The sequence below is a fragment of the Anolis sagrei genome, chromosome 1 (assembly GCF_037176765.1).
Source record: "Anolis sagrei isolate rAnoSag1 chromosome 1, rAnoSag1.mat, whole genome shotgun sequence".
Classification (NCBI taxonomy): domain Eukaryota; kingdom Metazoa; phylum Chordata; class Lepidosauria; order Squamata; family Dactyloidae; genus Anolis; species Anolis sagrei.
The window spans coordinates 250,106,646-250,249,116 of NC_090021.1; the positions used below are offsets into that span (position 1 = coordinate 250,106,646).

The 142,471-nt window shown below is 40.4% G+C and overlaps 3 protein-coding genes across 3 annotated transcripts; 2 read left to right on the top strand and 1 right to left on the bottom strand.

Moving 5' to 3' along the window:
* The first annotated feature begins 20,406 nt into the window (after positions 1-20,406).
* CYP2R1 (cytochrome P450 family 2 subfamily R member 1) lies at positions 20,407-37,030 on the top strand. The gene is made up of 5 exons (XM_060767527.2): positions 20,407-20,841; positions 26,565-26,706; positions 31,264-31,896; positions 33,574-33,903; positions 35,833-37,030. The coding sequence occupies exons 1-5, from the start codon at positions 20,599-20,601 to the stop codon at positions 36,009-36,011; spliced, it is 1,527 nt and encodes a 508-aa protein (XP_060623510.1). The 5' UTR covers positions 20,407-20,598; the 3' UTR covers positions 36,012-37,030.
* Positions 37,031-45,901: 8,871 nt separating this feature from the next.
* On the bottom strand, positions 45,902-111,992 carry PDE3B (phosphodiesterase 3B). Its single transcript, XM_060767514.2, has 16 exons — positions 110,940-111,992; positions 77,036-77,086; positions 73,952-74,200; positions 71,588-71,727; positions 68,129-68,235; positions 65,570-65,771; positions 64,839-64,915; positions 63,125-63,225; positions 61,495-61,626; positions 59,086-59,197; positions 56,845-56,958; positions 55,570-55,769; positions 55,044-55,247; positions 54,160-54,321; positions 48,355-48,598; positions 45,902-46,975 (listed from the first exon to the last, which is right to left on the bottom strand). The coding sequence occupies exons 1-16, from the start codon at positions 111,822-111,824 to the stop codon at positions 46,749-46,751; spliced, it is 3,207 nt and encodes a 1,068-aa protein (XP_060623497.2). The 5' UTR covers positions 111,825-111,992; the 3' UTR covers positions 45,902-46,748.
* A 17,981-nt stretch (positions 111,993-129,973) lies between these two features.
* On the top strand, positions 129,974-140,070 carry PSMA1 (proteasome 20S subunit alpha 1). The gene is made up of 10 exons (XM_060767498.2): positions 129,974-130,097; positions 133,148-133,192; positions 133,568-133,669; positions 134,733-134,836; positions 135,440-135,528; positions 135,867-135,937; positions 138,012-138,141; positions 138,370-138,449; positions 138,774-138,878; positions 139,720-140,070. The coding sequence occupies exons 1-10, from the start codon at positions 130,095-130,097 to the stop codon at positions 139,774-139,776; spliced, it is 786 nt and encodes a 261-aa protein (XP_060623481.1). The 5' UTR covers positions 129,974-130,094; the 3' UTR covers positions 139,777-140,070.
* Positions 140,071-142,471: the final 2,401 nt, after the last annotated feature.

The following is a 142,471-nucleotide window of genomic DNA, read 5'->3' on the forward strand; positions in this document are numbered from 1 at the left end:
TGATTCAGTCAGTCATTGCCAATCCCCAACGGCTCCGTGATCGATTGCCTTAATGGGAAATTGCTTTGGCAAAGGGCCCCACTGGGAAGAGCGCTCCCCGCCGCCCGCCCGCCTCTTCTCTCTCCCTCTTTCTCTCTCTCTCTCCCCCCCCCTCCCTTCTTGTTTTCTGTCCCTGGGCTGAAGTGGTCACGTTCCTCGCGGTCGGTGTGAGCGAGCAAGGGAGTCCGGGGCAGCAGCTGCTGTGTGTTGTTGTTATCCCCTCGGAAGCGGCGAGAGCGGAGGTGGGAGAGGAGAAGGGCTGACACAGGGAAGGGAGGCGAGGCGAGGGGAGGGAGGCCCACCCGTCCATCCATCCATCCCGCCTCGAGGGGCTCTTAGTCATTGTCTCGCGGCCACGGAGTCGTGCCTGGCGCGCGGACACCTGCTCCTCCGCCCAGGATGTTTGGCTTAGAGGGCCGGGAGAGGCCACTCGTCTCGAAAGGGAGGCGGGGGGGGGGTGAGGGGGAGAGAGAGGAAAGGGAAGCTTTCTCTGGGGGGTGGGCGTGTTTCCTCGAGTGTGTTTGTTCCGTCTGGGGGCGAGGAACAGCTCCTCGCTCGTCCGGCGTGACTTTGTTTGCCTTTACCCCTTCAGCTGTGGGCTTGAGTGGTCTCTTCCTTCCGTGGCTCTCTATATAAGGCGGATCCTGCAGGGCGAGAAGTCTTCTTTAGGAGCGGAATGGTCGATTCGGGGATACAAAGAAGGTTTAGTGGGATAGGGAGGCGTTTGAGCCAACTTGGAAGTATCTACACCAGGCCTGGGGAAACTTCGGCCCTCCAGGTGTTTTGGACTTCAACTCCCACAATTCCTAACAGCCTACCGGCTGTTAGGAATTGTGGGAGTTGAAGTCCAAAACACCTGGAGGGCCGAAGTTTCCCCAGGCCTGATCTACACCGTAGAAAGCTGAGAGAAGCAGGGAATCAATGCCTTCCGATGGCGCTCTGGTGGTCGATTTCTCCCCTGAGGCTCCGCCGGAGCGCCAACTGGAATCCTTTCATAATAAACCCTTCCAATTGGAAGCGGCAGAAGGTGAGAACCCTGTCCTGGTGGCCTGGTAACCACGTAAATCATGGCTTTCCCGCATGTTGTGCTGAAGGAAGGGAGGCTTCCGTGCATCTTCTCCCCTCAGAGACCTTAGAGGTGCCTTTTCTTGCCTCCTTGAAGTCCCACCCCACTTCAAAGCCTGGTGAGAGTCCAAGCAGAATCTTGTTTTCTTTCCGTTCAAAACCAGGCAACCATGCCGGGGAAATACCCCTTTCTTTGCAACTGTTGTCTCAATCAGTGTCGCTTGACATGGTCCCTCTTCACAATATCCGGAAGGGAGTCTAAATTCGGCTGAAGTCGTTTGTTGTGGGGTTTCTTCTAGAGCAGTGGGTCCCACGTTTGGGTCCTCCGGGAGTTTGGGACTGCATCTCCCAGAAGCCCCAACCACTTGGTCAACTGTCAGGGATTTCTGGGAAGTCAAGTCCCAAGCATCTGGAGGACCAAAATCTCTAGAGCAGGCATGGGCAAGCTTGGGCCCTGCAGGTGTTTTGGACTTCAACTCCCACCATTCCTAACAGTCTCAGACCCTTTCCTTTTCCCACTCAGGCACCTCCAGGTGTTTTGGACTCTAACTCCCGCAATTCCTTACAGCCTCAGGTCCCTTTCTTTTCCCCATCAGCCGCTTAAGCAGCTGAGGGGGAAAAGGAAAGGGTCTGAGGCTGTGAGGAATGTTGTACGGCCCAAGTTTGCCCATACCTGAATGAGAGGGGAAAGCACCTGCCAGAATAAGCTGAATAAGAACCATTGCCTTAAAGTTTCTGAAGATTTTCCTCAGATGTTTATTTTCCAATAATAATAACAGTAATAATAAGCGGAAAGGGCCTGAGGCTGTTCGGAATGGTGGGAGCTGAAGTCCAAAACCCCTGGAGGGAGGGCGCAAGTTCGCCCATGCATGAGCTATCTCGACCTACTAATTTGCATACGGTTTTTGATTGGCCAGCCTCAACATTCTAATATCCTTAAGCGTCTGAGAGGGAAAAGGAAGGGGGCTGTGAGGAATGATGGGAGTTGAAGTCCAAAACACCTAGAAGGCCGAAGTTTGCCCATGCCTGTTCCAGACCAAACTACTGCTCTAGAGACTAGATCCTGTCACTAGACTCAGGGTGCATCTACACCGTGGAATTAATGCAATCAGACACCACTTTAGCAGCCACGCCTCAGTGCTATGGAATCGTGGGAGCTGTGGTTTGGTGAGGCAGACCTTGTAAAATTACAGCTCCCATGATTGAGCCGAATGCCCAGGGCACTGAGCCATGAATGCCCACAGCATTCAATATAGTGTCAAACTATATTCTGCAGTGTAGACACACCCGAAGTCATCACTCACCCCTTTGCTGCTTAGTGAGATTAGCATCCGGGCGTCCCCTGGGCAACGTCCTTGCAGACGGCCAATTCTCTCACACCAGAAGCGACTTGCAGTTTCTCAAGTTGCCCCTGACTCGAAAGAAAAACAAAACAAAACAGTGGGATTCGGTGACTGGGGAAATGGGGAGAGATCTCCACCAAGATATCTGTAACCAAGAATTGATACCTTAGGGGCCATGCTGAAATAAAAAAGCTAGTCTTAAAAGTACATCTAGATCCCTCCTCTTCCTTCCATGTTTATGCTGAGTTTTATTATTATTATTATTATTGTGTCAGAGGCGACTTGAGAACACACTGCCAGTCACTTCTGCTGTGAGAGAATTGGCCGTCTACAAAGACGTTGCCCAGGGGAACATGTCCAGACTAGTTCTATGCTGTAAAAGGATGTAGTTATATGGGTTTATATTGACTATATCTAATGTAGTTTAAGATGCATTATTTGGAAGTGTAGAACCAGCCAGGTTAGCACGGTTCTCTCTTTGGAAACTGTTTCCACCAGTGTTGAAAGGAATCCCCGTGGAAGCGAGCTCTTCAGCTCCTCCTCAGAAGGCAGGGCGCCCGCAGAGGAGAGCGCGAGAGGACTCCCGCCTTTTGTTTACTTCCACGAATCCCAAATGTGAGATGTCTCAGGAATGGCTCAGGAAGAGATTCTCATTCTGAGCGCCCGTCCCACTTCGTGACTTCTCCGCCACGCCTTTCTGTTCCCCCTCCTTTGCGTACATTTTCGTGACAAGAGTTGCTACTTCTGAGGAAACGTGCAGAGAATCGGACTACATTTCTAGCATAAGAATACACACACACACACACACATCCCCTTATATTTGTGCCCTCATCCCAACTCGAAGGAGCCCGGTGAGAGCGCGGATGAGCTCCCTCTGTCAGCTCCAGGTCCCCATGCTAGGATATGAGAGAAGCCTCCCACAAGGATAGTAAAACATCAAAAAACATCCCCTGGGTAACGTCCTTGCAGACGGCCAATTCTCTCACACCAGAAACGACTTGCAGTTTCTCAAGTCGCTCCTGACACGAAAAAAAAATCCCACCTCGGAAAAATGAGAGATGAACTTCTCCTCCCCGCCAAATCAAAATGCAGAAAGATCCTTCCAGTCTCCTCAGCTGTAGGATCCCGCGCGTTTTCCCGCGCTCTGCCTTCTGCTGGAAGCCGGAGGGTCTCCCGGGGTGTTTGAGAGCCTGCGTTTTGAATGCAGACGGCTGGCATTTCCCACCGTTCCGAGGTTAATCTTTCTGGTTAAACATGTCGGTTCAAGACCTCCGTTGAAAGGGAGAGCCACTGGAAGGTCCACACTGCAAATTCCTCTCCTAAACTGACCTCGCCTCGGTCTACAGGCTTCTTCAGGGCGGCGGTCCTTGTCCTTCAGACGTCAGGGGAAGAAAACAGGAAACAGCCTTTCACTTGGAATTAGAAACAAGTCACTACGGAGAAAAGCTTTCCAGTTGTGTTGACGAACGCTTTCATGGCCGGAATCACTGTGAGTTTTCCGGGCTGAATGGCCATGTTCCAGAAGCATTCTCTCCTGACATTTTGCCCACATCTATAACAGGCATCCCCAGAGGGTGTGAGGTCTGTTGGAAACTAGGAAAATGGGGATTATCTATCTGTGGAATGTCCAGGGTACGGGAAAGAACTCTTCTCTGTTGGAGGCAATTGCAGACTCCCAGACAGCAACCAGCCAGGCTTTGAAGCTACAAGGCCATTAAATGCTAATCAAGGTGGCCAGTTACAACATTCACACTTACCTCAAGCAGACAAGAGTTCATCTTCCCACCCTGGACATTCCACAGATATATAAACCCCACTTGCCAAGTTTCCAACAGACCTCACAACTTCTGTGGATGCAGGCATGTAGCCGGGGGGGGGGGGGGAGGGCTCGGGGGGCTTCACCCCCCCCCCCCCGAAATTCTCATGGTGGTCCGCGAGAAGGCCTTACTGGTACATTATTTCAACTGTTATGTTTATTCCTATCATGATCTGATCACCATGCTCAATATATCCCATATGCATGGGGTTATTGGGGTAACGATACAAAAGGTTTGCTAGGATAGACCCTCTTTCACTCAGGCTCGCCCCCCCCCCCGAAACAAACTCAGCCCCCCGCCCCCCGAAACAAAATCCTGGCTACGGGCCTGTGTGGATGCCAGCCACAGATGTCGGCGAAACGTCAGGAGAGAATGCTTCTGGAACGTGGCCATGCAGCCCGGAAAACTCACAGCAACCCAGCTTCCCAGTTAATCGTTGGAGACTATATTACACACACCACACAAATCTATCACGCGTGTGGCATATACACGGGGACCACACACACACACACACACACGTCCCATTAGCCACTCATACTGTGCCATATTTGTACTTCGCAGACACTACTAGGCACACACGTCTCACACACTTTGCTACACAAGTACCACACACCTTCCTAGCCGCACACGTGCCCCACACACAACTAGGAGAGATTTCATGCAGCCTTTGTTATTCCTGGGAGGTCTCCATTCCAATCGTGGCCTTAATAACAATGTGTTTGAAGCAGTTCAAGAGCCTTGGAAATCATATTTTATCTGATCTTTTCATGAGATCTCATTCTGTAGGCTATGGTACTAATCTTTCCTATGAGTATATAGCAGGCTTGGGCAAACTTGGGCCCTCCAGGTGTTTTGGACTTCAACTCCTACCATTTCTAACAGCCCCAGGCCCCTTCCTTTTCGTTTAAGCAGCTGAGGGGGAAAAGGCTTGAGGCTGTTGGGAATGGTGGGAGTTGGAGTCCAAAACACCTAGAGGGCCCAAGATTGCCCATGCATGAGCTATCTCAACGTACTCATTTGCATATGGTTTCTGATTGGCCAGCCTCAACATTCTAACATTCTTAAGCAGCTGAGTGGGAAAAGGAAGGGGCCTGAGGCTGTGAGGAATGATGGGAGGTGAAGTCCAAAATACTTGGAGGGTCCAAGTTTGTCCATACCTGCTATATAGTCTGCTTGCTGCACTTCACGCTACGATATATGTACCACACACACCCCACTGCTAACCACACACGCTACTAGGCTCACAAATTGTGACACATACTACTAATCACACAAGGCCTGCCTTGCCACACTTGTGCCAAATACAGTTCGCCACACACCACCAACCTCATGTCACATGCATGTACAGCACACACTGCTTCACTCATCGCTACTGAACGAGAGGTCATGAGTTCAAAGCCAGCCCAGGTCGAGTAAGCTCCTGACCATTAATAGTCTAGCTTGCTGTTGACCTATGCAGCCTGAAAGACAGTTGCATCTGTCAAGTAGGAAATTAAGGTACCGCTTTGTGTGAGGAGGCTAATATAACTAATTTACGATGCCATAAAACCTTTCAGCAGCATGCAAAGGAATGAGGACGTACTTTATCAAGGGACTCAGTGTCACAAGTGGACGGTGAAGCAACAGCTCCCCCTGTGACCTGAATCGAGCATGCCATCATGAAGCCAGAAAAGCTGGAATGTTAAATTGCCTGTGTCTGTCTATATATGCTGTATGTCTAAATAGCATTGTTTGCCATGTATATGTGCATTGAAATCCTCCCTGAGTCCCCTGCAGGGCAAGAAAGGCAGAATATAAATACTGTAAATGAATAAATAAATTCCACAGGACTTTCTCCCAAGTCCATGGATCTCTTGCAACCTAAAATGTGAACTTCACAACTGAGCTCCCATTCAGACTGAAAGCCGGGGCTGAGCTGACTATGGTGCACCCTCACTGCCACAGAATGTGTTAATCCAAGCAGACCTTTGCCTGGACACGTGTCTCCTCAGAACTGAAGCCAATGCATTGAGTGCCAAGGGGTTTGCCCCCTATAAAAAGGCATTGAGCCTTGTAACCTGACCCTCTTGCTTCAGTGCCCTGGGTTGGCATGGAAAGGAAGTGGCAGTAAAGGGGGCCTAGGGCAGTGTCACAGTTCACAGTGTGGCTGGCTGCGCTTCGATAGTAATAATTTCAGGAAAGGGGTCTTGTCCTGTTGGAAGCCTGCCTTGAAAAACTCTGCACCCTTCTTAAAGACCGAGGGGATGGTGACCTCCTTCCTCCTGCCAGGATAAAAGGAACAGCCTTTTAAAACAGCCCTTATATAAAGATGGGCCCATGCCCCCAAGAAAGCCATCATGGGTGAAATCTCTGTCATCAAGATGATATCATAGCAAAGTGAGGATGCACTTAGAATAAATGTAGAATAAATGCAATGTGATGCCACTTTCACTGTCATGGCTCTATGCTATGGAATCTAGGGAGTTGTAGTTTGGTGAGGTGCCAGCACTAATATGTGCTGAAGGCTAAAGACCTGTTAACACTATAAATCCCACTGAACCATGGCATACAAAACGGTGTCCAGCTGCATTCAAGTTAAAGGTAAAGGTTTTCCCCTGACATTGTCCAGTTGTGTCCAACTATGGGGGTTGGTGCTCATCTCAATTTCTAAGCCAAAGAGCCCACGTTGTCCATAGACACCTCCAAGGTCATGTGGCCGGCATGACTGCATGGAGCGCCATTACCTTCCTGCTGAAGCGGTACTTATTGATCTACTCACATTTGCATGTTTTCAAACTGCTAGGTTGGCAGAAGCTGGGGCTAACAGCGGAAGCTCACATCGCTCCCCGGATTCAAACCTGCAACCTGAGCCATGTGGGGTGGGGGGCTCCCACATTCATTCTGCAGTGTAGAATTTAGGTCTCTTCTTCACATTTTTCATTATAAGGTAGAACTCCAGTTCCACCTTCATGAACCTTTTTGTTTTAAGTCTGTACATTTGGTATATCTTGTTCCAGGACCGAATTTGGTAGTCAGCTGGCTCCTTGTTTATTTATTTATTTACTAGCTGTCCCTGGCCACTCGTTGCTGTGGCTCAGTCTGGTTAAATGGAAAAGAAAAAAAAGAGAAAGAGCAGGTTTCTAATATATTTAATTTCAGAATGCTTGTGGGTATACAATATTTGTTGTTCCATTGTCTGTGCAGATATAGAACACACAACATATAATTGCCCACGTGAGAAGCAGTCCATGTCTAGATCTGAGCCGCACAATTCTAAAGATTGGCCCTGAGCTTTGTTGATGGTGATTGCAATTGTCAATCGAACTAGGAATCTCTGAACTTGAAATGGTATATCTGTTGAAATCTTAGGAATTCAAGGAATTAGGACATCTTCAACCCAAAATATCAAGGCAGATAATCCAGTGTCTTCTTTGTAATGAATTATATGTCAGGGTAGACTTAGGGCACTTCCTTACAGCCGCATAACCCAGAACATCAAGGCAGATCATCCACAATGTCTGCTTTGAACTGGGCTATCTGAGTCCAGACGGCCATGTAACCCAGTTCAATGTGGATCACATACAGCCGCTAGAAGGGACCTAAAGAAAGACAAAGGGTATCCAAAGGAGCCCCAATGAAGCAAATAATAAACATTCCTGAGGGCGGGGATGGCACTGGAGGAGGGAGGAGGCCCGCCCCCTCAGATGAGACAATGATTGACAGTGAGGGCTTTCTTAAAGGGGGGGGGGGGCATTGAAGTTAGGGAAACCCAACCGAGGAGGTGTGATGCACATGTCTGTGCAGCCAAATAAACACACAAAGCCCAAGAGGTGAGTTCTGCCTTACCTGGCCAAAGAGGCCTGGCTGAGTGGCTGAGGCGAGCTGAGCTCCCTCTCCCTGTGGTGCAACTTTGGACTGAGGGAGAGAAACAGCATTGATGGGGGAAGGTGAAGGCACAGCCCTGGGGCCCCAGCCACGTGCCCCCACTCAATCCTGCCCCCTTCAGGGCAGAGCGAGCAGGGCCGAAGCGATGAAGGACTCTCACGAAATGAACGCTATGGTAAATGACACATCTCAATTCCAAGGAAATTAAATCAAAATGTAACTAATTCAAAATCTATGTAGAAATGCATTCAGACAGATTGAAATAGAATGGTAAAATATGTAGTATAGCGTGTGTTGCTTTGACGTCCAACAAATGGTGCTGTTTTTGAAAAAAAGCATAGTTTTACCTGTCACAGGTGTGACTTCTATATAATAGTAGGTATGTGAAAACATAAAAATATGCGCCTATTCACATGCTACATGGTGTCAACATTTCAAAGCAGTTGGTGAAGTATTTTGGGAGATTTAAGGTTTTGAACAAATGAACATTTACATTTTTATTTATACAGATTTACTTCATTTATATTCCATTCTTCCCACCCTCGCAAGAAACTCAGAGCAGCGTACATCATATATTTAGGCAAACTTTCAATGCCTAAATTATACAACTGTTAAAACATAACATAAAATCATTAAAACAGTAGACATAAAATACAATTTAAAACCAATAACATATTAAGCGTGATAAATTCAATACACAAATACCACATTGCACCAATCTTTAGTCATAATTCAGCTGCTTCATTTCTAACCATGTGGTGACAGGATGTTAGATTGCATTTCTCTCATTCTCCTAATGCCTGTTTGAATAACCAAGTCTTAACTTGTTTTCTAAATGTCAGGAGGGAGGGGCTGATCTGATCTCCCTAAGAAGGGAGTCCCACAGCCGAGTAGCCACCACAGAGCAGGCCCTTATATTTCTTTAGGCGCATATTTCTTTAGGCTCTTTTGGACTTATACCAGATGTATGTAGGAAATGAGATGGAACTTTGTGCATAGTACATTCCCCACAACACACCTTCAAATATCTGCATAGTAAAGGTAAGGTAAAGGTTTTCCCCTGCCATTAAGTCCAGCCATGTCCGACACTGGGGGTTGGTGCTCATCTCCATTTCTAAGCCAAAGAGCCAGTATTGTCAGTAGACTCCTCCAAGATCATGTGGCCAGCATGACTGCATGGAGTCCCACTGGAGCGGTACCTATTGATCTTGAAAAAACTGCATCTCTTTCCTCACCATCAAATGAGGTAGAACCTTTTCCTCTTGGCTCCTGGTGTATTCGTTATTTGCCTTTAGTAACAGTAAATTAAACCATGACTAGAATCCTTTTGGCCTCATCCCAAATTTTAGTCCCTCGGGCATTTTGGGCTTCCATTTACAGAAGCTTCAGGTGCCTTGGTCAGTAATCAGGGGTTCTTGGAACTGAAGTCAAAAATACCTGGAAGACCAGGCTTTAAAAAACACTGCACTACACCAATGTTTTTGTGCTGTTGGAAGCAGGAAGAAAATGGCCTTGGGAAGTGAGCCCATGGAGGGTTTAGTGACTGGAAAAATAGAGTGCTTAGAACTGGCAGGTTTTGGACCCTTCCATGTAATCAGTTATAGCATGGGTTTGCAATTTAAGGGTGGGCACATTTAGAATTTTTGAGCAGAGATTGCTAGTGTCTCCCAAAACTACAAATCCTAGTATTCCATGGGATACAGCCATGGCAGTATATTTACTTCACCCAATGCCATGTCCCTATAGTTTGCTGTTGCACTTTCCCATGCCCAGCCCTTTTGATAGCAGGTCATGCCCAACTTCGTAGCCCAGTTCCTGGATTTGAGTATTGATTGGATGGAGTTTTAACTCATTTATTTAAACCGTTTATATTCCTCCCTTCTCACCCTGAAGGGGACTCAGGGCAGAGTACAACATACAAACGACAAACATTCAATGCTGGGACATGAATTCATTATATGCATACATAAACATTAAAAACATTTGTCTTAATATCAAAATACACTGTTTAAAACCATCTCTATCATCTGCGTCTAATCTAATTGGCCTGGTAAGGATTCCTATCACTGCTTTATTGCACTATCCCAAAAGCTTGGTCCCACAGCCAAGTTTTTACCATCCTTATTGCTAATGGTTTATATTTTTATGTCTATTTAACTTTGTTTTTAACTGGACAAATGCTCCATTTGTCTATATTCCTATTTTAATTGTGTTTTTGTTTGATGGATTTTTTGTTTATTGTCTTTTGAATATTCAGTTCCGTGTAAGCTGTCCCAAACCCCTTCGGGGAGATGATGGCAGGGTATAAAAATAAAATAATTGTTATTATTATTATAAACAAAGTGCTATGTGTAGTATACAAGGACCTTTGTCCGCTTTCCTTCAGTATCATGGTGCAATTCTGTGGAAAGTGTCATCTTCCTTCCTTCATTGTTTCACATAACTCCCCCGCATCTTCTCCCCTTACTGTCTATCCAAATGAGGAATTCAGATGAGCAATCATTACTGACGCCTCTTCCTCTTTCTCCTTCAACTTTCACAGAACCACGTGTTGTACACCTATTGCCCCATAATAAAGTTGTGCTCTTTGTGGTTTTCCTGAAATATGGGAAATGAAATTACGTCAGATTATAAAAGAACTATTTTTTACAGAAGGAACTGACACACGTATATCCTTCTGGTCATCTTCTCATAGGCAAATGGTTGGCTGTTTCCACAAAACATTGTGTGTGACTCTTGCCCTGTTATTTGCAATTCAAATGGCCTAGTTTCCATTGTGGTGCTTAAACCTACTACACTGTTTTATTGTAGCTCTGGCAATTATTCTATTCTGTTTGGTTTCTGGGGTTTGTTTGTTTGTTTGTTTGTTTGTTTTTTAGCAAACACACATTTCACATTAGTATAATCAAATCAATTCTTTTGCTCTCGAGATTCTCCCGCACACACTTTAACTCTTCCTCATGCAGCTGGATCTAATCCCAGTACAACATTCCTCTTTCATAGTTGTTGCAAATCACACACCTCAAATTCTCTGTTCTGCTCTGATTGGATCATCTTTTTATCCCTCCTTGGCAGGCCCGTAGCCAGGATTTCATTTGGGGGGGGGGGGCTGAATTTTTTTCAGGGGGGTTTCGGTGGGGCTGAGTTTGGGGGGGGGCTGAGTCTGAGTGAAAGAGGGTCTAGCCTAGCAAACTTTTTGTATCATTACCCCAATACCCCCATGCATATGGGATATATTGAGTATGGTGATCAGATCATGATCTGAATAAACATAACAGTTTAAATAATGCACCAGTAAGGCCTTTTCGCGAACCACCATGAGAATTTGGGGGGGGGGGGGCTGAAGCCCCTCAAGCCCCCCCCCCCCCCCCCCCCCGGCTACATGCCTGCTCCTTGGCCTTTAACGTCTTCAGTGCTTCAGTGTTACATTTTTGAGGTGAGGAAAACATATGCTCATAGTAGGGGAAACCATGTATCTTGTGACGTGTTTTTTGGTCATGTCAGGAGCAACTTGAGAAAGTGCAAATTGCTTCTGGTGTGAGAGAATTGGCCATCGGTAAGGATGTTGCCCAGGGGACACCCAGCTGTTTCTGATGTTTTATTATCCTTGTGGGAGGCTTCTCTCATGTCCCTGCATGAGGAGCTGGAGCTGATAGAGGGAGCTCATCCGCGCTCTCTCTGGATTCGAACCTGTGACCTGTTGGTCTGCAGTCCTGCCGGCACAGACATGTGAAAGTGTTGAAACGTAAACAGAGAATAGGAAACCACTTTAGCCTTGTTTGGTTGTCCTTATTTTGAGGCCCCTTCTACACTACCATATAATCCAGATTATCAAATCAGATCATCCACATTATCTTCTTTGAGCTGGACTCTTAACCTCCGCAGGGGTGGAGGACAAATTAAAATGGTCCGCCCTAGGAGACTGATGGATCCGGATGGATTCCTGAGGAATCTTGGGGTTCCTCCTGCCCTGGAGCCTGGCGATCCTATAGACGCCTTGGTAACTCTCTATAATGGGGAGATGTCCAGGGCGTTAGATACAATTGCACCCGAACGCCCCATCTCGTTGCGTCGTGACAGGCCATCTCCTTGGTTCACCGAGGAGCTGGCTGTGATGAAGCATACGAGAAGGGGGCTAGAGCGCAAATGGAGGAAATCTCGAGGTGTCTCTGATCGAGCACGGGCTAAAGCCTCTCTTAAGGCATACTCCGTGGCTATACGGGGGGCCAGGAAATCGTTCATGACCTCCCATATAGCGTCTGCTGCAAATAGATCATCGGAGCTGTTTCGGTTCGTGGGGGAACTCCTCCACCCTCCTGTGGTGGAGGATGTCACTGATGACCCAGCAGCTAGGTGTCGCGATTTCGCACACCATTTTGCAGGTAAAGTCGCCCAGATACGCCTTGAGCTCGACTCCAATTCCATCGCAGTGCCAGAAGAGGTGACGGAGGCATCTGCTTGTCTGACTTTGTGGGATTCTTTCAGGCCTGTTCTTCCTGAAACCGTAGAGGAGATTCTTGGGGCTGTGAGGGCGACCACCTCATCTCTAGACCCATGCCCATCTTGGCTCATTAAATCAGCCAGGGAGGGGTTGCTTGATTGGTTTGTATTGATTATCAATGCATCGTTGGAGCAAGGGATTTTTCCATCTAATCTGAAGCAGGCTGTGGTTCGGCCACTCCTCAAAAAAGCTTCCCTTGACTCCACGGTGCTGAGTAACTACAGGCCAATCTCCAACCTCCCTTTTCTGGGTAAGGTGCTGGAGCGGGTGGTCGCCTCGCAGCTCCAGAGCTTCTTGGACGATACCAACTACCTAGATCGGTCACAGTCTGGCTTCAGGCCTGGTCATGGTACCGAGACAGCCTTGGTCGCCTTGGTGGATGACCTCCGCAGAGAACTGGACAGGGGGAGTGTGACTCTGCTGGTTCTCTTGGACATCTCAGCGGCTTTCGATACCATCGATCATGGTATCCTTCTGGGTCGTCTCTCTGGGATGGGCCTCGGGGGCGCGGTTCTGTCGTGGCTCCGGTCCTTCCTGGAGGGACGGACCCAGATGGTGAAGCTGGGAGACGCCTGCTCTAACCCCTGGCCTTTGACCTGTGGGGTCCCGCAAGGCTCCATCTTGTTGCCCATGCTTTTCAACATCTACATGAAACCGCTGGGAGAGGTCATCCGGGGTTTTGGAGTTGGGTGCCATCTTTATGCAGATGACACACAACTCTACTACTCCTTTCCACCTAACTCCAAGGAGGCTTCTCGGGTGCTAGACGAGTGCCTGGCCGCTGTGTCGACCTGGATGAGGAAGAACAAGCTGAAGATCAATCCCGACAAGACAGAGGCCCTCCTGGTCGATCGTAAACCGGATCGGGATATAGGGTGGTTACCTGTGTTGGACGGGGTTACACTCCCCCTGAAGCCACAGGTCCGCAGTTTGGGTGTCCTCCTGGATTCTTCGCTCACACTCGAGGCTCAGGTGTCGGCGGTATCCGGGAGGGCCTTTGCGCAACTGAGACTTGTGCGCCAACTGCGACCATACCTCGTGAAGGCTGATCTGGCCGGGGTGGTCCACGCCTTGGTCACCTCTAGAATGGACTACTGCAATGTGCTCTACTTGGGGCTGCCCTTGAAGACGGCTCGGAAACTTCAATTGGTCCAGCGGGCAGCAGCCAGGATGCTAACCGGGGCTCATTATCAAGAGAGGTCTACCCCTCTGTTTAAGGAGCTCCACTGGCTGCCATTTATTTTCCGAGCCCAATTCAAGGTGCAGGTGCTCACCTACAAAGCCCTAAACGGTTTGGGACCACCCTACCTGCGTGACCGCATCTCCATCTACGAACCCACACGCTCGCTCCGGTCATCTGGGGAGGCCCTGCTTGTGATCCCACCCACGTCGCAAGCGCGCTTGGTGGGGACACGGGACAGGGCCTTCTCTGTGGTGGCCCCCCGACTTTGGAACGCCCTTCCAAAAGATCTCCGACAGGCCCCTACTCTAGCTGTTTTCAGAAGGAATTTAAAAACTTGGCTGTTCCGTTGTGCCTTCTCAGACTAGGAATCCCCACCCCAAGTCCTAGTAGCACCTTAGCATAACTAATCGTCGCTGCACACCGCACTTTTAATCCTACGTGCCTCCTGCCATCCCAGCACTTTTAACCCTTGTACCCCATTGCGCCGGCCGAACCAGTTTTAATAATGTCTTGATGTACTGCCATTGTCGTTATTTTGCTTATTGTTTTGATTTGCTTTGTTATTGTTGTGTTATGTTTTCTATTGTATTGTGTTTTGAGGCTTCGGCCTGTGTAAGCTGCATCGAGTCCTTCGGGAGATGCTAGCGGGGTACAAATAAAGTTAATAATAATAATAATAATAATAATAATAATAATAATATGAGTCTACATTGCCATATAATCCAGTTCAGTGCAGCTAATCTGAATTCTATATGGCACTGTAGAAGAGGCCAGAGTAATCTGTCATTGTTTTTACTGCTCTCTATATGCAGGGGAAAGTATTTGTTATCTGTGCAGTTTGGTACCCTGGAAAATGACATAAGGGTGACTATTTTGTATTTCCCTCCATGAGTAAGTGTGTGGCTATTCACCTCTATAAGTACATGCTCTGCCAGCTTGCAAAACTAAAACTTAATTACTCTGATGACACTTAGATTATGCCACCAGCACAATAGTTGTGCAAACAGAACTTCTTGGATATGGCAGCAAAGACACACCAACAAGAGAAGAAAAAACAATTAGGATATGAATAGCACAAGAGAGAAGTACACTTATGCCATATTCTACATTCATTCCCTGTTGATGGCTTACTTTTGCAGCCACCTCAGATCTGGAGAAAATAATATTCATGCCATTGACTTGAATGGCAGAGCTTCTCCCCCTTTTGTTCTGGAAAGGAATACCACATGCCAAGCACCTTAACAATGTCACCGTGACAAACTTTAAGATATAATTCCCTATAAAACTTATGCTGGAGGACCATAAATGAGACAATGTGGTTAAAAAAAAACCATGGGAATATACTCCCCCACATATCATGCACACTTAGAGCTTGCATGCATTGGTCTTGGTTAAAAGGGGGAAAGGGTACTTTATGTACACAGAGAAAAATCAACAGCCTGGTTACATAGTCTAGATAACATTGGTAAGCCTTCTCTGATGGTATTCATATAGGTAGTTCATCTAAGGACTCCAGATACAAGCATTCAAACACACTCCTTTCCAACAACTGTGGGATGCTGAGACAAAATAGCCTACACAGGTAAATAAGGAAAGGAAAAACTGAGGCTGTAATGCAACTGCCATTGCAGTACTCAATTAGTTGCCTCTGGAAGTGTTTCTAGGATGTTGTATTTGCATATTTTGCATAAAATTCATACATGTGTTTTTTTCTTGTATTTTTTTTCTTGCAAGGTATACATTGTTTCTTACAGTGAAAATTCCTTTTCCCCACCAAAAACAATCACAATCAATTTTATGTAGATTGAGGCCAAAAGATTCTCATCTCTTCAAAGTTTCTCAATACTCAAAAAACACATTTTTGGTGGTAGACACACACACACACACACACAAACACAAACACACACACATATATATAAGTGTCTGCCTGAAATTCATATCCTTACATTTCCTGGCCTTACTATGGGCCCTTCCATGGAATAAGGAACATCACAGCAGACTGCAAAACAGCTCATCAAAGAGAATGGTTTGCTTCATCAAGAGTAGGGAATGATTTCATGCTTCCTCAGCATTCATGACTAAAAAGAGTCTTCAATTATTGTTTTAAATGTCAGTCAATCTGACTTTAATATTTAGCTCAACTCAACACAAAATAAAACGTGTTCTGTGTAAGTTTTGTTTAATTCCATCCCATGACCTTACATTTTGACACATTTGGGCTACAATGATAACAGCTGGTATGTACACAGCAGTCTTTCTGAAAACAGCAAATAGAGATGCTCAGTCATGTTACTCATTCATTTCCCTGGACCTGTTTGTTCCCAAAGAGAACACTGTGTCTTTTTTCCCATGGTAAACATACTTCCTCAGCAGAGGTGATGACATTTCTAATATTTCTCAGCAGAGGTGATAACCTCTGAGATAACTTTGATATATCTCATGATACACTAATGCATTCATGGACTTCTTAATCATTCCTTCTTTGGCTTTATTTTCAGGAGGAAGACAGTGATGTTTCCCAATCTGCAACTTCACAAGCTACATCACAATACCATGGACATCTGCCAGGTTTTATTGTCTTAAGATAAGTAGAGTGCTACCATTTTACTTGGAAAATGATGCTCTTAGTTTTAACCAGAGGCACTCAGAAATTAGGATAAGGTAATATAGTCACTTTGGGTCTCAGGCCTGAGGGAAAAACAGGTAATAACACCTCACTTTCAGATAGATGGATAACTGTGCATCTCTTCTTTTGTACGATTCTGGATCATTTGCAACAGCACATTCTATTATTTCTGGAATGCTGTACAGCTGCTCTTTGGTCATTTCAGGACGTGTCTACTGCCAGTGGTAGAAGAAAACCTTGTAGCTTTATTTTCTCCCTACACACAACATCTGTAGAACAAAGGGAGATTCCTGAAAGTATAATTTTGCCAGATTGCACAATGCAGTAACATCCTTTTTACCTTAGGAATCCAGGCACTAGGGAAGTTACAACAATGTAACTTCCTTACTGAAGGTATAAGACCACAGCTTGTGTTTCCTGTAGTGGGTACTGATGTACATTTGTGTGTTTTGTTATTATTTTGTTACGAAACATTGCTGTTCCCTACACTTTGCTGATTCACTACACTAAGCAAACACTAACCTCCCACTGTAAATATGAGACACAGATTTGCATTTCTGAAGTATTCAGTGGTGCATGTCTTTGTTTTGTGTCTAACATGCTAATATATGTTATTTATTATTTATTTATTTGAAACATTTATATTCTGCCCTTCTCACCCCGAAGGGGACTCAGGGCAGAGCACAATGTATATATGGCAAGCATTCCATGCTGGGACATAAAATAACTATAAATATACACAATATTAAAATCAGTTATATCTCCTTTAAAATCAGCTTTTTAAAACCATCTCAAGACACTTTACACTTTACTCACTGATCCATATCTAGGGCATGTTGTTATGGTTAAACAACATACCATACTAAGCCGATTGGATATAATTTTAGACCATTTGTATAGAGGGGGAAAGACATGGATGTATTGTTACTTGGAAAGAAATAGAGATCAACGCAGGAATGAGACTCATACAGGCTTCAGGATGTTGCTGATTGCAATTCCTGCTACCTCTCACCAGCATAGCCAGTGGAAGAAAGGCTAGCTGACCAGGAAAAATTACAACTAAGGGCCACTCCAAAATGTGGGACCCCCAACAGGCTGAAGGATATGAACTGACTCTTGGCTGAAAAGGTTTGGACACCCCGGGATTAAACAAATCCCCAAAGTTTGAGATCATAGGTACATGTAACACAGGAGATACATGGCTCTCCCTTGTCTTGTCTGGAACTAACAAAGACTAGATGCAGTTAATTATGTCATTACCGTATTCTGAAAAAGTGAATCAGAATGCACTCTTAGCTAATACTTTGCTAACATGCCCATTCATATGAATGGAACCACATGTACTCTTTTGGAAATCGCTTGCAGCAGTTTGTAATAAAAAAAAATCTGCATGCAAAGTGTTAATGCTCTTCTGAAAAGGCTGAGCCCCCAAATCTATGAAAGAAGGGAGAAAATCCTTACGCAGCAACCAAAGTCCATTTCAACAAGTGCTGAAAACAGAAAGTTAATAAAAAGAAAGCACAAAAGAAAACATGATCTCAAGATTACTGCTCTTAAGTTCTTGAAGTAAAAAACCATGCAGAATGTTTAATTAAGAGTAAACATTGCTAATAGTATCAGCATGATACTAATTTTCCAGATAAAATCTACTTGGAACTCATTAGTAGTCTTATGAAACAGTTTCTCATGCCTTGAATGAAAAATTAGCATGCTTATTTAACATGCTTTTCCCTTAAAGGAGAAAAGGCGAAGGCATTTCTATCTTTATCTACTTGGATTGGCCAAGTTTATTTGGATGCACCTACACACTATATAATTACTGCACTTTGATACAATTTTCACTGCCATGGCTTAATGCTATAGAGCCCTGGGAAGTGCTACATTCTGAGTAGTTTGATTATTCATCAGCATTCTTTGGCAAAGAAGGCTAAAGGCAACATTGTAAAGCTATGACTCCAATGATCCTATAGCTTTGAGCCGTGATATCAAGGTGCATTAATCATATGGAAATGTACCCAAAGGGCCCATCCAGACAGTACCTTTATACCATGAGCTTCCGCAGCAAACAGGAGGGTGGCCAGATGTCATTCCCTGTAAATGCGGAAGCAAAAGCTACAAACTGCAAAAAACACGAGATTTTCAGTTGGAAAGCTATATAAAGGGGATGTTTTCCTTTGTTCCCCCCATTTGCTTCTTTCTCCTTCTGCTACCTTTTTTGGTTCTTTGTTTTGCTGAGATGTAACTTTTGGGTGAAAGAAGGCCTGCTCACCACCTTAAGGCCAGATTTCATGACTGACTGTGACCAAGGAATTTGTTACCTGCATGAGATGACATCATGCAAGCCTTTGTAAGTAAAGTCCTTTTTACCTTTTATCTCTGTGTCTGAGATGGTTATTTTTGCATGCGTATTTCTTTAAAGGGGGAAAGGGCTGTGGCTGTGTTTCTTTATGGTCTCAAACTTTTCTTAAATCCTCAGGCTACCTCAGGCATATCTACTAAGAAGACACTAGAAATCCCATACATTGCGCAATTGCGTCCGCCATTAACAAAATGATTTGGACATTTCAGAAATTTCGGAGAATTCAATTCCGAATCAAACCACCAGCATTATGAATTTTGAACCATTTTTTTTTTATCAACCAAGGCTAATATCTACCTGGCTCTCAGTCCCTAAGCTTTCGCTGTGTATCTTGCAGTGTCTCTCAATATTGAAACATTTAGCGTAAACTGGCATTGATTAGATGTTGTAATGATCATCTGATCATGCAAACCTATTGACCAGATTATGGGTTTCTTTCTCATCAGAATGGCTGTCAGACATTTACAGAATATGTGAAGGAGGGTGCAATTGCTGTAATGCAGGCATCCTCAAACTGAAGCCCTCCAACTGTTTGGGCCTTCAACTCCTAGCCAGCTTGTTCAATGGTCAGGAATTCTGGGACTTGGAGGCTACAGTTTGAGGGTGCCTGCTCTAATGTGATGTTCCTGCTTTGACCTGAGCAACAAGGCTCTCTGTCCAGTTTTACTTCTATTAACCTGACTCTAAATACATCTATTTGGAGGAGAAGGCTGCTTTTCCTTATCAAAAAGATTATACAGGCAACCGCTGTTTGTCTTGCCTGCTGTAGACAGGCACACACAGCTAGAGCAGGATCAACTAGAGCTGAATCCCACCCTTCCCCAGCTTTATTTTCAGATCCAGGGTAGATCCAGCCTCAAATCCAAACCAAGTCAGGTGATAGTATGATAGCTGGGTCCCAGTGGGCAGTTGTGAATGAGGACACAAAGGCGGTTGTGAATGAGGGAAGGGAACACATGTCAGACCACTGTGGTCGAGCAAGGGGGGCAGAGTGAAAGCAGGCAGACTGGGGGGGGGGGGGGGAGTCGGGAAGATAGTTCGTAGTTGTATTAGAAGGAAGGATAGAAAGGGGGGAGCAATAGGAGGAGTGGTATACAATGAAAGTAATCCAGTTTATTGAGCAGTTATTGAGTTATTGGAAAGCATTTGTGCCCAACGCCTTCGAGTTTCTGGACAGCCTGGCTGTGGGCTGAGAACAACATTGAGCAGTTTAATAATATTTTGGGTCAGATTGCTGATTTCTATCCCGTTTAAGGTCTCCCCAAACTGTCGTTTCTCATTTCTCATTAAAGAACTGTTCCATTCCTTCCCTGTTATCTGGGATCCAGCTATCATCCTCTCACCCCAAGCCAACCCTTCCCCGTTTCTGCCCTAGATTCCTCTCCCAGCTGCTATTCAAACCGAGTTTTGTGGCAAGGTTATGTAAGGGCCTTCGTGGCTCGGTGAGCAAGCCTGTGGAAAGCCAACGTGTCCCGGGTGGAGTAAGGAAAGAACTGGCTGAGGAATGAGGAACGGCGGGGGGGGGGGGGGCAGGGGGGGGAGAGAGGCCCAGGAGAGGGAGGCTCCCTTCTCAGGCACTTTCCCAGGGAAGAACTTCGCAATCTGGCGCGAGGGAAAGAAGAGCCGGGAGCAGAGCAGCAGCCCGTCGCGCGAGGAGCGTGGAACGGGCACGATCCGTCCAATCACGTTCTCTGCCGCTTGACAGGCGTCTCCGGCGTCCTATCCGGACGAGGTAGAGAGACGAGGCGAGGGCTCGGCGCCGCGGGTTAGCCAGAGCGCGCCGGGCGGCGAGGGCGGCGGGATGGGCTCCGAGGGCTGGGCGGCGGCGGCAGCGGGGGGCTCGGGGACCGCCACCGCCGCCCTGCTCCTGCTGCTCTTGGCGCTGTCACTGGTGCTGCTGGTGGTGAGGCAGCTGCTGAAGCAGAGGCGGCCGGTGGGCTTCCCTCCGGGCCCCGCGGGGCTGCCGCTCGTGGGCAACATCCACTCCCTGGCCGCCGAGCAGCCCCACGTCTACATGAGGCGGCAGAGCCAGCTCCACGGGCAGGTAGGACCCGGCAGTTTAAGCGGCTGAGGGGGAAAAGGAAGGGGCCTGAGGCTGGGAGGAATGGGGGGAGTTGGAGTCCAAAACACCTGGAGGGAGGGAGGGAGGGCCCAAGTTCGCCCAGGCCTGGGATAGGTGGACAAGGTGTATAGCAAGCAAACAGTGTTTGGTCCCAAGCAGTTTGGATGAGGGATATTCCATCCGTCTTGATTGTTTGTACTGTCTAGCTTTTGCGTTGGAGTCTTGGAAATCATAGAATCCTTGAGTTGGAAGCAACCACATGGGCCATCCAGTCCAACCCCTTGCCATGCAGGAAAAGCACATTCAAAGCACCCCCGACAGATGGCCATCCAGCCTCTGTTTAAAAGCCTCCAAAGAAGGAACCTCCAAATAGGATTTGAAGTAATTTCTCTGTTGATTCTTAGAATCAACAGTCCATAATTTAAGGCATCTCTCTGTTCTGATGTGACACCACTGACATGGCTCAGTTTTACAAGGTCTTTAGCCTTCTCTGGCAAATAATGATGGTGCCTCGCCAAATGACAACTTCCAGGATCCCATTGCATTGAGCTATGACAGTTAAAGTGGTGTCAAACTGCATTAAATCGAAAGTGTAGATGCACCCATGAATAGACAGAGGGTTAGATTATATGGTAGTATAGAAGGGGCCTGAGAGTTGTTCAGCAGTGGCACTCTCTGCTACAGAGTTTGGTGAAAGCGCTTCTTTGGAGACTTTTAAACATAGACTGGGGGCCCTTCCACACAGCCCTATATCCCAGAAAACAAAGGCAGGAAATCCTACAATATCTGCTTTGAACTGGGTTATCTGAGTCCACACTGCCAAATATTCCAGTTTAAAACAGATATTGTGGGATTTTCTGCCTTGATATTCTGGGATATAGAGCTGTGTGGAAAGGCTCCCAGGGCCCATCCATACAGCCCTGTATCCCAGAATATCAAGGCAGAAAATCCCACAATATCTGTTTTGACCTGGGTTATCTGAGTTCACACTCAGATAATGTGGGATTTTCTGCCTTGATATTCTGGAATATAGGGCTGTGTGGAAGGGCTCCCAGTCTTTATTTAAAAGTCTCCAAAGAAGGAGCTTTCACCACACTCCGAGGCAGAGAGTTCCACTGCTGAACAGTTCTCAGGCCCTTTCTATACTGCCATATAATCCAGATTATCAAAGTAGATAATCCACATTATCTGCTTTTAATTGGATTATGAGTCTGCACTGCCATGTAATCTAGTCCAAGACAATAAATTGGCAGTGTAGAAGGGACCTCAAGGTCAGCTTCCTAATGTTCAGTTGGACTCTCCTTTCCTGTAATTTGAACCCATTCCTCTGAGTCTCCAGTGAGCAGGTTTGAATATTGCTAGCCAAGTCGGTCTTGCTGAGCAAGGTACCATATTGTGCAGTTCTAGATTGGTTGTTTTCAGAAGTAAATCCCATTTTACAGTGCCCCCCCCCCCCCCACACACACCTTTGGATGCCTCCTTTCAAGATTCAGCCTCAGTGAGAATTTCTCTTAACTCTGTTTGCCTCTGGCTTGTGCAACAGAAATTAAAGCGACCTATCCCACAGTTCTTGCAAGAGCAAACTTGATATGAATGGGAAAGTCTAAATGGGTGTGTTATGTAATAGAGAAGTGCTACATTCTGAGTAGAAAATATCCTTGTTATTTTTTTCCGATTATACCAGCATCTGAAAGGTTTGAGGATACAGCTTTAAACTTGATTACTTGGGAATTGGTTCCACTGAATTGAATGGAATTTAACTTAACTCTGAATATTTGACTTTAGAATTGTGTTAGTTACTTACTATTTCAAACATCAGAGTGTCTTTGTCATGAGTGCTGTATTTGAAACAGTTCAGGTGAAAGGGATCTAGGAGTTAGTAGACCACAAGCTGAATATGAGTCTACAGTGTGATGTAGCAGCTAAAAAACTCAATGCAATTTTAGGTAGGTAAAGGTTTCCCCTGACATAATGTCTAGTTATGTCCGATTCTGGGAGTTGGTGCTCATCTCCATTTCTAAGCTGAAGAGCTGGCGTTGTCCGTAGATACCTCCAAGGTCATGTGGCCGATATGACTGCTTGGAGTGCCATTACCTTCCCACCAGAGTGGTACCTATTAATCTACTCACATTTGGACAGACCTCACCTGGAATAACACGGTGTCCAGTTCTGGGTACCTCAATTCAAGGAAGTTATTGACAAGTTGGAACATGTCCAGAGGCAGGAGACTAAAATTATCAAGGTCTAGAAGCCAAACCCTATGAGGAACAGCTAAGGGAGCTGTGTGTGTTTAGCCTGGAGAAAAGAAGGATGAGAGGGGACATGATAGCCATGTTTTAATATTTGAAAGGATGTTGCATTGAAGAGGAGGCAGGCTTGTTTTCTGCTGCTCTGGGGACTAGGACAGGGATGAATGGATTCAAATTGCAGGGAAAGAGATTCCACTTAAACACTAGGAAGAACTTCTTGACTGTAAGAGCTGTTTGGCAGTAGACAGTGGTTCTCAACCTGTGGGTCCCCAGGTGTTTTGGCCTATAACTCTCAGAAATCCCGGCCAGTTTACCAGCAGTTAGGATTTCTGGGAGTTGAAGACTAAAATATCTGGGGACCCATTGGTTGAGAACCACTGCAATAGAATATCCTGTTGCCTCAGAGCATGTTCTAATCCTTCTCTGGGGGGTTTTAAACAGAGGCTGGATGGCCATGGGTCAGGAGTGCTTTGTTTGTGTGTTCCTGCATGGTAATGAGTTGGACAGGATTACCCTTGTGATCTCTTCCAACTCAGTGACTCTATGAAATGGAATGTTAAATATTACAAAAGAATTGTGTTCAGTGTTGTTATCATGAAATATGTAATTACTATTTGCAATATGTTCCTAATTTGGCCTCCAAGTACAGCTGTGATGATGCTTGGGAAAGTTCCTCCAGTCATCCAGCACCACCACCGTCTCTTGTGGATTGACTTCTTACCCGACCTCTGTGTTACTTACCAGAGCTCTTCTTATTTATGAGTTCTTTTGTTGAGGAGATGGGAGCTCCACCAGCTTCACATTTACTACAGAATCTGTAGTGGGTTCTGTAGGTGGTTCTGGTAAAACAAGCCAACTACTATTATTTTCTAACTAAACTTGCCTCAGAATAGCAAAGGTCTCAAGTTGGAGATGTGAGCTAGAATGCTATTATTCAAAGAGGGGGTTCCAGGATTGGTTCTGGTTCCTGAGCCATTGGCAGGCCATTCCTGTTAAGTTTCCAAGAAATAAGGAAGCAGTTGCAGCTGGTGAGTACCAATGTGTTGCCAGTCCCTGACAGATTGGAAGAAATAATTGCTGCATCAGATAACCCAGGAAGCATTGAGCAAGAGGGCACTCCTGTTTAAATACTGGATATTATGGTTTCTTGAATTTTTGATATTGGAATGGAGATCTCTCATAAATAAAGTTTCTGTTCTCTTTTCAATTTAGGCCCCTTCCACACAGCTATATAACATCCATGTTGAACTGGATTATATGGTAGTGTGGACTCAGATAACCAATTCAAAGCAGATATTGTGGACTATCTGCCTTGATATTCTGGGTTATATGCCTGTGCAGAAGGGCCCTTGGTGATGGTTTTACTGGTACTTATAAGAGTGAGCTTGTGCTTTTTACCATATATGGAACAAGAAATGTCACATGTTCAAATTGGGTTCAAGAAAGGAAGAGACACTGTGGATCTTATTGCAAACATACATTGGATAATGGTATGTGCCAAAGGCTCTCAAAAGAAAATGTACACATCATAGCAAAGCTTTTGATTGTATGGATCATGAAAAACTGTGGATTGCTCTTAAAGAAATGGGCATGTCACAACATTTGATTGTTCTGTACTTACTGTTAGGACAGAATAGGGGAAAACAGAATGCTTTCCAATTGGCAAAGGGGTTTGTATGATGAACATGTCATATGCAAAGCAGTATTAGATTTGGAAAAAGGAGGTGTGAAAATTGGAAGAATGAAGATCAACATTTTAAGATATGCAGTTGACATTATATTGCTAGCATAAAATAGTAAAGAGTTGGAAAGATTACAGAAAAAAGTCAGCGAAGAAAATGCCAAGGCAGGATTACATTTGAGTATAAGGAAAATCAAAATAGTGGCCATAGATGATATATCTACCTTTACAGTAGATTATGATCAATCAGTAATCAAAATGAAGATTGCAGTCAAGAGATCAGAAGAAGACTAGGGCCCTCTCTATAGTAATGAAAAAAAATCTGTTTTGCATTTCCTTTTTCTGTTCTACATTGATCTGGCTGACCTTCGTGGACACACATCACAATTTTTAATCCTTCACATTATTTTCAGCAACATAGTTCCACTCCCCCTGCCCAATCCCATCCATATATCCTTTTAAGTAGAGGGCATTTCATTCTGAGTTTGTATTTGCTGTTTAACTAGCTTGATTTCTTTGCCCCAAATCTTCTGTCCCTCTATCTGTCCTTCCATGTCCTACCAAAAGCACTAACACCTCACTCCATTTATCACCTCTCTATCTCAAAGACTCTCCTTCTCCTGTTCAATTTTAAACGGCTTTTCCAGTGATTTGAAAGGACTGTCCACATGTCAAAAATGCAGTATAAAAGAGGGGGGGGGGGGGGTTGAACCAGATTAAATCCCAAATAACTGCATTTAAAGCACATTGTGTGTCCAGATCTCAGTGGCTACAAGGGAAGTACATTTTTTGTCCTTGAAGAAAGGCCCTAGGACTAGGAAGGACAGCTGTAAAAGAATTAGACAAGATATATTAGGGAACAAGAGAAGATACTGAACATTGAATAACAAAGTTAGGATTGTCAGTTTCTATTATATTTCTAATGTCTATGTATTGTTGTGAAAGCTGGATAGTGAAGAAAGCTGGGTCAGAAGAAAATCAACTCTTTTGAAATGTGGTGCTGGAGAAGAGTTCTATGCATACTGTGCAGTGCTAAAAAAACCAAAAATGAGTCCTAGAGTAAACAAGTCTGAACTCTCCCTAAAAACCAAGATGCTAACCAACACTGTCATACTTTGGCCATATCATGAGGAGACATGACTAGTAAGGTACTCCAGATGGATAGACTCAATCAAGGAAGCCATGGCCCTAGATCTGCAAGAGTTGAGCAGGCTGCTATTGGTAGGATGACTTGGAGATCTCTCTGTTGTAGGGCTGCTGTAAATCAATCTTTGGTTCTCAGTCTTTGATCTTCCATATGTTTTGGGTAAGAACTCCTTACCTTTGGTTATGTAGAATTTCTGTATGTTGTTGAAGGTGGTCTCCTCTTGGGGTGAGATAGGGCGGGATAGATATATGGTAAATAAATAAACCTGCCACTTTAAACCAAATATGTTGTTAACTGTATTTTTTTCACTTCCTGGGGCAGTTAATGTTTAGGTTATGACAATAAAATGGGGCAGGATAGATTCTAAACAAGTCATCAAAGTTTTGGATTTTTTATATATGTTATTATTATATTCCATACTGCTTTTTAAACTATTAGAAGTGAAAACTGCATTATATACCCACAACCTGAAATCATATATTTGGGCATTGTACAATGTTAAGGAGTATAAAAGGTATTCTTCAACAAGTTGGTCAAGGAATGATGTTTTGAAGAGAATGTAGTGGCGTTATTATCCTTATTTAGACTTATTCTTGAAAGTGACAGGTAACACTTCTCTCTTTTTCAGATCTTTAGCCTTGATCTTGGAGGTATCTCTGCTATTGTACTGAATGGATACGACACAATTAAAGAATGCCTTGTTCAACAGAGTGAGGTTTTTGCAGACAGGCCATCTCTTCCTTTGTTCAAGAAGCTGACAAAAATGGGAGGTATGTCAACACTGTGATTTTTTAAGGAACGGACAAAAAAGTACTATTTATTCATGCAAAAATGTATCAACCATAAAGAAGAAGTGTTAGCAGATGCTGGGAAACCCTGAGACACGCACAGTTGGAAATCATGTAAACTTTTTCCTCAATGAGAGGCAAAAGGGAAGACAAGAAAATCAAAGTGACACGAATACATATACGTCTAAGGGTACAAGCAGTTTAACAGTTTTTTATAACAGGGAAAACCTGATGCATGAAAATTAACATTTGGTGCTGCCTGCTTTTTCTCAATGCCTCACTCTACTACTAAGTGACAGGTTTGGGGATGGGACAAAGAGGAAATGGTTGCGCAATGAATTCCCTTTCCTTCAAAATGTAGTGTCCTGAATGCTGTTCAATGTTGTTTATTCATTTTTACTAAAATGAAACCTACAGCTTTGTTCCATAGTATGACCCCTTTATCCACAGGACTGCCCCCCCCCCTCCCCGGCACATGACATAATCTTTTCTTTCTAGGAATTTTCTAGGTCTTACAGGCAATTTTATGGAGTGCTTTCATCAGAAGTTTCCAGAATTGCATTGAAAAACCCAATAAATTCCTACAGGACACATCTTTATATTAATATTCTGGACCTTCAATATGACTCTATGACAACTTCTGGCAGAAGTTCTGTATTTCAGTAGGGTTCACCATTGTCTATGTTAACTTCAGGAACACATCCCATGTGGATCCTGGGGCTGTGCTGTATGTATTTGCATCTGATGGCCCATGACCCAATGCCAATCTTCCAACCATTAGTTGTGGGTCTGTGGTGAATTTCCAGAAAAAGGGGATGACACCTGTTTTAGCCAATGCAAAAAAATGTGGTACTACTTTCTGCCACATTAGGAAGAAAATATTGCCAGTGCCTCACATCAGGTAGCTGGAGAAGAACATTGCTATAGCCATCATAAGTTGAAAATGATTTGAAAGCACACATAACCAACAAGCCAGAGGAGTGCCTTCTAGTGGGAACATGCAGCTATGACAGTTGCATGTGAGTGTCAAACATATATTTTCAACAGCTTAAGTATAACATTAAGAGCTCTTGTTATTATTTTCAAGAGATTTATGTACTGCTTGAAATTGAAATTAATAAGGTTGCTGTTAGTTAATAGGCAACTTGAAGACAAAATGCATATACATGAAATGAAGTGGATTCCTTGAATCCTGAAATCTTTAATTAAGGCACTCTCATCTAATCTCTGGCTTGACCCCCCCCCCCCCCAAAAAAAGCTGGCCATTCCATTATTTTCTTAGAGCTCTGCTGTTGGAGACCTGCCATGGACAAAGTGGACAAGACATTGGATCGGAAGAACCCAAAGCCCATTCCAACTCCCAAACCAACTCCCAACACAGGAAACACAGATTTGTACTGTCTAGATGACAGCAACAACATATTATGAAATGCTGCATCTGACAAAAATTCTCCCTAGGTCAATTCTCAGTTTGCACTGTGGCCAGTCAGTTGCCAATAATAATAATAATAATAATAATAATAATAATAGTACACCAATACACCAAAACACCAGACATCATGACTGTGGAAAAGAAAGATGTTTGGATTATTGATGTCGTCATATTAAGTGACGGTCACATTGAAGAAAAACAACAGAAAAAACTCAGCTGTTGTCAGGACCTCAAAATCGAACTGCAAAGGCTCTGGTATAAACCAGTATAGGTGGTCCCAGTGGTCATCGGCACATTGGGTGCTGTGCCAAAAGATCTCAGCCGGCATTTGGAAACAATAAACATTGACAAAATCACAATCTGGTGGAAGGAAGCAGAAAGTGGGAGGGTTGTGTCAACTGCAAAAGGCCACCTTACTTGGATCTGCATGCATCATTCAAAAATACATCACACAGTCCTAGATGCTTGGGAAGTGTTCAACTTATGATTTTGTGATATGAAATCCAGCATATATATCTCATTTGCTGTGACATACTGTGTTTTTGTGTCAGTAAAATAACAATAACAATAACAATAACAATAATAATAATAATAATAATAATTTATTTATAGACCGCCCTGTCTCCCCACAGGGACTTAGGGCAGTTTCCAACACATATGGCAAACATTCAATGCCAACAAAGAGACGTATAACAGATTACATTAAAACGTGGCACATCACAGAAAATAGAACAGCCATTACTATAAACTTAATAGCAAATAGAAATCAATAAAAAATAAAACTAGGCAATCCTAACAGATGTAATCACATAATATGAATTTAAACAGAATAAGAATTTGAAACAACTAAAACCTTATTAAGGGATAAAATGGGACTGCACCGGGACTGTAGTGCAGCTGGCTGGGAGTCAGCTGCATTAATATCATTACTGACCCAAAGGTCATTAGTTTGAAGCCAGGCCTGGTCGGAATGAGCTTCCGACCATTGTGTAGCTTGCTGTCAATCTTTGCACCCTGAAAGACAGTTGCATCTGTCAAGTAGGAAATTTAGGTACCGCTTCTGCGGGGAGACTAATTTAACTAATTTATGATGCCATAAAATATCCAGCAAGCAAGCAAAAGAATGAGGAAGTACTCCATCAGTGTCACAAATGGACGGTGAAGCAACAATTCCCCTGGTGGCCAGAATACCCTCTTGAAGCTGGAATGTTAAATAGCCTCTGTGTGTCCGTCTGTATATGTTGTGTGTCTATGCCATTGAATATTTGCCATGTATATGTACATTGTAATACGCCCTGAGTCCCCTGCAGGGTGAGACGGGTGGAATATAAATACTGCAAATAAATAAATAAATAAATGGTTGCCAACACATACAGGCTGAGGTCAGTTCCAATATCTAAATATGATTTAGTTTATCTAGATGATGTTATATGTCAAGACGTATTAATTTTCCTCTTCTCCATATGCGAAAGTGCATAGATGTTTTTCTAGCAGCTTTTTAAAGTTGAGGAAAGAGGGGGTAGTTTTTAATTCTTTTGGAAGCAAGTTCCAGAGGCGGGGAGCAATCACAGAGAAGACCCCTTCTCTCGTTCCTATAAACTAGCCATGCTTGAGACGGAGAAGGGACCAAGAGAAGGGCCTCTTGCAGATCACAGTGCTCGAGCGGGTATATAAATGGAAATGTGGTTTTGCAAACAGTCTGGACCTGAACAATTTAGGGCTATTTAACATTCCAGCTTCTTGAGGGTATTCTGGCCACCAGGGGAATTGTTGCTTCACCGTCCATTTGTGACACTGATGGAGTCATTCTTTTGCTTGCTTGCTGGATATTTTATGGCATCGTAAATTAGTAAATTAGTTAAATTTGTGCTGTAATCATTATCACTGCTGCCTCATATTTTATGGTCCTACTGTTTTATTAGCATGCATTGCTTTTTACCATTTTGTATATGTGTGCACATACACATACAGGCACACACTGATATGAAACATAATCTTGAATGTAAACTCAATTCATGAAAGTATTTTCTTTTTTAGCTTTCAATGAAGGACTACCAAGTAGTTATTTCTACTATTAAATTAAGAAAAAAAGGATAGCCTCCTATTTTTTGCCTCTTGTTAATAATTTTGCCAGCCTTGCTTAATTCCATTACTTAACTTCATTCACCCACATTTCTTCATTCTTAATCGCTCAGAATAGTATAGGCTTTTGCTTTTTACACAATTTTATTAGGGTCCATTTTTTATGGACAAGAAGATCCTGAATTGTAGCTTCTGAAAAGGTCAGCGATCTAAATCTAGTAGAAATTGTTGGATCTGCCTTTCTAAAATTGTGCTTAATGAAATAACTTTTCAGTTTGAATCTAGCCCAATAAAGAAAAACAGCTTTTGGAGCTGAGACAGCAATATATTGGCTTGATAGGAGAACTGCAAGGATGTACTCTTTCTTTCAGGATTCATCCTGCAATAGAGAGACAATGGCAAAGATCCAAAGAAGTACTTGAGGCATTCCGAATGGGAATTTTACTCTTTTTTCTTTAAGCAGCAGAGTAATGTGCCATAGTACAAACCGCTTTGCAAATCCCCATTTTTAAAAGCAGTTTTTAATGTAGAGGTGGGAGGAAAGATGGGATATTTAAGAAACATATGCCACACCATCCACCTCCTCTGATTTGTAGAACTGTTTGCTTCTTTTTTTTTTTTTTTTGCATGCTTGACACCTATTTTGCTTTGTGCTGCAAATTGTAAGCGACCTCTCTTTGGACCCTGTGCCAAAGTTGTCAGAGTTGGTGCTAATCAGACATCTACATGAGAAGGGCATTCCTAATTTGGTGTTCTTCAGCAAAGAAGGCCTTTCTAACACCTGCCCAGAGCATATTTCTCAAGATACAACTGAAGACGCAAGCAATTATTAGCAGCCAGTCCATCTCCTTTAAAAGTGGTCTCATGTTGTTTCTGTATGGAGTTCTTATCAGCAGAATAGTCTATTCATAGTGGAATGTTCTAACCACATCTTAACAAAGACAGATAAATCACATTGCTAAAGGGAGTTGACTTTAAGAAAGTAAAATCCTTGGTGAAACATATATCTTACTTGTGTTTTTCAGGTTTATTGAACTCAAGATATGGACGAGGTTGGACAGAGCACCGCAAGTTAGCTGTAACCAGCTTTCGGACTTTTGGGTATGGTCAGAAGGCCTTTGAAAGCAAGATATCAGAAGAATCGGTGATCTTCCTTGAGGCCATTGATACCTATAAAGGGAAACCCTTTGATATGAAATACCTGATAACAAATGCAGTTTCAAATATTTCTAACTTAATTATTTTTGGAGAGCGGTTTACATATGAGGACACTGAATTTCAGCACATGATTGATATATTTAGTGAAAACATTGAATTGGCAGCTAGTGCTTCTGCATTTCTGTATAATGCTTTCCCATGGATTGGCATCCTGCCTTTTGGAAAACATCAGCAACTATTTAAAAATGCAGCTGAAGTCTATACCTTTCTGCTCCATCTTATTCAGCGTTTCTCACAGAACAGGAAGCCTCAGTCACCTCGTCATTTCATAGATGCCTATTTAGATGAAGTGGCTAAACATAAAAATGACCCAGAGTCTACATTTTCCATGGAGAACTTAATTTTCTCTGTTGGAGAACTTATGATTGCTGGAACAGAAACTACAACAAATGTTCTAAGGTGGGCAGTGTTGTTCATGGCTCTTTATCCTAATATTCAAGGTAAGTGTTGCATCATCACGATAACATCTTTAACTGTATGATTAAGAATGTGTTTTACAAGAAATGCTGTTCCTGTCAATCTTTAACAATGCTGAATATTTCTCTGCTGCGTCACTTGGTATAATTTGGCAATATCCCAACTTCATTTGTGATTTTCCCTCTCTTCTTTTTGAAGTATGAGATGTGGTGTTGGTTTGCTGAAGACTAAGGCATGATGTTTCAGAACATCTCTGTCTTCAGTCAACAGCCATGATGAAATGGGATGGAATTGTAATTAATATTATATTTATTTGGTATTAGTCTTTTTACATCCTTGTGTTGGGCTATACTAATTTGAAATATTCAAAAATAACTTAGCACAGGTTGAGCATCCCTTATCTGAAATCTGAAAAACTCCAGAATCTGAAATGTTCCACATGGGTAGTTGAGATAATGACTTATTTGCTTTCTGATAGTCCAGAGTACACAAACTTTGGATTATTGATGTCACCATACCAGGTGACATTCGCATTGAGGAAAAACAACAGGAAAAACTCATTCATTATCAGGACCTCAAAATCGAACTGCAAAGGCTCTGGCATAAACCAGTACAGGTGGTCCCAGTAGTAATTGGCACACTGGGTGTCATGTCAAAAGATCTCAGCCAGCATTTGGAAACAATAAACATTGACAAAATCAACTACAAAAGGCCACCTTACTTGGATCTGTGCGCATCATTCAAAAATACATCACCCAGTCCTAAACACTTGGGATGTGTTCGACTTGTGATTTTATGATACAAAATCCAGCATATAGATCTCGTTTGCTGTGACATACTGTGTTTTTGTGTCAGCAAAATAAAAATAAAAATAAACCTTTATTTATATACCACTCTATCTCCCCAAGGGGACTCAGGGCGGTTTCCAATATGGTAAGCATTGCACTTACCGACATAAAAACATACAAAAACATTATAGCCATATAATCATAGTACTTTATGACAATCATGCATACTTAAATTAAAACCAATCCGATACTCATTACATTAGGCAGCTCAGCTTCCAATGGCTAAGATTCCAAAGTGGGCCTTGACAACTAAGAGGGCTGGGTTGGGATGAAGAAGTAGACTAGGGGCAGGAAGTGGGTAAAGTGCAAGCATGGCCAACCTGATGATCAGGGTGGGGCCTGGAGCTATTATTTTCAAGGTGCTTTGCATAACCACAGGAAGGCTAGGCCAATGGGGAAAACATAGAGCCCGGGGAAGTGGATAAAGTGCATGACAAGGCCTTAGCTAATTTGCTAGGGTGGTCCCTGGGGCTCTTCATTTCCAGGGCCTATTGAATAGGTATAAAAGGGCTAGACCAGGTCTAAAAAGGCCATTTCCAGGACCAGGGAAGTATGTAGGGAACAGAGTGGGGACCTAACTATTAGTCTGGGGTTAATCATTTCCCAAAGCCTGTTGGAACCTATTTAATAGCCTGTTGTTAAGGTGTACATAAATCATAAATGAATTTTGGGTTCAGACTTGGATTCCATTTCCAAGACAAGGGGGTGTGGGGGAAGAAAAAAATATTCAGATGAATGTGAGAAGACACCTTGCAAATATTTAATATATTAGATTGCCAAGAACTAATATTTTATCTACATTTTTAAAACCAGACCATTATTTTATAAACTGAAAGCCTTTTCTCTTAACAGGACAAGTCCATAAAGAAATTGATATGGTCATTGGGCCAAACAAAACACCCAGCCTGGAAGAGAAATGTAAAATGCCATATACAGAGGCTGTGCTGCATGAAATTTTAAGATTCTGTAATGTGGCTCCCCTCGGTATTTTCCATGCCACATCTAAGGACACAGTTGTGCGTGGCTATTCTATCCCTCAAGGCACTACAGTCATTACAAACCTTTATTCTGTACATTTTGATGAAAAGTACTGGAATAATCCAGAAATGTTTTGCCCCGAGAGGTTTTTGGACAGCTCTGGACAGTTCATCAAGAAGGAAGCCTTTGTTCCATTTTCATTAGGTAAGACTATGTTCATATCTATAAATTTAGAAGGGACAAATTTGCAGATAAAGGCACAATCCACAGAATGCTAACAACTAAATCTCTAAATATTCACTTTTCAGGGTTGTTGTAGGTTTTTCAGGCTATATGGGCATGTCCTAGAAGCATTCTCTCCTGACATTTCGCCTACATCTATGGCAGGCATCCTCAGAGGTTGTGAGGTCTGTTGGGACTAGGAAAATTGGGTTTATATATCTGTGGAATGTCCAGGGTGGGAGAAAGAGCTCTTATCTGCTGGAGCTAGGTGTGAAGGTTTCAGTTGGCCACCTTGATTAGCATTTGATGGCCTGACAGTTTTAATCTATTATCAAGAATTATATTCAAAATTTTGGATATCTGATTTTTATTATAAACTACAGTATTTCAGTGCAAAGAATGAGGAAAAATGATTTCATTGAATTATAGAGTTGGAAGAGACCACAAGAGCCATGATTTAATTGTCAGGAAATTGAGATAATGCCATCATAAATCAGCCAGCTTTATGTTCTTTTCTCGACTTTCAAAGTAACTCTGTCCTTAAAGGCATGAAGTTTCGTAAATAACTTCAAATAGATTCCCAAAAGTCTGCTCCCAAAAAGAGCAGTTCTTTTTTGCTTTATTTACAAAGTATATACAGCACAACCTTAAAAGCACATTCAATGGTCACATCATGGCAAAATAACAACACACTTGAGTCTTCTTTTCAGTTTTGATACCTGAAACTACATAGCTTGCATTCCTTCATTGTTACTCCCCTCTATTGCGTTAACTCATGAATTACTGTAACATCTCTTCACATCCAGTTTAAGCTAAATGCTGTTTTCACTCAAACAGCAAAACACTGGTATTAATTGGAAAATATTTTTATGTAGCAAACCTTGTCATGTAGATAGCTGAATATCTTAATAATTAAGGTATCCATATTTGACACCGTTCTCCTTACCTGACTCCTTTCTTCCTTGGGAACCTCTACATCTTCAAAATAGATTTCCTTTACTGTGTGGAAACTAAGAAAAAGATTTATTTATTTACTTACTTTATTTCTACCCCGCCTTTCTCATCTGAAGGGACTCAAGGCGTCTTACAACTCCAGCAAAAATTCAATTTGCTCTTGAGTATAAGGTTCTAGTAGTCTGTGGCATGACAAAAATGCAAGATGCTCTTGAACTATTTAATTTAAGTATATATTCCTCCTTTATTCTTTTTAAAAGCTTTTAAAAATAATTAAAGATGTCTAGAGTATATGTGTGGATCATTTTCTCTAGACTGAAGTACATACAGACTGATTCAGGAGGCCGTAGATCAGGAGAAACAGCTCACCTCCCTGATCAGCCCCATTTCTCCTTTTAGCCCAGACATTCCTTTGCTGCTCCATCTTGGCAGTTGTAGCTTTTCCTGGCTTTGTTTTAAGACTTCATTGTTCTTCTTAGCTGAGGGGAAAACACTTGGATCTCCCTACCGCAGACACATTAATTTGAAAATTGACATCTAGATCCTGCATAACGGTTGTGTAAGCTTATTGTGTCCCTAGTAGAAGAAAACTCACTTCTGGAAAGCTCTGTTTAAGCATCAGACATCTTAGTGATCTCATTCATTGCCTAACTTTCATATGTAGAAAGCTTTGTTAAAAATAGCATCTGGTGTCAAATGTGTTTTGGATTTTGTGTTCTTAAGCGACATAAAGGTTTTGTTTTTTAAATTTTTTAAAATGTTTTATTGTAGACCTGCACATGAATGTAAACAGAAAATTATTTGCCAAGCCCAGCATTTGATTTATAGATCAAATGATAGCTTACTGAATTATGTTTTGACTTTAATAAATAGAGCTATTGTTTTATTATAGGTATGTATTCATTGATCAGTGAAATAAGTTGTTAAATGCAGCTTCTTTTCTCTCCTCAACTTCAGGACGAAGACACTGTTTAGGAGAACAGCTGGCCAGAATGGAAATGTTTTTATTTTTTACTTCATTACTTCAGCGATTTCACCTTCATTTTCCTAATGGTTTGACCCCAGACCTTAAGCCAAAGTTAGGCATGACATTGCAACCTCATCCATACCTTATCTGTGCAGAGAGACGGATATGAACATCAATGACATAGTAACAATTCAACATATAAGGTTCTCGTAGCCTGTAGCATGACAAAGTGGTGAGATGAGTTAATACTTCCATGACCAAACTAATTAAATTCTGTCCAGATATTTAAAAAAAGCAACATACGTATTATATTATAAAGTTGCTGAGCTTCACAAAGGGAAGACAGGAGTTGATTTCTAAGGGCAGGAAATGGAGAATGGACAACTAGGATGCTCCATGCTACTCATGCATTTTAATAGTATTATATTTGTCTGTTTTAATCATTACGAGAAGTGGGTAACAAATAAAAGTTGTTGCTGTTGTTATTTAATTCCATGAGTAGTAGATAACAGTCCTAGCAGAAAAAATGTAACATGGTCATTAGTCTCATAGCTGCTCTATTTTCCAAAATAACTTCTCTTTTGGTACTTCTTAAGAGTGACCACTCCCTCAGTCAGCTCTAATCTTGATAGCTTACTTTCTGTTTAATTTTGTTTACTAACTAAATAGAAATGCTGTGTTCTATATTAGTGGTTCCCAACCTGTGGTCTGTGGACCACCAGTGGTCCCTAAGAACTAAAATGTGGTCCATGTCCTCATTGTTGCTACAGCATTGCAATGAGAGTTGTCTCACAAAACCCTCTTATAGTGCCGAGGCAATAGGGTTGTCGGCAGAGGAGATGATGACTACCCACAAAAGGTATGACAACAAGCCTCCTGACAACTGTTTCACCTCTTTCTCCATCCCCCTGCCTTGGTGCCTTCATTTTTAGGCCTGTTCCTGGGGTTGTTTGGGGTGCTGATTCAGAAAATTGCATCAGCTCTAGATTATTAAATATTGTTTTCCTTGGGCGAGCAGATGGCAACTACTGAATGGCATATGTTTTGTACCAGAAACTAGAGCTGGTGTGGTCTATCTAATGCAATTTCTGAATCAGCACCCCAAATAACCAAACCAAATCTAAAGTTGACTAAAAATTCATTTGCAATCCTTTTGGTACAAATGTTGGAGAGTGGTCCCTGGTCAAAGTGGTCCCTGGTTAAAAAAAAAAAGGTTGGGAACCACTGTTCTTTATGAAGCCTCTGTGGCTCTCATGATTGGGATCTTACTTGGGCCACATTAGTGGGTGTCCTATGTGTTGGTACACAACTATGTTTCAAACTAGCTTGTTTTCTTTTAAATTAGCACTCTTGTTGAAAATGCAGATGTAGTTATTTCTGTGTTTGATTGGCAATGCACATCTTGATATTTCCAGAAACTGGAATACCACAATGGCATATTTAAAATGTAATAACAAATATATTCTGAACCTTCTTGCTACAGAATGTCCTTTGTACAAAATGCTTGGTACCATACATTTTTTGATTTTGCACTTTTTTGGATTTTGGAATACTTGCATCTGCATATATATAGTGGATGTGGGATTAGAGGACAGGATTTAGTATTTGTATTTTCCTGCACAAGACTTCGCCAGTGGGGCTGCTCTGTGGTCCCACCCTGCCATGTGCCACTGTAAGTGAGTGCTAAACATGTGACTAGCCCTTTCCCCAAAGGTGGAAGTGGGTAGTTAGCAGCAAAATGTTTCATATCTTGAACCATATCAGATATCTGGATGAGAGAGACTCAACCTGTAGAAATACTTGTTCAGAAGCAAAGGTAATGTTTTCTTTAGCAATAAGAATAACACAATAGATTTCCATACAATAATATTGTATAAAATATTTGGATCTGTGTTTGTTGCTTCATTTATGAAGCTGCACCACTTTGTTTTCATTCCTTTTTTCTTTCATATGCATTTTTTTTTGTATTGATTAAACGCAAATAATATAATGTGCCTCTATCCGTTGTATTATTACCAGCACTGGACAAAATGTATTGCAGTGAATTCCAAATTTTAATAATGAACTATGTGAAGTCCTTTTTGTCTTACCTGAATCTCTCACCATTTAGCTTCATTGAATGTCCTGAGCTCTAGTATTAGGGGAGGGAAAAAATCAATTGCTATCCGGTTTCTCTATACTATGGGTAATTAATTATATATACCTCTGTTGTATTTTTTCCTCTGCATCCCAGTCTAAGCTAAAAAGCCCCAAATATTATGACATAGTAAGTGTTTTCCAAGGGGTGACTGCCTTGGACTCTTTCCTGTTGTCATATGACAACTGAACTCCTTTTGTAAAGAAGAACATTTCAACTCTGTGGCTGCTGTATTTTTATTTATTACTATTGAAATAATAGTAATAGTTGCAAGCAATGCAATCTCATGGTAGTGTTCAGACACAAAGTGATTTAAATACTTAGTATTGGGAAAGGAAGTCTTCCCTAGATCTGACCATGGTAACACATTCCCTGATTACATAACTGCCTTTGGGAACTGTATAGAAACTTCAGCAGGTCAAAAAAGCTGTGACTAGACTGCTACCGGGTTGGTTTTAGGGAGATATCACTCCCTTATTGAAACAGCTTAACTGCCTACTGGTTAGCTTCTGGGCAGAATTTGGAAACCTATAAAGTCCCATATAGCTCAGGTCCAGACTATCAGAAAGCTCCTGGAATCCCATATGAACCTACATTTATGAGAGTGCTTTTTTTCTACCCCATCTTTCTACCAGACTTGCTTGGTGAGGACATGAGAGAGCCTTCTCAGCAGCTGTCTCTAGGCTATGGAATGTCTTCCCATGGGAAGCTTGATTAACTCTTGTTTGCTGTCTTTTCACCAGCAGACAAAGACCATCTGGTTTAAATAGGCCATCATCCTTAACTGATCTGGATTGAGGGACATGCAGTTATTTGTGCTTTTTTGAATATGTAATATTATTTCATATTTTTAACTCTGTTTTACATTAATCTTGTAAAAGTAGTTTTCAATCGATGTGTTCATACTTAAATATATATATACTACCTACGGTTTTAGATGCTTTAATGTATACATAAGCCACTCCCAGTCTCATTCAGAAAATAATTAGGAAGCACTTGCAGACCGTAAGAGCTGTTTGTTCAACAATGAAACTCACTGCCTTGGAGTGTGATGGAAGCTCCTTCTTTTAAGGCTTTTAAACAGAGGCTGGATGGCCATCTGTTGGGAGTCCTTTGTATTTTTCCTGCATGGCAGGGGGTTGGACTGGATGTCCCATGTGCTTACTTCCGAATCTTATTTTAAGTAGGAGCAACAGCAATCAGCTGCAGCTTTTGCAGTCTTCTAAGGAAAGCCGCATACAAAAAGCAATGTAGTTGCCCAATAAAAGACAGCTATTGGAGCTTGAGTTACTGTTGTCCGGTTATCCTGGAACAGGAATGGCCTTAGCTTGTCTTAAGCACTGCTCACCACTGGAACTTGCCTTGTGGATTTGAATGGAAGGATTAATTGAAAGTTGTCAGCCAGCAATATATCAAAGGGTACTATTGCCTACCTATGCCCTGAAGAATCAGGTTTATAGTTAAGGGATTCCACTCACCATTCTAGAGCACATGTGATGGCAAAAGACATGTTTTATCAGTTGAGGATGATCTATACCTACTTCAGCCTTGTCAAGAGTTTTCATCTCAGAGTGGGAATTTTGTAGCCTTTCAAATATTGTTGAATATTTGCCTTTTTGGAGATATTTCAATATTTGATGGTCTTGGAACTTCAGCTAATTCATGGTTAATGGGAAATAGCCCAGTTTCTTACATTACGCCATTTGTATTTTGTCATCTGGACTGGGAATTCAAAGTGCTGGATTTAACTTTTAAAATCCTAAATGTCTTGGTAGCCAGTTACCTGAAGAAGTGTCTCTCCCCATTTTAGTATTACCCCCTGGAGTCACCAACCAGATCTTGCCAAATATGGTGCACTGGAGCCCTCAAGATAAGTTTGTTTGATTGTTTCCCAGTGACAATTACATTTATAGAAAATCTGCACAGAAGGGGAAGAAAAAATGACTTTCTTCTTTCTCTGGTATGAGCAGAACACTGTTAAGCAAGTTTGGACCAGAGATTGTCAAATTAGTAAAAAGTGCCAATATTGCACTTAGGCTGGGGGGGAAACATTTTAAAAGCACTTAAAATTCATCACATTTACTTATATTGATAACACTTATGTTATTTTTATGGTCACATTTAAAGTTATGGAGTTATATTAAAACATTGCTGGAATGAAGGTTTAAAAAATCATGTGCATGGTTTTTTCATTCCCAGATCCCTGATTTGAGTTTGGGAAAGAAGGAAACATTGCATGTTTTTTTAAAAAACGTCATTAGCTAATTCTTGGAAACATAACTGCATAGGAATCAAAATCCAAGCACTATTAGCCTAAAGAGGATAAAACAGCAAAGATGGGCTTGTAAACTTCTAATGGGGTTTACTTTTTATAACATCCCAACCATTATTCTATTTCCATCAATTTTGAAGCAGAACATAAGGAGTATCAACTTCCTGGATTTTTGTAGTACAGGTTTCATTTTTAAAAGCTTTCCTCCTGTCACGATAATAGTATTAAAAATGGCAGATGTGAAGAAAGAGAAGAAACATTTTGGCTAACATCCAGACTATAACCTCACCATGCCAGCAATTTTCCCTGAGTGAGCCTGGGCCCATTAAAATAATGGAACACATTAATAGAACAAAACATTAACGGACAGATAACTTTTGCTTCATCCAATGCAAAGAAGGCTTGCTATGCGCTCTTCCCTGCACATACACACATATGGATTGCAAGCACGGCTATGTTCATAATACCATATGCTGATGTAAATAAAGTCAGTGGGTTGTTTCATGAACCCGTAAGGCTACTATGTCATTCTCTATTGGTGTTGTGCCAGGGAAGAAATAATGACTTTTCTTTAACAGCCCAATGGCAAAGATATGACCATAGATTTCATCCCCAACTATCTGTATTTTTCATCCAAGAGATTTATCTCCCTCCCTATGTCAGCTATTCCTGGAATCGTATTTAATGATTCCTCAACAGTTAAAGTGGTGTCGAAGCGCATTAACTGTGTAATGTAGATAACCCCTATAATATATTGGAACTGAAGCCAAGCATATTTAGAGGTGTCAAACAAGTAAAAAGTAATTATCAATACATACACAGTTATAGAATGGAGAACAAGCATTGTTGTAGAACTAAACATTTCATAGAAAAGCTCCAGGTAGAACTTGTAAATGCCACCCAGGAAAGGGTCATCTTCTCTTATTGGGGTTTATCTACCACTTAAATATATGGGCACTTCCTTGAATTTAAACTTGTATCTGCTTCAATAGGGTACAGTGGTTTGAGTGTTGGAGTAGACTTCCAGAAGACACTCAGCTATGGAAACGGATTGATTGACCTTGGGCATGTAACACTCTATTTAGAGGAAGGTAGTGACAAACTTCCTCTGAACGAATCTTGCCAAAAAACATGAGACAGTAGCCATACGTCAGAGTTGAATTAAACAACACACCCATTGAACAGGAACAGATTATTCTGAGTTAGGTGTATGTGTATGCATCTGTAATCCTTTGAGCAAGATCCTTTTGAGCAAAACTGCAGGGTAATAAATGTATTCCACTTCTATTTACTTTCTGAACTTGTTAATAAAAAAAAACCAAGAGTGTCCACAGCAACTCCTTTTATGCTACAAAGATCAGAAGAATGGGGAGACAATTTTTTTATCCTGAGATAATTAAGTTCTATTTCCTTCAAATGAAGGTAAGTGTTTTCCTGTTCCACACAATAAAGGATAAATTAACACAATTATTTCAGTCTGGCTTGCTTGTACAAACATACTTTTGGCTCCACCTTCTTTTGATGTTATTGATGGAGAGTCAATGTACTTCCTGATCTCATCTAGCACAGTAAGTGATTCTGAGGATAGCGCTGATCAGAGGGGATGAGTCAAGTGTCTGAGTCATTCTGTCTCTTGGCAAAATCCCTGGAACACAGGGAAATTACAAGGTGAGTAGTAGGGGGGCTTTCTAAAATACACACTGCATTGTGGCAAAATTTTTCAAAGTATTATTAGTCTAGATTCTTAACATTCATTCTTTCATGAATATAATAGTCTTCCCCTAAAGGGTTTTCATGAAAAAGATTTGGCCGAATCAGATCATGTCTTTGGAATATTTGAACTGGAAATTGATTTCGAATGTAACCTGTTGATATCGCTGATTAATTTAGTAAAGCAACATTTTAACATATATATCTGTATTTTTTGCAAAGTAGTAAAAAGACTCTGGGGACAAACATCTTTATTGATTTAGAATCAGAATAATAATTATAAATTTGGAAGAGATTACAAGGGCTATCCAGTCCAACTCTGTCATGTAGAACACACAATAAAAGCAATCCCAACTAATAGGCATCCTTCCGAATGTGGAGGAAGTGGTCAGTCCTTAATTAAACAAACAAAAACAAAAAACCTGTGATATGGTCACCATAAGTTAGAAATGACTTGAAGGCACAAAACTATAATAAAGCACCACCATATTCGGTATCCTTCAGCTTAAATATAAAGCTGATTCTCACATGCATTTGTCATTTTTTTCTACTTGAATACTGTTAGTAAAGCTATCGGAACTGTACCACCATTCCTTCATGCATTCATCCATCCTTCCGTTCTCTCCTTCTTCCTCCCTTCTTTTCCTCCTTTTGGTATTTAATATTCCAATTTACAAAATCAGTGACGAGCCTTATGACTCTTTTATATCACTAGCAAAAGCTAGACTTGCTACTGAACATCAGTTCATGTTTTCTCAGGAAAGGATATTTTATGCTGTTTTAAAATCTATTCATTTGCAGCAGTGTTTTGGGAATTAACTTCATAACAGACTGCATTCTCCAAACTCTAGTTTCTAGTCCAGCTGAGCAATGCTGTACTTTGAAATACAGATTAAGCAACATTGACTGATATTAGAAATTATTTGGCAACACGTCTTAACTGATTGGAAAAACTAATAAAAATGACAGACCTATGTTAAGACAGTGGTTCTCAACCAGTGGGCCCCCAGATGTTTTGGCCTTCAACTCCCAGAAATCCTAACAGCTGGTAAACTGGCTGGGATTTCTGGGAGTTATAGGCCAAAACACCCAAGAACCCACAGATTGAGAACCACTATTAAGAGATAGCAATTCAGTGATCACTTACTGTTGTGTGAATCCTTTAAGTAGATGACAACAGGAGCCCAAGCTAGTTAAATGTTCTGACAATTTTCCCTTCAAATCAAATATTATGTTTGCACTAAACCACAAAGCACAATCCTTAAAAATAAATACATTCACAGTTCTAATCTTTCCCTGATTTACAATCACCTAAAAGAATAACAAAACTATTCCTGAAGTATGTCAGCTGCCCATAAAAAAATTGTCACGAAAGGTGATATATTCAATGGAAGTAGGCTTGTAGGAAGGCACTCATTGTAGAAGTCAAAGAGTCAACGAATCCCGCTGGAGTTGTGATTTGAGCCTAGAGATCATATAAGACTTCTTAGAAGATGAAGATGCAGCTAGAACAGCCTTTGTTGACATCCAGATTCAGGACTATATTGGTATTTCGATACCGAATCATACTTGTTCCAAGACAATCTTTTGGCAAGATGATTGTTTGGGGGGGAGGGGGGGAGGAGGGGATTGGAACCATTTTTTAAAGCAGTGTGGTGCATCTTCTGGGGGTCCTTGAACTTGTTATATGTGCAAGCAATAGGTAAACTTCTTCGTGAAAAAGGAGGTCCTCAATTGTGGGGCAAACTTACTTGGACAATTTGTGATCTCAACCATGCATGTCTTCATATTTCAACTGCACCAGCAAGTGTCTTTCTGTTATAATTGACAGCGCGACAAGAGGTGGTAATCCGTTGCAGTGCCACTTTATGCGCTTTCATCTGAAGTGCCACAGCAACCTTATAGTCTTCCTCAGAGGGCCTATTAAGGTAAGGGGTCTTCTTATCTGCGACCGTACCTTGGGAAGTCTGACTTGGCCACGGTAGTCCACGCTCTGGTTACATCCCGTCTTGACTACTGCAACGCTCTCTCCGTGGGGTTGCCTTTGAAGACAGCCCGGAAGCTCCAATTAGTCCAACGGGCGGCAGCCATGATACTAACAGGAGCGGGGCGCAGAGAGCATACAACTCCTCTGCTGCACCAGCTCCACTGGCTGCCGATCTGCTACCGGGCTCAATTCAAAGTGCTGGCGTTGGCCTTTAAAGCCCTAAACGGTTCTGGCCCAACTTATCTATCCGAACGTATCTCAACCTATCAGCCCACCAGGACCCTAAGATCTTCTGGGGAGTCCCTGCTCTCTATCCTGCCGGCTTCACAAGTGCGGCTGGCGGGAACGAGAGACAGGGCCTTCTCTGTGGTGGCCCCTCGGCTTTGGAACACCCTCCCCATAGAGGTAAGATCAGCCCCCTCGCTGATGGTGTTTCGGAAAAGATTGAAGACATGGATGTTTAAACAAGCATTCGGTTAATCCGTTGCAACGAATTATGATGACTAAAGGACTGGTAATCATGGACGATGAATTTGGATTGCGACTCCAGTTACGAGATGCATTGGATGGTTATTGGTGGCCCAATAATTTGTATTGTATATGTGTTTTATGCTTTTAAACTGAATATTGTTGTTTTTTAAGTGTTGTAAACCGCAATGAGTCGCCGATTTAGGCTGAGATATTAGCGGTATACAAGCGCATAAATAAATAAATAAATAAATAAATAATCCCATAGGAATGGTTGATATACTCCTCTCTCCATTAATATTGCATAGTGAAATATCTAGCACAGTGGTTCTCAACCTGTGGGTCCCCAGATGTTTTGGCCTTTAACTCCCAGAAATCCTAACAGCTGGTAAACTGGCTGGGATTTCTGGGAGTTGTAGTCCCAAACACCTGGGGAACCACTGATCTAGTACATCTGGTCAATGTAAGAAAATTTTCTTTCTCTGGCATCCAACTTCTTAGCCTCCTTATCCATGGGTATAGAGAGGGTCTCCTGGAAGGCCCTGGATGGGGTTGTGTTAACTATGACTTGAGTTGGACTCTAGATGTCAGCTACAAAAAATACAATATTGTATAATGTCTTTTCTTGGACATGGGAAGAATCAATCATGGTATCATACAAGAGCTGTGTATAACCTGCAGAAGGCAAGGCAACATAGGTATGGAGTAAGAACAAGTGTGTGAACCCTCTGAAAGCCTGGATGATTTATCTGTGTTTTGGCCATCCAGCCTATCTAATCAACAAATGATTACTGTGAGTGGATGAAGCAGGGTCAATTTCACCAAAAAGCATGGACAAAGATCTCTGCGCTAGCTTGTTTAGATTGTTAATAGCAGTTTGGAAGAGCCAAGAACAGGAGACGATTGGTTAAAGATTCCACCACGCCTGGCAGATTATGAAACCAGGGAGATATTCTGCATTCTCTATTTAGTTTTTTTTAAAATCATGCAATTGTTAATTTAATAAATTGTGTTTATGTCATCTAAGGGCCAAAATAAACATGAACTAAGTGGCTAATTGCAACATTCATACCTGCTTCCAACAGATAGGAGTTCTTTCTCCCACCCTAGACATTCCACAGATATATAAACCTCACCTGCCTAGTTTCCAACAGACCTTCTGAGGATGCCTGCTATAGATGTGGGTGAAACATCAGGAGAGAATGCTTTTGGAACATGGTGATACAGCCCGGAAAACTCACAGCAACCCAATGAACTAAGTGAACTGCAATCCATTACACAATGAAGGAACAAAGAAAACTGCTCGCAACACTTCTGTGTATCATGTGAATTTGAAATGACCATAACAGTCTATGGAAAGCAAAGTTAATTTAATGATCACTCCTGTATATTCTAGGCAAAAAGAATGTGTGAAATTACTGTCAAGATATATTTCATGTGTCAGGTGTTTTGTAAACTAAGATAAAACAGAGTTTGGAAGAACAGTTTATAGAAAACAATCATTTAATTCTTTTGAAGTTTACATATAAAGAGAAAAGTAGTATACTTTAAAATGAACATTGAGCACTAACACAAGGTTGTAAATATAAAATCTGATGCCATGTTTCTAAACATGAATCCTGAGTAAAACACATTTATAAGTAGCTAAAAGAATAAAGTCCCTTAATTATTTAAACAGTGAGATGGCTTTTTATGTTCTATTACAGAACAGCAAGAAAAAAGGCAACTGGTGTACATTTAGCAAACTAGTCTGGATACCCACTGCAAACCTGAACATTTTCAGAAAAATAAAATGGCAGGTTATGCATCACAGTAAAAAGCATCAAACTGATGCATACAGGATTCAATTTTAACCACAAAACCCAGAAATAAGCTATTCTGGTTGCAGTCATGAAATGGTTAAATCAACCCAAAATAATTGTATTAAGAAAACTGTTAATAAACTTGTGAATTCTATCGGCAATTTTGCAATAGGCAAGGCAATTTTTAGATTCACATTAAAAATAAAATACATATTCCAAAACATTTTAAAGACTTAATATGCTGTTAGAAACAAAATGTTTTGATAACTTTGGTAACTGATGCTACTGAATTTGACGTCAAAATACCACTTTGATAATAATCAGCTATTTTCAGCAAGGCAGCAAAACAAGGCAATTGAAGACCAAATTGGGCACAACATCCTTGCATAAGGTGAAAGTGCAAAGGAGCAGGATGCTGCTAGAGAAATAGTTGTCTTTTCACAGTATTCCAATCTGTCATAGTCCTGTCAACTATCTCAATCTAAAGACTGTATACTGTCTGGATTGGTGATATTTACCATACTGAGTTCTTAAAAAGTGTTCTCTTCCCCCTGATGGTGTTCCTCTTCTTCATCGGCTTCCTCAATAACCTGAATTTCATCTGATTGACCTAAGGATGTATTCTCTGCCTGTTTACTCTCTTCTGATTTATTTAGTTCTTCTTCTTCTTCAACTATCTTCTTCCATATCTTGTGATTTTCATTCAAATGGTGTATTAGTTGACAAAATATCCGCCGTCTTTTTCTTCTTTGTAGCTCTGCAAAATGGAAGAAAAACTCAGTTTCGAAAATCTAGGCCTAAACAAATATGAAACTTTTTTCTATTTAGAAAAGCAATACAATAATAAAAGTATGAAACAGTAAACAGTAAACACGTACTATATGGAACTGGTTTTAACATTGCTTTTTAAAAGGCTTTGGAAGTAATAGCTAAATAACATTGCTCATTTTGAACGAGGATTATGTTGTTACTTTTTCAAATTCCAACATTAACCTTAACTGGTTCAAATACCATTATTTCTGGAGTAGCTGCAGGTATCATTTCCACCACTCAAGGCCAAGCTCCCTCTTCCTTTCTAGAGTGAGCAGCTGCCCTAAGTCTGTGGCTAATTTCCCACAAACACAACATGTGCAAGTGTTTGGGAGTCTACTTTTAGATTTCAGAAGGGGCTGGGAGGGAGGGAGGTGAACAATGCAGGGGTTCCTTGCAACCTAAATAAGAAGGGAATTGCTACTCCTGAAAGCTTCCAGCAGTAGGAATTCACCTTTTGTGCCAGAATCTGAAAAATCTTGAGAGGACAAAGGCAACAAAACAAAATATGTGAGGTGCTTATACAGGCTCAGAGCCATGTTTTGCCAACTCTGTTTTGATAATAAGATATTCCTTATGAGATACATGGCTTCTCTGCAAGGCTAATAGTACTCCAGAAAGCATAACAGTAGGTGGAATTTGGGGGAATGCTACAGAGAAATAGCATTACTGTAGGGCACTACTGCTGGAACTTGAAAGGACAGTAATCCTTACTTTATAATTCATTTTACAGGCATTCCTCAAGTTACGAACAAGGTAGGTTCTGTAGGTTTGTTCTTAAGTTGAATACAGGTACATTTTAAAAATGTAATTCTAGCTATACATATGTACGCATTGGATAGCTTGTATGCTAAATACTTCTGAATTTTTTCCCCCAACTCTCCAAGCTACTATAGGCTCTACATAGCTCAGAGATCCTTCTTGCTAAACACAAACTTTGTCAGATGAACTGGCCTTATCCAGCATAACCCCCTTCTGCCAGATGATCGCAGTGATCAGCCAGCAGAGGGATATATTGGAAGAGCTGCTCTATTGGTTGATATGAACTTGTAGAAGAGCTAAGAAGGGAGGGGAGCATGGAAGGAGCCATATTTCATCAGAATCAAACTTCCACATCCCAATAAATAAATATTTGTTTTATCAACACTGCTTTATGTCTTTTGTTTCTAACACTAGCACAATAAACCACTTTGGAACCTTTGCAATATATAAATAGTATAAAAATGTCACAAAAAGGGAAAATAAACAATTATTTCTATGAGTATGTAAATCAAAATGCAGAATTTAAACTTCTGCATGCTATTTCAAATAAGCATTTAATCTTACTTGTGCCAAAGTCATCAATTTCGTCGTCTTCACTATCCAATTCTTCTGCATCATATTCATCAGAACTTTCATTATAATCTTTTTCATCAATCCACTGGCCAGGAAGCAACCCAGCTGCATCGTAGGAATTACAGAGGGGACCAACAATATGAGTAATAAAAGATTCTTGTAATTTTGCAAGCTGAGGAGAATGTCGATCCATAAAAGGGCTTATGGGTAATCCCAAACTTGCCTCTTCATCTCCCTGAAAGGTCATCAGAATATGACATTTAGATTTGACTAGATACTCGTGTTATGTTTTGTAAGGCTAGCATATAAAACAAAAACCAATAACCAACATTTTAAGAAAGAAGTACAGAACAAAAAAACATATTACTATTTCTAGTTTTATATAATTTCATCAAGAACACACAGCAGGCATCTCCTTTAAGACTCCACTGCAGCCCCTATACTTTCCTAATACTTATGATGGAGTATCAGAAGCTAACTGATTACTGATGGGCTTAATATGTTGTATGAGGGTTCAGATGCTATGGTCTAAACTGGTAGAAAATGATAGGTATGGTGCACTGAAAAATATGTTGTGAAAGTCTTGAACTTTAAAATTTAAATGAATAACCAATATTAGATCAAAAATAAAACTGACTGAAAACCAGCATCCACAACCTCTATATTCAAGAGCTGCAACATCTTCCATTGAGAAGTCTCTCTGGGATATGAGTGGCACATTTACTGAATTATTTTAGCTGATGGGACAATACTGTCTATATGCTGTAAATAAAAATCTTTCGTAACAGTAGAAAAGCTGAGCAAACTATTTATGGACATTCCTGGCAGTCCTTTAAAAGTCCACACAGCATTTCTACTCCTCACAGAGACTTTTTTTTACAGCATACAGAAATCATTACTCCATCAGCTAAAATAATTTAGCACATGTGTCACTCATATTCCAGAGAGACCTTTCAGTGGAAGATACTGTAGGTATTGTAGAATATCAAGGTCGCGAAAATCTATATTCCATATCATTCTGTTAGTGGTTCTAAAATATTTCATGTAGAGTACTGAATTTTTCAATTAAAGATTTTGACAACATGCAACTTTCAATGTACAATAGTTATCACCACACAACGTGAGTTCAGAATAACATTAGGAGATATAAAGGGTGGAGTATAAAGGGGTATAAATATGAAACAAAGCTATCCAGAACAAAGTATCTATTCCTGAAAAGTACATAAAAACAGGTTTTAATGGGTTTTAAAAGTCAAACAATTTTGTAAGGATGCAGTTTTAAATTGGTATGCAGAATCTTCCTCAAACTCTGACTTGATATCCCCAATACCATGGCATGCTTGGTATTTGGTGAATAGGTATTCAATCCCACATTATCCCTCATGTGCAATGTTCTGTCACTGAAGTACACGTTTCCCCCCTTGTGGGAAAGTTTGATTCCACATCCCCACTATAATGAGCCCTCCTCCACAAATAATTTGTTTCCCTTTTATCTCACCCGAGTTTTTAACCAATTTTAATTAGTTCTTTTAACCATTACACATAGCCCGCCCATTGTCACTGTGTTTGTATTTATTGTAATTTTATATTGTTGTATAATCATATGTCTTATGTAATTATGTTGTTTATTGGTTGCGTTTTCGGTTTGCATTCGGTCGTTCTTTATCGTAATTGTTGTTTGGGCTTGGCCCCATGTAAGCCGCTCCGAGTCCCCATTGGGGAGATGGTGGCAGGGTACAAATAAAGTTGGTTATTATTATTATTATTATTATTATTATTATTATTATTATTATGCTTAGGAGAACACCTTGGTGATTGCCAAGTGGATGCTCTTACTGCTTCCACATTTTCTGGTATTCTAATGGTCCTAGGTGTGCCAGGGATTTTCTTTTCAGTGTGGATACAGTTGCCCGAAGATTACAAATCCATAGCAAAATAATTTTCCTATCTGGTATAGATGCATTTTGACTGTGCATGGAGCTCTCTGCATCATTATCACAGAATGGCTGTTCTCTTAATAGGCTTGAACAATAAAGCCCCAATGTTCACCAGTCCACGTCATGATAGGTACTAAAAATGGCAGAGCCTAACCTGCTCCAGCAAAGGATCACCGCCTTGTTGTGGCGCTGGAGCTTGAGCACCTCAATGATGTCATGAGCGAAACCGTGAAGGGCCACCCAAGACGGGACGGTCGTGGCAGAGAGGTCAGACCAAGCGTGATCCCTGGGGAAGGCAACGGCAAACCACCCCAGTATCCTTGCCAAGAAAACTAAATGGACCAGTACAGCCAGAGATATATCGCTATGCCATTGGAAGATGGGACTCCCAGGTCAGAAGATGGCCAAAATGCTACTGGGGAGGAGCAGAGGATAAGTTCAACTAGCCCCAGATGTGATGATGCAGCTAGCTCAAAGCCGAAAGGAAGGCTAGCGGCCGACGGTACTGGAGGTGAACGACGAATCCGATGCTCTAAAGATCAACACACCATAGGAACCTGGAATGTAAGATCTATGAGCCAGGGCAAATTGGATGTTGTTATTGGTGAGATGTCAAGACTAAAGATAGACATTCTGGGGGTCAGCGAACTGAAATGGACTGGAATGGGCCACTTCACATCAGATGACCACCAGATCTACTACTGCGGACAAGAGGAACATCGAAGAAATGGAGTAGCCTTCATAATTAATAAGAAATTCGCTAAAGCAGTGCTTGGATACAACCCAAAAAATGACAGAATGATCTCAATTCGAGTGCAAGGAAAGCCTTTCAACATCACAGTGATCCAAATATACGCCCCAACCACAGCTGCTGAAAAAGCAGAAGCAGATCAGTTCTATGAGGATCTGCAGGACCTACTGGATAATACACCAAAAAGAGACATTATTTTCATTACAGGAGACTGGAATGCCAAGGTGGGACGTCAAATGACAACTGGGATCACAGGCAAGCATGGTCTGGGAGAACAAAATGAAGCGGGACGCAGGCTGATAGAATTTTGCCAGGAAAACTCTCTTCCAACACTCTCTTCCAACAACCTAAAAGACGGCTTTACACATGGACTTCACCAGATGGTCAGCACCGAAATCAGATTGACTACATCCTTTGCAACCAAAGGTGGCAGACATCCATCCAGTCGGTGAAAACAAGACCTGGGGCTGACTGTAGCTCAGATCATGAAGTTCTTATTGCACAATTTAAAATAAAACTAAAGAGATCAGGGAAAATACACAGACCAGTTAGATATGATCTCACTAACATTCCTAGTGAATATACAGTGGAAGTGAAGAACAGATTTGAAGGACTAGATTTAGTAAACAGAGTCCCAGAAGAACTATGGACGGAAGTCTACGACATTGTTCAGGAGGTGGCAACAAAGTACGTCCCAAAGAAAAAGAAAACGAAGAAGGCAAAATGGTTGTCTGCTGAGACACTGAAGTAGCTCAAGAAAGGAGGAAAGCAAAAGGAAACAGTGATAAGGGGAGATATGCCCAGTTAAATGTGCAATTCCAGAGGTTAGCCAGAAGAGATAAGGAACTATTTTTAAATAAGCAATGCATGGAAGTGGAAGAAGACAACAGAATAGGAAGGACAAGAGACCTCTTCCAGAAAATTAGAAACATTGGAAGTAAATTTCAGGCAAAAATTGGTATGATAAGAAACAAAGATGGCAGGGACCTAACAGAAGCTGAAGAGATCAAGAGAAGGTGGCGAGACTATACAGAAGATCTGTATAGGAAGGATAATAATATCGAGGATAGTTTTGACGGTGTGGTGAATGAATTAGAACCAGACATCCTGAGGAGTGAGGTTGAATGGGCCTTAAGAAGCATTGCTAACAACAAGGCAGCAGGAGACGACGGGATCCCAGCTGAACTGTTTAAAATCTTAAAAGATGATGCTGTTAAGGTGATGCATGCCATATGCCAGCAAATATGGAAAACACAAGAATGGCCATCAGACTGGAAAAAAATCAACTTATATCCCCATACCAAAAAAGGGAAATGCAAAAGACTGCTCAAACTTCCGTACAGTGGCCCTTATTTCTCATGCCAGTAAGGTAATGCTCAAGATCCTGCAAGGAAGACTCCAGCAATATATGGAGAGAGAGATGCCAGATGTTCAAGCTGGGTTTAGAAAAGGCAAAGGAACAAGAGACCAGATTGCCAATATCCGCTGGATAATGGAGAAAGGAAGGGAGTTTCAGAAAAACATCTACTTCTGCTTCATTGACTACTCTAAAGCCTTTGACTGTGCGGATCATAATAAATTGTGGCAAGTTCTTGGTGGGATGGGCATCCCAAGCCACCTTGTCTCTCTCCTGAGGAATCTGTACAAGGACCAAGTAGCAACAGTAAGAACTGACCACGGAACAACAGACTGGTTCAAGATTGGGAAAGGCGTACGGCAAGGCTGCATACTCTCACCCAACCTTTTTAACTTGTATGCATAACACATCATGCGATGTGCGGGGCTTGATGAATGCAAGGCTGGGGTGAGAATTGCTGGAAGAAACATTAACAACCTCAGATATGCAGATGACACCACTCTGATGGCCGAAAGCGAGGAGGAGCTGAGGAGCCTTCTAATCAAGGTGAAAGAAGAAAGCGCAAAAGCCGGGTTGCAGCTAAACATCAAAAAAACCAAGATTATGGCAACAAGAATGATTGACAAGTGGGAAATAGAGGGAGAAAATGTGGAGGCCGTGACAGACTTTGTATTTCTAGGCACAAAGATTACTGCAGATGCAGACTGTAGCCAGGAAATCAGAAGACGCTTACTTCTTGGGAGGAGAGCAATGACCAGTCTCGATAAAATAGTAAAGAGTAGAGACATCAGACTGGCAACAAAGATCCGCCTAGTCAAAGCCATGGTATTCCCTGTAGTCACCTACGGATGTGAGAGCTGGACCTTAGGGAAGGCTGAGCGAAGGAAGATCGATGCTTTTGAGCTGTGGTGCTGGAGGAAAGTTCTGAGAGTGCCTTGGACTGCGAGAAGATCCAACCAGTCCATCCTCCAGGAAATAAAGCCCGACTGCTCATTGGAGGGAAGGATACTAGAGACAAAGCTGAAGTACTTCGGGTACATCATGAGGAGACAGGAAAGCCTAGAGAAGACAATTATGCTGGGGAAAGTGGAAGGCAAAAGGAAGAGGGGCCGACCAAAGGCAAGATGGATGGATGGCATCCTTGAAGTGACTGGACTGACTTTGAAGGAGCTGGGGGTGGTGACGGCCGACAGGGAGCTCTGGCATGGGCTGGTCCATGAGGTCATGAAGAGTCGGAGATGACTGAACGAATGAACAACAACAAACCTGCCAAATTAGACCCACCCCACCTCTCTACCCCCACTACAGCCCACAGTGCCTTGAGATATGGGAGATCTTTATGCTATACACTGTATCTATGGAGACATATCAACATGCACATCTACTTATGCAAAGTTGAGCCAAATCAGAATTGGATGGTCTGGTTCTTCCAGCAACTCCTTCCATTTACAGAAGGAACACTGATCTAACAAAGTATTTAAGTATCCCCTTAGCTTGGCAGATTCCCTGAGGGTGTATAGCACACATGGGCAAACTCTGGCCCTCCGGGTGCTTTGGATGTCAACTCCCAAAAAATCCCAGTCAGCTTTTCCGCTGATAGGAATTGTGGGAGTTAAAGACCAAAACATCTGAAGGGCTGATGTCTGCTCTTGCCTGGTGTATAGGATTGTCTGCATGTTTTCTTGAACTAATTTAACCATAAACCTATTGATAGATGATTTTAAAAGTTTTGTACAATACAAAGGGCTTACCTGTTCATAAAACTCATTCACAATACCCTCTGTCCATTTCAAATGTAAATCTCTAACTTTTGCTGGACCATTGATATCTGCCAGCTTGATGCATATCTGACACACTAATAGCCGATCACTCTCACTGCTCCACTCAATAGTATGACCATTTATATCATTAACCTATTGGGAAAAGGGTAAAAAAGTACAACATGTTGTTAAGAATGAAAACAGAAAAACAAGTCAAATAATGTATTATACAAAGAGCATAAAATGCTGGTACTCATATACATACCAATAAAAAGGAAAAGGGTCTGGGCTAAATCCTTAAAATTTACTCTGAGTTATTATTTAAGAAAAAATATACAGTGGAACCTCAACTTAAGTGCATCCCAACTTAAGAGCTTTTTGAGTTAAGAGCAGTCACTTGGCCTCAGTTCCACTGTGAAAAAACAGCATGTGTTGAGTAGCTTGTAATTTTGTTAGTTTTATCTTATTGTAGTGTTCATAATATAATCTGAAGACTTACAGAAGATCAAATAAATGTATGATGGTCCAATTTGGAAATGTGTTTTTTATGCTTTCAATTGCCTCTTGACTTATTGTGACCCCATTAATTTTGTAGAGGTTTTTTTTACATGAGGGATACTCAGTGGTGTACGCAGAGGTGGTTTTGCCAGTTTCTTTCTCTGAAATACAGCCTAGAACCCTTGGTATTCAGTGACAATCTCTTATTTAAGAACTAACCAGAGCTGTCACTGCTCAGTTTCTAAGATCAGACAGGATCTTTTGAGTATTTAGAATGGTAATTCTAAATCTGCCAAATGTTATTACAATATACCGTATTGAGATAAATATATGTTATGTAGCTGACATTACAGTGCAGATAAACATGTGTAACAAACCTTGGCATTAAATTCTGCAAGGAAATCAAAATGTTTCTTGAGGTCTGTTGCAAGGATTGCTTCAATAACTAAGAATCGAAATCGTTTGAATTGTACATGATCAAGATCAGGCAGGAAGTTGTATTCTGGTTGAGATAAAAAGAGGCTCCATGCAGAAGCTGCATGATGATTTTCCAGAACTGATCTGTCATTATATAACACAGCCTGTAAAAAATTACATAACAAATGGTATTATGATTGAAAATTCACCAATACATAAAACCAATTCATAAAACATAATTAATTTTCAAATAAAAATACTTTTGTTAACTGAAAATTAAAATGTTACATTGCTTTGCTTTTATATATGAAGTCATGCTGAAAAGTCTAAAATACAATCTCTGAACACAAGTAATTACTGAATCCACTAGATATTGGTTGACAAACATCAATACCTTTGACTGTATATGTTTAGAACTGAATGGGACATTCATGCATCAGTTTTGGTATTTTTTGTCTCACTGTAAATTATTGTAAATCCTCCTACCTGAGGAGCATTTGTAGCTACCAAAAAAGCATTTGTACGACCAGGATGGTCATAATCATGCATAGCTGCTGCTACATACAAAGCCATTAATTCTAAGGCTGGAATGTTTGAAGCTAAGCATCCATAGTTTTCATCAAGAATTGGACAGCTCTTGGAGGAAACATAGGAAACATGGCCAGCTAAAATACCATTTTCTGTATCTAGGGAAAAATAAACATGAAAATAACATTTTGAGAACATTCAACATTAGTGATTTTTCAAGGCTTATCTACCAGCCAACATATTTCACTGGATTGGAAGGACTCCCTTCATTTATCAGCAGAAACATTTTTGAGCTTGCTAAATAGGCTTATTTTCCTTTTTGTGCAGTACAGCTGAAGAATTTTCTGCAGAAACCACTATAAACACCATGTGTTGTTGCTGACAGATTGTGTAAAAGGTTGACTCCGAGTCGCCCCTGGGCTGACAGGGCAAGTATATAAATATAGTAAATAAATAAATGACATTTTGAAACCTTTTACTGTTTGTTTATTTACAGTATTTATATACCGCCTTTCTCACCCCTGGGGGGACTCAAAGCGGTTGCCACTTTTTTTTGTAACCCTCAACATTAAAGGGATCCCATTTGGGGTCAGGATTGACAGTTTAAGAAGCAGTATTTTAGATCTAAGTAAGTGATGATTCACCATTCAACAGATCTATTCTAACTGGAGCTTCTCTAACTAAGATGACCAATAGGATTCAAACCGCTTTTTCGTTTCTGTAATACAAAGCAATATCATCAAATTCACAATGGGCTTAACCAAATTTTAAGATAGGTATATTAATTTGAGAGAATATTGAATGTCCAAGACTATTTCACTTCCACACTGAAATTTAAAAAAAAGTTCTAATTAAGTTAAAGAGTTTAATCTTAGATATTTTTAGTCTAAGATGTTTCATTTCCTAATTAAATAAAGAAATATTAGCCTAATGTATTTTAGTTGCTAGAAACATGCTGACTCCTGCAAGAAGATATGGGTCTCATTCAGGAGAAGAGATCTCAGTGAAACCGATTCCTTGGCAGGAAAGAAAAGCATGTCTGCAATTATTCAATCAATTATCTTAAAACCAGACACACACTGCTTGTAAATGACACCAACTGTTTTATCTTTCAAACATGAAACCTTCATGTAAGAAAAGAAACACACTTAAAAAATATATGACATATATCAATTTTATTTTATTGGCATAAACGTCTTTGTGTAAAAACGGAGAACCATATCAACCACATACCACTGTCAGCTGCTGTCATAGCACCACTGTGTATTTGCTGAAATCCAGGAATAGGTCTTGTTGTAAGATACCACACAGCATGAAGAACATCTGTGGCATGTATTCGATTGTGGTCTAAAATCAATTTATAAAAATAAATGCAAGGATTATTTTAACAAACTAAAATCTACTGTCAGCTACTATCTGTTTGCAAGCTATTCTACTATAAATCTATGGCTGAGCTCTCTTTGAGAGGAAATTAAATGATATCCTAGAACAGAAAGGATTATAAATTGCTAGCTGAATTGCAGGATGTGGGTGGGTAGCTGGGCAGAGGCAGAAAGATTCGGTGTTAGAGAACTAAATAGGAAGAAAAGTTATGACTGGAAAATTACAAGACAACAGAGCCAATGAGAAAGGGTGGGTTGAGATAAAAGAATAAAGAAAACAGTGTTCAGAAGCGGTGATAAACCACTAATTCAAGAGGAAAGACATATTTTTTTCTTCATCAGCAAATGGCTGGATTTCCTGCTTGCCATCAAAATAAAACAACTATTCAGAAATGCAATTCATCATATTACAGTAGACTCTCAACTAACCGGCACCCATGGGGATTGATAGAATCATAGAATCAGTTTTTATTATCTATTTACTTTATTTATATCCCCACCTTTCTCCCCATGGGGACTCAAGTTGGAAGAGAACACAAGAGCATCCAGTCCAACTACATTCAACCATGCAGGAAAACACACTCAAAGCACCCCTGACTGCAAGGAATGGAGAGCCATTTTGTAATTATGTATGTGCGTGATTGTAACTCTAAGGTTTTATGTTTTAGATTTATATATTGTCTATATGCGGAACTTTGCTGTATTTTGTTAGCTGCCTCAAGTCCCTTCAGGGAGATGGTGGTGGGGTAGAAATAATGATAATAATAATGATAATATTTATTATTATTATTATTATTATTATTATTATTATTTGAAACACAACAAGCTGAGTCCACAGCAGACATTTTGCTGGCTGTTGTATTGGCTCACACGTCGGACACTTCCCAAGTGTCTAAGACTGTGTGATGTATCGGTGAATAATGCGCGCAGATCCCAGTTAGGTGGCCTTCTGCAGCTGGCAGCTGGTAATTTTGTCAGCGCCAATTGTGTTTAAGTGCAGGCCAAGGTCTTTAGGCACTGCACCCAGTGTGCCGATCACCACTGGGACCACCTTTACTGGCTTGTGCCAAAGTCTTTGCAGTTTGATCTTTAAATCCTCATATTGTGTAAGCTTTTCCAGTTGTTTCTCTTCGATCCTGCTGTCACCTGGGATTGCGACATTGACGATTCATACTTTGTTTTTTAACACAATATGTATTATTATTATTATTATTATTATTATTATTATTATCATATGTATTTCCCCTTTCTGTATCTTTACAGCTAAATAATCTCCTTTCTCAGGCAGAGACAAGTGGAACATAATATTACAAATGGAAGAGACAGAACTTCAAATTTACATTCCAAAGCCGTTTTGCCATTAATTGCTTTGTTTACAAACCATTCTCTAATAGTCTAAAATATTTGTTATCTGCTTTATTTCTGCTTCCCTAAGCCCTTCTGCCATTTTGATATTAGTAAGTTTGTTTTAGGGCAGGTGTGTGGAAATGTGCACAGTTTCAGATACTGTTGAACTGTAACTCCCAGCAGCTCCATCAGACAGAGTCAATGATAGGAATGCTGGGAATTACAATTCAGCAACATCTGAAAAATGTATACTGTACTTCCCATAAAACTGCCTCAAAATAAATGCACTAATGGTTCTGTTTAACACTTCTAACAAAGGGGAGGAACAAAGTAACATTTGAATTATGTGTCCATACATTTCAAAATGGAGGACAATCTAAGGCAGTGGTTCTCAACCTTGGGTCCCCAGATGTTTTTGGCCTACAACTCCCAGAAATCCTAACAGATGGTAAACTAGCTGGGATTTCTGGGAGTTGAAGGCCAAAAACATCTGGGGACCCCAGGTTGAGAACCACTGATCTAAGGCCACATCCAAAAGGCATGCTGTGCTAGAAAAACGCTAAGAATCAGGTGTTCTAACTTTCATAAAATTGATTTCATACAATATACATCACATCACTATTCCAAGAATGCTTATAAATCGCTGTTGCAGACAGACATAATTAAACAGAATACTGGTGAAACAATGCAAAGGAAGGAAAAGATGCAACAACAAAAAAGCCTAATGCTATGAGGTATTACTTACAGGGAATGTCTCGGTAACCATTTTCTAATGCTCGAAAGTAGTTCATGAATTGCTGAGTTGGAATTTTGAAACTTTCAAATAAACTGGTGTCTTGAAACAACGTGAATGCAACCTAAATATATAACATAATTAGTTGTACTCCAGATAACTGATTTTACAGATCAAATTGTAATCAATTGATTACAGATCAAAGGACCATTCAGAACTGCATGTAAGGTATTACTCTCCCAGATACAAAAAATTAATTACAATAGATTATTTTTGGTAGAGAACAATAATTAATTGCCTATAAAAATAGTGGATAATCATTGGCCAGGGGACCACGCACCCTTATTTCTAAAACTGGGATACAACACTCCAAAAAAATTTTTAACCCTTTGGTTTCTCTTAAAGAAGTAGATAGATAAGAAGTGAAAGAGAAAATCAATCAATACTTTAGACCAGGTATGGGAAAACCCAACCTGGGAGTCAGATGCGACCCTTTGGGCTCTTTTCTCAGGCCCTCCTCTCTCTTGCCATTCTATTCTTCCTTCCTTCCTTCTTTCTTTCTTTCTTTCTTTCTTTCTTTCTTTCTTTCTTTCCCTCCCTTCCCTCCCTTCCTTAGCATCCACCCTTTTGTCCTTCCATCCTTCTTTTTTGTCTTCCTTCTCTTTTCTCCCTCCCTCCATTTCCTTCCACTCTTCCATCCTACTCTCCCTCCCCCCCTTCCTTCTCTTTTTCCCCCCTCCATTCCTCCTGGGGGATGTTTTGCTGGGAGAAGAGAAGGTAGAGAGAGAACATGAGAACCATGTTCCAAGATGTAAAAGGGTGTCCCATTGAGGGGGGGGGGGCTAACTTTCTGCTGTTCCAAAGACAAGGGCACAAGGGAGCAATGGGTTCAAATGGCAGGGAAAGAGATTTGACTGAGAAGATTACGAAGAACTTCCTGAGAGTAAGAGCTGTTGGAGAGTTGCACAGGCTGCTTGGGAGTGTGGTGGAGTCTCCTTCTCTGGAGGTTTTTCCGCTAAGGCTGTCTATTAGGAGTGCTTTGATTGTGCCTTCTTGTATGGCAAAGGGTTAGATTGGATGGCCCTTGGGGGTCTCTACCAGCTCTAGGATTCTATGTCAGGAATAGGCAATATGGGGTATAATAGATACACTTTTTCCTATCCTGTCCACCCTCTCATCCTGACCAAGGTCAACACTTTTGGGATCCAAACGTTTCCCATCTTTCCTTCACTTCTGCCTCCAAAAGAGAAGAGGAAAGTGCAGGGAGGGGGCTTGGGGAGAACCTCCTCTCTCCCAGCCCACCCAACCCACTTGGGCCCACCATGTAGCCCTCAAGTTAAGAAGTTTGCCTATGCCTGCTTTAGACTAAACAGAACACCTGAAATCTGGGAAGATACAATATGGGATGCTTTCAAGGGGCAAATGTATCTCAATGGAAAAGACGGAAAAGGTAAGGCAGATAAATTAAAACAGGAAGGTGAAAAGATATGTCAAGACCCTACAGAAGAAAATAAAGAATGATGGAGGGGGACAAACACACAATTAGACAATTTAGAGAAAATCAAAATTATAATTTTTTTTTGTCAAAAACGACTTTCAGATTTACTCCATTAACAACACAAACAGATTGGCAAGATACTTAAAAAAGAGGGGAGCAGTAAATTAATTAAAGCAAAGAAAAGGGACAACTTGAAACAAAGGAGGAAGATTTAAAGGAAATTATGGCAGGTTATTATGAAAAACATGAATAAGGACACTGAAAGTCCGGAGGCACTACTAAAAAAATTAGACCCTCAGATAGATCGTCACTGAACAAAAACAACCAATAATGAAATAGAAGAGGAGATCAAATATTTGAAATCAAATTCATCTCCTGGTCCTGATGCATTTACCACATTTTTTATATATAAAATATTCCAACTAGAAGTTACCTCAAATCTACTAATACTGTTTAAGGAAATAATGCCAAAAATAATAATCCCAGGGTCATGGAAAAGATCAGAAATAAATAACAATATTAAAACCAAATAAGGAGGAGGTCGACCAAACTCATATAGACCAATAACACTATGCAATTACAAAATTATAGTGAATAGACTGAAAGATATCATGCCAAATTTAATAGAGGAAGACCAATATAGATTTATTAAAAACAGAATGCTTACAGATCCAATCAGAATCATACTAAATGTAATTATCTATGCAACAAGAGAGAAAACATAACTTTTGATACTAAAATTGGATGTCTAAAAACAGAGAACACAAGAGGCTGATAAGCAATGTTTACTATGGTCTTATTTACAACAAAAAGTTTCCATGTACTATTCTTCCAATTATAAATTGCTTAAGGTATTTTTATTTTCCATGACTGCATTTACTAACAACAGCATTATATGAAACATATTCACAAAAGCAACAAACCTGACTAAGGATTCTTTGAGATTTGTCTCCCATTCTTTTCACAAGATCAAATATTTGGAAATTCCAAGTGTTCATTTTCTCTATTAATGAATCATGGTCTTCTATTGCCATCAATTCTAATGAATGATCATCCTCCATTTAAGTACAAATGTGCATTGTAAACAGAGAAGAATACAAATGAATATTTAGCATGTGCATTTATACAATCGATTTTGTTGTTAGTTATCATAATTATATTTTTACAGATACTATTAAACAAGATCAAGGGCAATTTTATGTCGGCTGATTGTTAATGTATATAGAAAAAGATAAAACAATGTATCAAGGCTTCTTTCTTTTTTAAAGAAAATAAAGGCTTTATCAGACCAGACTCATTAAATCAATGGAACATGGAAGTGTTGACATACCAAGTTCCCATTGATTTGATAGGTCTACTTTCGTTAGTACTAACAGGTGAAACTAAAACAAAACAGTAAAGCTCACACATTAAGTCTTTTTAATTTCACTTCGGGACAATGAACTTGGACCAACATTGTGGTATTTATACTTCCCTATCACTCAGCTGCTCAACACATTTTTATCATTTCATGAATTCAAGAAGCTATTCTACCTTTGCACAGAATGAAAGTGTAGTAACACTTGATTACTCTTTGGCAACAAAAATCTATTCTGTTCAAAACCCATGGATCTGATATTTATTTCCTGCCTTTCTCTTGCTACCACTTCAAAGGAACTCTCACACAAGCATAGAAAACACATTAGTGTTGTGTGAGTGTTCATGGTTTTCTCTGTTTTTTGTAATCCTAGAGTAAAATATAACATCACAAAAAGTATCACTTAGGGCAGATACAGACAGCTTTTTATCCCAGAAGTGCACGCTTTCTGGGGTGGGTGTCCAGACATTCTCTCGGGACTACCCTGAGATAACGTCTGGAAGCCCTCCCCCCAAGCCCCAGACCCCTTAGAAAAGTAATAAAAACTTACACGGCCTCCATTATAATCTTCGGCCAGCTCTCCCAGCGAGTAGAAATGATGCACCAGAATAGTGGGGGGGGGGGGATTTTCCTCCCTCCCTCCCCCCTTCTCCTGATGCGTCATTTCTACATGCCAGGAGAGTTGGCCAAAGTTTGTAATGGAGGCTGCGTAAGTTTTTATTACTTTTCTAAGAGTTCTGAGGGCTTTCTATGTTTTATGACACAAAAGCTAATGCCGCTACTTCTTTGAAAATAACTATTTTGGAAAAAACTAATTGGACCAGGTTTTAATAAAAAGTTAGATGGGGCAAAAGGAAGGGGAGAGGAAGCATAATGATACTGGATTCAGGCAAATTAGGATTATTTCAAAGAAGAACAGAAAACAATTTTTGGCCTAACAAGAGGAAGTTCAGTCTTGCCAGATCTACTGTCTGTGGCAGAGTGTTCCTGTTGCCATCATAGTAAAAAAAAAATTTAAAAAATTAAATATAGATTTTATGAATTTCTGCATTTTGAAAGCTTGTTTCTAAAAATGTGAAGAATACCAAGAGTAAGTCAAATATATATACTAGGAATTCTTTATAATGTAATATTAAACATTTTATTAAATCACAAATCACTTAACTACGGGTATTAGTGAAATAATATATGCTTACCTCCAACAAATTATTGTGATTTTTTATTTCTCCTGTTTCACTCTGCTGTTTCTCTATAAAGTGGGTTGAATATTTTGAAACATCTGTATTTCCATCGTCACCTTAAATAACAAGCAATAATAGTTGCAGTTTAATTAAAATAAATTAATAATCTTGGGCTCATCTATTCTCCTAAACTGTTTCTGTGACAGGTTTCTACAAGGGGATATTTGAAATGCTACTATTTTGAATGGTCATTTATTAACTCATTCAAATGAGTTTTGGACCTGTATACAGCCCTGATTAGAACATTCAAGAAATGAGCAGCCTTTGACAGGAACTGTGAAACACTGCCGCCGCCCCCCCCCCCCCCCCCCCCACAACCGTTCTGTGGCTATCACAAATAGAAAACAAGCAAAATATGGAAAGAAAGGGGAGAAAGGTGTGTTGTGTAACTTCAGATGACTACTTAAAGAGCTACAGTGATAAGTAGATCATCCTTCTTTTTTGTGCTATTGTGAAAATTACCATAGTAGTTTATCCAGGTCCCATGTTTTAACTAAAAGAAGGAAAGAAGGAAAGAAAGAAAGGACAGTAGTGGGTACAAAGGAAACACCTATCCCTTTGCCCTCACATTAAGCTAATAAAATGGTTAACAAAAATTGATCAGGCGTCTGCCCTATATTCATTTGGAACAAAGATAACTCCAAGTGAGTAGCAGGTATAACTACTACTCTCGTGGATTTATCTTTGTTCCAAGTGAATATCGAGCAGATACCTGATCAATGATCGTTAACCATTTTATTAGCTTAATGTGAGGGCAAAGGGATAGGTGTTTCCTTTGTACCCACTACTGTCCTTCCTTCCTTCCTTCCTTTCTTTCTGAAAGCTACTAATCTCAGAGAGAGTCTATGGCATAAATGGATGTGTTCAGAGCACTGACATTTCATACTTCATGCAAGGATTTATAAAAGGTTAGATATTATTTCCAATGTCTAGTCCCAAATCTTGTGCAGAGCCTGTATTATGCTGTTTCTGTTGCTTCATCACTGAGGAAACCACATCCTTTGGTACCTAAGGAAAAACTCCTGTGACTCGTACCTTGCCAGTAGTGGCATGCAATATTATCTCTGCTGGATTTGAAATAAGAGAAAGATGATGGGGATCAGCCATGAGCAACAGTGCTGAAGTTGGTGGACAATGGCAAACAATAACCAAAACTAAGGCCCCTTCTACACTTCCAGTTAATCCAAAATCGGATTATATGTGTCTATACTGCCATATAATCCAGTTCAAAGATGATAATCTGGATTTTATAGAAGGGGCCTAAGATATGAAATTTAAAAATAGCTGCCTAAGGGAAAATAGCATTAATGGAGAAGAGCATGGAAACATGTCCCTTTTTTATTATTTATTTTATCAACAATAAAATAATTTTTATTATTTTATTGTTGATAATCGTGTTTTTAAATCTATATATTTCAATAATACAAGTTATACAATTTATAGACAGTAATTTCTCCATATATGACTTATATTACTATATACGCTAATTAAAACCAGATCCTTCAAATTGTAGAGTTCATTCAAATATAATTTTAAATTCTAGCCCACTGAAGTGAATCAAAATCAGTTTTCAACAGATGTGGAAGATTTCTGTCAAGCTAAAAAAATACATAAAAAGTAGGTTGTTATTGAAACAAAGAGTAGAAATACAGGTTATTTATAAACCCACCTGTTTTGTGGTTTTGGTATTCTGCTACAGATTCAGATAATGAAGTAGCAACTGACTTGAATATTTGCCGTCCACAACTTATGGAAAACAAAACAAGGTTTTTAAAAAGTCATTTCTAATTTCTAATTACAGCTTTTAAATAGCATGCCATGTATCTTTAAGCAACATACAAAAAAACAAATGTTTCAATGCAGCTCTTATTCAGTGTCCTCAATCAAAATAATTTTCCTGAGTTAATGTGATTTAGGTAAGTAAGTGCAGACTTAAATAAGTTAAATTAGTCTAAAAATGGATTTAAACCTTAGTTATCCAAATCTCACTAATCTAACTAGAAAACCCACTATAATTAAATTAATTTACACTGATTTATATAGATCTGGGGTAGTTAGGACTAACATTAGATTTAGTATAATTGTTTTTTCAGGTGGAAGTGGCCTATACTGTTAGTGAACAGTACAGAAAGCAATGTCTATAAAGGAGGAAATACAAAAAACATGTAGTTTTTAAAGTAACTACAGTCTGCTACCAAATATAAAAGCACCCTAGTTGGTAAGTTTAATAAAATACAAGGAATTGTAGTCAAAATATGAAAAAAAATTACATGAACCATTCATGAAATAAAAGTACTCCGTCTTAACCATGTATTGTCACTTTACCCATGGAAGTCTATAATACAAATTTTGTTTACATATTATTATTTAAATGCTGAATAAATAGAAGGAGATCATTACCTGCTACATGTATAATGTGAAGATGTTCTAATTTGTTGTTGAAAATCTGAAGAACTAAATGTGCATCCCAAAGATTTATTCATAATGCTTGGCTTAGTAAGAAAATCAGCAGTGTCAGGAAATTCTACAGGTGACCTGTGGTATCCACCAAAGAGAAATCCACTACTAGGAGAAGTCACAGGAATTGGATTCTGGGAAGTTCCTACAGAATGAGTACAGCGTGTGTGGAGGACGCCAAAGAAAAAAATTAGAAGCACAACACACAAACAGCATCCAGTCTGACAGGATACTTTACAAACTTTCCTAACATATAAAATACACACGGGGGTGACTCCAAAGCAACGGATAATCTCAGAAGTGACCATATTGTATTGCTATGTCTAGAATTTATATTAATCAACATCTGTTTCATATCTTATACATACTAACTAGTAGGAGTAATCTCACTTTCCCCAATTCAAGCACACATGCATGGAGACAACATAGATGTGATTTAAAATAGCTTAGTGCATGTCTACATGAGCAACGAACACTGGAAGTTGCTTCTGGACATCCACTTGACATTCAGGAACTTCTGTCCTCTAACTAGGGATAAAACCAGTAAATCCAATTTTATCCCATGTTAGCCAAAGTTTTGAAATGCTCCGGAGCATTTTGGGCTTGGTATGAACAGCCGGACCAGTTCTAATTCGAATCAATACAGCTGTTCACATGGGCTAGTGCCACCATCCCATTTTCCCTGCTCTATGTTTATAGAATGCTAATTGCTAAACTATGGGAAAGGGAAAATTAAGTACATCAGGAAATAGAAAAAAGTGTCTTAGAAAAGGAAACTAGACATTAAACATGATAAAGAGAATGATCTCATAACCTGGATAGTATTCTTGCCTCATACTGATAAGCTATTTAAACATCCTCATTGGTCAAAAATGAGAGTAGCCCATAGAACACCACACATTTTAATATGGCTGAAATTGGAAACTTATTGATTCACCTGAATGTGCCCCCCCCCCCTCCCCACCAAACCCTTCCCCAAGAACAATTCAATGAGATTGGGCAGGAAATGTTGTTTGGGACGACACACTACAAGAAAGAAAGGATAACAGATTTGTCCATATGGACTACTGTTAAAACAAAAAAATTAAGGAACCAATTTTAGAACTTGCTTTGGCTTAAATGTTTGCTACTGTGCGCCAGTTTAGGCTGCCTCTTCCCTTACCAGTAATTCACCAAGAACAGAGAAATAATAATAATAATAATAATAATAATAATAATAATAATAATCTTTATTTGTACCCCACCACCATCTCCCCAACTGGGACTCAGGGCAGCTTACATGAGGCCAAGCCCAACAAGAAATACAATAAATAAAATCCAAACATAAACAAAAACATAATCAATTACATAAAACATAAACTATAAGAATACTACATAAAACATAAACTATAATAATCATTCATAACAGAAAGAGATCCAGCATACTATTTCACTACCCATTAGACACATTTGATGAGAATATGAGATATGGAATTTCCTGCTGAAGGAACTTAGTTTGCCTCCCAGTGGCCAAATCTACACTGTAGTTTGAAAGTGCATTATATGTATGGTCAGTGTAGGCTCATATAATGCAGTTGAATTACCCTAAACTCCATTATATGAATCTACACTGACCATATAATGCATTTAAGCTCATTTGGTAGTGGGAGGGGGTTGTGGTAAATGGAAAAACTGGCAGAATGAAGGCATTCTCTTTTAATGATGTATGTTGTATGTTTTGGTTTTAGTTTATTCACTTTTATCAATATTCTGTTCTAATTATCATTAGCTGCATTGAGAATCTTTCTTTTTCAGAAAAGAAAGTAGAAATACAATAAATGCATATTATTAGTTTGTATGTCTAATGTAGGTAAGTCCTTAATTACTAATTCTTTGTGAGAAAAACAAACAAAGGAAGTTGAGATCTTGTATATTTCACAGTCACAGTATAGAAATGTTATTGAGCTTTTTTAGTGCCTTCCTATGGTGCTCAGAACTACTTTAAGCTTCTTTTAAATTTTCCCATGATATGAGATAGTTGTGATATAATTATTCATAATTTTTGGAGTGACCACTCTTAACAGTAAGGCTATTTGATAATAGGGTAACATGGGGGTCCTCATTTAATCAAAGCAGACTTCAGAGCAATTAAAAACAACAAAAAATCTTATCTCCATGGGGCTGAGTAATTTTGTAGGGATTTAAAACGTACAAATATTTACCCTTATTGAGGGTAAAACTAAGTGTATGTGTTTAGATAAAAAAAAAACAGTTTATTTTAAGACAGAAAACCAATATGCAGCATATTAGGTAGTCTACAATAGCCTCCTATAACAAATTGTTACTATAAGCAGCTTGGGTTGAGAAATGCGGGCTAGAAATACTGTGCATAAGTAAATAAATCAATCTGTATGCTTTTCTATCAGCAAACAGATAGCATGCTGTATGTTGTTATTTTGCATCCCCCTAAATATTTTACAGCCAAAAGACAAACTAAAAAGAAGCAATACATTTTGATCCTACCAGCTCGTTTTGATCCTATACTGTGAGCCAAAGTCACTGAAGATGATCTTTGTTTTGGTATTGTCAACAAGTTTGTGTTAAGAGGTCCATTAGGGTAAGATCCTTGGCTAATCAAAATAAAAACAACAAGATTTTTTCCTGTTATTTTACTTAATTGAAAATAAAATAAAACATATTGTAGTCTTGTGATTAAAATGTAAAAAAAGACCAAAATTACATGAATGGAAATGACTAAGAACATATCTTACAAACAAATATTGCTCCATATAAATTCAAAACAGACACATTAAAAAACTGATAAAATAAGATATAAATCACCTGTAAAGTAAACCCAATCATTCAACCATTACCTGCCATCCTCTCTGAATAGAACAACTATTTCTAAATGAAAACAATTGACTGGATAATACCAAAGACCTACCTAATCTAGCATTTCTTTCACAGTTTACAAACAGGTATCTATGAGAAGTCAACAAGAAGTAGAAGAATCCAAGAAGATTTTCCCATTTATATTTCCATGCCAATTGTAGCTAGTGGACATGAATATTGGTATGTAATACAAGACAGTCGTGCAATCCCAAAATACCAGATATGCCAAACATAATGCTTTCACAATAATACGGTTAGTATCTAGTGATTCCATGAGCACTGAATACAAGGAGTAAGGAGACATTTTTCACAAACTTCTCTTTTCTCTAAAAAGCTGGTTTTGCTGCAGCTGGAAAGGGGGTGGGGGTGGGGTTGCAGTGTTGCAAATGGAAGAGGCCAAGTACTCCCCTTCCCCCTCCCCCTCCCTTGTTGCAATTGAGCTTTTTAGACCCATGTATAAGCAGAAGAAGCACATCTATTTACAGACTGAAATGCTGGATTCAATCTAAAGAAATATTTCTAGAAAAATGCAGAAGGGGTTAAGGCAAAATGTTGTCCTTCCATTTTAATATTCCTCCAGATGTCACAATAGAGTTTGCAATAATTTTAATCTAAACATGGTACAAAGGTTGAAACATAATGGAAAAAAGGTAAAAAAAATACTGTACTGATATCAGTACATCATCCACAGATTCAAGAAACTGGGCTTGAAAATATTCAGGAAAAATTCCAGAAAACAAACCTTGAGTTTGCTATGTGCTGAATGCTATGCTGATATATAGGTATACCTTGCTGTTGCTTCCACCATTTCACAGATCTTCAGGCTATCTCCACCATTTATTTGAGCTGTCTGCTATTGTGTATAAGGGACAGCATTTACATAATGTAACAGATTTTCTTCTTCCTCAGGCAATTGTAACTCACTGAACAGCACAAAGTGAACTATTTTTATATGATTTGAAATTACTTGTGTATTAGTTCATTAGACACATTGTGCCATCTTCCTCAATAGACAATTTTCCTAGCACCAATTTTGAAAAATACTCACTTTTTAATGAGGACAGCCATTTAAATATTTGTTTATTCATACAGCTTTATCAAAATTAAACCATTCATACAGCTTTATCAAAATTAAACCGTTACTTTCCCGCTCCGGCGGGAAGGTAACGGCGCTCCATGCAGTCATGCCGGCCACATGACCTTGGAGGTGTCTGCAGACAATGCTGGCTCTTCGGCTTAGAAATGGAGATGAGCACCACACCCCAGAGTCAGACATGACTGGACTTAATGTCAGGGGACTACCTTTACCATTTACTGGGAGACAAGACTTGTGATTATTATCCCAATGCATATTTAACATGAATGATATCGATCAAGGCTGTTTTGTACACTATTTAATTTCAACACTAATCATTGTTGAAAAAAGTTCTGTCCTAGTTTTGGTTTCTAATTATAAGCTTGCAGCTATGTTGCTAAATGATGCCATCTGCTGTTTGAAAGGTTGACAATGCATACAAACTACACAATTTAATACACATTTAAAGATGTAAGATCTTTAGAGCCTGGCATCTTATTTTCTGGATGAGAAAATAAAGATTAATTTTAATATATGGTACTTTATATGAAATTTAAATGAAATTTCTATTCCCTGTATAACAACTGTTTGATCTTACTAATGCTCACTAGTTAAGCCCCATTTTAGATCTCTGCAGTACAAGCAGCTCCCAAGTTATGAACAAGATAGGCTCTGTAGGTTTGTTCTTAAGTTGAATTTGTATGTAATTCAGAACAGGTACATTTCTTAAGTGTAGCTCCAGCTATATATATAGGCTTTTGATAGCATAGGGAAGGGTTTATGCCCCTGTGTTTGTTTTTTTTTTGGTTTTTTTTTTTGCTGTCTGTGCCCCTGTTCAGAAGATTTCTCCTCACTTCCTGTCCTTGTGATAATTGGATTTTGAAAAATTCGGCTTGTTGTGGGAACAAGGGTTGGTGATAAAGCTTCAGTGGAGACACCTTTTCCCCATGGTAACTATTTAGAAAGTGAATTACTCTCTCTATGGGTAGATGTCTCTCATTTCCTTTTGTCTCACACCCCGTTCTTAACTATGAGTTGCTTTAAATCAGGCATTTGTAGCTCAGGGACTACCTGTACTTATAAAATAATAAATTTACAGAAATTGAAACGCTAATTAACAATTTGTAAAACATCACACTACTAAATATAATATTATTTTACTTACGGTAAACGATTGTTCCTTTATGTTTGCTCCTTTTTAAAAAATATTTTACATGTGGTCACAGATCAAAAACTGGTTGAGGTATGGTTGTTATTATTAAGATATATATACAGCATGATAGGTGATATTAGTAACACTGCAGACAAATACTCCCCATAGCTGCTTTATGATCAAGATAGGCCTTCCCTCAAGCCCCAAAAAACATGCACCTTAAATATCCACCCCTCTGGAAACAGAAATAAAAGTTAATATGAATAACTACTTAAATTGTAGTCTAGTCTGCCATTTGGTCTCCTACGGAAAATATTGTAGACCGAGGGCCCTTATACACAGCCCTATATCCCAGAATATCAAGGCAGAAAATCCCACAATATCTGCTTTGAACTGGGTTATCTGAGTCCACACTCAGATAAAGTGGGATTTTCTGCCTCAATATTTTGGGATATAGAATTGTGTGGAAGGTACAGCTGGCTGTGTTTCCAGAGAATGTAGTGTGACAGGATGCTTTAGTATGGATTTGACACTGAGGAATTTATCTCGGTTCATTATTTCTTTTAACTTCTTAGGTTCAGAATTAGTCATACCATCAATTTTTTATTATGTATTAGTGTGTTGTGCTTTTGATATTTTGAATGAATGAAGGAATTAAAGCATACACTGTCAATTTGCAAACATTTTTATAATAGTAACTGTACTGTATTAGTAAAAAAATTAGTTTGATTAAACAGATTTTCTCTGAAACATTTCCTCTATCAACTCAATTTTCTATTTTATCTGAATGTTTTTATTTCAAAAGTTAATAAATACTAAACAAGATGGAAACTAAGAAATTTTATATTAATACAGCCCTTACCTTGAAGAATTATATTCAAGATGTACTCGTTTGCCATTACTGCGATCCCACCTAGAAGATGGTTCAATAGGCAGTAAACTTGTTGCTCCTGAACTCCGCCTTAACTGTGGAGTTGGCAAACTATTTCGGCTGTTCATTGTCTGTTGAATGAGTAAAGAATGGCTGTGTTTTTCTACATCAGTATATAGCTTTATTCAATACATTTATTTCCCAGGTTAAATCAGGGCTGGGTATTTTCTAAGGATCTAATTTTTTCCCTGCTTCTTCTGACTTTACCTAAAGCCCCTCTTGAATGATTACCCCCCACCGCCGCCCCATTCAAATGATACTCCTTCTATTTGGCACTGAAATTTAATTTTGCTGACTCTGGGTTTTTTTACACTGCTAAATCTGTGTTCAGAAATAGGATGTAACTGTTATAAGAAGACATTTTTCAGAGTGTTTCATCTGGTAGTTATATAGAATTGATATGAAACACTATGGGGCAACATTTTGCTCACTTCTGATTTAAATGAATCAAGATAATTCCAAGTACACCAAGGTATATTCCAAATGGCAATTTCATTTAATTTAAACTTAAATGAATACATAAAAACGTCGGACTTTTTTATTTGTCTTGCTGCCCCAAAATTCCCAGTATGGTGTAGTGGTTTAAGTGTTGGCCTGCAATTCTAAAAACCAAGATTGAAATCTCTACGCAGACATGGAAACCCAGTGGGTTTAGACAAGACCAAGGCTGATCTACACTGTCATATAACCCAGTTTCAGAATGCAGATTAACTGCATTGAACTGGATTATATAGTAATGAACTCATATAATACAATTTGATGCAGTTTAATCTGCATTAAATGAGTTTACACTGATCATTACAATGCAGTTCAAACTGGATGATATAGCCTTAGGCTAGCTCTACACTGCCATATAATCCAGTTTCAGAATGCAGATTAACTGCTTTGAACTGGATTGTATGAGTCTGCACTGCCATATAATCCAGTTCAATGCAGTTAGTCTACATGGCAGAAACTGTATTATATGGCAGTGTAGATGGGGCCATACTCTCTTGGCCTCAAATAAAATAAAAGGCAAACTCCCTGTGTCAAGAAATGTCTGTGATACATTCATTTTAGGGTTACAGTATGTCTTGAATGAATTGTTTATTGTACCAACCATTGACCATGACATCAAATAATATACAACCTTTAAAACTACAATAAGCACTTTCCAATATAAACATTAAAACTTATTCTATATACTGGCTCTTTAAAATTACAGTAAGTCAGAAACAATTTGAAGGCACACAACAATTTATACTCAAACCTCCTAGAGCAAAATATGGATTCAAGTATTAAATGAAAAGCTTCATAGTGCATTTGTGGCAGTGAGGTATGCAACAGTGGTAGGCTGAGCTGGTATGACAAAATGAAATGTTTACTTTCTTACAAAATAAAACAATTTGTTATCTAGATTCTTTAAGGACTGAAAAACTATCAGTCTTACTGGGATGGAAATATTGGGAAAAAAGGTTTCAGTAACCAGAAAAACTAGAGGATACTGTGAAGGGTTCATAGAGGCTGAAATAAAGCTACAAAATAGATAATACACACATAAGGGAACATGAAGGAAAGGAGAAGGAATTCTGGAATAAGAAGTTACACAAAGCAAAACAGTAGCTAAACAGAAAGGGGAAGAGTAACTATGGGAGAAGAGGAGTAGCAGAGCAATAGAACAAGATAGAAGGTAACTAAAGGAAGTTGATCAAAAGAAGCACTGGACCAGAAATCTAGAATCTGGGGTATTAATAAATAATAGCAAATACATGCACAGTTGAAGCCAAAAAATATATATATATAGGACAAGACAAAACTTCTAAATAGTGCTCAGGCTTCACAAAATAATAGTTGTAGATCACAACAGGCAGAAAGAGAAAAGAATTATGAAAGTTGAAATTTGTGGGAAGAGAACTGAGGCAATGCAAGAGTGGAATATTCAGAGTTCAATGAAATTTTCTGTATTGAATAACCAGCTAATTATTTGACTTCACACTTGTGTTCATGGTAAGACATGTCATTAAAAGAGAGGGGATGCAAAAATTGCCTTTCAAGTTTAACCGTACTATCTTTTGAAGTGGGCCAAATTGTACAGTATATAGCTCACACAACAGTTAATCAGCAAAACTAGTAATGTAGTATATAGTAAACATTACTTCATTGTGTTTGAAAGTTGTTGATTACAAACTAATATAGAAAAACGTGAAAAATTATCATATGGGTAAAGCATCTAGAATATGATGTTTCAAATTTCATAAAATATGTTAGATAATATACAAGCATATCATGCAATGACTGAAATTGTGTTATTTTGACCTTATGCAGTTTACGATCTCCTCTTTCAGATGAGTCTTCCATTTCTGGATATGGATAAAACCCCGGAAAGGGAGTAAACAGGTTAAGCTTTGGTTTGCATGCGCCTGAGAAAGTACTTATTAAACTATTGATACTTCGAAGTGAAGAGATCACATGAGGTGGAAGGACTGGATCGTTCAGGAGATCAGACACCATGTTGCGAGTCTCATTTAGTATAGAAAGATCAATTCTATTTCCACTGCAAGCATTCTGAAACAAAAACAATGAACGATTAGTAACAGCAGCCTTTTTATTATGAAGCTGAATATAAAAATATTGATAGAGATATAGATCTTGGATGTTTTGATATGGTATATAGGCAATACCACAACATACTTTATCAAACAAGTTCTTAAGAGTATATACAGTATATCATTTATTCTCTGCTCTAAGCACAGGATAAAGAGAACAGTGGATCACTTGCAATCTGTTTAAAATGTATTGTTGTAATGGTTGTTGTTGTTGTTAAAATCCTAACATCTGCTTTATATCATAGGATCTGAGGCCGGTTCTACACAGCCATTTAAACAGAGTCAAGATATGCATTAAAGAGAAGCAGTTCGCTGCAGAACACATACACTGGCAATGCAGGAACACTAAATGTAGATCAATCTGAAGCCATGCATTTTTTTCGTACCTCATCCAATGGAATGCGCTGACTAGCATCGGCAGGATGAGTTCTGATGGGCAGCAGCTCATGAACAATGTAGTTTTCTCTGTTGGGGAGATGTGTTTCCAGATTTCAAGAATGCATCAGCGCTAGCCCTGTCTTGATGAGCACTTCACATTTTTGTCTTGATTCCAGCTCTGCATGGGATATACAGTGATTGGCTTCAGTGGATTTTATGACCTACTCTGGAATTTCCAGTGAGTTTTTTTTACTATACTGTTTCTAGCTGGATGTGCTATAGTGCACTTTGGGGGGTGTACATTTTGTGGAACCTGACCTAAAGACTGCATTTCAATGCCTGTGTAGAACCACCCTCAGACTGGTTTACAGTAAAATATTTTTAAACCATTTAAAATTGAAAACAATAAGATGACCTATACTAGAGCTTTCCAAAAATTTCATGTTGGTGACACACATTTTAGACATACATCATTTCACGGCACAGTAATTCAGTTTTGGTAGCAAACTGGAGGTTAATCCAACCCCTTATAAGTGATACAGACACATACATAACTTGTAATAACAAAATGTGTGGAGACACAAAATATCCCATAAAAACCTTCATTTATATGTTTTTAAAATATTTGATTTGTAAGATAATAACATACATTTCCAATATTTTTGTCATTTCTTGTTACATTACCGAGACATACCAACATACTGTAGCCGACATACTAACATGCTGTGACACACAGATTGGAAAACTTATATAAACATTCAAAAAGTATCCAAAACAGTTTAATTATTTTAAAAGTTGAATAATTAAAAAATTATAACAGATTTGAATGAAAAAAAATACACCCTAAAAACTTTAATAAAAATCTCAGTTTTAACACTGAAATTAAACCCCAATTGGACTTCCAATAGAAAGTCATTCCACAAGAGATATGTTAACAGTGTCCTCAAACAATTTATTGCTCTGGCTGCTGGATCATAGAGGCGACACGTATAGTACTCAGACTGGCATATAGAGGAAGAAGGAGTTCTTTAAATATTGAGATCCCAAGCTATTTAAAAATTTAAATGTTTTTACCAGGACCCTGAGGGCCCTTCCAGACAGGCCCTATATTCCAGGATCTAACCCCAGATTTTCTGTTTATCCCAGATTATTTGGCAGTACAGACGTATAATCCAGTTTAATCCAGAAAACCTGGGATCAGATCCTGGGATATAGGGCCCTGAGTTCTGGAAGCATGGCAAACAAGGAAATTCTTTTAAGATTAGTATTGTATTCTGCCTGCATAATATTCTGGTCAGCAGACTAATTGCTACATTTCCAAGTTGTATTCAGTGCAGGCCCATGCAGAATGCACTGCATTGCCGATTCTCAAACCAGTGCTGCCAGGTTACTCCTATTCAGAAAAGCTAGATCATTCAAGCATGGTCCCAGAAACTCCAAGTTCTAGTGACTACTCTGGCTGCCAGTAACAAAGTTGTATCTCAGAACACTCCAAATAAAAATGGTGAGACATTAGAGTGAATAACAACAAATCTTTAAAAATCCAGTCAGAGGTAAGTTTTATCAAGTCCAATTAGGCTTACTCCCAGGTAAGTATAGGACTGCATCTTGGAAGCTATTCAAATTACAGTGATTAGGCTATTCATCACTAAACCCCCAGCAGAACTCATCAGGAAGCAATAAAGTTCTCATCAGGAAACAATAAAAATGTTGCTAGGAAAATGTGTTGAAAGGAACTTAGTTATGCCAAATATTACGGGAATATCTCTACCAAGTGGAAATACAGTCCTTGACAATATAGTGTAAAAAAAAAAGAGGAAGCGAGGGAGGGAGAAGGAAAAAAAGGAATGCAGTACCATCTTTAAGACTTTTGATTGTACCTTTTAGAAAATTCCAATGATATGGATTCCTGGGACTTGTACTTTTACAAGGCTTTTAGCTAAGACTGCTGGTGCCTGACTAAACTACAACTCTCATGATTCCATAGCATTAAGCCATGGTAGTAACCAGTGTCAAATTGCATGAATTCTTTAGTGCAGATGTGTCCTAAATCAGGTTGTATCCTCTCATCAGTTTTACAACTGAGTTTTCTCTAAATATTTTTGTCAGGTGTCTTCAATCTAGAGTTTACTGAAGCAAGTTTCATACAGCCCCTCCTGCCAGGAACGAAGGAAGCTTCCGATTGAAAACAACGGCCTTTTGATGTGAATCTTCTGTAAACAGTCAAAATGTATTTACTTTTAAAAAAAAAAAAACACCCTGCATTTCAGTTTTCAATGAAATCCAGTTTTGAGAGTGCTCTGGTTCCAACCTAGTTAGATAAGCAGACATTCCCTGCATATAGGAATATTTGTTAATCATTTATCTACTTATTAGCAGTGTTGGAATTTTGAAAACATATTTAAGACACACTGACCTGATAGTAAGGTTTATGCCAGTGAGTTAAATCCCAGTCCCAAAGAATCATCTGTAAAAAAACAAAAATAAATTGTAAGTATATAATAATTTACTGTGACTACATATCACATTTTACCATCTTCTTAAATTTTCTCAACATAACATGAGCTGTAAAATATGTGTGTGTGTGAATAATATCTATCTATATATATGGCTGGATGGCTCTTTGTCAGAAGGGCTTTGATTATGTTTTCTTGCCCTGGTGAAGGGAGTTGGACTGGATGGCCTTAAGGCAGCATTTCTCAACCTGGGGGTTGGGACCCCTGGGGGGAGTCACAAGGGGTTGCCAAAGACCATAAGAAAACACAGTATTTTCTGTTGGTCATGAGGGTTCTTTGTGGGAAGTTTGGCCCAATTCTATCGTTGGTGGGGTCCAGAATGCTCTTTGATTGTAGGTGAACTATAAATCCCAGTAACTACAACTCCCAAATGTCAAGGTATATTTCACCCAAGCTCCATCTGCGTTCATATTTGGGCATATTGAGTATTCGTGCCAAACTCCATCTGTGTTCATATTTGGGCATGTTGAGTATTTGTGCCAAGTTTGGTCTAGATGTTGTCAACATTGAGCTAAGGGGACCCCATTTGGGATCAGGGACCACATTTTAGAAGCCGTGCTTTAGAGATATTCTTTGAATATGACAATATTCCACAAGGTGGCACTTGATCATTATATGTCCTACCGAGAAAGTAATATGAATAAAAATTTTCTGTAATATGAACAGAAAATTCTAATTGAACCATATGGGGAAAAAGTTTAGCAACTCTGTCTAAAATAATTTATTTAGGTTGAATCTAAGCCAAATTTGAAGCAGACAGGTTTACAATCTGCAGCTGTGGTCTAAATGATGTCACTATCTGGAACTGATCAAGGAAACTTTCAACAAAGACCGGAGCATCCATGAGTTATCAGAGATCACCTAGAGTTCTTACTGAGCTACAGGCAAGTCTTTTCCTGTGCATTCAGATGAAAGCAGAAAAATAGCTTCAGCCACTAACTATGTAACCAAAGTAGATAGAAAGTTTTCAATATGTAATCATATTGTGGCCAAGTCAGAACTAGAGGGGCTGCTTGCAGGCACTTGTACTAGTTGCTGGTCAGAACTGAACAAGTCTTCTGGAGGTCTAACCTGAATAGTGACATCAAACATATATATGCACTTTGTAATTGAGGTGATATTTACAAGAGATAAAGCTTGGCTTTTCAGAACATCAGCTTTGTAGAATGCTAATACTCCCAGATTTAAGAAGTTTCAAAGTTTTAGATTTTTAAACTTAGAATTTTGTGTGCTGCATTGATTTGAAATTATTTGTTCTTGCTGTTTAATAAATCTACGCCTGAGCACAGTAAGTAAATATTTCTATGGCAACCCAGAACAGAAATAGGTAAACAGAGATACAAACACCATAGCAACTTGATTCAAAAACCAAATCTGTAAGACATCTTTTTAAAAACACTTTTGACAAGAGAAAGAAAAATGCACTATTTCTACAACAAGAAACCCATTTTTCTTATACATATTTTAAAGAATTCCTACCATCTTTTCAAAAGGAAAACACAGTGCTAGCAAGATAACTATCGCCAGCACCGTATTATTCCTTCTCCTCTGAGAAACATGGTGCTGGAGAAAGGACTCTTACCAGCTCCGTGTTTCTCCTTCTCCTTGGAGGCTTGGGAAAGTGGGCCACCTTCCCTAGACTCAGAGACGAAGAGGGGAAGAAACACAGCACTGGCTAGACAGATATTGCCAGTACCATGTTATTCCTTCTCCTCTGAGCTTTGGACAGGCCCAGGTGAGTCTTTCTCAGACTTTGAGGAGAAGCTGGGGAGAAACACAGCACTGGAGAAAGGGATCGCACCAGCTCTGTGTGTCTCTTTGTTCTCTAAGGCTTGGGAAGGCAGATTGCTTTCCCCAGACTCAAAGGAGAAGTGGGGGAGAAACACGGTGCTTATTACTTCTCCTCTAAGCCTTGGGAAGGTGAGTCTTGCCTGGACTCAGAGGAAAACTGGGGGGAGAAACAAAGCACTGGAGAAAGGGTTCTCACCAGCTCCGTGTTTCTCCTCCTTGGAGGCTTTGAAAGGCACAGGTGATTTTCCCAGACTCAGGGGAGAAACGAGGGGAGAAACACGGCACTGCCAAGAACACTCTTGCGAGCACCATGTGTCTCCTCCTCCCACCTCACCACCTCCTGCCCCAACCCCGCCCTCTCCCTCTTCAACCCTACCCTCTTCCTCCAGAATCCTACCCTTTTCCAGCCCAGCCTTGCCTTTTCCAACCCCAGTCCTAGCCCCTTCTGGCCCCACCTGCACTCCCTCCCAGCCCAACCCTTGCAGCCAGGCTCAGAAGGTGGTCCCTGGGCAAGAAAGTTGGCCCATACCTGCTCTATATCCACAAAGTCATGCAAAACACATGCTTTCCTTCCCTTTCGAATATGTGGACTGCTCCAGCACATGCGCATTTTTTAAAAAGCCTGAAACCGCTGATCAGGATATCAAAACGTGGAGCCAAGGACACACAGGTGGCTCAAGGAGAGCACAAGTGGAAAGTAATTAGACCTTTCTGAAACAGCTTGAATTAACAATTGAGTGACGAGAGATAAGAAATCTGTATTTACATTAAAACATTTGCTTTATGCATATGAGGTCCAGCGCATAATGGGGTGAATTTCTTTAAAAATAAAACTTCCGCTGGAGGACCATGTCCCAGGACTGACAGGTCTATGTGTAGACCTACTGTCATGTCTCGGAATTGTTTGCCCCAGATTTAAAGTACACATTTTGGCACTGTCTGGAAATGCCCTAATTCTAGCTTCTGATTGCAAAACTAGCACTATACATAAACTTATAAAGAGAACTTGCTGCTATAATTACTGAATTACAGATTTAAAATTAGTTTTAAACGTCTATTACAAGAAAAATAGCAATGCTCAATTCCTTTTATTTTTAATTGGAGTGGAGCAGGTCATCAGCCCCTAAGGCTTTGGTCAAAACAAAACAGTTTATGCCAATGAAGATTAAAAAATTGGAAATGTACCCACTCTGACTCAAATAAAGTGTTACCCAAGAAAAAATGTTAATAAGTCACCCAGCTATATAACTTACACAAACATTTTAGGTTTCGAATTCCAAATCTGGATCTGAATATTATTGAAGTCACTCTAAAGGATATCAGTAAAAACAGATTAAGGTGTTATAAAACACAGCTACAAAATACCTACTAACATAATAACAAAAATTAGTCCCAAAAGAAAATGAGTTATTGCTCAAATAAAACTAACCTGAAGGCCTTGAATAGTTTTAAAAAGACATACTGTACAGTAGTTCAATGAATGCAAAATTAATCAACCAGGACTTTCAGATGTTTTTAATGAAATTAAAGCATAAAAACGTTGAGATCTTGCAAATTTTATTAATTTTGGAATGTATCTTTACGAAATAGTTACAGCTTTGTGTAATTCATGTTATTTTACCAGAAAAAGAAAGTTAAGCATGGACTCACCCATTTGATCATATTCAAACTGGAAATCAGTTATGGTATTCTTAAGTTACTGGCAAAATATTTTTTTCCAAATTCTTTGTCAGATACAGGAAGAATATTGGTTACATTTTATTTTTAAAAGCGCATCAACTAAAGTCCCATCTTTACTGCCCTATATATAGTATAACTGCATTGAACTGTGTTATATGGCAGTGTACTCATAAAATGCAATTCAATGCAGTTAAACTACACTATGAAAATGCATTATAGAGAAGTGTAGATGGGGCCTAAGAGTTAATCCCAATTCCAATAGATCCAATCTATATATATAAATCTGTTAGGTTGGTTCAACCGGACAGCAAAACTCACAAACCCCCCAACGAAACTCAACCAAAATTCCCATGCCCATAACACAACCCACAAGGTCCAAACATATCTACTCAAAATGAAAAACAACACAACAACACACTCACAAAACGGCAAAACAACAAAACTCAAAAAAACCCAACGAAACTTAACCAAAATTCCCATGCCCATAACACAACCCACAAGGTCCAAACATATCTACTCAAAATGAAAAACAACACAACAACACACTCACAAAACGCCAAAACAACAAAACTAAAAAAAAACCAACGAAACTTAACCAAAATTCCCATGCTCATAACACAACCCACAAGGTACAAACATATCTACTCAAAATGAAAAACAACACAACAACACACTCACAAAACGGCAAAACAACTGAGCACGTGCATTGTGCCCAGCCGCAAGTTCCCTGGCGCGCGCACACAGTCTTCCGGCCAACGTTCCCTCTGCGGAAGCCATGCCCATTCCAAGCCCCGCCGCGCCGCTTCCTACACACACACACCCCCTGCCGCACGCACACACACAACCCCACGCTCCATCACTCCCCCCACCGACGCACACACACACACAACCCCACTCCCCCCACCGCCGCACGCACACACGCAACCCCACGCTCCATCACTCCCCCCACCGCCGCACACACACACGCAACCCCACTCCCCCCGCCGCTGCACACACACACACAACCCCACGCTCCATCACTCCCCCCGCCGCCGCACACACACACAGCCCCACGCTCCATCACTCCCCTGCCCCAATCTTACCTCCTTTTACTTCACGCCACCTCCAAACCCCACCCCGCCCCTTCCCGCCCTGTCAAAATCCAGGAAAGAAGGGAAGGAAGGAAAGAAGGAAGAAAGAGAAAGGGAGGTAAAGAAAAAGGGGGAAGGAAGGAAAGTTAGAGAAAGAAGGAAGAAGAAAAGGAAAGAAAAGGAAAGATGGAAGGAAAGAAAAGAGAGACAGCAGAAGAGAAAGAAAAAAGGGGAAGGAAGGAAAGAGGTAGAGAAGGAAGAAATGAGAGACAGAGGGATGGAAAGAAAAAGGGGTAAGGAAGGAAGGAGAGAAGGAAAGGAAAAAGGGAATGAAGGAAGGAAAGAGGGAGTGAAGGAAGGGTGAAGATGTAGAGAAAGAGGGAGGGAAGGAAAGAAGGAAAGAGAGAAGGAAGAAAAGAGACCAGAAGAGAAAGAAAAAGGGGGAAGGAAGGAAGGAAGGAGAGAAGAAAAAAGGGAATGAAGGAAGGAAAGAGGGAGTGAAGGAAGGGGGAAGATATAGAGAAAGAGGGAGGGAAGGAAAGTAGGAAAGAGAGAAGGAAGAAAAGAGACTAGAAGAGAAAGAAAAAGGGGGAAGGAAAGAGATAGAGAAGGAAGAGGAGAAGGAAAGATGGGAGGGAAGGAAGGAAGGAAGGAGGGAGGGAAAGAAGGAGAGAAAGAGGGAAGGTTGGCCATAGCAACACGTGGCGGGTAAAGGTTGTTATTTCTATTATTATGATTATGCTATTATTCCTATTAGACCCTGGAGGAATGGGAGAGGTGTCAGGTCCCAGAGGCAATGCATTGCATTATTGTTATTGTTATGATGGTGGTGAAAGAAAAGGAAATAAAAAGTGAAAGAAGGAAGCAAACAGGGAGGGAAGAAAGGCAAAGGAAGAAAGGGGGAGGGAATGAAGGAAAGAGAGAAGGATGAAACCAAGTAGTGAAAGAAGGAAAGAAAGAAAGAGGTAGAGAAGGAAGAAAGGAGAGAAAGGGGTAGGAAAAGGGGGAAGGAATAGGTAGGTACCTCTCTTTCATAATAGTCCAGATATCTACCTCAACTTTGATAAGTTTTACTATAGGCCACAGCAACGCGTGGCAGGGCACAGCTAGTGAATCAATAAAATCTAAGTGAGGGGTTACCAAGCTTCAACTGATTTAACTAAATCTACTCTAACTGGAACGAATAATAGGCTTTATGCCTCAACACTAATTATGCCCTATTTCAATTTGAATTTATCTCATTTCTAATATATTTAACAGCAAACTAGTAAAGAAATAACTTAAACTCAGGAAAGCAAGTTTAATGAAAAATAAAGTTCCAAAGTCTAACAGAGTGAAGAATTAGGCTCTTTCACTAAAATGTGTTGCAATAAACAAACAGAATGGAAGTTAAACAGCATGGTCCTCATATAGTCAAATTGAGAGCACAATGACTAAAGACAGCAGAATTGAACTGGACTCAAAACAGTAATTTTCCAAATCCTTTTTTTACCAACACATGCACACTAGTGTTTTCTAATATGTATTTTATAGAGATAAGTTTTGGTGTGTAGTTTTTATAGAGGTACATTCTAATATCTATATTTGTAGTGCTTTTGCAGTTTTGTGTTTTTTAATTGTTCTGTAACCTGCCTTGAGCCGTGAGGAGAGGTGGGTAAGAAATAAAATTACTACTATTACTACTACTACTATTATTATTGCATATGCAGGCAGCACAAAATGATCAAAGAAAATTGCAGGTCTGTGCACACCTTATACATTATGCTGCAGATCTTTTCTCATGTCATGCAAAATCTTCTTTAACTCATGCTGAAGGAGAATTGGAGGGGGAAAAAATATCACTTCTACCAGGGGATAACTCAGCCAAGCCCTCCTCTTCCCCAATTAATGTAATTTATCAGCTTTGCATATCAGAGATTTCCAGAAATCATCAAGAATTGCTTGGGATTCTCTCAATTGCTTTAGAACTCTGCAAGAACACAGATAGTTATATAGTCAGTGGATTGATTTTAATATTAATTGCAGCATCTGCTGAAAAATATGGTTATTTACAAGTTTAAATTTTAGAATTCACACTTTGTGACCAGTATACTTTTAACTGTATATCTTTTTCGGAGTTGTCCTTTTTTTTTTCATTCTTGGGACACAACATGCGTGATGTGCTTGGCATGTTAAAAGTAGCACATTACACTGTTTTTCTTATGTTTCTTTAGATGCTCCCATCCCTCTTCTCCGGGTTTCTGTATTGCTTCATAATCAATGTGTTTGAATGCTGATTCCCATACAATCTGCACTATGCGTTACTGACAAGTCTCATTTCCTGATGGGATGTGTGCCTAACATGAAGTGGCCCCTTGTGTCTTAAATCTGGTGTTCTATGGTGTAGGGGACAATACTAACTGGTTAACAATTCTCTGGAGACTAACAAATCTATTGTGACAGAAGCTTTCACAGACATGCCAAAGTTCAGAGCACAATATGCAGTTCTTATGTTTTTTCAATATCTCAGTGCTTTCACAAAATAATTGTTTTTGAAACTTTAATTCTTACGTCTATTTCCAGGTTAGTTAAGTTTTGTTATTAATTTCTTCATACATTGCTAATATTTCTGTCAACCAAACATTCCGAGCTGATATTTTGAGAGGATTTTAGACTTTGTTGCAGAGTGCTGGATTCAACTGCTTGATCAGGTGACTCTAATCAGCTCTAGCTGAATCAGGAGACCATTTGGACAATAAAGCTTAAAGTATCAAAAGTCTCTCTCAAACAAGTTGTGAACTAGATCCGAGGTTTTAGTAGTCAACCATATAATTGAGAATTTATGTTCCATACTGGTTCAAAAATATGGGAATTAATGACTATATATTTTAGTCAACAAATTTCCTATTGAAAGCAAGTACAAATTACTGCATTTTGAAGAAGAGTAAGAACACCATCCTGAGCCCTAAAAATTAAATCATAACTTTCTTGTAGAAAGCTCTAGATTTTTTCACACATCACAGCATCTAAGTTTTTTTTTCCAAAAATGTGAAGTATAATTATGGCAAAATTGTTCGAAGATCCAGATATTATATGTCTGTGGTAACTGCTCTATTCTTCAGGCAAATATCCCTTTCAACTTTGCGTATGTCCACAAATTCTACTTTTAGATATTACTGCTCCTTCTCTTTTTCCTACAGTTTGAAGGTTCCCTATAAGAACCTGCTTTCCAAAAAAAGGGGTGAATGTCAGAGTAAGCAGGCTGCAGAACTGCCATTTTTAAACAGAAGGGAGAGGTTGCTGAATTTGGGTGAGTTTGTATTAGAACGGCTGCTTTGTTTGTGTATATGTCATATGGTATGTAAGAATATATATCTGTATGATATATAAAAGGGTCTTCAAAATTTTCTGCAGTTAGAAACGGTGATGGTGGGATTAGTTGTAATTAGTTGTGTCTAAGAGAGTTATGTCACCAGTCTGTCCAGCAAGCCAGCTGCCCTTATAGATTAGTACAAGAGTTATCACACAGTGATGAAGATGGCTGTGAAACTTATAAATTGCACCAAAGAGGAACATTATTATATCATATGCTTTTTGTGGGCAGAAGGTGTGCCAGAAGAACAAATTCATCTCTGCATGCATGCTCAGTATGAGGATAAAGTTCTCTCACACAGAGTCATCTATGAGTGGATTGAAATGTTAAAAAATGGCTGTATTAGAGACTGTGGCTGGGCACAGCAAATGAGAGCAAAGAAGTGGAAAATAAGAGTCCCCATGGCCATGATGTGGTTTCCTTTCTTAGGGGAGTACTTGTTTACCTTCTGGCCAACTATGTTTTGGCATTTTTAAAAATGTGTTTCAGGGCTGACAAACACTCTGCATTTTCCAGTCCTAGTTTTGAGCCCTGCATGGGATATATGGTACTTACGACTTATACGGCTTATTTCAGACTTTCTGGTGAGGTTTTTAACTCACTATTTCAGACTTGATGCATGCAGTAGTATGCACTGGGATGCATGTTTTGTCAACATCCCACCCTCAAGCGAGCTTCAAATTGAATTATAGTGTCTGTGTAGAACTGCCTTCATTCTTTACTGATCCCTCCAATATGACAGATTAAATTTAAAATGATCTATCTAATCTGCTCAATGTTCCTAAACACATGTTGATAGAGGGGTGTTCACTTGAAAAGCTCTTCATTACTGGATGGTTTGAAAGATAATATTTTTTACAATTACCAGATATAAACATACCATTTTCAACAGACTGACCAGATTTCAACCATGCTGAAGTAAACATCAATAATTTACTTTGGTTTTTGATCATCTCTGGCTGAATTAATTTGTCATATCATATTCATTTTATTAAAGCAGAAATATGAAGCCAATATATATGTGATAGAAAACTCTTTAAAGTATGTTTTGGGTGATACAAGGATGAAAAGCTAAAATAGACCTTTACACTGCGTCTATTGTCTAGTACTGGGTGCTATGTGGTTTCACTTTTCTAACAGTTTTATAACAATGCAGAATGTCACATATACGTAATAGGCAACAATTATTTCTATCATAAAACACATGGTATCAGCAATTCTGTGAATTCTTCCAAATGACTGCTTCTTTTTTACATGTTTAGGGAGAAGTAAATGAGTCATAAACCCTATCTTTCTTGACTTGCATCAGAAGATATCTCCAGCTGGGACAGCTATCAGTGCTGTAATTACTTAGACTTTTCAAAAGGTTCTATACTACTGATTAATACTCTGATACAACCTCATTAATAGGGCTGTAGAATTTTTATTTATTTATTTATTTGGTATGCTTGTATACCGCTAATATCTCAGCCTGTGCGGCGACTCATTGCGGTTTACAACATGTTAAAATATACAATGTTAAAAAATACAATTCACTTGAGCATATAAAAATTAAAATTAAGAATACATACAAAAAACATACGCAGTATTGGGCCACCAATACAGATCGGGACATCTCATAGTTAAAATCGTCATCCAATTCGTTGTCTTGATTGCTAATCCATGGTCAGATAGAACATCACGACAAAGGTCAATTGAAGACTTGCTCAAACATCCAGGTTTTTAGTTTTTTCCTAAATGCCATTAGCGAGGTCGCTGATCTTAATTCAGTAGGGAGGGCATTCCAAAGCCGGGGGGCCACCGCAGAAAAGGCCCTATCTCTCGTTCCCACGAGCCGCACCTGTGAAGCAGGTGGGATAGAGAGAAGGGCTTCTCCTGAAGATCTAAGGGTCCTGGTGGGCTGATAGGCCGAGATACGTTCGGATAGGTATGTAGGGCCAGAACCGTTTAGGGCTTTAAAGGTCAAAACCAGCACTTTGAATTGGGCTCGGTAGCTAATCGGTAGCCAGTGAAGCTGGTACAGCAGAGGAGTTGTGTGCTCCCTGCGCCCAGCCCCTGTTAATACCATGGCTGCCGCCCGTTGGACTAGTTGGAGCTTCCGGGCCGTCTTCAAAGGCAACCCCACGTAGAGAGCGTTGCAGTAATCAAGACGGGATGTAACCAGAGCGTGGACTACCGTGGCCAAGTCAGACTTCCCAAGGTACGGTCGCAGTTGGCGCACGAGTCTTAACTGTGCGAATGCTCCCCTGGTCACCGCTGAAACCTGGGGCTCCAGGCTCAGCGATGAGTCCAGGATCACACCCAAACTGCGAACCTGTGTCTTCAGGGGGAGTGCGACCCCGTCTAACACAGGCTGTAACCCTATACCCTGTTCGGCCTTGCGACTGACCAGGAGCACCTCTGTCTTGTCTGGATTCAATTTCAATTTGTTCGCCCCCATCCAGACCGTCACAGCGGCCAAGCACCGGTTCAGGACCTCGACAGCCTCCTTAGTAGCGGGTGGGAAGGAGTGACAGAGCTGGACATCATCTGCGTACAGATGACACCGCACCCCGAAACTCCGGATGATCTCGCCCAGCGGCTTCATGTAGATGTTGAACAACATGGGAGACAGTATTGAACCCTGAGGAACCCCACAAAACAAAGGTTGTGGGGTAGAACAGGAATCCCCCAGTGACACCTTCTGAGACCGACCCACGAGGAATGACCGGAGCCACTGCAGAGCAGTACCTCCGAGACCCATTCCCGCGAGGCGTCCCAGAAGGATACCGTGGTCGACGGTATCGAAGGCCGCTGAGAGGTCGAGTAGCACCAACAGGGACACACTCCCCCTGTCGAGCTCCCGACGGAGATCATCCACTAAGGCGACCAAGGCTGTCTCGGTACCATGTCCCGGCCTAAAGCCAGACTGTGCCGGATCTAGATAATCCGTGTCTACCAAGAATGCCTGGAGTTGTGAGGCCACCACACGTTCCATGACTTTGCCCAAAAAGGGAAGATTGGAAACAGGCCGATAGTTTACCAATTGAGTGGGGTCCAGTGATGGCTTCTTCAACAGCGGTTTTATTACAGCTTGCTTTAAGCTGGCTGGAAAAATGCCTTCCCGAAGGGAGGCATTAACCACCACCTTAACCCACTCGGCCAATCCCCCTCTGGCCTCCTTTAGAAGCCAGGATGGGCAGGGGTCTAGGATGCATGTGGTAGCTCTCATTCCTCCAAGCACCTTGTCCACATCCTCGGATTGAACCAATTGAAATGAATCCATCAAAATCGGACAAGCAGATGCTCGTGTTACATCCTCAGAGACTGCCGTTAATGCGGCGTCCAGTCCAGAGCGGATCAAGGCGACTTTGTCTGCAAAGAACCGAGCAAAAGCTTCACAGCGAGCAGCCGAGTCATCAGGGCACCCATCCTGAGTGGTGGGTTTTAAAAGGCCTCTGACAACTCGGAACAGTTCAGCCGGACGGTTCTTTGCAGACGCAATAGTGGCCGCGAAGAAAGTTTTCTTAGCGGCTCTTATTGCCGCGGCATATGACCTTAAAAAGGCCACAAACCGTGTTCGGTTTGACTCGCTCGGATCCGAACGCCACACGCTCTCTAGTTCCCTCTTCTTTCGCTTCAACACCGCCAGCTCCTCAGTAAACCAAGGGGCCGGTTTAGATCGGCTACTTGAGAGGGGACGTTCTGGAGCGATCGTGTCTATTGCCCTAGTCATCTCCCCATTCCAGAGAGCGACCAGGGCATCAACAGGATCACCAACCGCGGTGGCGGGAAAATCCCCAAGAGCCGTCAGGAATCCTTCCGGATCCATAAGCCTCCTGGGGCGGACCAATTTAATAGGTCCTCCACCTCTGCGGAGGTTAGGGGGCGCAGTAAGTCTAAAGCTGACCAGGAAGTGGTCGGTCCATGGCAACGGAGAGATGGATAACTCCTCAACACCGCCACCTTCCTCCCATCCCTGACAGAAAACCAAGTCCAATGTATGTCCAGCACTGTGGGTGGGGCCAGATACTTGTTGGGACAGACCCATGGTCGCCATGGTAGACATGAAGTCCTGAGCCGCTCCCGTTAGGGCAGCCTCAGCATGGACATTGAAGTCCCCCAGCACAAGCAGCCGCTGGGACTCCAATGCCAGGTCCGAGACTACCCCCGCTAGCTCAGGTAGGGAGACTGTAGTGCAGCGAGGTGGACGGTACACTAACAGAATCCCTAATCTGTCCCGGTCACCCACCCTCAGGTGGACGCATTCAAAATTTGTTGACTGCGGGATGGGGGTCCTGGTCAGAGGAATAGAATCTCTATAGACTACTGCAACCCCGCCTCCCCGCCCTCCGGATCTCGGTTGATGCTGCACAGAGAACCCGGGTGGACAAAGCTGGGTCAGATTTACACCTCCAGCTTCGTCCAGCCAGGTCTCCGTGATGCACGCCAGATCTGCCCGCTCATCCAAGATTAAATCCTGGATGACAGTTGTTTTGCCGTTGACAGATCTGGCGTTCAACAGCACCACTTTCAATCCCGAGGGACCGCCATCCTGGTTACAATTTGAACATGTTATTATAGATTCATTAGAAAATAGGTTGCAGAAATCAGTGAAACAGCGTACAAAAATGGTACTGAGTCTACTGAAAATCAACCTCTCATTAATAAACCAAAGTGACTAGTCAAACACGATGAGAACATGTTTGGTTTATACCTTGTTAACACATTTTCAGAGTAAGCATATACAGTCTGCATTATCCCTCAGTGGCTGTATTCCTTAAAAAGGTTTATAATAATTAGAACTAAATTGCTCAAACAATCTCAATTCCTTTTAATTTTATTAAGTTCAGTGTATATGATATTTACAAACTATCAATATTTTCAAAATATAACTTATTGTCATATCTAGCACTACACTGTCAATAGATATCTATATGGATTCTTTCTATTGTGATTTTGGAAATATTTAAGAAACCATTTTCTAACATATTTTTTTTCCAAGAGCAAATACATTTTGGACCATTTTAAAGTTCCTGGTTCCATTTAATTAAAAAAATCCAGGAAGACTTGTTTCTGAATGAAATTTGGCAAACACACAAATGTATTTCTCTCCAACAAAGAACAACAATAACCCGTGTCTCTAAAACATAGCAAATCCCACTTTTTAATCAGCTTTATTTAAAGCATGCATAGTATGCTCCTCCTCCTTGATACAGTATCATTAGAATGCACCTACAGATTGCCTTGAGACTGAACACCTTTATTTTCCTCTCTAATTCTAAGCATCATACGTGCTCACTAATTCTAAGCATCATTTGTGTTCATGGAAAAATAGACAGTATGCAGATAAAATTTTACAAATTCAGAACTCTCAGTAGACATTTTGTTGCAGCCTGATTTTCTGTTATTAACTAAAATTGCTCAGCGCTGAACCTGGAGGCCCAATTATCTGCGGTGACCAGGAGGGTCTTTGCACAACTAAAACTTGTATGCTAACTGCGCCCATTCCTTGAGAAGCCAGATCTGGCCATGGTGGTACATGCCTTAGTTACATCCCATCTGGATTTTTGTAACACACTCTACATGGGGCTGCCTCTGAAGAGTGCTCGGAAACTTCAGCTGCTCCAAAGAACAGCAACCAGGTTGCTCACTGAGGCTGGCTACAGGAAACAGACAACCCCCTGTTGCAGCAGCTCCACTAGCTGCCAGTCTGTTTCTGGGCACAAGTCAAAGTGCTGGTTTTGATCTTTAAAGCCCTAGACGGTTCAGGTCCAAGCTATTTGGCTGACTGCATCTCCTTGTATGAATCTGCCTGGGCCCTGAGATCTTCAGGAGAGGCCTTTCTCTCAGTCCCACCTCCATCTCAAACTTGGTTGGTGGGAACAAGAGAATGGGCCTTCTTGGTGGTTACTCCAAACTCTGGAACTCCCTGCCCAGGGAAGCCAAAATGGACCCCTCCCTGCTGTCCATCTGGCAGCAGGCTAAAACCTTTTAATTCTGACAGGCTTTTCAAGATTAAGGTGTTTAAGGTCTAGTCGGGGGTACTGAGGTTTTTGACTGTTTTTATGGTTTTTTAACTGGGACTTTTTTTAGTGCTGTATGTGTGTAATTATATTTTAATGTTTGCATTTTTGTATATTTTAAATTGTATAGTAATGCTTTTATATCAAGCCACTTTGAGTCTCCTTTGGGGAGATAAAGCAAGGTATAAATAAATAAATAAATAAATAATATATTATCTGCAGCAAACCTTAGAACACCTTTAATAAATTACTAAGTTGTATCATGGAAATAAGATAGTGAGATTTTGATTTCAATTCAAAGTACATAACTGTGTTTCTTCAGGGAAAACTGTAATATCACAGAACCCAATATTTTCAGAGAAAATGATATATTATCAATCTTGGACAATAGATAAAAGCACTGTAGACACAAAAGAAAATTAAAACAGATTTCAGGGGAGGAACATTTTACTTAACTTGGTTTCTGGCTTCTATGATAGAATTTTATTTATAGAAATCTTTCTAATGTGATTATATCACAAAATAAAAAAGGCTCACAATTTAATTCTGAACCTTTTGGATTATGCTGTGTGAGACTGAAGATCTAAGATTAAGATGGAATGCATACCATTTGGGCTTTGTTCTACTTTATGTCTTCAAGTGACGTTTCCCATACTTCTTCAGCAGATTATTGCTGTATTTGTCTGATCAAGCATGACATCCAGGTTCACTGCAGCAAAAAGAATTTTCCACGGAAGTTCAGGAAATACATATTGTATGTGTAAGGGGAACATTTTACATAAAAGCTGCCATGCGTGCTTCTCATTTAACATTTTGAATGGTGAAAAGCAGAATAAATAGGAGTGTGGTAAATATTCCTGGAAGATCTAGTACAAGGTTCCTCAGGCTTTTCAAGCAGGGGGCCAGTTCATGATCCCTCAGACTGTTGGGGGGAGGGGTAAACTATAATTTGGGGAAAAAACATGAAAGGATTCCTATGCACAATGCACCTATCTTACCTGTAATGCAAAAAAAAAAAAAAACATGAAAGAAGAAGACAATATTTAAAGCGAAGAACAATTTTAACCAACATAAACTTACCAGTATTTCAATGGGAAGTGCAGGCCTGCTTTTGGCTGATGAGATAGTCAAGTTAATTAGGATTATTGTTGTTGTGTGCCTTCAAGCCGTTTCAGACTTAGGGTGATCCTAAGTCTAAAGTTTAGGTTGGGTAAATGAACATGGAGAGCCTCATCCAGTCCATGGGCCTTAGCTTGGGGACTCCTGATTTAGTGTGCACCATTTTCAAAGCTCACCACGTGTATAACCACATATTAGTGACCCTACATGTTGCTCCTGTTATCCATATATTGAAAAGTGAATTTTGAATGCACAAAAATCTTTAAACTTATCCTTACTCTGAAGTACCAATCCTGCTTCTGTGTAGTACAGTTCCTGCAAGATTTCATGTTGTCCATAGAACTCCCTTTAACTCTGACACATTAAGGGTTCTACACTTTGACTTTGCTAGGATTGTTCACATTTCATGACCTCTGCCCCCAATTATGTCATGGATTGTGTGGTATGAAAAAATTGATTTCCTATGAAGTTCCTTTTCAACCATGGCTTGGGTTTATAGCATTTTTTTTCACCTGCTTCTTTGGCTCTGGACATCTGAAATGATGTCTTGGGCTACTCTATAGTGCAGGTCCTTCTATGCCTGCCTTCTGTAACATCAGTATATGAGCTTTGTCATTTTGGGGCAAGATTAAGTAAAAAGCCATCTCCTTCCCTCAAAGGGAAAGGGGTTAGCTCTCATCTACACAGCTTCTATACATCATGTTTCACTGGCAAAATGGCACTGGATTTATTATTTTTTTGTATGGGCCCAAACAGTACCACAATGGCAAGATGAAATAGAGTAATTGGCATATATATTTTTTGTTTCACCTGCTTTTTTGTATATGGCAGGTAGCTGAAAACCGGAAAATACTTTACATGAATATTTCATAAAATACCTACCCTATGGGCCTTGTTGTGTAGATTCTGCAAGAAATTGAGAACCTGGAATGCTAAAATATCCCATCTACTAGAATGAGATTTTACAAATCACAGTTATCCTACCTACAGACAACAACAGAAATTACAGTTAATTTCTGCACTCTTTGCCATCACACCAAAATAAACAGGGGGGGGGGGGGGGGAGACTTATTCAGTTCTAGTCTTACTGTGGCTTCTGTAAATCTGGCAGACATCATACATTTTGGCACTTACAGACATTTAAGGTTTCACCACTTGAACCCATTTTATTTAAAACAAATATTTCTTTCTCTTCTGCGTCCCGTTACTAATGAAAAAGCCACAATGACCACTGTGGAACTTCCTTCTAAATAAAATATTTTACACTAAAAAAGTAAATATAGATTTACAAATTTTATGTCTATAGCCATTTATAATCCTTCTCAATATCAAAAATGCAACATACTATATAGGCAGATCATATGATGCTAGTCTCAAACCCAGTTCTTAATATAGTCTTTTTAAACTGCTCAGTTTCCATTTCTATAAAGTCTCAACAAGACAAAACATTTCAGTGGTTGATATAAAAACAAGCAAAAAAAAACTCCTTCTAAATTACTGTATTACAATCATCTCAAAATTTCACAATTCTAATTATAAATTATGACAAAACTGCACAGTTTTGAAAAATTATTTGTGAACATTTTCCGCAAAAGCTACATGTTAGAAATTAAATTGCAATAGTATCATTTGAAATCAGCCCTTTTTTTTTTTACAGTCAGGTTCAACTTACTACACCCTCAAAAATAAAAGCACTGTAAACTAATTGCTGGGCAGAATGACGCAAAAGTTTCCAAGACAACAGCCTGAGTATTGGAGTGCCAGTCCTAGCATTTCCTCATCTGTTTACGCTCACACCAGCAGTCTGACAGTATAGTTACTGCATCCTGCTTCACTCAAAAGACTGTGAAATGTACAGACCGCAAAGTTTAACTCTTTATTAACATTTTAATACTTCTGGAAGATTCTACAATGCCAGTATTTTATATTTTTATTTATTTTCCTTTTATGGAATATTAAATACAAAAAAAACCATTTTGCATACATTTGAAAAGTTATTTACAGGCATAAGAGAATATGAACAAGATTAGTTTTAGAAGAACAATTAGAAAAGGGATCTTGCTCCAGTGCCTCTGAAATTTAACACAAACCAGAGGCTTCAATTCTGACTTAAAAGACATACATAAAATACTTTTGGAGGGTTCTGCAACAAAAAGAAGTCAAATTTGTAAAAGTTGAATATTTATGTGAAAATAATTTTGCTGCTAAACATGACCATTTTGAAATGCAAGCTTAAAAAATGAACCTTGTATCCTGTCCATAAACTGTTATCGTCTTTAAATCATCATACTATAATTCATATCTATGTTAATGTTTTAGGCAACAAATGTTCACTATAGTCATTCTTGAACAATGGAGCTCAATTTCTTGTAGCAAAAATAACATGCTACCAATAAAACATATCTGGAAATGTTAGACAAACACTATATATTAAAAGATACTTAAAAATAAAAGACATAGCAGTGATATAATTATTAAATGTATTGCACAAGATAATGAATATAAAGATTGGTGTAAACTGAAGTGAATATTACAACAGATTATTTCATTGGCAATTTAATGATTTCCTTAACTGCATTACTAACAAAATAAGTCCCTTTATTCCTTGAACATAATGGGTCATAAATGTGATGTCCTCTTCTCAATTTATTTCTATCACAAGAACATCCAATTTTAACAAATAAAAACATATTTACATTTTAGTGAAGATATGTGTAAGCTCTTTTTCCTGCATGACAGGAATAATTAAAGAATAATTCTATAATTATCACCTATGAATCGTAGCTGTAAAGTTTTTGAGAAGCATGACAGTTAAGTAATAGGCAGGATTATGTTGTATTCATCTGTTGGTTTATTAAATGAATGCCCTGTCTTTCTCACAGAATGGGATTTTGGTTGTATTGCAGCAATCTGAGTTGTAACTCTTCCTATTTTGATAGTGATACAAAATTTGCTGATAAAAGAAAGTGGATTTATACCTGTTACCTTGCTTTTGATGACGTTTGTGTACATCTGTAACATTTTATAAAACCTATATTTTTTCAAGGTTACACTCTTTCTCTTTTATATTATTTCATGCACTGTCACGTCACGCTCACGTGCTTTACTGTTACTTATAATGTAACTAGCTGTGCCCTGCCACGCGTTGCTGTGGCCTATAGTAAAACTTATCAAAGTTGAGGTAGATATCTGGACTATTATGAAAGAGAGGTCCCTACCTATTCCTTCCCCCTTTTCCTCCCCCTTTCTCTCCTTTCTTCCTTCTCTACCTCTTTCTTTCTTTCACTACTTGGTTTCATCCTTCTCTCTTTCCTTCATTCCCTCCCCCTTTCTTCCTTTGCCTTTCTTCCCTCCCTGTTTGCTTCCTTCTTTCACTTTTTATTTCCTTTTATTTTACCACCATCATAACAATAACAATAATGCAATGCATTGCCTCTGGGACCTGACACCTCTCCCATTCCCCCAGGGTCTCATAGGAACAATAGCATAATAATAATAATAATAATAATAATAATAATAATAATAATAGAAATAACAACCTTTACCCGCCACGTGTTGCTGTGGCCAATCTTCCCTCTTTCTCTCCTTCTTTCCCTCCTTCCTTCCCTCCCATCTTTCCTTCTCCTCTTCTTTCTCTCTTTCCTTCCCTCCCCCTTTTTCTTTCTTTTGTGCTGTCTCTCTTTTCTTTCCTTCCATCTTTCCTTTTCTTTCCTTTTCTTCTTCCTTCTTTCTCTAACTTTCCTTCCTTCCCCCTTTTTCTTTACCTCCCTTTCTCTTTCGTCCTTCTTTCCTTCCTTCCTGTCTTTCCTAGATTTTGACAGGGCGGGAAGGGGCGGGGTGGGGTTTGGAGGTGGCGTGAAGTAAAAGGAGGTAAGATTGGGGCGGGGGAGTGATGGAGCGTGGGGTTGCGTGTGTGTGTGCGGCGGCGGGGGGAGTGATGGAGTGTGGGGTTGTGTGTGTGTGTGTGTGCGGCAGGGGGGTGTGCGGGAAGCGGCGCGGCGGGGCTTGGAGTGGGCATGGTTTCCGCAGAGGGAACGTTGGCCGGAAGGCCATGTGCGCGCGCCAGGGAACTTGCGGCTGGGCGCCAATGCGCATGCTCAGTTTTTTTGCCATTTTGTGAGTGTGTTGTTGTGTTTTTTTTTCATTTTGAGTAGATATGTTTGTACCTTGTGGGTTGTGTTATGGGCATGGGAATTTTGGTTAAGTTTTGTTGGGGTTTTTTTTAGTTTTGTTCTTTTGCCATTTTGTGAGTGTGTTGTTGTGTTGTTTTTCATTTTGAGTAGATATGTTTGTACCTTGTGGGTTGTGTTATGGGCACGGGAATTTTGGTTAAGTTTCGTTGGGGGATTTTTGAGTTTTGTTGTTTTGCCGTTTTGTGAGTGTGTTGTTGTGTTGTTTTTCATTTTGAGTAGATATGTTTGTACCTTGTGGGTTGTGTTATGGGCATGTGAATTTTGGTTAAGTTTCGTTGGGGTTTTTTTGAGTTTTGTTTCTCCGTTGGATGCCCCTAACAAATTTATATATATAGATACTAGGGCTGGGCGGTTTCGTTTCGTTAATTCGTAATTCGTTAATAATTCGTTAATTTTTTCAATTACAAAACGATAACGAACCATTCTGGAGCAATTATTAAAAAAAACGAATTTTCAAAAACGTTTTGTTCTCGTAGTTCTCGTAGTTATTTTTTTTTTTTTTACTAATTGAGCATTACTGGAGGTTATCTGTATCCCCAGATATTTTACCTTTATTGCAACTTCCACCCCCGTCTTTTTCCTTAATTCCTCCTTTCTTTCCCTTGACATGTTTTTAACTAAGAATTTAGTTTTATCTTTATTTATCTTTAGACCCGCTACTTCGCCGAAGTCGGTGATTGCCGCCCACCATTTCTCCCAATGACTTAGAGGCTCCTCGATAATACACATCACATCGTCGGCAAACGCTGCCACCTTATAATTGTGCGATTTCACTTTAAGGCCTTTGATCTCCTTGTTGTTTCTAATACTGTCCAGCAATACTTCCAGGGTCAGGATGAAAATTAGGGGGGACAGCGGGCAACCCTGCCTAGTTCCTCTGTTTATATTTATTGGGTTTGATGTTTGTTCATTCACAATAATGTGTGCCAGTTGTTGCGTGTAGATGGTCCTAATCCCGTTTATAAAGTGGAAGCCCGCATCCATTTCTTTTAATAGTTCTATTATGAATCCCCAATTGACCCTGTCAAATGCCTTTTCCGCGTCGAGGAACAATATTCCCGCCTCTTTTTGGTTGTGCCTATTGTAGTACTCCAGTGCGTTGAGTATTAGCCTCATATTGCTGTTTATTTTCCGTCCTGGTAGAAAACCGGTCTGGTCTTTGTGTATTCTTGCACTCAATACCTTTTTTAATCTGGCGGCTATCACGCCCGCAAATATCTTATAGTCTCCGTTAAGGAGAGATATTGGTCGGAAGTTTTTAGTTTTAGTGTTGTCTTGTTCTTCCTTAGGAATTAGGGTTATAAGTGCTATTTTCCACGTATCTGGGATTTTTCTGTCCTTCATTGCTCTGTTTACTACTTTAGTTAGCTGTGGTGTTAATATGTCACTGAATGTCTTATAGTATTTATTTGTGAGCCCATCTGGGCCTGGGGATTTATCCATTGCTAGACCCGCAATTATTGTTTTTACTTCCTCTTCTGTTACTTCTCTGTTTAGCATTTCCCTCTCTTCATCTGAGAATAAATGGAAAATTCTAAAAGAAAAAATGAGATACTGGTCAAGACTAAATCTATCCCTTTTAGGTAGGGTCGCAGTGGCAAAAATGAATATTCTTGCGGAAGTACTGTACCTGTTCCGAATGATTCCAGTGGTTAAAACAACAAAAATGATAACAAACTGGCAAAAGGAACTGAATAGATTCATATGGCAAAATAAGAAGGCCAGAATCAAATTCAGAAATCTTAGCGACGAGCCTAGAAGGGGAGGCCTGGGACTCCCGGACCTCCTACTTTACTATGAAGCAGCATCGTTGGCATGGATCAGGGAGTGGGCCACGCTAAATGACGAAAGATTATTAGCCTTGGAAGGGGAAGACTTGGCCAAAGGATGGCACGCCTACCTTTGGAAAGGGAAAACCCCAAAAGAACGGAACTTCAATAACCACCTGCTCAGAGCATCGTTGCTGAAAACTTGGAAAAAATACAAGGAGCGATGGTACACAAAAACCCCACTCTGGATAGCTCCAAACGAGGCAGAACAGCGGAGAGAAACACCAAATGAAAAGTGGCTGACCTATAGACAGCTAACGAAGAGAGACAATCAGGTGATTAAATTAAAATCGCTCGAAGAAATAAGGCAGCTACACCCCCAATTTTCATGGTTCCAATATTGGCAAGTTAGCGAAAACTTCAAAGAAGACAAAAAAATAGGGTTCGAAACAAAAGACAAAGTTTGGGACAAGATATTAAGAACGGAGAGAAAGACGATCAAAAATCTCTACCAACAACTACTAGTTTGGGCTACCGAAGAAGAACAGGTTAAGGAAGTTATGGTGAAATGGGCTAAGATGATCGGGCGGACAATTACCATGTCTGAGTGGGAGGAAATTTGGAATAAAAAACTTAAATATGCATACGCCACCGAAATCAAAGAAAACTGGATCAAAATGTTTTATTTTTGGTACCAGACCCCGGAGAAAATAGCTAAATACAGTAAAGGAAAATCGGATAAGAACTGCTGGAGATGCCGGAGGAAAAAAGGAACCTTTAGTCACATGTGGTGGGAGTGTAAGAAGATTAAGAAACTCTGGAGGCTGATACACCAAAAAATCAAAGACATACTAGAAATTGAAATAGAATTTAGATCTGAACTATTTCTACTAGGAATGAGCTCCCACGACATGAGTAGAAACGACGAGAAAATCCTGTTTTACCTGACCACCGCGGCCAGAATCTGTATAGCTAAAACATGGAAAGGCAAAGAAACAGCAACGCTTGACGCATGGATCATCAAAGCCACAGAGATTATGAATATGGATCAGCTAACCCAGCTATTAAGGAAAAGTGAAACATCAAATAATAAAACGGATTGGAGTAAATTCATAACCTTCTTAAAAAAAAACAACATAAAGTACTAGTAGAACACAAGGTAAAACCCTCCTACGAGGGATCCACAAACTAGATTAATGAAAGACCTCTAGAATCACTAAGATTATAGAAATTAAAAATAAAAGATAAATCCTTACAATTAGCCAGTAAAAGCTGGACAATGTGCGCGCAGACGTCCCTGGAAGTCAGTATGAAGCGTGTGTTAGTCGTTGGTATATGTCTTGTATTTTCGTCTGCTGATAGGGGGGAAGGGGGGGAGGGGAGAAGAGTAGTTCTAGGGGGGGAGTAGAAACCAACGTTTTAAGAGGTATTTGTATAGTCGATGTATAGGATGTTTATGTATGTATGTTGATACATGTGTTTTTTTACAATGGAAAATTAATAAAGACTATTTAAAAAAAAAACGTTTTGTAAATGCTTCGTATTTCGATATTGTATTCGTTTCGTTACTGTTTTGAGGTCGTTTCGTTATTATTTCCGCATGTCTGGGCCAGTTTTATGGTTTAATTAGTGAAAAAAAATTATAATATCACACCAACAGTCAACAACAGAGGGAGAGGGAAGCTTCAGAAGGTTTTGGAGGTTTTTTAGCGTATTTCGCGGTCGCGTCCGCCATTAACGAATCGATTCGTTATTGTTTCGGAAATCGATTCGTTAATTTTTTACCATTTACGAAATTTCGTAAATATCGAACTTTTTAAAAGGAAAATTTTGTAATTATTTTAAATATCGAAACAAAAAAAAACCCCAAATACAAATCGATTTTAGAAACAAATTTTTCCGTTGTTACCCAGGCCTAATAGATACTATTCACTATATTTTAATATACAGTGAAGAGACGATTGATTTAAGGCTAAAATAAACAGTTTTAAATATTCAAAAATAACAAAAGTAAAAGCTAGTCAACAAATTGCAGTTTGCTATATAAAGCTGGCAATTGAAATTGACATTATGACAGTGGTAACCAATCTATGACCTACTCTTTTGCTCCCACACCTCTAAATTTTATCACTGCAATGAAGATAATCTTTCTTCAAGAGCAATTTATATTTAAAACTGTGCATACAGGAAGCATGTGCCTTGTTTTCATGATATCATGTTCCTTCAAACACAATTTTTTGCTTGGAAGTGAAATATATATTCCCTGTGAACCTCAGGAAAAAGAAATTGCTAGGGAGTTACCCCTGAATTCTGTGGCATGGCAGCAATGCAAGAGACTAGAATATGAAGATGTTGAATGGTGCACAATGGCTCCCATTATAAGAGATAACTCATAGTTCATCTTAGTCAGGTTTAGTTGTATCACAAAGGAAGTTACAATACATTCAGCAGAACCATTGAACAAAACTTCAGTGATATCAGATTCTCCAATGTCCAGTCTCAAATTGTGTTGTCTCAATTTACAATGCAAATCTACAAAATTTCTCCATAGATAAGTAAATCGAAGTCTCAGTCAGAATGCATGCACATCTGAGTGAGGCAGGAGACCAAGGCAGGATAATTCAATTTTGGCATGTAAGGAGTTGAAAGAGTTTTATGAAAAAAGAAGTGGGGTTTGGAAGATGGGTGAAGTAGACTTGCTTGGGTGTTGGTGATAAAAGGCTGACAGTCGAAAACCTGTCATTCAGTTAACCACAAAGCTAGCATTTTGAGCAAAGGGTTTCAATTCACTTACATTAGCTAATATTATGCTAGAGTGTATATAATACAATATAGTGGAATCTAGACTTAAGACTGTCCCAAAATGAGCAGTGTAAGTTCTTACCAAATGATAACAAAGACCAGAAACAAGTATACTTTCTATTCAGATAAAAAAAGACCAATGCAATGTTAAAATACTTAAGCAAGTTAGCTTTTCTAGAAAAGTTTAAGCAAGTTCTCTTTATTTGAAATTAGGCCAAAAAATTCAATACATATTATTAGAATTTTGATTCCCAGAGAAATTCATCCTTTTTCACATGACCAGATCCCATTCAAAGCAAAGCTCCTCTCATGGTATTGGGAGACATGTACAGCTGAAATTTTCCAGGAATGCTTAAGTGAAAAGCTAGTCTGTTGCTAATTGGCAATATCCCTGAGTTCAGATGCATAATACTTTTTATGTCTTTCCGGCCATGGTTAGCTTTCATACATCTTGTCTTGGCAAAATGTATTAGTTGCCATTCTAAGAGGGTGTGGAAACCTTTGTCAATGATTAATTTTTTCACTAGGGATGGGTCCTAAGTCTCCTGGGAAGTCAGTTAGCTTTCTTCCAGTAGAATCTCAGTTCCTAATGCTTACCAAAAGTACAAATGAAACATAGCCAATCCAATGAATGGAGGGTTTTTTTAAAGACACCTAAAAACTCTGTAACTATAAGAGGATGCTGTGCCGTGGAACTCCCAGCAGTGGAACTCTCTGCCCTGGAGTGTGGTGGAGGCTCCTTCTTTGGAAGCTTTTAAACAGAGGCTGGATGGCCATCTGTAAGGGGTGCTTTGAATGCAATATTCCTGCTTCTTGGCAGGAGGTTGGACTGGATGGCCCATGAGGTCTTTTCCAACTCTATGATTCCATGATTCTATTATTCTCCTTTCATCATCCTAGAAAAAGAAATTGGGCCCCACTCTGGGGGAAAGGTCACATATGCACGTTATTACCTATTATTATTAACATTATTATGCCTAATTTTAAAAAAATCCTTTGTTATCACTCTTCAAATTATACACAAGTCTGTTTTTTAAAACAATACTTTGTTTTTTATTTAACTCTCACTCAATAACCATTCTGCGGTGTTTTATGTTATTTTGACTTTATAAGGGAAGCTACTGTGTCTTAAATGGTCTTATAAATTGGAGTTATGTAAAATTCTGGATATACTGGATTTTTATAAAAATCAAAAGATATTATGCCCCATTTCTTAATCCCAAATTATCCAAAACCTGTTCCAATCCTTGCTAATGTCAGTTTCATATAAATCACAAAAAGATATTTTATGCTGGAATACGTAGTGTTAAATAATAATTACAATAAAGAGAAAAAGTGCTTCCACGAATGAGATGTGTTTCCAGTTTTGGCATGGCTAGTGTAACATTAGAAAACCAACTTGGATTGGTGAAACACAAAAGCTTTCTTGCTTTGAAATTTGCATACCTTTTCCATGCAAGTTCCCTACACCAGCGGCAATAAATAAATAAATAAATAAAATCAAAACATAAACACAAAAAACCTAATCTTGAAATCAGATTTCACCTTTTAGGCAGTAAAGGTGAAAGGAAACTAGTCCAATGTGGGCTAGGCAAAACTACGGTGAGGTGGATCTGTAATTGGTTAAGTGGACGAACACAGAGAGTCCAACTCTTTGATTCTATGATTCTATGATTCTAAGTCATACGCAAAAATGTTTTTATTATGGTGCATCTTATATATTGTCTTGCTACCGAAAATAAGCACTTTTTTTAACTTTCAGGGTTCAAGTAGCTTATAACTAATTCAAAGGCTTGTTACTATTAAATGAATACGATTTCTGTTTGACTTATATTTTAGAACTGTCATCAGGCAATTCCAAGTCATACATCAGTTGTGCCATTTTCAGAAAAGTCTGCTAATCGCTGAATAAATTAACTGAATTTTTTTGTATTATCATATATGATCTAATTTAGTTTGTTCTTTGTTTTTTTCTGAAAGAATATTAACATAATAAAACCTAAATGTTCAAATAAATTAATGTGCATCCTGAATTTCATTTCTTGAAAAGGAACTCGAGCTCCATTGTTAATCCCAGCCACAGTCAATCCATTGAATTAATGAAAGTGGTAAATCAACATTTATACAATTTGCACTGATTCAGTGGATCCACTCTAGATGGTTTACAAAACAAGAAAACTAGGTAAAGATATTGCTTATATTAATGTTATGTTATTAAATTAGTTTTTAAAAACTAGCTTCTATTGCCTCTGTAAAGAAAGGACATATAACTTTTTTCAAACAATCTCTTTTTATCATGAACCTCCAGCATAAATCAGCCACTATTTGAATGTCAACATAAAGAACTACATCAAAAGTTTCCAGCAAATATATTTAGCATCTTTGAACTCAACTTGATGAACATGTTTCAGAACAAACTCTTAAGAGAACTGCTCCTCATTATAACATGTATTTTCCTGTATCGGCGATGTATAATACCTTATAAAACATTGTGAAGTATCCACTGAGTTCACAATGACTCCTCCAGAGAATATGTCTACCCCCACTGAGTTTAATAAGACTTATTTCCAGCAAAGCATGTATAGGATTGCAAAAACAGTGTATTTATAAAATTATCTACTACGTGTATGAGGTGAGTACAGATGTTTATGTTGAAATGACTGGTAGTAAAAACACTGAACTGAAAAATGAATATTTATAGAATATTGCACTGTCATTAAAGATAATAGAGAATACAAAATGTGAAAATTAAACTTTAAATTATAATCAATTTAAATAAAACTTATCTCATCACTACACTATAAAAGCAAAAAGCAAAGAAATTCTAGAAAAAAATATTTTCAAACCAAAATCTAGAAGCAAGTGCCTGAAGCAAACATACACACGAATATATTGTTGTTTTAAAGCAGTGGTTACCAACCTCTGGACCACGGTCCACTGGTGGGCCACGAGACCTAAAATAAAGTCTGTGGCTCTAGATCAGTGGTTCTCAGCCTGGAGTCCTCAGATGTTTTTGGCTTTCAACTCCCAGAAATTCTAACAGTAGGTAAAGTGGCTGGGATTTCTGGGAGTTGTAGGCCAAAACACCTGGGGACCCACAGGTTGAGAACCACTGCTCTAGATTATTAAATATGGTTTTCAGTGAGCGAGCAGATGGCAACTACTGGGTGGTATATGTTTTGTAACAGAAACTAGAGCTGATGTGGCCTATTCAAGGCGATTTTCTGAATCAGCAACCCAAATTACCAAACCAAATCTAAAGTTGACCAAAAACTGATTCAGAACCTTTTTGGTACTAATACTGGAGAATGGTCCCTGGTCAAAGTGGTCCCTGGTCAAGTAGTCCCTGGTCAAAAAAAGGTTGGGAACCACAGTTTCAAAGCAATCTACAATCAGACCACAATACAGTAAATCAATCAAGCTAACAGTACAGTGCACTGAATGTTTGCCGTTTGTATGGTGTGCTCTGCCCTGAGTCACCTCCGTGGTGAGAAGGGCAGAATATAAATGCTTTAAATAATTAATTAATCTATATATATAAATCTGTTAGGTTGGTTCAACCGGACAGCAAAACTCACAAACCCCCCAACGAAACTCAACCAAAATTCCCATGCCCATAACACAACCCACAAGGTCCAAACATATCTACTCAAAATGAAAAACAACACAACAACACACTCACAAAACGGCAAAACAACAAAACTCAAAAAAACCCAACGAAACTTAACCAAAATTCCCATGCCCATAACACAACCCACAAGGTCCAAACATATCTACTCAAAATGAAAAACAACACAACAACACACTCACAAAACGCCAAAACAACAAAACTCAAAAAAAACCAACGAAACTTAACCAAAATTCCCATGCCCATAACACAACCCACAAGGTACAAACATATCTACTCAAAATGAAAAACAACACAACAACACACTCACAAAACGGCAAAACAACTGAGCACGTGCATTGTGCCCAGCCGCAAGTTCCCTGGCGCGCGCACACAGTCTTCCGGCCAACGTTCCCTCTGCGGAAGCCATGCCCACTCCAAGCCCCGCCGCGCCGCTTCCTACACACACACACCCCCTGCCGCACGCACACACACAACCCCACGCTCCATCACTCCCCCCACCGACGCACACACACACACAACCCCACTCCCCCCACCGCAGCACACACACACGCAACCCCACGCTCCATCACTCCCCCCACCGCCGCACACACACACGCAACCCCACTCCCCCCGCCGCCGCACACACACACACAACCCCACGCTCCATCACTCCCCCCGCCGCCGCACACACACACACACACAGCCCCACGCTCCATCACTCCCCTGCCCCAATCTTACCTCCTTTTACTTCACGCCACCTCCAAACCCCACCCCGCCCCTTCCCGCCCTGTCAAAATCCAGGAAAGAAGGGAAGGAAGGAAAGAAGGAAGAAAGAGAAAGGGAGGTAAAGAAAAAGGGGGAAGGAAGGAAAGTTAGAGAAAGAAGGAAGAAGAAAAGGAAAGAAAAGGAAAGATGGAAGGAAAGAAAAGAGAGACAGCAGAAGAGAAAGAAAAAAGGGGAAGGAAGGAAAGAGGTAGAGAAGGAAGAAATGAGAGACAGAGGGATGGAAAGAAAAAGGGGTAAGGAAGGAAGGAGAGAAGGAAAGGAAAAAGGGAATGAAGGAAGGAAAGAGGGAGTGAAGGAAGGGTGAAGATGTAGAGAAAGAGGGAGGGAAGGAAAGAAGGAAAGAGAGAAGGAAGAAAAGAGACCAGAAGAGAAAGAAAAAGGGGGAAGGAAGGAAGGAAGGAGAGAAGAAAAAAGGGAATGAAGGAAGGAAAGAGGGAGTGAAGGAAGGGGGAAGATATAGAGAAAGAGGGAGGGAAGGAAAGTAGGAAAGAGAGAAGGAAGAAAAGAGACTAGAAGAGAAAGAAAAAGGGGGAAGGAAAGAGATAGAGAAGGAAGAGGAGAAGGAAAGATGGGAGGGAAGGAAGGAAGGAAGGAGGGAGGGAAAGAAGGAGAGAAAGAGGGAAGGTTGGCCACAGCAACACGTGGCGGGTAAAGGTTGTTATTTCTATTATTATGATTATGCTATTATTCCTATTAGACCCTGGAGGAATGGGAGAGGTGTCAGGTCCCAGAGGCAATGCATTGCATTATTGTTATTGTTATGATGGTGGTGAAAGAAAAGGAAATAAAAAGTGAAAGAAGGAAGCAAACAGGGAGGGAAGAAAGGCAAAGGAAGAAAGGGGGAGGGAATGAAGGAAAGAGAGAAGGATGAAACCAAGTAGTGAAAGAAGGAAAGAAAGAAAGAGGTAGAGAAGGAAGAAAGGAGAGAAAGGGGTAGGAAAAGGGGGAAGGAATAGGCCTGTTTGATCAAGAAAAAATTTGTTTCTAAAATCGATTTGTAATTGGGGTGTTTTTTTGTTTCGATATTTAAAATAATTACAAAACTTTCCCCCAAAAAAGTTTTGGTATTTACAAAATTTTGTAAATATTAACGAATTTTTAGAATATTTTTTGTATTTTTTAAGAATAATATTAAAATAATATTAAAAAAATATTTTAAAATGGAAATGCCCTCTTTGGCAGGAGCCTCCTCCTCGCCCTTCTGCTGCTCCGTGGCTAAAAATTCCCTTCCTTCCCGGGGCTGGGCTCCCAAGCCTGGCGCCCAGCCTGGGGAAGAAGGAGCACGGAGCGGAGCACCAAAGGGGCGAGGGGGAAGCTGCTGCCGCTGAGGGCGAGGAGGAGGCTACTGGCGAAGGGGGCTTCAGCGGCGGCAGCTTCCCCCTCGCCCCTTTGCTCCTCCGTCCTCCTTCTTCCCCAAGCTGGGCGCCAGGCTTGGGAGCCCAGCCCGGGGAGGAAGGAAACTTTTAGCCACGGAGCAGCAGAAGGGCGAGGGGGAAGCTGCCGCCGCTGAGGCCCTCTTCGCCAGCAGCCTCCTCCTCGCCCTTCTGCTGCTCCGTGGCTAAAAATTCCCTTCCTTCCCGGGGCTGGGCTCTCAAGCCTGGCGCCCAGCCTGGGGAAGAAGGAGCACGGAGCGGAGCACCAAAGGGGCGAGGGGGAAGCTGCTGCCGCTGAGGGGGAAGCTCCTGCCAAAGAGGGCCTCAGCCTAAGGGCGAGCGCGCGCGGGCTGGCCAATCGGGAGCCGCGCTCGTGCCCAACAGGCAGGCGCGGGGCTTGGCTCACTGGGTGCGCGCTCACGCCGCCCCTTCGCCCCTGCCCGCCCCATTTACGAAACGAGCGAAAGCTCGTTAAAACTGTGGGGGTTGTCGTTTCGATATTTAAAAACCCTTCCGGGTTTGAAAATATGTTTTGTTATCGTTTCATATATGCAAAAATTAACGAATGTTTAACGAATTAACGAACGAAACCGCACAGGCCTAGGAAGGAATAGGTAGGTACCTCTCTTTCATAATAGTCCAGATATCTACCTCAACTTTGATAAGTTTTACTATAGGCCACAGCAACGCGTGGCAGGGCACAGCTAGTTAATAATAAAATTTTAATTTCAAGCATATCTAAGTGTTTTTCACAACTTCACATTAAAAATATTTAGTCTAATAAGTCTTGATAGCTGAGAGGTGAGTAATCCAATTATACATTCACTCAACAGTTTTGCTGAACTGAACAGAACCTCCTCCTAAATAGCCATGCTAAAGATTACAGTCCTAGGTACTAGTTAACAGAGATTTTTATATATACAGTTCATGGAGATGAGCCAAATTAACAGAGGCTTCCAGGTGCCTTCTGCACTATTACTGTGGAATGGTCACGCAACCTTTTTGATCATTCATATTATGTTGTAAAAGACAATGTTATTATTTAGTGACCAAGATAAATTGTGGATCAATCCATAGTAAATCTGTATCCACCAATGCACATTTTAAGTGAAAGCACTACTGGTTCAATTATATACACAAGGCACTTAATAATCTATTTCTATAGTGATTTACAAGTGCTATCATTTTCACAAGTGCTATCATTGTATTTCTTTAGAGGTGAATTTTGGCATTTCAAAGACCAAATACCACCTGCTTAACAATGTGCAACTTATTCAACCCTATTCAAATGTTGATACAGCTCTCCTGATATCCTCTTCTCACAACATTGTTTGCTGGCATCTCATAAAATAAGGACTTTTATTGCCCTCCCCCTTAACCTATCAAAATATAACAGGTTACTTCTCAAAATCACTGTTAATATGATCCATGGTGCTTCCCAACTCCCCACCCCCACTCCTTAACTAAAGTGAACCAGGGAGCTGGATTTTACTGGTTATCTCACATGCCAAACAATGCTGTAAAAAGAAACTGAACTGTCTCTTACTGGGATCGTACGCAATTCTCTTTACCTGTGAACACCACTTCTCATCATGGGGGAGATAATAAGGATGAGGAGGGTGAGATGTGCTTCCTTTTCAAAAGCTGTACAGTTTTAACAATAGACTAGTTCGCATTCTATGTGGCAATCTGTAGTTAATAGCCTGGAAATTCATGCCAACTTCGCAACTTCAAAGTTTGACTGTCTGTACCAAAAAGTGCCCTATTTTCATGGTTCTTTAGGGCATGAACAAGGTTAAGTATGGCAGAATTGTTTCCAAAGCTACGTTGGCTTTTTAAAGTTAATAAAATAAGTCTGCTAATTTAATTAGAGAACATTAGTAGCACAAAGCAAGGAAAATCCACAAATTATACTGCTGATAGTAATGGCTGACAATATCAGGGCATACAAGACTGTCATTTATGATGCAGCAAATATTGCTTACAATAATCAAAGTTTTTCATTTTAGGAGGCTGGCAGTTTGAAAGCTCAATTGATCAAAAATTGTACCTGGACGTACTCAAATTAACACAGAGGTTAACATTGCCACAGTAGCTTTTTAAACAGCAAACGGTGTACCCCTTTTCTCTTTTCTTCGACCTGCTCAAACATCCCAAACAGGAGCAAGGCACGCTGCAAGCAATGTATTCTATCCAAGACCTCACCTATACTGTTTCAAACTGGTATTGAAGGAAGTGCAGATTGCACTACGGAACAAAATTTGAAAAATATTTTGTTCCTGGTTTGAAAGCATTATTTCCTGTTTAATTATGCAGTCCTCACTTTGAAAGTAGTTGTTGCACTCCAGAAACTTCATTTTTGTGGTTGTCACAAACTATGTTGAACTGGGGATGACTCTATGAGATACTCATTGAAATGTGCTGAAGGATGTTCTGCAAAAACTTTGTTTTTGAAGTTTAATTCACTTTTTCCATGGTTTTTATGATAGAACCAGGAGCCCCCGGTTGCACAGTGGGTTAAATGGCTAAGCTGCAGAACTTGCTGACCATAAGGTCGGTGGCTTGAATCCGGAGAATGGGGTAAGCTCCAGTTTCTGCCAACCTAGCAGTTTGAGAACATGCAAATGTGAGTAGATCAATAGATACTGCTTTGGTGGGAAGGTAAGAGTGCTTTAGCAGTCATGCTGGCCACATGAACGTGGAGGCGTCTATGGACAACGCTGGCTCTTGGACTTAGAAATGGAGATGAGCACCACTTCCCCTAGCTAGACTTAATGTCAAGAGGAAACCTTTACCTTTACTATGATAGAACCAATTAGAAAATGACATTTATACAAAAATGTGTAACACTGTGTCATTACAATGGAGATCATGGGATGGATCTACACAGTTTGAACTGCATTATACGGTCAGCACCTTTAATGCAGTTTGAATGGCAGTGAGTTGCATTATGTGACTAGACGACCTAGTTCAAACTGCATTAGATCTAGCCAGGGGACCAGTTTGGGGCTCGGATGGTGATGAAACAAACCACAGAGCTGGGTTGCTGTGAGTTTTCTGGGCTGTATAGCCATGTTCCAGAAGGATTCGGCCATATCTAAGGCAGGCATCCTCTGAGATTGACCCCTCACATATCCCTAGAAATACTTATGTCGTTCAGACTGTATGGCCAAGTCGTTCAGACTTAAATACTTAATAGCCGGAAAGAGTCAAGCTTTGAAGCCGCAAGGCCATTCAATGCCAATCAAGGTGGCCAATTGCAACATTCACACCAGCCTCAAAGGAGCCCCCAGTGGCGCAGTAGGTTAAACCCTTGTGCTGGCTGGACTGATGACCAACAGGACGCAGATTCGAATCCGGGCACAGCGTGGATGAGCTCCCTCTGTCAGCTCCTGCTCCCCATGCGGGAACATGCGAGAAGCCTCCCACAAAGGATGGTAAAACATCAAAAACATCCTGGCATCCCCTAGGCAACGTCCTTGCAGATGGCCAATTGAGAAGCAACTTGCAGTTTCTCAAGTTGCTCCTGACATGAAACAGGCAAGAGTTCTTTCTCCCACTCTGGACATTCCACAGATATATAAACCTCACTTGCCTGTTTTCTAACTGATCAGTTTGGGGCTCAATTTGTGATGAAACAAACCACAGAACTGGGTTGCTGTGAGTTTTCCGGGCTGTATGGCAATGTTCCAGAAGCATTATCTCCTGACCTTTCACCCACATCTATGGCAGGCATCCTGAGAGGTTGTGAGGTCTGTTGGAAACTAGGCAAATGAGGTTTATAGTTCTGTGGAATGTCCAGGGTGGGAGAAAGAACTCTTGTGTGCTATTCAGTGCTAATCAAGGTGGCCAACTGCAACATTTACACTTGCCTCAAAGAGACCAGAGTTCTTTCTCCCACCCTGGACATTCCACAGATATATAAACCTCACTTGCTCACTTGATTTGTGAGCACATCTCACAAATAAATAAATAAATAAACCTCTGAGGACGCCTGCCATAGATGTGGGCAAAAGGTCAGGAGAGAATGCTTCTAGAACATGGTCATACAGCCCGAAACACCAACAACAACCCTTACAGCCCAGAAAACTCACAGCAACCCAGTGATTCTGGCCATGAAAGCCTTCGATAACAAACCACAGAGCTCTGATGTGCACGATGAGGAGCTTGCTTGCTTTCGCGCGCTTTCGAAGGAGTTTGAACTGTAGAGATCGGTAGATGGGGCCCGAGAAAGGTGTCCTGTAGGGGACATACCTGCTCCTTGGAGATGCAAGGCAGCGAGGGTCTGCGGTGTATTTTGCAGCTGCCGAAGTAACCGCCGGAGGTGGTCTCGCCGAGGGAGACGCAGCTGGATCTCCTCCTGCTGCCGCCGCCGCTGGTCCGGATGACAGGCACCTTCTCCTCGGCGGCGGCGGCGGGGGGCCAGGAGGGCTGGTGTGTCTGTGCGGGGGGCGAGCCGGAGGGGTTCGCCGGGAGGAAGGGTCCGCCCCTCCGCCGCCGCGCGCCCTTGCCTTGGAGGAGCAGGGCGAGGGAGGTGCCGGCCAGGCCGGCGGCGGCGGCGAGCAGGGGCCGGAGGGCGGGCGGGAGCGAGCGGAGTGAGGCGAGGGCGAGGAGCCAGGCGAGGGCGGCGAAGAGCAGCACGAGGAGGCTGCGCCGGAGCCGGAGCCCGCGCTGGAGGAGGGCCAGCCCGGCCACGGCGCCCAGCGAGGCCAGGAGGCGCCCGGGCACGGCCCGCAGCTCCGCCTCGCCCTCGGGGCACCAGCGCAGCGCCGCCGCCTCGCCCGCGAAGCAGCACAGCGGCAGCGCCAGCAGCCACCGCCCGGCCCCGTCGCGGGACAAGTAGCCCGTGAGGAAGAAGAAGGCGCAGGCCAGGCTGAAGAGCGGGCTCAGGCACTGGCCCAGGCCCAGCAGGCGCAGCGTTAGCGGGGGGCCGGCCTCCCCCGCCCACAGGAGCAGCACCACCAGCAGCAGCGTCAGCGCCGGGCCCAGCAGCGCCGAGCCCAGCAGCGCCCGCCACCACCAGGACGGCGCGCCCGCGAGGCTTCTCCGGGGAGGGCCCGCCGCGCAGCCCTTCACGAAGCCGTTCCTCGGAAGTTTGTGGGAAGGCGCGCCTTCGCCTTCCTCCTTCTCCCCCTTCATGGCGCGGCCCACCCGCTCGCCCGTCAGCTGCTTCGCCTCCCGCCCGGCGCTCGCCTCATCTTTTCGAAGCAGGAGGAGGAGGAGGATCCAGGAGGGACCGAGCGGCACCACAGCTCCCCTCCGCTCTGAAGGAGCTTACAAAGAGGCGGCGGCAGCAGCAGAAGAAGAAAGTCCGGACTCGGAGCATGGTGGGTAAAAGGGGGAGGGAGGGAGCGGGGAGGGAGGGAGGGAAGGGGAGAGAAAAAAGGTGGGGGAGAAAAAGTATCTCTTTCCTTCTCTCTCTCTCTCACTCCCGCGCGCGCTGAGAGGGGGGGGGGGGCTCGCGCGCTCCTCCCCTAAGCTCGCGCCGGGGAGTTCGCTTGGCTCGCGCGCCTTCGCTCGAACGCTCACAAAGCAAGCGAGCGCGCCAGAGGGAGGGAAGCTAATCTCCCCGCTGAACTTTCAAGCTCCCCTCTACGTGACGTCACTGGGGCAAGGGGAGCTGCCCAACTGACGGTTGGGTTCTAACGGTCGCCCACGAGGAAGGAGGGAGGCAGGCCCGTAGCCATGATTTTGATTGGAAGGGGGGGCGGGGGGCGAGGATCTACCCTGGCAAATCTTTTGTATCGTTATCCCACTATCCCCACGCATATGGGATATATTGAACATGGTGATCAGATCATGATATGAATAAACATAACACTTTAAATCAGGGGTCCTCAAACTAAGGCCCGGGGGCCAGATGCGGCCCTCCAAGTTCATTTACCCAGCCCTCGCTCAGGGTCAACCTAAGTATGAAACTACTTGAAAACACACAATAAACGACAGCAATCCTATCTCATCAGTCAAAAGCAGGGCTACACTTTCCATTGAAATACGAATAAGTTTATATTTGTTAAAATTGTTCTTAATTTTAATTATTGTATTGTTTTAAAATGTTTTTTGCACTACAAATAAGATATTTGCAGTGTGCATGATTTTTTCAAATTATAATCCGGCCCGCCAACAGTCTGAGGGATTGTGACCTGGCCCTCTGTTTAAAAAGTTTGTGGACCCCTGCTTTAAATAATGTCCCAGTAAGGCCAAGATGAAGTACTTTGGCCACATCACGAGAAGACAGGAAAGCTTAGAGAAGACAATGATGCTGGGGAAAATGGAAGGAAATGGGAAGAGGGGCTGACCAAGAGCAAGATGGATGGATGGGATCCTTGAAGTGACTGGATTGACCTTGAAGGAGCTGGGGGTGGTGACGGCCGACAGGGAGCTCTGGCGTGGGCTGGTCCATGAGGTCACCAAGAGTCAGAAACGACAGAATGAATGAGCAACAACAAAGGCCTTCTTGTGGACCACCCTGAGAATTTCGGGGGGGCTAAAGCCCCTCAAGCCCCCTCTCCCCCGCTACATGCTCAGGGAGGAAAGGAGGGGGGGGGTGCGAGCGATCGAGAGAGAGAGAGAGAGAGAGAGAGAGAGGCCTCTGCATGGTTCTGCTGAACTCAGTGGGCCCACCAAGGTCCCTGAGGGTGAGTCTTGTCTTGCTCACGTTATTGTCCAAGGCTTTCATGGCTGGAATCACTGGGTTGTTGTAGGTTTTTTGGGCTGTTTGGACAATACTTCTAGATCATGGCCATACAGCTCGAAAAACCTACAATAACCCCTTCCTCACGTTGTTCCAGGACAGGAGCACCTGGATTTCAGAAGGACCTGCTGGCCTTCACATTAGCATTGGGAACCTTTTAGTTTAGGAAACTAAAAGCCCAGTGGAAGTGTGATGAGAACAGCAGTGTAGATGCTCAAACAGAAAACTAGAAATACATGATACCACATGTCCAGAGGTCTAGGGAAGCACCAAATATGACAAGTAGAAAAGATATGAATAGCTGCACATTCATTGCTGAAGTGCACTTGTGTGCTAGCCTGACAAGTTGAATCAGGAAGTGTACTGTATTGCTGGCACACATATCCAGGATGTCATTGACAACTCGCCAAAACTCATCAAGAACACAGATCCTTATTCATGTGGGTACAGTAACATGGACAAGAACACCTTCGAGCTGATCATCTCCTACTATAAAGCTTTGGATAGGAAGCTGAAGGAGTCTGGGGCACAGGTGGTATTTTCATCAATTCTGTCAGTCAAGGATAAAGGACTGACACAGGGACTGAAAGATGTTTTAATTTTATGTGACTTGTTTTATACTTTTGTACTGTTTTTATCGGTTGTATGTTATATGTGCACCCTGGAGTGCTCTGTAAGCTGCCCCGAGTCCCTTCGGGAAGATGGTGGCAGGATATAAATAAAGTTATTATTATTATTATTATTATTATTATTATTATTATACTAAAAGTAAACAACTACCTACATTGATGATGTAGGTGGGAGAGGTTTTGCTCTTGGGACCATGATCTTCATTTCTTAGAGGACTGCTGGATACAGAAGGGCTGCACCTCATGAAGCTTGGTAAGTCTGATCCAAGAGGGTTTTAGATTTGGAGATTATAATTCAAAAATTAGTCCAAAGACAATCTCAACTAAGCACAAAGGTGTGAATTCTAGAGGAGAAGTTGAAGGAGAGACTGGGATTCACAAAAACAAATTAACAAAAACCCTAGCAGTAAACTAATAGGTGAGAATAAACAAATTTTAAATGTCTATATGTCAATTCAAAGCATTTAAGACAAACAAGATGAGCCTGAAAACTTAGTGTAGGAAGGTAAATGTGACTTTACAGGCATAACAGAGACCTGATGGAATGAGTCCTATGATTAGAATATTATGTACAATTGAAAGATATAACCTATTCAAAACAACTGATGTGACAGAAAAGACAAATTCATCCATAGATATAAACTATTTATTTATTTATTTATTTCAGATATTTGTACCCCGTCCTTCTCAAGTCCCCTCCCCCCGGGGGAGGGGGACTCAGGGCAGCTTCCAGCCGGCAGTGATTTGATGCCTCCATGTACACACAATAAACACATAATACAACCAGTAATTACAAACAATTAAAACATTAAATCAATTCAATTAAAATATGCTTAAATATAACAACTTTGTGGCCTTATTTAGCTGATTTCTGAGGTTAAGACTCCATCAGGCTTGTTCATAGTCCATTACCATAACAATTGTCATCACTATCATTGTCATTGTTAGCATTATTACCTTAAGGCCTGGTCCCACCTCCACGTTTTCAACTTCTTTCTGAAGCTGAGGAGGGTTGACAACAACCTAATTTTCCCGGGAGCCTGTGGTGGTTCCACAGGCAAGGGACCACCACCAAGAAGGGCCTGTCCCTCGTCCTCGCCAAGCACATTTGTGGCAGAGGTTGGGCTGAGAGCAGGGTCTCCCTAGAAGATCTTAAACTCCAAGGTGGGATGCAGAAGGAGAAACGTTCAGACAGGTATGCTGGTGTTGGGGTTCAGCCTGTGTGTGAACCTGAACCTGATTCTCTGATGGTATTTCCTGATACCCATGTAGATGTCAATGTGAATTCTGAGGCCAATTTAGATGATGATGGTTTGAGTAGTGAAAATCCTTCAGCCTTGGAAAGCAAAAGTCAAGATTCCCACGAGAACATGTATTCCGAGCCGAGAGGAGACGGTTCACTCCCTTTTCCTCCCAGTCTTAGTGCTCCATAGAATCAGACACCTGGCCTGCCTAATGAGGATAGGAGGGGGCAGATTTGGCAGAGTCGGGGAGAAGCACAAAGTTTACGTAGGTCAGCTAGGTTGAAAGGAATCCAAATAAAACCTGCGGGAGTGTCTCGCAATAGATTTCTCGGCCTTAAATATGCCTGGCCTGAATACAGCTTCAGACCAGGCATCGTTCCAGTTTCATGTGCCAGCGTTTGCAGGTCTCCTGATTCCAGTAGCCTTGTTCCTCGGAGGTTTTCTAGTTGTCTCAAGTACAGTTAGTGGATTGCTAACAGGTTCCAGGATTCAGCAGTTTTGCTGTGGGTTTTATGATCTTGTTTATGGACATTTCTTGTTGCTGATTTTTACTGTGACTTTTTACCTTTGCATTTTTCCTCTATTTTGTATTCATCTTTCATCAATAAAAAGGATTGTTTTCCTGAAGCCAAGTGTGGTAGATTTTTGTCTGGGGTTCCAGTTTCCTGCTCTGGGTTGCAACAGCTGCGCCGGAACCGTATAGGGTTTCATAGATCAAGACCAGCACTTTGAATTGTGCTCAGAACGGGACCGGCAGTTAGTGCAGCTGACATAACAGGGTGTGGTATGCTCCCTGTATGACGCTCCAATGAGTAGTCTAGCTGCAACCCGTTGGATTAGTTTCAGTTTCGGAGCAATCTTCAAAGGCAACCCCATTTAGAGTGCGTTGCAGTAATCTATTTGGGATGTAACAAGCATGGACCAGATCAGATGGGCGCAGCTGGCGCACAAGTTTTAATTGTGCAAAAGCTCTCCTAGCCACCGCTGAGACCTGGGATTCCAGGCTCAGCTATGAGTCCAAGATCACTCCCAAGCTGTGAACCTGCGTCTTCAGGGGGAGTGTTACTCCATCTAACACAGGCTGTAACACTATGCCCTGTTCAGCCTTATGGCTGACCAGTACAATCTCTGTCTTGTCTGGATTCAATTTCAATTTGTTAGCTCTCATCCAGTCCGACACAGCTGCCAAGCACCGATTCAAAGTCTGGACAGCCTCCTTGGTAACAAGTGGGAAGGAGTGACAGATTTGGATGTCATCTGCATAGAGATAACACCTCATTCCGAAACTCCGGATGATCTCCCCCAGCGGCTTCATGTAGATGTTAAATAACATCGGGGACAGTATTAAACCCTGTGGGACTCTACAAAACAATGGCTGTGGGGTCGAACAGGTGTCACCTGTCTAATGGGGTCCATTAGAATAATCAGAATGGATCATTTGAGTATGGTATCACCTCCTCCCCCTTATCCTCAGGCTTCATAGCCATAGTTTTATTCTTGCTCCAAAATCATTAATCCTCAGAAGTGTCTGTGGGCCTCTGTAGGTCCTCCAGTGCTATTCTATGGCACGCTTCTGACCCAAGTATAATAAAAAATAGGGTTTACTATTATCCACAGCCTCAGATATCCACAAGGGCTCTTGGACCATATCCCTCGTGGATAATCAAGTTGTGTAAAAATAAAAGGGGATAAATACATCTGTTGAAGGGATTTACTATAGGCTACCAAATCAAGAAGAAGGGGTATATGATGCTTTTCAGAAACTAATATAAATCTCAACGATACAAAAATTAATCGTTATAACTTCTGAGAGACTAAATGCTAAGCATGGGTTTCCCAACACATTTCTAATGTACCTTGCAAATAAAATCTTATTTTAAAGGATAGAGGCAGGAGCATGGGGATTAGCAATCCTGGATTTATTTATTTATTTATTTCCTATATTTATACCCCACACTTTTCACCCCTGAGGGGGGACTCAGGGCAGCCTCACAAACACCATACAGTGTCGTCATAATAAAACAATCAACAATACATTAAAATATTTAAAATATTAAAAAATAATTTAAACAATTGAGTAACACACACCTATTAAAGTCAAAATCTAAAACCCAGTCCGGGTCAAATCATTGCCATAAGTGTTAAAATTTTCTTTTACTTGATGCTCACTAATCGAACGCTTGGTCCCAAAGCCAGGTCTTGATTTTTCTTCTAAAAGACAGGAGGGAAGTGGCCATTCAGATGTCTCTGGGAAGAGCATTCCACAGGCCACTGATGAAAAGGCCCTGTCCCTCATCCCCACCAATCACTACAACATGTGAAAAGGTCCTTGGTTGTATTGTTGTTTGTAAGTTGAACATGAACCAACAGAGTGGCGCTACAGCAAAGGCAAATGCTAATGTATCCTACATTAATACAATTATTGCTTCCAAGTCATGGAAAGTACTGCATTCAGTTGTGGCTACTCAGTTTTCAGAAGGATACAAACAAATTGGATCAAGTTCACAAAAAGGCAAAAAGGATAATAACATGTGTAGAAAGGTTGAAGGAGCTGGGCATATTTAGCTTAGTAAAGAAAAGACCAAGGGGTAACATGATTGCACTTTTTAAATGTTTCTAGGGCTATCACAGAGAGGAAGGGTGCAGGCCTGTTCCCTGATCCCCCAAACAGTGGGATCACATCTAATGGTTTCAAGTTACAGGAGAGTAGATTTCATCTGAATATTTGCCTTTTTGTGAACTTTAAAATTCATAATGGAACCAATTGCCTGGAGCGGTGGTAGAGTCTCCTGGACCTCTTTTTTTAAAAGGCTAAATAGTTACCTGCTGGAAATGCTTTAGCTAGAGATCCTGCATTGAGCAGGAGGTGGCCCATGGCACTCCATCTAACTCTGTGATTCCATAACTTGGTGTGGCAGGCTAATTCATTTTCTCCCATTCTTTCTGTATTTCTGTTCCTTGCATTCTCAGTAATTCTAGAGGCACATTCTGTTACTTTGCTTGTTGAAAATAAGAACACAGAACTACAGAAGGATTCCCTATCTCACTGTTTACTGCAGACACTCTGCATCAACCTGACAACTGAAAATCTATTTCTCTAGTCCTTTACCACCCTCCCAATGCCAAAGCTGTCAAAAATCTTTCAACTAAACAGAGAACAAGGAGGGGATGAGGGGCTGGATGAGCAGAAAAAGACTTTGTAAAAAGCTTGCCTCAGTGGTCTTGTTAACTGAAGAACATCCATACATCCGGCTTTGGAATTCATTACCTGGTGAAACTAGACAAGCCCCTACCCTAGTAGCTTTTAAGAAAGATCTAAAAACTTGGCTTTTCCAATATGCTTTCAGAGAGTGACAATTCAGCCTATCTGTTGATTCCATCTACAGTTGTTTCATGATGCACTTTCCCCCGTCCTCAATAAAGGCCAACCCCACTGCTCCTACTTCTTGGGCTCCTCCCTCACAAATACATCCCTATCTCACCCAGGGTTTTAACATTTTATCTCATGCATTTGGCCCACCTTTTGTGATTGATTTTTATTATGTTATTTTGCACTATTTTATTATGTTATTTTATGTATTTTGTTGTGATGTAATTTTTCTGTTGTTTCATGCCTAATTATGCTGCAATATTTCAGGGCTTGGCCTTATGTTAGCCGCCCCGAGTCCCCTATGGGGAGATGGTGGCGGGTTACAAATAAAGATGATGATTATGATACAGCCCATCTATATAATCCAACTAGCTGCTGACTGTATGTATTGAGATAAATAACTCCTTTCCAAAATGCTCAAGGAATAGCTGACCCTCCACATGACTCAGCAGTCAGAAGTAAATAGCATCATACACTTCACAACGCATTGAAATTTAAAAAAAAAAGTTCTCCAGAAAACATGTTTCCGAATGTTGATCTTGTGCACAACATGTTAGCACAAACCCCATTTGGAAGAGCAACCCAGAATCCCAATCTTTTAATAGTCAAGGTCTGCCAAGGTATACACATAACTCATGTCTAACATCCATAGTAGACTGTATAGAGCCTCTCTCCTGAACTCACCTCTTGCCAGTTTGATGTTGGGCCCAGTGCCATTATCCCATTTATGAAAATAACTCTGAACTTTTTGTACTCGTCACCTAAGTCACACATCTACCTGGAACTCACAATATTCAGCCAAATGTGTTTCCACTCTCCAAAAAGGGCAATCTGTCGATTTTTTTAATGCAAACTGACTGGAACACCTAGTTCACAGGCAGATATGGTGATCCTAATAAATCAGTTAGAAAAACACAAGACTATGCAATAATGCACAAAACCTTTCTCAACCCTATCACTCAGTTTGAGAGAGGGCACTCTTCCATCTCTCATTTGTGAAGGAAACATCTTGTTCCTAGGATACTTTTGAGTGGCCATTATAGAGAAAGGTCAGCTTTGATTTGCATAACCATTTCCATGTTTAATCTCAGAGACAGAGAAAGCATTCAGAAAAAAAAAGCCTGAAGTGTACTTAGGAAACAAACTGACTTGGGTTTTGGTGGCCTAATTATCATTGTGGGAAAGGCAGGAGGTCATTTCAGGTTTAGCTGCTTCTGTTTTTATAATTCAGTTTAATTTACCACCTGTGTCTTTATCTTGTATGAGATTTATAATGCCCAAGATTGCATTGGACAATTAGATTTTACATATATTTTGGGAGCAAATGGTTGATTGATACATGAGGTTTCTTCTCATGTTAAACTGCCCTTATTGTTTTCACTATTTTCTACAGATGCTTCTTTGGACACAGAATCAATTCCTGATGAGAAAATTATTCCACAGAAGACTACAATTAGGAGGAATACCCTTCATTTTATACTGCTGCAACTTTAGAATTCTTTTCATTTCACTGTCACATTCTAAAATATAGAGCAAGCAGCTTATAACACAATGCCATATTTTAGAGAGAATATAAAAATGTGATTGATTAAAATGCTGTAGGACCTGAATAAATAAAATGACACTAATAAGCAAAATAATAGAATAATTTCTACTTGACACTAATAAGCAATAGCAGCAGAATAATTTCTACTGGAAGAAAATCAGTAAGGCCCATAACCAAAAAGTATAGTGGATATATATTAACTATTTTATATTACTTATATTTTAAGTGGTATCATTTATTTATGCTTGTTTTATCCCATTCTAAACACTTGGAATGAGCTAATGTTTTGGTGAGACTTTACCTGAAATACTGTGCCCAATTCTGGGCACCACAATTTAAAAGAGAGATTGATAAGCTGGAAGGTGTCCAGAGGAGGGCAACTAAAATAATCAAAGGTCTGGAAACCATGAATCCCTGTGAGGAGTGCCTTAAAGAGCTGGGTATGTTTAGCCTGCAGAAGAGAAGGTTGGGAGGAGACTTGATCACCATGCTTCAATATTTGAAAGGATGTCATAAGGAAGAGGGATCAGGCTTGTTTTCCACTGCCCTGGAGACAATGACTCAGAGCAGTGGGTTCAAATTACAAGAAAAGAGATTCCACTTAAACACTTTCTGACTATGAGAGCTGTTCAACAGTAGAACACATTGCCTCGAAATGTGGTGGAAGCTCTTTCCTTGGAGGCTTTTAAATAGAAGCTGGATGGCCATCTGTCAGGGGTGCTTTGATTGTGCTTTTCTTGCATGGCAGGGGGTTTGCAGTCTCTTCCAATTATGATTCTTTGATTCTAAGTAGACATGTAAGTAAGCAGCCTTAATAATAATTTCAGCATTAATTACAAAGTCTGTACTATAGGCTGCATATTTACCAGCAATTGCATGGCTTTATTTCTCTTGCTCTAATAAGAGAACCATCAACAGGTTTAATGCAATTATAACTGCTGCAAACAATGATTCCCTCTTGCAGTTTAATCCATGTTTCCTGGGAAAATCTGTGATCACTATTCAAATATGCTGACAAGGTGGTGACACCAATAGATATTTCAGTGTTTTTGCATATATACTTGTTTCAGATAAAAACACGAAAGCTGCTTTAATCCTTAATACTCGTATATGCAGTCAGGCTTTCACAAGTTGTGATCCACCAAAGTAAAGTTTATCTTCCCACTATGGTATATATGGCAATCTTAAATCCACATGCAAACCAGCTGAATCATTTGCAAAATGAGAAATCAATACTTATATAAATCCCATTGGGTCTTGTCTAAGTGTAACTACCAATTGCATTAGGTATACCATTTTCTGCATGTCTGGGTCTGCCAAAACTGGGAAATTATTGAGCATTAGGTAGTCCCTTCTATAGGCATTTATCAAAAGTGCACTAGTTTTAGACATTTCCTTATATTCATGGATATATTTCAAAATGTAGGCAACATGTTTGATGTACTGTCGAAACTCAAGAATCTGTAAAAAAAAAAAAAAAAAAGCAGTCACAGGAAGAATGTATCACATTGTGAGAAGCTAATTGTTATCAAGGCAAGATCATATTTCTGCTTCCAAAGCAGGCTTGGAGCAGAGGTGACTAAGGTGGTTCTGCCAAATAAAATGTGTGCTATACACAAGCTGAACTGAACTAACACAAATCTATGATAGTCTGCATCATTCAGGGGATAGGCAAACCATAAGTAAAAGTGAGCAATAATAACACACTCCCAAAACTATTATGTTCCATTTGTAAAATATTCTGAAATCTAATCGCTTGGCTGTGCGTTCCGTTCCAAAGATTTTTCCTGAAGCTATAAAATAGAATTCTACTCATCATCTTACACAAATCAGCTGCTGCTTAAGATAATATATCTACATTTTAACCCCCAAGTCATCCGAATGCCTTCCTCAATGTTGTAAACATGGTTCTTGAGATATACTAGAGTTGAAATCAATGTCCATACAAGTTCAGACAATGAAAATGCCCACACCTGCATGTTTGCCAGAGCTACTTTTGTTGTTACTGAGTGCCTTAATAGGAACAAACATCTTAAGCCCCTCTTAAAAAACATTCTGAGGGGAGCAAATGTTTGGCCAATGTTTTCTAACAAATCCACATTTACATTATTTTTACCCAAATTTTTAGGCAAAAAAGACCCCAGAGTAGCTTTTAAATAAGACAGCCTCTCTTTTCAGATTTGGAATTTAAATACGGCATGAAAGGAGATTACATGGAGAGGGCAGGACAGAAAACCAGGCATTAATTTGTGACACAGAGTCCTTAAAATATAAAATGTTTCAAAGAGAGGAGCCAAAAAGAACTGGATTTACAGCTAAGTAGATGATGTGCCTCTGCTTCCTATTTCTTCCTTTGCTGCAGCCTGAAGGAATGTTGATGGCAGTAGAGAGGGAGAATCGATGAGTGATCGACTGGGCCTCTCAGTGGAAATGATAAAATGACATGTATCAATCCTTTCTACCTTGCAGACTAATGAAATGTTGCTCCATGTCTTAATCCAGATAGTGAAAATGCTGTGAACAATGGACCACACTCAGATGAGGCTTCCAGGGGAACATTTCTAAAATGACCACTATCTCATTCTCAGTGCTCACACATTGACCTTTATGTGATTTGTTTGGTAGAAAGTGCTATGGAATTTCGTATGATTATTTTGAAGTAGACCTCATTATTTTTTGACTTTAAAAAAAAACTATAGCCTTAATTCTCTAGAAACTTAATCCCATTGGGCTATCTTTCACACTGCCACCAATAGGACCCATTGGCAGTCACAACAAATGTTTCAGAAGGTTAAGTGAGCATCTATTTTAACATTCCAGTGCCTGTTTGTTCACAGAGGCACTCCATCCCATAGCAATCCTGTCTTCTGTGTTGCTGCAATAGGCCCTGCAGCTGACACCCTCCTTACTGGATGCATGGGCCAGAATTCTGACAGCAGTGGTGACAACAGCCAGGTGCTCACAGGAGCTTTGTGCCCAGCAGGGAGCAGTCATGGGCACGCTGGGATGACCAATCCTCTTGCCCTGCACTGATCAGAGAAAAAGTGGTAACAGCACAGCAATGTCTATTGGAACAAACAATGGGAGTCAAAAGGAACTCCTTCAGCTGTACAAACAGCTGTTAAACCTGGAGGTACTCTAGAGTTGCTTGCAAACTCTGGTATGTCCTCAAACTTTGCTTGAAGTGGGTTAAGGGCTGTCATTCAGCCCATTACTGATGACAGGCATCGGTTTAGGACCAAAACAGTTTCCTTGGCTACTGGTGGAAAGGATAATCTATTTCTCTATAGTTCTGACCAAGAATACAAGAACTATCTGATATATCTCACCAAGCAAACCTATTGAAATCTGTCTATCTGTCTTTCCTTCCTTCTTTTTCATGCCGTGAAGAGCCATACACGAATGAAAAAATATTCTTGCTAGCAAGAATATTTTCAAAGTAGACATTTGGCAACCATTTCAAAAGTCAAATAACATTAAATAACAGCATGCAAAGACCCTTATTTACATTTTGATCTTTCTAAAGGTCAAATATTCCATTACAGAATTCCCTAATGAAAGGAGCAGAGGAGACAAAATTAAGAATGAAAGCCACTCTTTGTTTCTGTAGCTCAGCCATCTGCTGTTCCCCTTAGGTGGCTGTGAGTACAGAGGATGTAGTTTGGGTTTTTGTTGCTTGACAACTAAAGGAAAAATGGATGAGCAAACACAACTGGCAAATAAGATATCAAAGACAGAAAAGCTTATTTGCTGGACAAGGCTCCTGGCCAGCTCTGACAGCACACATATGTTACACAAAGATATAATGAAAATAATAAATTAAATAAGTAATAAAGGCAGTTGTTCCCATCTAGAGAACTGCCACACTAAATACTAGCCTTTCACATATCAAAGAAATTTCAAACTAATTTTTATTCACGATACATTGCCATATCAGTCTAATGTTTTGTTTGAGGAAAAAATATATTACAGTACAGTGAACTAAATGGTGTTCTTCATTATAGTCACCAAAATTCAGGAAGTATTCTTTATATTTAGGCTACAATTGATAGGGAGATGCCCTGGAGCAACTAAATTGAACTTTGAAAAATGATGAGATATTATTCTTCAAATATGGGAAGGGAAGTTTTTTGTATCTATTGTTCTCATATGCTGTTGAATTGCTGACTTGAAGGTTAGCAGTTTGATTCTGCGAGACGGGGTGAGCTCCCATCTGTCAGGTCCAGCTCCTGCCAACCTAGCAGTTTGAAAACATGCAAATGTGAGTAGATAAATAGATACTGCTTTGGCAAGAAAAAGCAAAGAGACACTCCTACCAGCCACACGACGAGGAGGTGACAACAATGCAGGCACTTCAGCTTAAAAATGGAAAAAAGCACCTCCCCAGAGCCAGAGTTGAGAACTGGAGAATCCTCTGCCTTTGTTTGTGTGTCTCAATGTATATGATTGTAAAGGTCTATGTATTTAAATGCTGAAATCTGCTCTGAGTCCCCTAGGGGAGATTTAAGTAATGTAAGTGAATGTTTCCTAATAAGAAGTGTGAAGGGCTTCAAGTTTCATAGGCTGAGAAGTTTCCATCCAGCTTTCGTCAGTCTTGGTCATCGTGGACAATGAATATGAATAATGAATAGCATATACAAACAATATCTCAGGGCTAGAGATTTCCCTGGAATAGTAAAATTATAACACTAAATTCTCCAATGACTGCACTTCCAGCCATCAGATGTACCTTAGTGTTATCTGTAACAGAGTAATAATTTATCATTGCATCTATAGATGTAATAAAACAAGGTTGTTTAGTTCACTGCTTTGACAAGCTTCCCAGAATGAGGTATGGCTGAACATCATAGTGAACCACATGATGTAGCAGTGTGGTTCATGATGCAGTTGGAGCATACTTCCTTCTGTGAAGCTTGACAGTGGATGAAACAAACTTGATGCAGTACTAATAGGATGTTATACTAGCATTGCCAGAAAAAGAATAATTGAGGTACTTACTGTGAAACAAGGATTGGATATACTTTATGTGACATTGATGTCATGTCTGTGCCAAGCAGACACAGATGTTTCCCAGGCTTTTAAATATTTGACACATCAATTTTATGGTGCTTTCCTCCAACTCCGTCTGGTTTTTTTTCATGCTTTGATGATTTCAGTTTGTTTGCTCATTTAATACTCATTTTAAAAGGAAACAGAAAAGTATAAAAAGAAATGTAGATTCACAGTACAATCTCATACATGCCTACTTGAACTTAAATCTTGATTAGAAATGCTTCATGATAAATTGAAGGAATAGTTAGTTTTTGGCTAAGGCCCCTTTCACGCAGCTGAATAAAATCCCACATTTTCTGCTTTGTACTGGGATATATGGCAATGTGGACTCAGATATCTTAGATCAAAGCAGATATTCTTGGATATAGGGCTGTGTGGAAGGGCCCTAAGATACAAAGAAACTCAGAAAACTTGGGGTCAACTTGTTCTTAAGTAATACAGTAATTAGATAGGGTAGGTAAAGGAAGAAGGAAGGAAAGTAAGGAAATAAAATCTATTATTCTATTATTCTGATTTTGCATAATGTGCTGTATTTTCTATTTGCTTTTCTCCTTTTAATGGTTTGTGTTTTTAACTGGTTTTACTTTTATTAATAGCTTAATTACATGCTTAGGTTTTGTAAACTCTGAATTTTTAGTCATGCTTAACACTTGTAAGCTGCCTTGAGTCCTGAATTGGGATAAAAAATGTCCAGACATAAATATCTCTCATATATATATGAGTCTGTTTTTCAAAGAACAAGGGGAAACTTGCAAGTAGTAAAAAACCCAAAAAACCAAGGCCCCCAGCACAAGACGTTTACTGTAAATAAAGATAAATTGTGCAAAGGAGATGAAGAGAAAAAGGGAAAAGGTAATGAAGAGAAATTTTGTAATGATCAACAAAGATAATGGGATTGTCAACATCACAAACACAGAACTGAAATGCAAATTCTTGTCAATAAATCACTTCATACAGCATGCAGGTAGTTTCCCTTTTACTATGTTTTTGACAATTTTACAGTGTCCATAGTCCACTCTATTATGTTCATTTACGGTTCTTCCTTGCAATGAGCACAGGTTAAGACATTGTCGCTGTTGCATATCATCATACAGAGAGGAGATAAGAAAGGGAGATTGCACAGAAATACGGTCATGTTATAAGTCTGTGATGTCACTACAGGGTACAGTGAGGTGACACCAAAACAATTGTCTATAAAATTACAGCAGAAATGTATTATTTTTAAATACTTTTAAATCATACAGAAACATTTTTGTAAGGTTACATGTCTTACAGGGATAAAACTGATCTGGTCAAAGCTGTCATTGTTACCCAATTGCCATCATGCCTTGAATCAAATGGTTTTGTCTGCATGTACTTTTGTTTTAATTGTGGCTACTTTTTACACTTTTTGTGATGTTTTCTGATATTTTAGCTGAAATATTCTGGTCTGGTCAAGGAAGGCCCGTGGGGTGGCATTATGGGTTATTGCACTGAGTGATACCAGCCCTAGGGGACATCTGCACTGTAGAACTAACATGTTCTACACAACACTTAAACTTCCCATGCCTCAATGGTATGGGTTCATGGGGGTGGGTGTTTTAAAAGGTCTCTATAATCTTCTCTATGCCCCCTGGTGAGGCAGCAGGTTAAACTGCTGAGCAACTGAACTTGCTGAGTGGAAGGTTGGCGGTTCGTTATCCAGGGAGCGGGGTGAGCTCCTGCTGTTAGCCCCAGCTTCTGCTGACCTAGCAGTTAAAAAACACGCAAATGTGAGATCAATAGGTAACGCTTCTGCTGGAAGGTAATGCTACCCCATGCAGTCATGCTGGCCACATGACCTCGGAGGTGTCTACAGACAACAGCAGCTCTTCGGCTTAGAAATGGAGATGAGCACCAACCCCCAGAGTCGGACACAGCTAGACTTAATGTCAGGGAAAACCTTTACCTTTACCTTTAGTGTTGATAAAATAAATATTTATTTAAAATCAGCAAGGATAATTGTTTAGGAGTCAAGAAAATTTTAGAAAAATATATAAATCTTCACTTACATCCTTCACTGAGAGCCTTCCTAAGTTCAGTGGTCAATTCATTTCATCTGATTGACACCACAATGTGCCATAATTAAATACAAGGCTCTTGTAAGTACAGTCTTCCCCTCACTGCCTTGGAAGTGGAACAGTCCATACATAGGGCCCTTCCAGACAGGCCCTATATCCCAGGATCTGATCCCAGGTTTTCTGTTTATCCCAGGGTATCTGGCAGTGTAGACCCATAGGTAATAGTATGATAGTTGGGTCCGGAAGCTCTGAGCATTACAGAGATGCCGCATAGCTCCTTCAGGAGCGCTGTTTGCACAAGAGAGACTTAGCTAATGTAAGCCAGGCTGGAGACAGATAATACAGAAGGAATGTAAGAGTTCTTTAATGATGAAATTCTAACCCTCACTGTAAACCTAAGCCTAACCCCTTACCCAAACCCTTACCCTAACCCAAACCCTACTCTAACCATTATCCTTACCCTTACACTAACCCAAACTCTAAACCTCGCCCTAACCCTAAACTTTGCCCTAACCCTTACCCTGAGCATCCCGTTTTCTATCCTTCCTTCGCTCTCCCCCCTTATTCAAAGCCGCCTTTGCGGCATTTCCGTAACGCTCGGAGCTTCCGGACCCAGCTATCATACTATCACTGACCCATATATTCCAGTTTAAAGCAGAAAACCTGAACTCAGTTCCTGGGATATATGGTCTGTCTGGAAGGGCCCATAGAAGATGATCTCACTGATAAATTTATTCTGGGATATTTTGACACCTGCCCATGCTTCCCTGCTATTAACCAGCTAGATAATAGGATGATAGCTGGGTCCAGAAGCTCTGAGCATTGCTCCTTTGGGAGCGCTGTTTGCACAACGCAGAACGGAACACAGATATTATAGAAGGCATGTAAGAGTTCTTTAATGGTAAAACCCTAACCCCTAACCCAAACCGTAATCCTAACACTTATCCTAACCCTAATTCTAACCCTTTGTTGTTGTTGTTCATTCGTTCAGTCTTTTCCGACTCTTCGTGACCTCATGGACCTGCCCACGCCAGAGCTCCCTGTTGGCCGTCACCACCCCCAGCTCCTTCAAGGTCAGTCCAGTCACTTCAAGGATACCATCCATCCATCTTGCCCTTGGTCGGTCCCTCTTCCTTTTTCCTTCCATTTTCCCCAGCATAATTGTCTTCTCCAAGCTTTCCTGTCTCCTCATGATGTGGCCAAAATACTCCATCTTGGCCTCCAATATCCTTCCCTCCAGTGAGCAGTCGGGCTTTATTTCCTGAAGTATGGGCTGGTTGGATCTTCTTGCGGTCCAAGGAACTCTCAGAACTTTCCTCCAACACCACAGTTCGAAAGCATCTATCTTCCTTCACTCAGCCTTCCCTATGGTCCAGCTCTCACATCCGTAGGTGACTACGGGGAATACCATTGCTTTTACTATTTTTTTTCGAAAGCATCTATCTTCCTTCACTCAGCCTTCCCTATGGTCCAGCTCTCACATCTGTAGGTGACTACGGGGAATACCATTGCTTTTACTATGCAGATCTTTGTTACCAGTGTGATGTCTCTACTCTTCACTATTTTATTGAGATTGGTCATTGCTCTCTTCCCAAGAAGTGTCTCCTGATTTCCTGGCTGCAGTCTGCGTCTGCAGTAATCTTTTCATCTAGAAATACAAAGTCTGTCACTGCCTCCAAGTTTTTCCCCTCTATTTGCCAGTTATCAATCAGTCTGGTTGCCATAATCTCTGTTTTTTAGATGTTTAGCTGCAACCCAGCTTTTGCACTTTCTTCTTTCACCTTGACTCCTCAGCTTCTCCTCGCTTTCGACCATCAAAGTGGTATCATCTGCATATTACCTTAAACCTTATCCTAACCCTCCCCTCCTTTCTATCCTTCCACCAAATGCAACTACGAAGTATATTCCTGCCCTCAATGTGCCGCTCTCCCCTTCCCTTATTCACAACCCCCGTTGAGGAATGTGCGTAACACTCGGAGCTTCTGCACCCAGCTATCATACTTCCATCACCAGCCGCGATTTAGTGTGCATCCGGGCGTCCCCTGGACAACGTCCTTGCAGACGGCCAATTCTCTCACACAAGAAGCGACTTGCAGTTTCTCAAGTCACTCCAGACACGAAAAAAAACATGCGCATGCGCCGTTTGAGGCGCTGCACTCTAGCACGCCTCCTGTGAGGAAGAGGGGAGCAAAGGTCTATTGCAGGGGTCCTCAAACTAAGGCCCGAGGGCTGGATACGGCCCTCCAAGGTCATTTACCTGGCCCTCGCTCAGGGTCAACCTAAGTCTGAAATGACTTGAAAAGCACACAACAACAATAACAATCTTATCTCATCAGCCAATAGCAGGCCCACACTTCCTATTGAAATACTAATAAGTTTATATTTGTTAAGATTGTTCTTCATTTTAATTATTGTATTGTTTTTAAATGTTTTTTGCACTTCACATAAGATATGTGCAGTGTGCATAAGAATTCATTCATGCTTTTTTCAAATTATACTCTGGCCCTCCAACAATTTGAGGGACTGTGACCTGGCCCTCTGTTTAAAAAGTTTGAGGACCCCTGGTCTATCGGCCTGGCCTCCTAGACATTCAGAAAGGAGCGCTCCAAGTGGCGCATGCGCACTGGGTCGCTGCTGAGCCGCCGCTGATTGCTGAAGAGGGAGAGTTGTCGTCCGCGAGAGGCGCGCTCTCATCTGAGATTAGGAGATCGACTGTTCTTCCTGGGCCGGGCCGGAAGGAAGTGCCCAAGCCCAAATCGAGCGCTTGCCGAGTTCTTCATCCCATTTCTGGAAAGACCTCCTGGCCGGTTTGCTGCTCGCCCGGGTCCCGTCGCCATGGTGAGAGGAGAGACGGAGGGGGCGTTCGGTCGGGGGTTGTAGCTGCGAGGCGGAAACGAGTCCGGTTTGCAGGAGTGCGGGGAGGCCGCCTTCCCCGCTTTAAGGCCCGGTCGGAGTGAGTCAGCACAGCCCGGGGATGGCGGGCGCCTCGCGGCCCGGGGAGAGGCGCCCCAATGGCTCCCCTCCGAACTCCTTTTCAGGGACCCTGACTGACTTTCCCGGGAAAGGGGCATGGAGGTGTTCTGTGCCTGCTTTGGAGTCATTTCCAACTCATGCTGGTCTCAAGGAGAATGAATGCAGTTCGGCGCCACTTTCACTGCCATGGCTGGGTGGGTGGGTGCTGTGGGATCCTGGGAATTGTAGTTTCAAAAAGAGATTTAGCCTTCTCTGCCAAATAGTGCTGGTGCCTCATCAAACTACAACTTTCAAGATGCCATAGCGTTGAACCCTGGCAATTCAGCTGGTGTCAAACTAAATTGATTTTACTGTGCACTCTAAGGCAACCCTGTTATGGGAGTTTCTGGGGCTGAAAGAGTGGCTTGCAATGGTCACCCAGTGAATTCAACCCCTGCCTCTCAAAGCTTTTCTAGGGTAGCAGTTCTCAGTTTGTGGGTCCGCAGGTGTTTTGGCCTACAACTCCCAGAAATCCCAGTCAGTTTACCAGCTGTTAGGATTTATAGGAGTAAAAGGGCAAAACACCCGGGGGCCCACAGCTTGAGAACCACTGTTCTAGAGCTTTCAAGGTCCCCCTTCTCTAGTCCCTTTGGGATACTCATTCTGAGTTCCCCTGTTACTCAGTATTTTATTTCCAATATCTGTTGGAAATAGCATTGTCTGATTTTCTGAATACAGGTTGAGTGTGTCTTATTTGGGAATCCCAAATCTGCTAAAATCTAAAATTTTCCACCTCGGTGATTGAGATAGTGACACCTTTGCTTTCTGATAGTTCAGTCTGCCCAAACTTTGCTTCATGTACACACACCAAAAATGCAAAACATTGGGTTTCTGTAAGTTTTCCAGCTAGTATGGCCAAGTTCCAGAAGCATTCTCTCCTGACATTTTGCCCACATCTATAGCAGGCATCCTCAGAGATCATGAGGTCTGTTGGAAACTAGGTAAGTAGAGTTTACATATCTGTGGAATGTCAGGGTGGAAGAAAGAACTCTTGTCTGCTTGAAGCAAGTGTGAATGTTACAATTGGCCAACTTGATTAGCATTGTATGGCCTTGCAGACACAGCAGAAAATAGTTCTTTCTCCCATCCTGGACACTTCACAGATATATAAACTTCACTTACTTAGTTTCCAACAAACCTCACAACCCCTGAGGATGCCTGCCATAGATGTGGGCAAAATGTCAGGAGAGAATGCTTCTGGAACATGTCCATACAGCCCGGAAAACACAGCAACCCAATGATTCTGGCCATGAAAGCCTTCAATAATACATTTTTACAAAACACTGTTTATAAAATTATTTTCAGCCAATGTGTATAAAAGGTTTGTATGAAAAATAAAATGAATGTCTTGGATGGACATAGGTATGTCATTATGTGTGTATATGCAAATACAGACATGCCAAAATCCAAAATTCTGATGGTCCCAAGCACATTAGATAAGGGATACGCAACCTGTATCAATAAGAGATGGTTGATATGTAGGGTTGGCAATCAAGAAGTAGCTGTTAACAAGCTAGCATGCTGCTGAAATGCCAACAAGATGTATTGATTTCAGTAATCAGAGCCTTATCTTTATCTGTAAAATCAGTAAATTGGCAGCAGTCATAAATTACATAATGGGTTCACTTCTCTGTGTGTGGAGCCAACACCCCCAAATACAGAATTTTTTGGCATCTCATACAGTCTAAGGAAAAAACTTTACAACACCCAATATGCAGCATCCTATAATAATGGACATCAGCCTGTCCTATAAGGGAGAGGATTTATGGTTATCAAATAAAGGACATTCCTTATAATATATAACCCATGGCAACACTAGTCAGGACACAGATGTGTGCCAAATAAGAAAGAGACCCTAACATTCAGTTAATCAAAGTAATCCCTGCCCGGTTTTGTTTATTTTCAGAACAACGCAAGAGTTCATTACTTACTCCGATTTGTTACTGGGTTGAAACTGGTTTTTTGCTGTTTGTTCTTGTCATACACTGGTTTTTCCCATCACCTCAATTTCCCCATCTCATTCAATGATCCTCCATTATTTGTAAAAGGCCCACGTCCTTCTTTGTTACCACATGATTCAGCAGTTTGTTCTACATTGTATCCAGTGTTCTCCAAATAATACGGTTTCTTCCAGAGTTTCAAATATCTATAGATGGATTAGTCATTTTCAGACACCTTGTAGTGCTACCACAAAATGTAATTGTTTCTGAACAGCGTTGGAGAGTGATATCTCACATAATTTCTGGCCTCTCAAAGAACATCCCAGACACCAAATTGCTGTAATCTAAAACAAGAGCAGGAGCATTTCATAGTGACTTGTTATTTAGAAGAGAATTAGAATTTTTCCTAACAAGTATTAGCAATAATATAATTTTCAACCAACATAGTTAGAACAAGAAGGTTAATGTTCTTCATATTGATAAGCTTTCTTTTTGAAGGTCTCATGTTAGGTGTTGCTCAATATCTGATATTTCCAGTAGGCAACTCACTCCTGTTGAAAATGAAAGCGAAACCTTCTTAATTTGAAAAAGTAATGGACCTTTTTTGATTCCTATGTTGAGGATTGTGTTTCTGATCACGAATTATTTATGAAATGTCCTCTCAAGATTATCCATTGTTCTTGCATTTTTAAATGGTTTCCTTTGATCTCCACTCTTGGTTTATACAGCACATCTTCTAGGAAACTTACACAATTACAAATTGCATGTTTGCGATAGAAATAGTTTAAAGTACCAGGTATTTACTGTTGAACTCATTTTTAAGAGATTTAAAGTCTTTTTCTATTTTTGCTGAACAGTATCTGTTTCAGTTGCAGAGGCAAATGGGAAAAGACAAGCAAACTGTTGTGACTGCTCATTTTTATCTTTTTCTTTTAGTTCCGTAACCAGTATGACAATGACGTCACTGTTTGGAGTCCCCAGGTATTTTGCTTTTTACTAATGGTTTATTCACTTTTTAATTTCTTGTCATTATGAAAATAACATCAGAGGTTTTGTACCGTTTGTAGCCAAAACACTGTAATAGTGAAGAGTGCTACACATTAATGATGGACACTGTGGCAGGTACAATAAATAAAGATCAATATACCTCTTCAGATTTAAAATACATGTTTGAGTCTGTATGTGTTTGTTTATAAGCAATCTGATTGCAAGATCAGAACTCACACAAGGAAACCAAGCGTGTCTGCAGAGTAATATGAAATAGGAAATTTGAACAATTTATTTGTTCACTTTTATCACAGTTATTAGAACATCCTTGTTTTTCTAAAGAAGAATATTCTGTTTTTTGTTTTATAGGGCCGAATTCACCAGATTGAATATGCAATGGAGGCTGTCAAGCAAGGTTCTGCAACTGTTGGGTTGAAATCCAAAACACATGCTGTCCTGGTTGCGTTAAAGGTACATTTGAGAGTAGACTTGGGAACATTTTTGTTTACAAAATTGAAAATATGTGTCCATAAAAGTTCCAGGTGCTGTGTTCAGAAGCTTACTCTGAGGGTTCCAATGCATCTAAACTTACCAGGCCCCTCTGGTAAGTTTAGAAGAGAAATGAGGGCCGGGAGAGTGCCATACTACTCCCTCTGGCTCTTTAGAGTCTGCGGAAGCTGGTGGTGAGAGTCAATTCCCCATAGGCCCAACACCTTAAAAGATCTGGACCTTTCAGTAAGGTCCGGATCTTTTGAGGTTTTTTTTTTTAATCCAGAGTAAATTGGAAAATCCTGGTTTACTTTGGAGTAATCCGGATTAACCTGAAGCATTGTTTGGTTAATCCAGAACCCATTATGGCTTTTTGGGCCTGTCTGGAAGGGCCCTAACCCTAAATTCTTAGTCTTCAGGCTTAAAGTTGAATTCTACATCTATAATTATATTATATTATTATATTCATTACTATAAGTGTTTTAGTATAGTATTTGTTTAAAAATCTTACAGGGTTATAGTGCAAATATAGTTTATAGATGCATTCTAACAGTAGTTTTATTTTTAAGAAAAAGAAAGAAAAGAGCCCTGCTCTTGTTCCATTGTGCTTCTGAGTAAAAAAAGACCTTTGGTGGTGGTGGTGGTGGGGGGGGGGGGGGGGATTTGCCAGGAAATAGTCAGGGACAACAGATACATTGTTTCTATATTAAAAAACAAATCCCAAACAGAGCAACAACAACAAATTCCATGTCATCCAGTCTCCCTATATATTCATTGATTGAATGAAGATGGTTCCACATCTATTAAATTAATTCCAATTTCTATGAATGATCTGTCTCTATGATCAGCTGTTGCGTAGTGTAAAGTAATTTAATGTGTCCGTATAAGCAATGAATATGATCAGCTGTTGCATAGTGTAAAGTAATTTAATGTGTCCATATAAGCAATGAATTAATGCTATTCATATTTAGAGAAATGTGAACTAGAAGTTCTTGCCCTTGTCATAAATGTTTATTTGTCTCACAATTATTTTTTGTTCCTTTAGAGGGCACAGTCAGAACTGGCAGCTCATCAGAAAAAAATCCTTTATGTTGACAACCATATTGGAATTTCAATTGCTGGACTTACTGCTGATGCACGACTCCTATGGTAAATTAGCATTTGATTTTATTTTCTGTGATGTTAAGATCGACATAAAAGTTCCAATGCTACAATTGGATGTGAACTTAATACCAAACTGTAGTCACATTTTGTGAGCCCATATTTGGTTCCCCTTGCTCCTTGATATAGAATGTCTTGTTGGGAAGCACTTATTTCAGTTCTTATTTATTTTGGGATAGTAGTGTACTTAGATGCTCAATAAAGTTACAAATGATAGAGTACAAATTTACTCAGCAGGGCTGTAGTCCAGTATAAGGTTAAGAGTTTCTAATTGTAATATGTACTTATAAACAAGATGGAAATTGTGTGGTTCATGGAGTTTCTCACATGTTCCTGCAGTACATGTATAGGGCGGTGTATAGTTGTATGAAAGGTGGTTGAAAGCATTCAATAATTTCATGGCTGAGGTGGAAATTGAACAAGAGACTACATCCTGAAGGTTAGGAGCTCTGTTGTATTCAAGCAAGGTTATTCTAGATTTTTAGTGAATAATGCTACAAAAGACTGAAGCTGTAAGCAAAAGGGAGCTCATGTACAACAAGTTGATGTGTGTTGCTCTCCCCCACTTTCCCCCATTTATTTATTTTGCAGCAATTTCATGCGTCAAGAGTGTCTGGACTCTAGATTTGTATTTGACAGGCCTCTTCCAGTGTCTCGACTAGTATCTCTGATCGGAAGTAGTATCCTTTTTGGAGCGCTAGATGTCTTGGAAAATGAATAATTGCTAAGATAATATTCAACAGTTGGAAAATGGTCTTCTTGTTCTTGACTGTTCAATATATTTTCTTCAGGGAAACTGAGTGGTTGTTTTAGCTTGATGTGTTTTTGAAACTTTAAGCTGATGATTCTTTTAAAAGCTGTTCCAACTATAGTGTAACTATTACTTCACATTCTGTGTGTTTGTAAGCTGCCTTAGGTGTCTTTCTAAGACTAAAAAGTGAATTAATATATTTCATAGATAAGCCAAATGTAAATGTGTGAACTAGACATTTCAGACATAATCCTTAGCTTCTTCAAGAAACACAAATACCAACACAACGATATGGCAGAAGACCATATGGCGTGGGACTTCTCATTGCAGGCTATGATGTAAGTAACTTGTTGTTTTTCACTGAATTTGTAAGAAAAATCACCTGGAAGGTATGGTGTTCATATTCTATTCAGAGTTCTCCAGCTTCAAACAAGTAAGGAGTTGCACAAATAAACACATTTTGAACATCCCAGCGACCATTTCAAAGCGTCTTCCAAAATGTATCATAAGATTTTTTTTCTTTCAACAGTCTCCACTTTGTATGTTTTTTATTTTCTTGGCAAAACTTACGCAATGTGCCAGGATAACTGGTGAGGGAGGCTAATCTGCTTTCCTCTTTTCTTTCTGCTTTCTTCTTCATTATTTATTTATTATTTATTTACCTTACTTATATACCGCTGTTCTCAGCCCGAAGGCGACTCACAGCGGTTCACAACAAATACGAACAGCAAAAATTCAGTGCTACAGTATAGAAACAGTTAACAACCTAACACATAAACGCTCAGAGACTGAAGAAGCTGTTTATCTTGCCTGTTGTAGGTAAACATGTTATCTGGGTTATCAGTACCATAACCCAGAGTAGAATCCCATTCTTTACCAGGTCAAGCTTGGTTGGAAGATGCTTCCCAACAACTTCAGGATTGCTTTGAGAGGAGAAACTAGGACATATTTTATCACCCGGACCTGGAAAAGCATATTGCAGCTGTTCTGAGCTGCATCAAATACTGCACAGATAATGTCATTGTGGGCAAAGGCATCTGGATTTATCCCATCCAGAAATCCTGGATGACCAAGAAAGTCCAGTGACTTTTGCATGACAGAAACAATGCTTTCAAGTCTGGTGATACAGTTCTGCCAGAGCAAGTGTCAAGAAAGGCATTCAGCAGGCCAAGATGGAGTATAAGAGGAAGGTCAGGGAAAATTTCCACAGTAACAATGTGAGGCAGGTGTGACAGAGGATTTAACAAATTATTAACTGTAAGCCAAACAGTGACATTCCTGGGTTGTTGTAGGTTTTTTCGGGGTGTATGGCCATGGTCTAGAGACCATACAGCCCGAAAAAACCTACAATAACCCAGGAATGTCACTGTCAAGAAAGCCTTCAACAATACAGTGACATTCCTGCTGAGAGGATGCCTCAATGGCAGAGGAATTGAATCACTTTTTCACTCACTTTGAAGTAAGCCCACCAGAGGTAGCTGGAATTCCGCCAGGCAGTTGCAGCTCCCACTTCACTGTGAATGAACATGAGGTAAGGCATGTTTTGAAGGCTGTGAATCCTAGGAAGGCCGCTGGATCGACCGGATGGCATTTCTGGCCAGGTGCTTAAAGACACTGCCGACCAATTGGCCAGTGTTCTTACTGAGATTTTTAACTGGTCTTTATCTCAGTCTGTTATTTCATCTTGTTTGAAGGCCTCCTTCATTGTTCTGATACCAAATAAGTTCCCTAATGGTAATTTTTGGAACTACAGACCAGTGGCACTCACTTCCATCATCATGAAGTGCCTTGAAAAACTAGCCTGTAGGCATATCATTTCTTGCCTTCCACATACGCTGGACAAACATCAGCTTGCATTTAGACTCAACAGATCGACAGAGAACGCCAGACCCATCATGCTCCACACTGCTCTGATCCACTTGGTATGTTGGAGGAACTATGTGAGGATACTTTTTGAATACTTTAGTTCCACATTTAACATAATCCTCCCACATAGACTGGTGTCTAAAGTCATGGATCTTGGATTGTCATATTCAATCTGTTCCTGGATTATGGACTTCTTGTTTCAACGTTCCCAGAGGATTAGATTAGGCAATCTTACCTCATCAGGTCTCACTCTCAACACTGGGACCCCTCAGGGCTGTGTGTTGAGTCCTCTGCTTTACATTTTGTACCCTTGTCCACCATAGCAATACCATTACCAAATTTGCAAATGATACAGGAGTGTCCTGGGCTGGGCTGTCATTAAAAGACTTTGTAAAAATGATCTTTGCCAAAGGCATTGTTAAACTGAGATATGCCTGTACTGCATAAGCTTTATAGTTGAATGTGTGCAGAACACAGTGAAATAAACGTAATTGGCATCCAGTGGTATTTTTCCTACTAGTAGAAATTGTTCTTTTGTCTTGCTAGGATATGGGTCCACATATCTTCCAGACTTGCCCTTCTGCAAATTATTTTGATTGCAAGGCTATGTCTATTGGTGCAAGGTCCCAGTCAGCTCGAACTTACTTGGAACGACGTATGACTGAGTTTGCTGACTGTAAGTGTTTGACCTCTTCTTTCTGATTCTAGTATATTCTCTTGCTCATATTTCCATACACCCTTTTTTCTCTGTTCTTTTTTGTTGTGTGGTTTGGTGCCTTCTTGCTGAACATATTTTTAGACATTTAGCTATCACTCACATGCCAAATAGTGGCATTTCTTCACTAAAAGTGAAAGTGAAAGTATCCCTGTTTCTGAACTGATAATACATGTACATATTTTGCAGGTTCTCTGGATGAGCTGGTTAAACATGGACTGCGTGCTTTGAGAGAGACACTACCTGCTGAACAGGATCTGACTACTAAGGCAAGTGCAATAATATAATTTAACAGTAGTTGTGTACAGTGCAGAAATATATTCAGTTCAGTCTGAGTGGTAAGCAGGAGACAATATTCATATATTTGTTACTAGTGAACATGTTTCCCAGAATGCAGAACATACAGAATTGAAGATGAATTATGTGTGGAGAACACATACAGGCATAATTTTACACATGAAAACATTTAAGTGACTGTGTGTGCCTGTTTGTAAATAATGATCACAGAGGGGTAGCTCTGACATGTAGTTAGGATAGTTTGCCAATCAGTCACAAGAGACAATGAACTTGATTCCTCAATTTTAATTTAACAGAATGTTTCTATCGGGATTGTTGGCAAGGATATGGAGTTTACTATATATGATGATGATGATGTAGCACCATTCCTAGAAGGTCTTGAGGAAAGGCCACAGAGAAAGGTATGTCAATTTAATGCAAACACAATTTGTAGAATACATTGTTCCTTTTATCTTTGCCACTCTTCTTATTCAAAATGTCTGCTGACTGTTGTTGGATTTTTTAATATCTGGATCAGGCCAGATGCTGATTTTCTATTTGAGGTCCTTCAAAGATTAGATGATAGCAAAGATACTTCTGTGTTGGCAGCATCTCTTCTGCCAAATGCTCTATCCAGGGTAGCACACCTGGTATTTACTTTGCTCTTTTTGCACCAGACAAATGTTTTGTCCTTTATCTAGCCTTAATTGGCTTTCCTCGTTTTTGAAACATGGATGAAATGAGTGTCTACAACTGTTCTGTTGTTCAATAATTCAATAGGAAATGGCAGACTCCCCCCCCCCCCAGATCTGAAGGGATACCCCAATATTTGTCGGCACATTTTGAATGTTGGGTGCCACAGTTTAGAAGCTGAAATTGTTAGTAAACACATTTCAGTTACTAAACACTAACAGGCTATTCTGGACTGACTTCATTGGATTTTTCAATCACAAAATCACATTTATCAATAAAACGTTTGGTTGGAGGTAACTGGAATTTCCGCTCAATATTTTTTTATTAGAAGATTAAACATTTAGTTAAAATAGTACTGCATATGAATTAAATAAACAAATTCTGACAAAAAATGAAACCATTTGACTTTGAATAAAGAAAAATGGAAAATTGAAGATTAGATCTTATACCCAGTTCTGTAGCTTTTATATTGAATAAAGATTGCAGCATTTCATTACGAGATTTTCTTTTACAGTTTGGGATCAGTGAAGCTTAAAAGTGTAACACTTGCCTATTTTTTATCTTTTTAAGACTGCTCAACCTGCTGAGGAAACAGCAGAAAAGCCTGAGGAGCCAATGGAGCACTAAATACTGCGCACAAAATATGGGGTTTATTCCAATTGCAGCACTGCTGGGAGTCTTCATTTGTATTCTGGCAACTTAACTCTGAGATGAATGCGTATTGTAGTGACATGTTATAGTGAGTCAGTCTTCAAAATGTATTGCCAAAAATCTTGACACTGGCAGTGGGGAATTAATAAACTGACCATTTATCTTGACAAGAAAAGCTGTCATTTTCTTTAAAAAAAAGTATGGAATACTGTTTTATATAAAAAGTTGCTTTTTTAAAGGCATCTGTTAATAAATCTTTCTTTCCTGAAATGTCTTGTTTTAGCTTTTTTTATCTGATTAGTCAGAGAAACATCAGCCAGTCATTTAATACTATAATTCGTATTGCCATGATGTTCACTTTGGTTTTGTGAAATGGTTTCATTTTACAAAGGGAGTAACTTTCAAAAACCAGACAATATTGAAGAACTTAAATAATTCAGCATAGTCAAGCATTTTTGACTTGTATGAAACAATAGTTAACTATTTGTTTCATACTAAAGATCCAATGATTTAAATAATGAATGCTGCATTGTCTTTATTTTTCTTCTGTTTGTAATCCAGGCCCTTGTTATGAGAACATGTTTGGTATAGTGGTTTGAGCATTAGTCTATAGTTTAAATTTCTGCTCATCCATAAAACTCACAGGGTCACTTTGGGGAAATTAAACTTTCTCATCTTCAGAGAAAGGCAATGGCAAACCCCTGAACAAATTTTGCCAGGAAAACTCTTTTATAGGTTCGCCTTACATTCACTGTAATGTTCTGAAAGCACACAACAACAATATAAGCGGTCCTAGTCATGTGGACTCTTTCAGTGTTGTAATAGGTGTTGACAGTGCAGAAAGAAAAAAATGGTTTCTTGTGGAATATATACCTATATAAATGGCTGGAGTTGCACTTAAAATGTTCTTACTTACATACAAATTCAACTTAAGAACAAACCCACAGAATCTATCTTGTTTGTAACTTGGGGACTGCCTGTACTGTATATGAACTATGAATGGTAACACTGAAAATACAGTAAATGATAGGGAAAGAATAACTGCCATATTACACCAGTGCTGCAACATTTACATTGGCTTCCAACTGAGTACCGTGGCCTGTATAAGATGTTAGTTCTGACCTTTAAAATTCTTTACGGCCAGGGTCCATCGTACCTTAGGGACCGTCTCTCATTCTCCCATCATCAGAGGTCGCAACGACCATCCCAACATGACTTACTTTATATACCAGGTCCTAGAGAAGTGCACCTGGAAAGGACCAGATGCAGAGCTTTTTCTATTTCTGCCCCTGCCTTGTGGAATTCCTTGCCGCCCTGAGAGCCATTCGTGAGTTAGGGCCTTTTACCCTAGCACTTAAGACCTGGCTTTTTACTAGAGCATTTGATCTATGTTAATTTTATCAATATCTGTATGTATGTATTTTTATCCTTTACAATTTCAGCTTGTAAATCGCCAAGAGCATCTTGGATGGAGGGCGATTAATAAGTAATTAAATGATGATGGTGATGATGATGATGAAAGAAGAGAAAGCAGTAATGCCTTTTCCCCTTGAGCATTTTGAATGGCTTGGAGCAATTGTTTCAGTTTAAATCTTTATAAACTAGCCCATTTCATTATATATCTTCTTTCTTTGCTTCCATTCTCATGACAAACAGCCAGCCTCTTGCTCTTCCCCTCTTAACCCTCTTTATATGTGGCAAGGGGTATTGTTGTCTGAGCTCTGACATTTCACCATAGTAGTATCATTTCTACTCTGTAGTACACAACTGGAGCATCATATTCCTTATTCACTACTGTAATTTATTGATCCCAAGGGCGGGGGGATCAACATTAAATAATGGAGAAAATGACAAAAAAAAGGAAAAACATTCTATACAGGTGTGATTCCTGTCTACAGTTAAAACTTAACTACACAAAGCAAACATCACAACGCCCTTCTAAAATAGAAATTTATTACAATAAACAGTGCGTAACTAATTGAAACTAAAACACAGAAGAACTTGATTATTTATTTACAGTATTTATATTCCGTCCTTCTCACCCTGCAGGGGACTCAGGGCACATCACAATGCACATATACATGGCAAACATTCAATGCCATAGACACACAACATATATAGAAAGACACACAGAGGCTATTTAACTTTCCAGCTTCACGAGGGTATGATCGAATTCCGGCCACGGTGGAGTTGTTGTTTCACCGTGCACACTGCTGGAGATTTTTTCAAATGCCATCGTAAATTAGTTAAATTAGCCTCCCCGCATAAGTGGTACTTAAATTTCCTACTTGACAGATGCAACTGTCTTTCGGGCTGCAAAGGTCGACAGCAAGATAGACAAATGGTCAGGAGCTTACTCCGACCCCAGCTGGCTTCGAACTTGTGACCTTTCGGTCAGTAGTGATTTTAATGCAGCTGGCTCCCAACCAGCTGCGCCACAACCCAATCCCCTTTATTTATCGTGTCAGGAGTGAACCAAAACAATTGTATTGCATTAAAAACAAATGAACAGACAGACAAAACACAAAGTTTGCAGACTTGGTATTCTATTAAATGTCCTTTGACCAGTAGCTGGCCACTTGGAGTGCCTCTGGTGTTACTGCAAGGTCCTCCATTGTGCATGTGGCAAGGCTCAGGTTGCATTGCAGTAGGTGGTCTGTGGTTTGCTCTT

What these genes read in the sequence shown, in the direction of transcription:
- CYP2R1 (XM_060767527.2), top strand. Translation starts at nt 20,599, where the DNA reads ATGGGCTCCGAGGGCTGGGCGGCGGCGGCAGCGGGGGGCTCGGGGACC. An exon ending in AGAGCCAGCTCCACGGGCAG is followed by an intron (nt 20,842 to 26,564) that starts GTAGGACCCGGC and finishes TCTCTTTTTCAG; the next exon opens with ATCTTTAGCCTTGATCTTGG. An exon ending in GAAGCTGACAAAAATGGGAG is followed by an intron (nt 26,707 to 31,263) that starts GTATGTCAACAC and finishes TGTGTTTTTCAG; the next exon opens with GTTTATTGAACTCAAGATAT.
- PDE3B (XM_060767514.2), bottom strand. Translation starts at nt 111,824, where the DNA reads ATGAAGGGGGAGAAGGAGGAAGGCGAAGGCGCGCCTTCCCACAAACTT. An exon ending in CTTGCATCTCCAAGGAGCAG is followed by an intron (nt 77,087 to 110,939) that starts GTATGTCCCCTA and finishes GTTTTTTTACAG; the next exon opens with ATGATTCTTTGGGACTGGGA. An exon ending in TAGCTACAAATGCTCCTCAG is followed by an intron (nt 55,248 to 55,569) that starts GTAGGAGGATTT and finishes AATTTTTTACAG; the next exon opens with GCTGTGTTATATAATGACAG.
- PSMA1 (XM_060767498.2), top strand. An exon ending in TCACTGTTTGGAGTCCCCAG is followed by an intron (nt 133,193 to 133,567) that starts GTATTTTGCTTT and finishes TTTGTTTTATAG; the next exon opens with GGCCGAATTCACCAGATTGA. An exon ending in TTCTCATTGCAGGCTATGAT is followed by an intron (nt 135,938 to 138,011) that starts GTAAGTAACTTG and finishes TTGTCTTGCTAG; the next exon opens with GATATGGGTCCACATATCTT.